The sequence below is a fragment of the Sorex fumeus genome, unplaced genomic scaffold (genome assembly GCF_029834395.1).
Source record: "Sorex fumeus unplaced genomic scaffold, SorFum_2.1 ptg000044l, whole genome shotgun sequence".
Lineage (NCBI taxonomy): Eukaryota > Metazoa > Chordata > Mammalia > Eulipotyphla > Soricidae > Sorex > Sorex fumeus.
The window spans coordinates 44,582,913-44,721,884 of NW_026606101.1; the positions used below are offsets into that span (position 1 = coordinate 44,582,913).

At 51.6% G+C, this 138,972-nt stretch overlaps 5 protein-coding genes and 1 non-coding gene across 7 annotated transcripts; 4 read left to right on the forward strand and 2 right to left on the reverse strand.

Moving 5' to 3' along the window:
- The first annotated feature begins 9,590 nt into the window (after positions 1-9,590).
- Positions 9,591-98,355, forward strand: NSD2 (nuclear receptor binding SET domain protein 2). 2 transcript variants are annotated; one of them, XM_056122127.1, is made up of 22 exons: positions 9,591-9,743; positions 42,250-42,875; positions 46,719-46,881; positions 54,142-54,308; positions 54,776-55,258; positions 65,365-65,509; positions 68,810-68,928; positions 70,931-71,009; positions 71,915-72,039; positions 82,076-82,198; positions 82,803-82,926; positions 83,679-83,879; positions 84,976-85,155; positions 85,598-85,754; positions 85,863-86,068; positions 87,406-87,509; positions 88,712-88,981; positions 90,837-90,953; positions 95,439-95,580; positions 95,871-95,977; positions 96,511-96,715; positions 96,983-98,355. In XM_056122127.1, the coding sequence occupies exons 2-22, from the start codon at positions 42,279-42,281 to the stop codon at positions 97,252-97,254; spliced, it is 4,086 nt and encodes a 1,361-aa protein (XP_055978102.1). In that variant the 5' UTR covers positions 9,591-9,743; positions 42,250-42,278; the 3' UTR covers positions 97,255-98,355. The 2 variants fall into 2 exon arrangements, with proteins under 2 accessions (XP_055978102.1, XP_055978101.1); XM_056122126.1 differs by lacking the exons at positions 82,076-82,198; positions 82,803-82,926; positions 83,679-83,879; ... (8 more) ...; positions 96,511-96,715; positions 96,983-98,355 and adding an exon at positions 74,534-75,894 and having other exon boundaries at positions 9,599-9,743.
- LOC130030881 (small Cajal body-specific RNA 23) lies at positions 95,036-95,161 on the forward strand. The gene has a single exon (XR_008793547.1). It is a non-coding gene; the product is annotated as a small Cajal body-specific RNA 23 (non-coding RNA).
- A 1,629-nt stretch (positions 98,356-99,984) lies between the features above and the next one.
- On the reverse strand, positions 99,985-110,925 carry NELFA (negative elongation factor complex member A). The gene is made up of 11 exons (XM_056122104.1): positions 110,627-110,925; positions 104,125-104,296; positions 103,853-104,014; positions 102,728-102,817; positions 102,087-102,217; positions 101,933-102,002; positions 101,764-101,852; positions 101,278-101,389; positions 100,780-101,063; positions 100,598-100,697; positions 99,985-100,515 (listed from the first exon to the last, which is right to left on the reverse strand). The coding sequence occupies exons 1-11, from the start codon at positions 110,834-110,836 to the stop codon at positions 100,331-100,333; spliced, it is 1,605 nt and encodes a 534-aa protein (XP_055978079.1). The 5' UTR covers positions 110,837-110,925; the 3' UTR covers positions 99,985-100,330.
- An 8,939-nt stretch (positions 110,926-119,864) lies between these two features.
- Positions 119,865-120,422, forward strand: NICOL1 (NELL2 interacting cell ontogeny regulator 1). The gene is made up of 3 exons (XM_056122108.1): positions 119,865-120,007; positions 120,105-120,193; positions 120,321-120,422. Exons 1-3 carry the CDS (start codon positions 119,872-119,874, stop codon positions 120,384-120,386), a joined length of 291 nt encoding a protein of 96 aa, XP_055978083.1. The 5' UTR covers positions 119,865-119,871; the 3' UTR covers positions 120,387-120,422.
- A 2,153-nt stretch (positions 120,423-122,575) lies between these two features.
- NAT8L (N-acetyltransferase 8 like) lies at positions 122,576-126,374 on the forward strand. The gene is made up of 3 exons (XM_056122106.1): positions 122,576-123,327; positions 123,851-124,015; positions 125,460-126,374. Exons 1-3 carry the CDS (start codon positions 122,946-122,948, stop codon positions 125,825-125,827), a joined length of 915 nt encoding a protein of 304 aa, XP_055978081.1. The 5' UTR covers positions 122,576-122,945; the 3' UTR covers positions 125,828-126,374.
- A 1,633-nt stretch (positions 126,375-128,007) lies between these two features.
- On the reverse strand, positions 128,008-137,263 carry POLN (DNA polymerase nu). The gene is made up of 9 exons (XM_056122027.1): positions 137,213-137,263; positions 133,884-134,019; positions 132,504-132,614; positions 131,870-131,948; positions 130,115-130,182; positions 129,523-129,584; positions 129,046-129,057; positions 128,714-128,769; positions 128,008-128,107 (listed from the first exon to the last, which is right to left on the reverse strand). Exons 1-9 carry the CDS (start codon positions 137,219-137,221, stop codon positions 128,008-128,010), a joined length of 633 nt encoding a protein of 210 aa, XP_055978002.1. The 5' UTR covers positions 137,222-137,263.
- Positions 137,264-138,972: the final 1,709 nt, after the last annotated feature.

Consider the following 138,972-nt stretch of genomic DNA (forward strand, 5'->3'; position numbering starts at 1 on the left):
GGTCGCATGCACGCCCATGGATTCCCGTGCATGTCTGTCAGGCCTCGTGCAGTCGGTCAGGTTGCGTGCCATCCCATCTGACCTCGTGCGTCGGTCAAGGCCAGTGCACGTCCATCAGGCCTTGTGCAGGTCGCATGCACGGCCATGGATTCACGTGTACACCCATTGGGCCCCCTGCAGGTCCATCAGTGCCCATGCATGCCCTTGGGATCTCCTGCACGCCCCTCTGCCTGTGCACGCTGGTAGGATCCAGTGCAGGTCAGTTAGATCCCATGCACGCCCATCAGGTTCTTTGTGGCTGTGCATTGCCGGCTGCAGAGGCTGGTTGCCCAGCATCCTCTGCCCTCTCATCTGGAAGAGGCAGGCCACCTACCATGATTTTCCTGAGCCACATCTACCCTGTGCTGGACTAGGAAGGCTATGGTCTTATTTCAGATGGGAGAAGATGACACCGTTAGTGACAGCCCATATATCACTGGGCAGCAAGCTCTGTAGCCCAGATGGAGGTGGAGTGAGGCTGAGTGTCAGGATGCCCACAGACAGGGCCCTTCTCTGATCCTCTGCCCCCTAAGGAGGCACAGAAGGGTTAGGAGGAACAATTCTTGCCTGCCCCTTTCCCCAGGCAGCCAGGGGCAGCCACGACTGGCATCTGGAGCCCTAGGTGTGTAAGACCTTGGTCAGTACTAGTAGCTGCCAGGGCACTGCTGTCCCAGAGCTATAGGCGAGGAAGAGTAGACCCCAAGCAGGGGCTTGAGCTGACCCCTAAGGCTGCTTCTGGTCTCTTTCTGCTGGACAGGGCTGAGTAAAAGGTGTGCCTGGTGAGTGTGTGCAGGTGTGTGTGGGACCAGGCCACCTGCCCATGTGCAGGTGAGGAAGACCAGTAGGGCCTGCCTGGAGGACCACCATCCAGCCCAGCCAGGAGGGTCTTTGGGTTTTTTTTGTTATTTTGACCTCACCTGGCATTGTTCAGTGTTACTCCTGGTTCTGTACTCAAGGATCACTCCTGGGGTTTCATGGGAGACCATAAGATGGATGCCAGAGGTTGACCAGGTTGGTGGCATGCATGGCAAACAAACGCACTACTGACTGTACTGTCACTCTGGTCTTACAACCAAGAGGTAGGTGTGAGGAAGGGAAGGTGTAAATCAGGGTCTCCGCAGAGTCCGAGTTGGTCCCTGGGCTCTGTCACCCAGTTGGGTAACCTGAGAACACCCACATTTAGACATGACCCTTTGTGTGAGAAGCCCAAGTTTGAGCCCCAGTACTAGTGTCAAAGAATATTCACTTTAAGTAACTATAACAGACCTGTCCGTTTCTGATTTCCTCAAGACCCCCTTCCGGCTTGTTTAGCTATGAGGTTGATGAAAATACTCAGAACTACTCAGAACCAAGTAGTGCTCCATGCGCCTCAGCTCCCATGGTTGCCCCACCCACATGCCACCTGTGACACGGAGACCTTTGGCCTTTCCCGTCTCTTCTTCCCTATGCTCCGTGTGTTGACTGCTCGACTCCACGGTGTGTGTGTGATCACAGTTACAGTGGAGCTAGGTCTCATGTCCACACTGCAATGCCCCCAGCTAGGCTGTGTGGAAACTGGGAATGCGCCTCCCAGCAGGTGAGGGCCTCAGGGATCAATTTAGGGCCCAGATTAGGATATCAGTTTAAAGCCTGTTAGGGATGGGTTTAGGGAATCAGTTGAGTGAGGATTAGGCCCATTTAAGGTTAGGGATGGTTTCGTCTGGGTTAGAGATCAGTTTAGCACAACAACTAATCCTTGGGGGCTAAGAAGACAGCCTAGGGCTGTATGCTGTGCTTTGTTTCCAAGAGGTGGGGTAGGGTTGCATTTCACCAGGCTGATTTTGCCAGGAAGTGGAAAGTGGGGGTCTGGGGCCCAGGATGTTTGCTCAGACCTGGAAGGCCAAGCTGGTGGGGGAGGGGATTGGAGGGAAGGTGAAGGGAATTTCTCAGCTCCTGGAGTCCAGCTGAGTGAACCCTGGAGGGAAGCGTGGGGGGGGGGGGGGGGGGAAACTGGCTCAGGGCAGCCTGAACTCAGCCTGTGGAGCTGTTGCAGAGTGATGACAGGCGTCAGTTTCACAAACTTTTAAAGGTTTTGATTATATTTTTGGTGGCATCTGACTGAACCCAGGCCTCACATATTCAGAGCATGCACTCCAGCACCTAAGTACATCCCTGGCTTTGGGGTGGAGGCTCCCAGTTGTGCACAGGCAGTTGTGAAGGGGCTTGTGCTCGGGAGTCCTCCGGTGCTGGGAGCCAGGCCTGTGCACTGGCCCTCGGTCCTGTCAGCTGCCGTCCTGGACCCCCAAGGGTGTTTTTATTTTTTGGTTATTATTTATTTATTTTTTTTTTGCTTTTTGGGTCACACCCGGCGATGCACAGGGGTTACTCCTGGCTCTGCACTCAGGAGTTACTCCTGGCAGTGCTCAGGGGACCATATGGGATGCTGGGAATGGAACCCGGGTCGGCCTCCTGCAAGGCAAATGCCCTACCCGCTGTGCTATCTCGCCAGCCCCTCCCCCAAGGGTTTTAATGCCATGACTAAATTGAACTGAAGGGGCTGGAGCGATAATACAGCAGGGAGGCCGTTTACCTTGCACGGTTCAAACCCACAGCCAACCCAGTTTGATCTGTGGCATCCCTTATGGTCCCCTGAGCACGGGGAGTGATTCCTGAGTGCAGAGCCAGGACTAACCCCTGAGCATTGCTGGATGTGACACCCCAAAAAAACAAAAAAAAAAAAGATGAAGCTTTTGCCGCTGTGCGTGTCTGGCAGGCAGCAGCCAGGCATGTGCCTTCTTCCCACCCTGTGCCCTGCACTTCTCCCTTCTCCAAGTTCTCCAAACTGAGAAGTTGTACTCGTCTGCTAATACGCCACTTTGGTTTTTCTGTTTGTTCAGGGCCACATCTGGTGGTGGGCTCAGGGGGCCATACGGGGTGCCAAGGATGGAACATGAATCAGTCGGGTGCAAGGCAAGCACGCGTCCTACCCACTCTGCCATCACACAGGCCCCAAGAGTAAATTAAGGTTACACCAGTCTGGTTAGAATTCGAGTGGATTAGGGTTAGGCTGCTTAGACTTGGCTTGCTTAGCAGTAGGAAGGGTTAGATTAGGTTAGGTCAGGATGAATTAGGGTTAGGCTAGCAAGGTTAGGACAGGGAAGCCTAGGGTTAAGATCAGGTAGAGTTAGGGTAGGTGGGTTAGTTAGGGTTAAGTTAGGGAAAGTCCTGTGAGGGTTAGGTTAGCTTGGTTAAGGTTATGTTAGAATCAGGATCACTGGGGTTTTTTAGGGTTAAGTTGGTAGGTCAGTTAGGGCCAGGTGAGGTCAGTTAGCGCTAGCTGGAGAGCCTTCCCCCTGGGCAGTGGGTATGAGTGCGGGAGGGTCACACTGGCAGGAATGTGTGCAGTGCAGCTAAAGGAGTTCGAACCCAGCAGCTGAGTCCCACAGCCTGGCCTAGGGTCAACCTGCTGAGCACCACAGCTGAGCACTGGAGCACCCTGGTGGGGCATGTGTGTATGTGATCCCCACCCCTTTCACAGCCCTGTTTCGACTCTGGGGAGAAGCGTTCTTTCTACATCCTGCTGGCCCTGCCTATGGCTCCCATTGTTCTCTGGGGCAACTTTCCTTCACGCATTAGACCCTGTTACTTCCTTACTTTAAGAAACTGCTTCCAAGTGTCTTCTAGGGCCAGTCTAAGGCCGCCCTCCCCCCCCCCCCAACCTTCTCCCTGCACCTTTGTCCTCTCCCCCCTCTACTGCTCTTCTGCGAGTGGTGGTGGAGCAGAGAATCAGAGAATGTGGGCATCTGAGACTGGACCCCCAACCCTGGCTCCTGCTAGGCACTCCCTGGGAGAGCGTCTCATGTGACTAACAGGGCCTCCTGCGAGCACCAGCAGCACCCACAGCCCACACAGTCAATGGATAAAACAATGCTGGGCCGTGTACAAGGCACACACCTTCCCCTGTACTGCCCCAGCAGCCCAGGGGTCACTGGCTTTCCTGACCTTTGGCAGTAGGAAGTGAGTAATCAGCAGCATCTCAGCCTGAAGTCACCACTCAGCACTGTGCAGGAGATGTGGGATGGCAGCAAGAGGGGCCCGGCAGCTGGCAGACGTGTGTTTGCGCCCCGGCACTAATATGTGTCCCCTGACGCCCCCAGAAGTGATCCCCAAGCATAGAAATGGGCAAACCCTGAGCATCCCTGAATATGGCCCCCAAACCAGTTACAGTGTCCCGAAGGCACAATAAAGGCCCTCCCGTTGATCATCGATTTGCTCGAGCGGGCCCAGTAACGTCTCCATTGGAGACTTTGTTGTTACTGTGTCTGGCATATCGAATACTCTCGGTAGCTTGCCGGGCTCTCGGAGGCAATAATAGGCAATAATAGGCACAATAATCAAAACAATCTGATCAGATCTGTGGGGAGGAGGGGCATGTCTCATGCTGCAGGGGGAACAACTGCTCCCAGGTCTGGAGGACACTTTGCTAGTGCATGGCCCAGGTCCTGCACAGATGTTGGAATCTCCTCGGGGCCAGAAGGACGTGTGTAGCCCGGACTTGGCCAACCACTCCGGCTACCTGAGGGACCCAGATCCCACTGTCCTTGCCCTCTGCTAAGTAGTGGGCTATGCTGCGGTTGGCCTCCTACTCCTTGAGCAGCGCAGGAGACCCCCTCAAGCAGTCTTGGTTTCTCAGTTTTGACAAAGGAACCAAGGGTTTGTAGTGTGTCAGTGCTGGGTGTAGTGGTGGTGGTGGGGGGTTACCTTTGTATCTTTCTGTAAGTACAAAATCACCTCAGTAGAATAACTAAGGGAAAGGACCTTTGGGTCTGTGGGTTCCAGGGCAGGAAAGAGAATGCTGAAAAGGACCCCTCAGGGGGTGGAGGAGGCTGCTCTCCCCCTCCCACAGTATGCAGATCACAGCATGCAAAGGCATTTAACTTGGGCTTGGCCCCCACACCCTGTGTGCTCCCCTGAGCCTGCCAGGAGTGATCCCTGAGCACAGAGCCAGGAGTCAGCCCTGCATATTGCCTAGTGTGGCTACCAAACAGAACGAAAAAAATGAACAGAGCTTCCTGGTCTAAAGGAGACTAAGCTGGGGCAGTGCAGGGAGGAGGGCTGAGTGGCCAGAGGAGAGGAGAAGGGAGGAGAGAAGGAGAAGGGAGAAGAAGAGAGAAACAAAGAGGGAAGGATGGGGGCAAGAGTACCATCCATAAGGCTTGCATATGGCTGCTGCTATTTAATCCCTGGCATTTCCATAAAGTCCTGGGAGTGATTCCTGAATGCAGCAACAGGAGGAATCCCTGAACATTGCCAGGTATGGCCCAGGAACAAAGAAGAGGGGGGGTGGGGACAGGAGAAAGGAGGAGAGGGGAAGAGAGGTGTGAGGGGAAGGGGGAGGAAGAGGGAAGGAAAGGGGAGGTGGAAGGGAGTGAAGGAGACAGATGAGGGAAGAGGGAAAGGAAGAGGGAGAGGGAAGAGAGGAGGGAGAGGCAGAGGAAAGGGAGGCAGGGGAGAAGGGGGAAGGGAGGAGGGGAAGAAGGAGGGATGGTATGAGAGGGGAGGGAAGGAGGGGAAGGACAGAGGGAGTGGAGAGGGGGCTAAAGTGAACCCTGGAAGCCAGATGCCGAGAGGCTCCAGGGAGGGCTGCTGTGCCCAGAGCTGCTGGACAGGCTCCCCGGAAGGACTTCCTGAGGTGGTTCTGGGATGCTCCTGCACTAGCTCTGGGCACAGGTGGGCGGAGGTTTGTTCCTGGAGGTGACTATGGAGACTCTCGGGGGGGTGGAGGTGACGTTTTCATTTTTCACCCCCTCCATCCCCATCTCCATCTCCATCCCCTCCATCCTTTCCATTTCTATTTCCTCCATCTGCTCCATCTTGCTGCTGCCTGCTGAGGCCCAGTCAGAGCAGGGAGGGCTTGCCACTGCATCCAGTGTGCCGCCTGGAGGGCACAGTGGCCTGGACTATAGGAGGAGCCGCCTTCTCTTGTCCTCCTGGAGCCATGGGGGTGCTGGAAACTCCACTTCCCACTTGGAAGCTTCTTTATTTGGCCAAGGATGGAGCGAGCCAGGGATCAGAGAGTGCATGTCCCTATGGAAACAGCAATGAGCCTGGCTCCTGGGCACCAGTCAGGGCTCCAGGGATCTGGGTCTCCTGGATCCTGAGGCAGGGATTGGGGGACATGAGGTCACTGTGGGGAAGCAGAGGGGGCAGGGAATGCGCTCTGCCCCCGAGGCTCTTTCCAAACCCCAGGTTCAGCTCCTTCTCCCTGACCACAGGCCTTTCTCTCCTCCCTTTGGTGCAAAGAGCTTGAGCACCAGGCTTGGTGCCAGTGAGCAGGCGGAGGGAGAGCCAGAGGCTCCAACATGTGTGGGGCTTGGAGAGGGGGCACCTGCTCCCCTGGGAATGTCCAAGTGCTGCTCTTGTCCAGAGGCCATCCTGAAGCCGCATCAGAGACCCCTGGTCTTGGCTCAATCTGAACATTTCTCCACCCAAGGCCACTGCATGGGAGCCAGGCCTGGTTAAGGTACAGGGCAGGGGTCGGGGAGAGGGACTGGCTGAGGGCCAGGTGCCACCTCCTTTGTGAGTTCCATAACCCTGTAGCCCTGTGGGCATCCTGTTATGGCAGCTGGGCACCACCTCCTTCCCTCCCTTGTGCCTCTATCCAGTTGGGGTCCACACTTCTCCTGGAATCAGTTATCGTGACCTCTGCACCCCCATGCCAGGCCTCTGCCTGCTCGTGCATGTCCCGAGGGCTCTCAGCTGTAATTCTTCTATGCAGACATGTCACCTCATTCCCTGATCTCTGCTCCCGCAACAGAGACACCAGTCACGCAGGTCCAAGCCAAAGATCTTGGATATATTCTTGGTTTCAGACCATACCCACTGGTGCTGGGGGCCTATCCTGGCTTCCTGGCTTAATGCTTAGAGGTTTCCTGATGTGGTGCTAGGAACCAGCCCAGTAACCTCAGTTAGAGCAGCCAAGAGCCCTGCTGTGAACCACACAGCCATGCCTCATCCCCAGGAACTGTGACTTTCACACACTGAAAACCTGCCCCCCAAAGGAGGTGCTGGGGGGTCAGGCTCTAAGGCTTTTCTTAGGGTTTTGGTCCACACCTAGTGATACTGAGGGGTTACTCCTGGCTCTGCCCTCAGGAATCACTCCTGACTAGCTTGGGGGACCAAAAGGGGTGCTGGAGAGTGAACCTAGGTCTGCAGCGTTCAAGACAGGCACCCTATCTGCTGTTCTATCTCTCCAGCGCCTCCAAGTTTTCTTTAAATCAGGAAATTTCCACCTTTCCCAGCCCTCTCCAAATAGAGAAACCAGATTCGAGCACAGTTCTAGGTTCCCAGGCCCCCAGGCCACAGGTGCAGCCTCCTCCTGAAAACAGTTCTGTTGTCACAGTGGTTGGGCTCTGCTCCTGACCATCACCCAGTCAGCATCAGAAGCTTTGGCAGGTGAGGGGGTGCTGAGGTGCAAGCCTAGAACCCCCTTGGCTTTCAAGGTGAATCCCCCCACTGAGCCATTATCCCTGGACTTGAGGAGTTTTCATTACATTTTAAAAATTTTTTGATTTTGGGGGCTACACCTGGAGATGCTCAAGGGTCACATCTGGTTCTGCACTCAGGAATCACTTGGTGGTTATTGTCTTCCAAGCAGAGGGAGGAACCGTTCTCGTGTGAGAGAGTGGACAGTGTGCACCCTAGCCGCTGGACTATCTCTGCAGCCCCTGGGGAGTTTTCATTGTTTTCATTTTCATAAAGACTATCAGGTCTTTTTTTTTTTTTTTTGATGGGGGTGGGTGTGAAGTTGGGCCACACCTGGTGGTGGTCAGAACTTACTCCTGGCTCTGTACTTAGGGGTCACCCCAGTGGTGCCTGAAGGACCATGCAGTGTTGGGGATGGAACCTAGGCCTCCTGTGTAGAAAACATGTGCTTCGGCCTTTGAGCTCTCTTTCCAGCCCTGGCCTAGATCCATATATTTTTTTTTTCTTTTTGGGTCACACCCAGCTTTGCACAGGGTTACTCCTGGCTCATGCACTCAGGAATTATTCCTGGTGGTGCTCGGGGGACCATATGCGATGCTGGGGATCCAACCTGGGCCGGCCGCATGCAAGGCAAATGCCCTACCTGCTGTGTCAATGCTCCAGCCTTGCCTAGATCCATTTTATTTCGGTTTTTGGGCCACACTAGGCAGTGAATAGGGCTTACTCCTGGTTCTGTGCTCAGGGATTACTCCTGACTGGGAACCATGTGGGGTGTCAGGGATGGAATCCGGGTCAGCTGAGCAAGGCCAGTGGCCTTCCGCACTGTAGTACCTATGACTCTGGTCCCTATATCCATTGGAGTCCCCAAGTCTGTGTAGCTATCTCAGTGGTAGAGATGCATAACTGACAGGAACAAGGCTGTTAGGCTCTGCCCTCAGTGCTCACACACACGGCTGTCTCGATTTCTCTCCTTGCTTGTGGTGGTCCTGTGCGTGCTGTGTGTGGGGTGTTGAAGACGATCTTTGCTTCATCCACTTGCTCCTTTGCCCAAGGTCAGCTGACACAGTGAGAACCCAGCTCTGGGTGATGTGCCCTCCTTTTAAGCCATTTGTCTGTTCTTTCCCTTCTGTCATCTGTCTTGAAATCGGTGACTTAATGGGAAGTTTTGAAGCAAGGCACGTTTCTCAGTGGGGCTGGAGGTAAGGCGGGTGGAGGGAGCCTTTTCTCTTAAGTGCTCTGCTCTCTGGATCAATGCTGCCCACCAGAAGGACTGGCTCCATTTCCTCAGTGGGCCGGCCCGCATGCCAAGGCCGGTCCTATGGAGTGGGCAGCCTGGAGGAGGGACAGAAGGCCCTCCCTGGATGCAGGCCTCAGCCAGCTCTGCTGACCTACTCCAGCCAGAGTGGTCTTCCTGAGCCGGTCGCCTGGCCTCCTCACTTTAAGGGGTTTCAGGAGCTGCACTGCGCGCAGCAGGGCAGAGATGGACGCATGCATAGACAAGTGGGTACTAGAGATCTGGGGGCTCAGCGCCGGCAAGGGTGAGCCCAAAGCGCTGGCTTCTCGCTGCGCCCTTCGCGGGGCTTTCCGGCCAGTTCAGGGCAGAGCTGGACCGCCCAGGAGGCCGGGCTTGCTGCCCCTGATGCAGGCCCGAGACTGGCCGGCTCCGGCCTGCCGCGCGGGGGTCGCCGGCTGGGTCCCAGGTGCTCGCCCGCCCGCGCCCGCGCCACGGCAGGCCGCGCGCCGGTCGCGATCGCGCGGGCTGGGCGCGCGCACGCTCGCGGGAGGGGCACCCTGGCCGCGCGGCCGTGACGTCACGGCACGCCGCGGGCTCGGGCGCCGCTCTGCGCTGGTCCCCGCCGCCGCCCGGCGCGAGCCCGCCGCCCGCCCCAGGCCCGCGCGGCTCCGCGCCGCCGGCCGCGCGCGCCCGCGCCCGGCCCGCCCCGCGCCGATTTGAAAAGCCCGGCCCGCGGCCCCGCGAGCGCGGCAGCCAATCAGCGGCGCGCACTTTCCCGCGGCTTCTGCCAGGCGGCCGCGGCCCGGCGGCGGCGGCGGCGGGCGGGAGGCGCGGGGGCGGGGTCGGCGCCGCGCGCGGAGAGCCTCGGCCTGGCCGCGCAGCGCCCGCCGCCGCCGCCCCCTCCCCTCGGCACCCGCCCTCCCGCCGCCGCGACCCCCTCGGGGCCCGCCGCCCGGAGCCGCCGCCCGCGCCGCGAGCCGCCGCCGGAGGATGCGCCGCACAACAGGTCACTGAGGCGCCGGCCGGAGCCGCGCGGGGCCGAGGGCCGGGGCTGTTGCCGGGGCTGAGGCTGAGGCCGGGCCGGGCTGCGGGCCGGGGCCGGGGCCGGGGCTGAGCCGGGCCGGGCCGGGCTGGGCCGCGGGCGGGGGCGCCGGCGCGGAGCGCGGGCCGAGGCGGCCGACGCGGGCTGAGGCTGCCGAGGCTGCCGAGGCGGCTAACGGGCCGGGCGGGCGCGGCCATGTTGGGCCCGGGCGGGCGGCTGCACCTGTGCCGGCCGAGCGGTCCGGGTCGGGCTGGGCCGCCTTTGTTCCCGCGGCGCCGCCGGGCCGGGCCGCCTTTGTGAGCCGGGCCGGGCCGGGCGGCACGGGGGAGGCGGCGCGGCGGCGCTTTTTGTGTGGCGGGGCTGCGGCCGCGCAGCCCCCCTAGCCGGCCGTTGGGCAGCGCGGGCGGCGCGGGCGGCGCGGGCCTGGCAGGTGGCGGCCTGAGGCCGGGGCGGCGGCGGGGCGGGCCGCGGGGCGCGGGGCGCGCGCGGCCGTGCGGGAAACTTGGCGGCGCGGGGGAAGTTGGCGCCCGCGCCCGCGCCGCCGCGGCCTGGACTTCGGGCGGAGTTAGACCCCTCGGGCCGCGCTCCCGAAGCGCCCGCGGCGCGGGGCTGGAACTTGGTCGCGCGCGCCGCCCCCCGTCGGCCGCCCGGCCCTGGCCGGGGTCACCGCGGCGGCCGCGAGCCGAGAGGGCCGGGCCCGCGCGCCCGCGCGAGTCACTTCCTCTCGGTCGTCCCCGGCCTCGGCGCGCGCCGCCGCCCGCGGCCCCCGCGGCCCCCGCCGCGGGGTGCGAGCCCCGAGCCCGAGGCGCCAGGGCGGGGACGGGCGCCGCGTTCCCGCCCGCGCGAACGCGTCCACTTGGGCTGCCTGTACGGCAACTGCCCACCGAAAGGCGAGCAGGCCACGCGGTGTGGCCCCTGAATTGTCCAGAGGGCCTCTCCGCGCAGCGTCCCGGGATCTCAGCGGGGTCCCCAGCACACAAGGCGGCTCCTAAGTCCCGGTGCGCTCTCAACCCCCACCTTAGGATTTCTGTGCAACTGAGTCATACGGGGCCCGTGAAGCAGGTAATCCTGCTTGGGTGCCACGAGCAGAGTGGAGAGAAGGTTTGAGTCACAGGAAGCGAAGACCCTAGGACTCGGGCTTTCCTTGTGCCTCATCGCACGTCCGTCCGCTCTTTGGGGATGGGCGGGGAACCATGTGGCCCCACATGCAGAGTATCAGCTCTTTGGCCATTCTTCTCCCAGGCCCCAGGCAGTCCAACTTATTTATTCTCATCTGGCAGAACGTAAAATAATCACTTTTATTATTTTTAAAAACGATTTTACACTTGGTGAACAGTAGGGAAAAGTAGGTGGAATCAGAGTGTGACCCCTGCGGTAAAAGGAAAAAACACTAACTGTGCTCTGTAAGATGGAGGACTGTTCCCAAGCACCGAAAAACGTCCTAAGATGATGTGGAATTCATCACCTAAATTAAATTTGCCCCCCCCTTTAAAATCTGGACAAATAACTTAAAATTATTTTTTTGTGCACACCCAGCGGTGCTCAGAGATAACTCCTGGCTCTTTGCTCAGGAATAACTCCTGGGATAGAAACAGGATCAGCTGGGTGCAAGACAAGTACCTTACCAGTTATGCTATTGCTCCAACCCTGATAAAACCCTGAAAATGCTTTAACAAGAGCAGAAGACATAAGGCTCACACACATACTTAGGTATTCTAGTAAACAAGCTTTTTTCCTTTGTTTCTGTGGACTGCTTGGTGAAGGACCTTTATATCTTGGTCTTACTCTTCCTTTGGCCAGACTAGGGAATGTGTTCCTGTTCCCAAAATATGTGGTGCTTTATCCTGACCCCACACTGTAAAGTGGCTGGTGGTGTATGTGGACCACTGCTTGTCCTTGTTCTTGAGTCCCCTTTACTTGGCCAGCTGCGACCTTTCTCCCTTAGGGCATGAGTCTGAAGTCGGACCCACTCTGCTGGTGCAGCATGTGACTGTGGGTCAACAAAAAAACGCTTTTTTTTTTCTTTTCCTTTTTGGGTCACACCCGGCGATGCTCAGGGGCTACTCCTGGCTCTGCACTCAGGAATTACTCCTGGCGGTGCTCAGGGGACCATATGGGATGCTGGGAATCAAACCCAGGTCGGCTACGTGCAAGGCAAACGCCCTACCCACTATGCTATCACTCCAACCCCAAAGAACCTGTTTTAATACTGATATCTGTCCTTCCCGTCTTTCTGCTTTTCTTCCTGCTGGCTTTCCTGCTTTCTGACCACACCTGGTGGTGCTCATGGCTTACTCTTGGCTCTGTGCTCAGGGATCTCTCCTGGCAGACTTAGGGGACCTTATGTGGTGTTAGGGATCAGTCCTGGGTCTGCTCTGAGCAAGGCAAGTGCCTGGCCTGGTGTACTGTAACTCCAATCCTATGTTTTTCTTTTTCTTTTTTAAAAGAAGGATTGTTGGGATAGAAAGGGACTCCAGGAAAAAGCTGTTAAGGGTATGACTTGAGGTTGCAGTGCTTCAGTGGGAATTAAGATAATTAGCAAGGGAGGCAGTTTCCTTTCTTTTTCTTTTTTCCATCATAGCTAACTTAAATGGTAACTAAAAATAAGTTGTGAAATACTGTAAATATAAGAGTACAACAGATAATAGAACAGACCTGTGTTTATCAAGTACTGATGTTTCTGCTATAATTCCCTGCCAGTGGATAAAATTTAAAAAACAAAACAAAACACATAAAATGGGGCTAGGGATATGACTCAGTGGTAGAGCTCTTGCTCTGTATGTGTGAAGATCCGGGCTCAATTTCTGGCACCAAAAACTAAAACAATAAACTAATATGTGGTATGCAGAATAGAAAAGCAAGAGGTGAAATGGAATTCTAGAAGATCAGGTACATACTTTATAAGCTGTCTTTTTAGAATTTTTGAAAAATTGTTTATGGGCCGGAGCGATAGTACAGTGGGTAGGGCATTTGCCTTGCACGCGGCTGACAGGAGTTCAATCCTTGGCATCCCATATGGTCTCCCAAGCACCGCTAGGAGTAATTCCTGAGTGCAGAGCCAGGAGTAACCTCTGAGCATCACTGGGTGTGACCCAAAAAGCAAAAAAATAAAGTTCATTTATTTAATATAGTTGGTTGGAGAGGGTTGGGGTTGGGGCATACCCAGGTATGTTCAGGTCTTACTCCTGGTTCTGTGCTCAAGGATCACTCTTGGTGCTGTATGGATCATAAGAGGTGCTGGGGTTGGTGTCAGCCCACATCTAAGGCAAGCACCTTATTTTCTGTATTCCTTGCCCACTACTTAATGTTTGTTTTGGGGCTACATCTGGTGGTTCTCAGGAGTTCTTCTGGTTCTGTACTCAGGAATTACCCCTGACAGTGCTGAGGGACCATTTGGGATGCCAGGGATGGAACAGGGGTCGGCCATGTGAAAGGCAAATTCCTGCCCCGCTGCTATCACTCCTGCCCTAATAGTTAATGTCAACACAATATTCAGGGACAGAGATTGCAGCCTGTTTGCTGGCTCATAACTAAAAAAACTCTAATCTGTAGTGAGAGTTCACTAGTGGGTGCATAGAGAAGCAGTTTTCTGAGTGGAAGAAGTTGGGACTTGAGTTTTTCTCTTGACTAGGATAACATTTGAAAGAGCTGATTGATTATATGAATTAAATTCATCATGTTATTAAGGGATGTTTTATACCAGTGGGTTTTTTTTTTTTTGCTGCTTTATCATGAAAGCTATTGATTTAGAAAACATGTTTCTGAAAGAAAACATGTTCCAGTTTTCCTATGGTAAGCTCTGTGCCTTGCCCTGTCTATCTGAAATGCTCTTGTGGGACTAAGGAGATAGCTTAGAGGGTGAAGTGTGTGCTTTGCATGTGGGAGCTTCAAGTTCAGTCTCCTGAACTTGGTGGGGAGTAGCCTTGAGCACTGCTGTGTGTCTCCCTTCCCCATGCACTTGTGGTATCTTTCAATTGTCTTTATTGCCTGGGGGGTCCAAGCCCTCTCTTGAAGCTCTGTCTCTGACTGCTCTAATTGTTCTTTTTGGTTTTGGGGACACACCCAGTGATGTGCAGAGGTTATCCCTGGCTCTGAGCTTGGGAATCACTCCTGGCTCAGGGTGTGGAGTGTTGGGGATTATACCTGCCCCTGTGCCCAGCCAGGCTTTGTCCTAGGAACCCTTGCTCGTTGGTTACTACTCCCCACTTTGTCTTGTTTTGCCTTGTGCTCCCCTGTGGCCTAGCCCTCATCTTTTTGTCAATTCCTGTAAGTTCTTGTCTCAGTTGGTGTTGCTGGACTCTGCCCACACTCGATGCAGTTTCCCCTTGTCATTTTTGTCTTTGGTGTTGGGTCCTGTTATGATAGCACAGTCCAGTGGGTCTGTCTGTTGTTCATTTCTCCAGGTGGTGAGATTATTTTAGAGCTACCTCTGACTTGTTTTTTTGACTTCAGGGAATTCTGTCAGTGAACTGGAGAAAGGTTTATTTATTTACTTTTTTTTGGAGGGGGGTGGGGTGGGGGGGGGCATGCCCTGCAATGCCCAGGGCTTACTCTTGGCTCTGTGCTTAGAGGTCACTCCTGATGACACCAGGGATCAAATCTGGGTTGATGATGTGACGTGGAAAGGCAAATAGCACACCTTAACTCCTTAAGATAGCATACCTTAACCCCTATGCTTTCTCTGGCCCGAGGAGGCCTTTGAGTTTTATATTTCCCTCATTGAAGTTTCAGTCTTCCCAGCTTCCCTTCCTTTGGGTGCCCTGAAGGACTAATGTTTGGTGTGTGATCGTATGATTTGCTTTGGGCAATGAAAAGTGGCATTTCTTTTCTATCTAGAAGTTCTATGGGACATGTGCTTTGTTTCATTTTTTAAAAATTTGTCTCTAATTGTAGAATCATACAGGTAAGTACTATGAGCAAAAGAGAAAATTTTGGATTAAGTAACGAATTTTACAGGTATGTTGCTTTATGTTAACCTAGTCCAGTCGTTCTCAAAGTGGTTTCCTGACTGGCAGCATCCCTCACCTGAGAACATGTTAGAAGTACAAATTCTCAGACCACACCCTAGATATGCTCAGTCCTAAGCTCTGAAATTGGACCCAGTAATCTTTGTGCTAAGGGTGGGATTCTGATGCCTTCATTGTCGACAACCACTGCCTGTGAATTTCCTGATAGGTCAGCCTCTGAGGAGACTGGCATTGGTACTTGGGAGAAATGGTGGTGGGGCATTGAGATTGGGGTGGGGAGAGTAGACAGGCTTAGCCAGGAAGAGTTGGGGAGCAGCTTTGAGGAGGCCTGTTGTTGGGATGTGAGAGATGAGAAAAGAGGTCAGTGATGGTTCCTACCTTTGTTTTGTTTTTGGGCCCATACCTGGAGGTGTGCAGGGCCCACACCTGTGGTTGTGTGCAAGGCAAACTCCTTAACCTATTGAACTCTCTCTTCAGTCCTGGTCCCTTAAGTTTTTGTTTGACAAAACCAGATAGATGGAGGTGTTGTTTGCTGTCTAGACAATTTTTTTGGGGGGGGGAGCATATCTGGCTTCGGGCAGGGATCATTCCTGGAAGAACTTGGGGGACAATATGGGGTGTGGGGGATTGAACCTGAGTCTGATACCAGCAAGGCAAATAGCTATTTTATTTTATTCTTTTTGCTTTTTTTGGGGGGGGGGATCACACCTGGCAATGCACAGGGGTTACTCCTGGCTCTGCACTCAGGAATTACTTCTGGCGGTGCTCGGGGGACCATATGGGAAGGATACTGGGAATCGAACCCAGGTTGGCTGCGTGCAAGGCAAATGCCCTACCTGCTCTGCTATTGCTCCAGCCCCAGCAAGGCAAATACTTAAATTGTTCTACTATCTCTCCAGACTTTTTTCTTTTTCTTTTTTCTTTTTGGGTCACACCCGGGGATGCACAGGGATTACTCCTGGCTCTGCACTCAGGAATTAATCCTGGTGGTGCTCAGGGGACCATATGGGATGCTGGGGATCGAACCTGGGTCTGCTGCGTGCAAGGCAAACGCCCTACCCACTGTACTATCGCTTCAGCTCCTCCAGCCCCATTTCTTAAGTATTCTGTGGTATCAGAGTTCAGGCCCCCCCCCAAAATGTTATGGAATTTAAAAACAATGTATTGGCTCCTTCTAGCAAACGACAATTTCTCAGAAAAATGCCCATTTGAAATTGTGTACTCTCTGTTCAGTTCCATGCTTCTCTTCAAAGTAGTTGTGGCTCTTTTTGTTGACCCTGATTGCCCTCTCCATTCAATTGGTGGTTTTATGAAGGCAAGTTTGTCTCTCCTCTTCATCCCTAGAATTAGCTGTGCCTTTGAATGCTCCATGCACCTGAACGAGTTGAATGCCTGCCCATTGAGCGCGGCACTGGCCATCATTTCTGTGACCAGATCAGAGAGCAGGCAGTATAACTTTGCACTTGAGCCTTGTCAGGAAGGAATGTAGCCAGTGGAGAAGTGCTCAGGTTTTGATTTGTGTTGTGTGAAGTGGATTTTTAAGAAAAATTCTAATTTTGGTTTGAGGACCATACCTGATGGTACTCAGGGCCTTCTGGTTCTGGCTCAGAATTCAGGGATCACTCCAGGTGGTGCTCAGGGGGACCACTTGTAGTGCTGAAGATAGAACCAAATCAGTGCATGGAAAGACAAGTACATTAACTTCTGTACTCTCTCCAGTCCCAGTTTATATAATTCAATTACAGGGAAATTTATTGTTTGGTTTGTTTGTTTTTGGGCTAAACCTGGCATTGTTCAGGATTTACTCCTGGCTCTGTGCTCAGGGATCACTCCTGGGTACTGAAGGGAACCATATGTGGTGCAGAGGATTGAACCAGGGTTTGTGTGTACAAGGCAAAAATCTTAACCTCTGTGCTGTCTCTCTAGCCTAAACTAGGTTTTTTGTTTTTTTTTTTGTGCCACACCTGGCAGTGCTCAGGGCTTAACTCCTGGCCTTGTGCTCAGGTGTTATTCCTGGCAGTGTTCAGGGAAACATATGGGATGCTGGGGATTAAACCCAAGTTGATGATGTGCAAGGCAAGCATCTTACCGACTGTATTATCTCATCAGCCCATGATCTAGATATTTTGAGTGCTGCCTAGTATTTGGGTGATATGGCCTCTTTTTTTCTGTTGAATTAGTTCTTCTGTGCCATGGTTTGAGATAAAGATATGAATTTAGTTGAGAAGAAATCAAATAGATCTGTGGAGAAGCTATCCGAACAACTGTTCCTCTAGTTAGTTCTGCCCCAGATAAAAGCATACAAAATGGTACTGCTGTTAAAGCTGCATGTTAGACTTTTCTTTTTGTTCTGTGTCCAAAATTGTAAATAATTTTTTGGGGATGATTTACATCATACCTGGTGGTATTCAGGGCTCTTTCCAGGTTCTGTATTTAAGGTTCACTCCTGGCAGTGCTCAGTGGACTGACCCATATGTGGTGGTGGGAATTGAACAGGGTTGGCCAAACCAAGACCAGCCATGTGCAAGGCAAGCACTTTATCTCTTCAGTCCCTAAAATTGTAGCTTTATTTTTATTTTGATGAAACAAGAAAGGCTTCATTAAAACTTATTTAGCAATAGTACTTTATTGGGCTGGAGCGATAGCACAGGGGGTAGGGCATTTGTGCTGCATGCGGCCGACCTGGGTTCGGTTCCTCCATCCCTCTCGGAGAGCCCAGCAAACTACCGAGAGTATCCTGCCTTCATGGCAGAGTCCGGCAAGCTACCCACATTGTATTTGATATGCCAAAAACCGTAACAAGTCTCACAGTGGAGATGTTACTAGTGCCTGCTCGAGCAAATTGATGAACAACGGAATGACAGTGCTACAGTGCTACTTAGGTAGGGTCTTTGCCTTGCTCAAGGCCAACCTCGATTGTGCCCTACCCACTGTACTATGGCTCCAACCCTAAAGAGAAAAATTTTTTTTAAACTGAAAAGTTTTTATTTAGTTACTTTAGAGCATTACGAAGCCATTCATGATTGAATTTCAGTCATACAGTATTCCAACACCCATCCCTCCACCAGTGTACATTTCCCAGAACCAGTGTCTGTAGGTTCGCTCCCATCCCCCCTCACCCCCCATCCCCTGTCTGCCTCTTTGGCAGGTATTCTCTCTCGCTCTCTCAATATTTTTTAAATTTATTTTTAAATTTTTAAATTTATTTTTTTGCTTTTTGGGTCACACCCGGGGTTACTCCTGTCTCATGCACTCAGGAATTACTCCTGGAGGTGCTTGGGGGACCATATGGGATGCTGAGAATCGAACCCGGGTCGGCTGTGTGCAAGGCAAACACCCTACCTGCTGTGCTATCACTCCAGCCCCTCGATACATATATATATATGTGTGTATATATATATATATATATTTTGCCTTTTGGGTCACACCCGGCGATGCTCAGGGGTTACTCCTGGCTCATGCACTCAGGAATTGCTCCTGGTGGTGCTCGGGGGACCATATGGGATGCTGGGAATCGAACCTGTGTTGGCCATGTTGGCTGCATGCAAGGCAAGCGCCTTACGCACTGTGCTATGGCTCCAGCCCCGATATATATATTTTTGATTATAATGAAGTGATTATTTTATCAAAGTTGTTTGAAAACAATATCAAATATTACCAATATATTTATAATGTCAATTATATTATAATCAATGATAATTCCTAATACTGCTCAATAAGCATAGATAGGTCTTGCAATACAGGCTTAAAACTATACTTAACTGATGTTATTTTATTTTATATCAAATTTTTCTCACTGATTTTTTTTTTAAATTTTTATTAGTGAAACACCATGAGGTACAGTTGTAGATTTACAAGTTTTTGTGCTTGGGTTTTGGTTATACAATGATCAAATGCCCATCCCTCCACCAGTGCCCATTTTCCACCACCATGGATAATATCCCTCCCACCCCCATCCCCCCATCCCACCCTGCCTCTGTGGCAGGGCAGTCCCTTTTGTTCTCTCTCTCCTTTTGGGTATAATGGTCTGCAAAAGAGGCTTTGAGTGGCAAACATGTTCAGTCCATAGTCTACTTTCAACATGCATCTCCCCTCCTGGGAGGATCCTCCAAACACCCTTTATTTGGTGCTCCCTTCTCTATCTGAGCTGCCCTTTCCCCTAGAATGCCCGGCTGGCCTCTAAGCTATGGAGTAATCCTCCTGGTGCTGATCTCAGCTATTCTTGGGTATAATCTCATATTTTGTTACTTTATATTCCCCAGATGAATGCAATCTTTCTATGTCTATCCCTCTCTTTCTGACTCATTTCGCTTAGCATGATACTTTCCATGTTGTACCACTTGTATATAAATTTCATGACTTCATCTTTTCTAACAGCTACATAGTACTCCATTGTGTAGATGTACCAAAGTTTCTTTAACCAGTCATCTGTTCTTGGGCATTCAGGTTTCTTCCAGTTTCTGGCTATTGTAAAGAGTGCTGGAATGAACAAACAAGTTCATTGAACAAACAAGTGCAGATGTCACTTCGACTATACATTTTTGCCTCTCTGGGATGTATTCCCAAGAGTGATATTGCTGGGTCAAATGGGAGCTCAATTTCTAATTTTTTGAAAATTGTCCATACTGTTTTCCAGAAGCAGCCCCAATATATTTTTAAAAGAAAAAAAAAGGTATAGTGGAAGATGAGTTGGGTTGTATCAAGTTGAATTTATTTTTTTTGAGTTCCAATCTATATAACACTCTTTCCTTAAAATTCAATTCCTTATAATTTACTTTTTAGTTTTTAGGCCATACCTAATGCACTGTGTGCAAAGGCCACTCCCAGCTCAGTGTTTAGGGGACCATGTGATTCTGGGGATTGAACCCAGCCATGCCTCACACCAGCACAGCTCTAGCCATGTTGAGTTATCGCCCTTCCTTCCTTCCTCCCTCCCTCCCTCCCTCCCTCCCTCCCTCCCTCCCTCCCTCCCTCCCTCCCTCCCTCCCTCCCTCCCTCCCTCCCTCTAGGAGGGGCCACATTCAGCACGCTCAGGGGTTACTCCTGGCTCTGCACTCAGGAATCACTCTTGGTGGGCTTGGAAGTATGGGGGGTGCCATATGGGATGCTGAGTTCCTTAACTGCTGTACTATAGCTCCAGGCCCCACACCCCTGTCCTTATAATTTCTTGGAACAAAAGTAATAATGATTCTTATTAATCCAGCTAGTATTGTGTGCATTCCTGACACCAGTATATACTTGGCCAATGTAGGGGTCTATGGGAGTTAGCAGATTATGTCAGGAAATGGCATAAATAAGATGGTATTTACCATCAGAGCTCTGCTTTACTGTTAGCCCAGCCATGAGTCATGTGCTCCCACTCCCCCTCTCCCCCCCCAAAAAAAGGAATAGAAAAAAAATCGGGTCATTCATTTCCCTGTACTTCTTTTGGAGAGGGGCTCAGTTCAGTTTTGCTTGTTGATAAGCAGGAAAACTCAGGAAATCTGTGTTTTGGGAAACTCTCATTGGAAGTGAAAATGTGTTGTTTTTGGTTAGGAGGCCATATCTGGTGGTGCTCAGGGCCTTCTCCTGTTCTGTCCTCAGGGATCACTCTTGGGGGGATACTGGGGACCATATTCGGTGCTGGGACTGGGGTCACCTGTGTGCAAGGCAGTTACTTTGACCTCTATACTATCTTTCTGCTCCTTGGATTTTCTTCTGTTTTTAATTTTTACTGTGCAGGAGCTCAAACACTGAACCTTGCATATGCAAGGCAAGTGCTCTACTGCTGAGCTACATCTCAGGCCCTGAAAATGAATTTTATTTGCTTTTGGGTTTTGGACCACACCCACTGGTGCTCAGGGATTACTCCTGGCTCTGCACTTAGGAGTTACTCCTGGTAGTTCTTGGGGGACCGTATGGGATGCTGGGGATTGAACTTGGGTTGGCTACGTGCAAGGCAAATGCTCTATGTGCTGAACTATTGCTCTGGTCCCTGAAAGTGAACTTTGTTATTTTGTTTTGCTTTGTTTTGGGGCTGCACCTGGCGATGCTCAGGCTTTACTCCTGGCTCTGTGCTCAGGAATTACTCCTGGAGGTGTTTTCAGGACCATGTGGGATGCTGGGGATAGAACTCAGGTTGCTGGTGTGCTAGGCAAGTGTTGTGCTATGGCTCCAGCCCCTGAAAATGAATTTTAGTAAAATCTTGTCCTTACATTACATTTTTGCCTTTTAGAGGCCAAGGTGACTCCTTGGAGATAATATTGGTAAAGGAAGGGTGTGCCTTCAATGTTTCAGTGGGGCTGCTGGTCTCCAGGCTGGGACCACAGTTTCCATTGTGCCTTGTCTTTATGGTCCTTGTCTCATAGAAGCAAGTCATTGTTGGGACCGGTTGTGATTCAAGTGTTTTGCATATGCAAGGCTCTAGGTTTTATTCTTGCTACTGCAGACCCCTGAATACCATGTACTATGCTATGGTGGCCCCCCAAATCACTGGGTGTGGCTCTCAAAACTAATGACAAAAAGACCGACAAAAAGACCGTTATTGCTTCCCTAGTTGTCACCTTATTATTTCTTGTTCTCTGTCATCTCCAGCGCTGGAGCTAGTCCTTTGTCACTGCCCAGATGCTGGCATCATCTCATGCTTCCCTTTCTCTGACTGTGAGTTCCTGGCATGGGGATGATGGGACAGAAACTATTGTGAGTTCCAGCCTAGAATTTATGGAATCGTATTTGTAAGAACAATGTTTTCTATAGAGGGTATGCCTGCAGTGCTTGCTTGGCAGTGCTTGGGACCACCTGTGCCACACATGGTTTTCAGGGGGTTATGTGGTGCCAGGAATTGAATTCTGGGCCTTGCATATTAATGGCATGTACTGCAACACTTGTGCCAATCCCCAGCCTCAAATAATGTACAATTTTTCTTTTGTAGTGCTCAGGGCTTACTCCTGACTGCACTCAGGGATCACTGCTGGCGGGCTTGGGGGACCATTTGGGGTGCTGGAGATTGAACCTGGGTGGGTTAGGTGCAAGGCGAGCTCCCTATGTGCTGCACTCCCTCTTCAGTTCCAAGCATGTATACTTTCTTCGTATCATTAAGGCAAAATGGAAATAGAAATTTTTATTCTTTTAAATAGTTTCATATTTGTAAAAGCACATTTTAGGAACATGTCTATTATAGAAAAGCAGAGGGAAACAGTCTCTCCAACCAACATGTTTTAGTGTGTTTCCTGTTTCCTGTTTCCAGTTAATTTTTTTCTTTAATGGAACCAGATATCCTAATGACAGTTTGCTCTGTATCATAACAAAAGGTAACTCCTTAATATCTAAGAGATAGGAGAGAGGTTAAGGCTCTTGCTTGGCCTCCCGCAGATCCTGGTGAATTGGGACTGCAGAGAGTACAGTGGGTAAGGTGGTAGCCTTGATTGCAGCAGACCCAGGTTCTATCCATGGCACCCTATTTGTGTCATTCCCCCCAGCCCACCAGGAGGAAGCCAGGATCACCACCAGGGTGTGCTTCCCCTCCAAAACAAACTAAACTTATCTGACTCAGCAGACTGGAGCCTATCCCCCCTACTCTTGTTCTGACCCAGTGGTCAAGGGGTCAGTGGGCATGTTTTGCTGGGAACATAGATTTGATCCTCTGCACTGCATGGTTGGTTCCTTGAGTACAGTTAAGAGCAACCCCCCCTGGCTACTGGATATGCCCCCCAAACCAAAAAAAACCCCTAACCCAAACAGCTATTTTGTTTTTCCTACTCTAGAAAGACAACTCATATTCTTTCAGCCTGTGGTCTATCTGTACTTTTGTTTTTGTTTTTTTTGGGCCACACCTAGCAGTGCTCAGGGTTTATACCTGGCTCTGTACTCAGGGATGCCTCCTGTCATACTCAGAGGACTCTGAGGGTGACAGGGGTTGAACACGGATCAGCCTTGTGCAAGGCATGTACCCTACCCTCTGTACTATGGGTCAGACTCTCTATATGTCCTTTAAAAGAATAACTCTTTTATTTTGTGGAGTTGAGAATTTTCAGATTTTTTTTTGTTTGTTTTTGCTTTTTGGGTCACATCCGGCAATGCTCAGGATTTACTTCTGGCTCTGCACTCAGGAATCACTGTTGGTGGAGCTGATGGATCATATGGGGTGCCGGGGATCGAATCCAGATTGGCTGCGTGCAGGGCAGACGCCCTACCCACTCACTGTACTGTGCTCTGCGCCCCCCCCCCCCAAACTTTCAGATTTGTATGTTAGATTTGTCAAGTTCTGTCTGTAGGAGATAAGGATTTCTCTTTCTAATTCCTTCATCTCCCACTTCCTCTTTCTACTTCTTTCTCATACTGTGGTGTTTTAGTTATCTATACTTGATGTAAATATAGAATATAATTGTTAAAGGCACAACAACACATATTTTGCTTACAGTTTCGCAGTTCGGATGTGGTATGTCAGAAGCAGCTGATTACATTCATGGAGCTATGTTGATATTGGTTGTTAGTCTGGTTTAGAAAGGCTGTTTGTTGGCCGCAGATCTTTCTGTGCTTGATCTTCTTAGCATTGTGCTGTGCTGGGTTTCTCAGCCCCCATAACTGGCCCATGATCAGGGCTTACTCCTGTCTCAGTGCCCAGGGATCACTCCTGGTGGGGCTTGGGGGGTATGTGGTGTTGGAGATTAAACCCTATTTGGCAGCAAGCAAGGCAAACACCTTCCCTCCAGCCTCTGTGCTTATTCCTTGAAGCAGGAAGTGAAACTTGTCAGTGCCTTTATTTATTTATTTATTTATATGTAGGAGTATACTGCTAATTTATTCAGCCACTGATTAGCTGATTGAATTGTACATGAACTCCACCTTACTTTTTTTTTCCATTTTTTATAATTTTATTTATTGAATCACCGTGAGAGCAGTTACAAAGCTTTTAGGTCTAAGTCTCGGTCATACAATGAAACACCCGTACCTTCACCAGTGCCCAGTCTCCACCCCCAACAACCCCAGTATACCCCATCCCACACCCTCCCCCTACCTGTGGGGCAGATGATTTCCACATTACTCTCTCTCTACTTTGATCACATTCAATATTTTGACACCAGACCCACCATTATTATTTGAGATTTTACCCCAACACTCAGATCTGCTGAAAAGGCAACAGTAGACAATTTGTTTTCTATTGCTGGTTATGAATAACATATGATGTCAAGTGGCTGCAGTAGTGGCTGCGCGATTTTGAAATTCTGAAATTTTAACACTTAAATCTGGAGGGATTTCTGCCAAAACCTGCTGGGTTCCGAGATTTGCTCCTGTGTCTCTGGGATCGTGGCCCTTAAGCAGCTTGATCAGGAGCTAGAAAGGCCGTTCATGGGCGATGACTTGGGGTCTTGTTGGGGTGAGGAGGACAGGACCGGCCAACATCCCCATCCCATGAGGCCCAAAATGTCTTGTCACTGCGGGCCCAAACCTGACTGTCCAATGGCCTCTGGAGGATGACGGCCACTGAGCTGCCAAGGGGAAACAGGCGGAGGGACAATACCCTTTCCCCCCAGGGGTTTCCAGTGCCTTTGAAGATGAGACCGAAGGCCAGAGAGACAATTCAGTGGACTAAGCCCGGGCTTTCCTTGCTGGAGGCCTGGGGATCAGGCTCCTGACCATTACATGTTCCCTGGAGCATGAGTCCAGGAGTAGCTGCTCCTTCAGCACTTCTGGCCCAAAAACCTAGCAAACAAACGATAAAGAGGAGACCAAGAACTGGCATTGGCATGGCATTGCTTTTGCCAGATTCAGTTGATGAAAGCAACCACAGGCCCAGGATAGACTCAAGGTGGTAGATTGAAGGAGTAATGTAAGAATTTGGACCATCTCCAATCAACGGTTTTAAAAACTAGTTTTTGGTTTATATGAATATCAGTATTTATCAGTTATTACCTCGTTCAGTCAAAACACTAATCAGTAATATTTAATCACATGTATTTGTCTACAGCCAGCCAGTCTGTACGGGCTGGAGCTATAGCACAGTGGGTAGGGCATTTGCCTTTCACGCAGCCGACCTGGGTTTGATTCCTCCGTCCCTCTCGGACAGCTTGGTAAGCTACCGAGAGTATCCTGCCCGCATGGCAAAGCCTGGCAAGCTCCCCATGGCGTATTTGATATTCCAAAAACAGTAACAAGTCTCACAATGGAGACATTACTGGTGCCTGCTCACTGGTGCCTGCTCGAGCAAATCGATGAACAATGGGATGGCAGTGCTACAGTGCTACAGTGCATTTGTCTGCATGTGCATGCATGCATATGGAGATTGAATCTAGGGTCTCATTCCAGTGAAGCCTGTGCTCCATCATTGAGCCACATCCCTAGATTTTATTTACTTTTGTTTTTATTTGGGGGCTATACCTGGTGGTACTCAGGGCTTACTCCTGGCTCTGTACTCAGGAATTACTCCTGGTGGTGCTCAGGAGACTATATGCGCTGCTGGGGATTGAATCGGGGTTGACCATATGCAAGGCAAGAACCATGCCTGCTCTATTGTCTCCAGCTCCTGTTTGCTTTCTTTTATGCCTTTTTGCTTCTCTAGCGGAAATTACGTTGTTTTTCTTGTGTCCTTAGTTTTTCATGCATCTCTTATAAATTCAGCTTCTTGTTTTCTTGGCTTTTTTTCTTTTTTTGAAATAAATAGATTTTATTTGGAGGATTTTTAAGGTGTGGAGGGGGGGAGAGTAAGAGTAATGTACTCAGGAGAGAACACAGGCTTCTCCAATGGTGGAGAGAGAGCCCCTACACACATCCTAACATTAGAGATGAAAGCATGAAAGTACACATCTCAAGAGGGGAGAGGTGGGTGACACATGTGGTCGGACACCACATGTGCTCTGCCATGTGGGCGTAAGCAGCACGTGGGCTCAGGCAGCATATGCACCTTCCTTTGCTTTTTTTTCCGTATCAGGCAGCTTATGGACTATATAGATCTGGCGCTGTGCCGAGGGTTACTTCAAGCGGTGTTTAGGGGACCATGTGGTGTGGGATATTAAATCAGGGCTTACCATGTGTAAGGCCTGTGTCAGCCCATTGAGATATCTGACCCTAGACTCTACTTTTCCAAAAAAACTATGGAAAAAGACTATGGTCAGTTATCCTCTGTCAGTACATACTTTTTTTTCTTGGGATCTTTCTTTTGGAATTTTCTGCTTTGTGCTCCCTCCCCATATGTCTGTGGCATTGCAACTCTTTGGGAGGCACCATTTTTTTCGCTATGCTTTACCTCTAGGTTTGGCTAATAGGCCTGCTGGTAGGTGTTTTGTGTGGCAGATAACTCTGAGTGCTCAGGGGATCAGTCTGGAGCTGCAGCGTCAACATGCTGCTCTGTTTCTCCAGCCCTGGGAAACATATTATATATTTTTTAAAGTTTTGGGTCATACCTGGCAATGCACAGGGCTTACTCCTGGCTTTGCACTCAGAAAACATGCCTGGCAGTACTCAGGCGACCAAATGGGATGCTGGGAATCGAACCCAGGTCGACCATGTGCAAGGCAAACACCCTACCTGCTGTACTATTATCGCTCCAGCCCTGGAAACTATATTTTTAAGACCTTACATACTTAAGGGATTTGATCTGTGCCCACACTTTATTGGTAGCTTATCTGAGTGTATAATTTAGATTAAAAATAATTTAAAATTTATTTTGTTTTTGGGACCATGCCTGGCAATGCTCAGGGGTTGCTTCTAGCTCTGCACCAAGGAATCATTCCTGGTGGTGCTTGGGGGACCATATGGGATGTTGGGATCTAACCTGGGTCGGCCATATGGGAAGGCAAGCACCTTACCCATTGTAATATTGTTCAGGCCTTGATTTCATAAAAATTTAAAATGGGGAGTTAATACAGTGGGTAAGGGCTGGAGCGATAGCACAGAGGTAGGGCGTTCGCCTTACAAGCGGCCAACATGGCCGACCCGAGTTCGATTCCTCCGCCCCTCTCGGAGAGCCCGGCAAGCTACCGAGAGTATTCGATATGCCAAACACAGTAACAACAAAGTCTCCAATGGAGACGTTACTGGGCCCGCTCGAGCAAATCGATGATCAACGGGAGGGCCTTTACCTTTACCTTTTAATACAGTGGGTAGGTGTTTGCCTTGCATGTGATCGACCTGGGTTTGATACCTGGAGCCCTATGTGGTCCCCCTAGCCCTCTAGCAGTGATCCCTAAGCGCAGAGCCTGGAATAAACCTTTGAGTACTGCTGACGATAGCCCCCAAACAAAACAAAACAAAAATCTTAAATGCATTGCATAATTTTGGTTTTTTCATGTTCTCTTTCCTCTCTTTTCATTCTCTCCTCTCTCCTGTCTTCAGTCTTCTGGCCCTTTGCAGTGCCCAGAATCAAGCTTGGAACCTTGAATGTCAGGCAGAGCTCTTCAGCTGCTTGAGCTCTCTCTGGCTCCCTTCTTTAATAGTTAGGGGGGGTGGAAATCTTTTTTTTTTGCTTTTTTTGGGTCACACCCAGCAATGCTCAGGGTTTACTCCTGGGTCTGTACTCAGGAATTACTCCTGGCAGTGTGGGGGGACCATACGGGATACCAGGGATCGAACCCAGGTTGTCCACATGCAAGGTAAACACCTTACCTGCTGTACTATTGCTCCGGCCCTGGCAGGGAAAGTCTTCACCTACAATTTTTCCCCAGGTTAAGGCACAATTTACAAATAAATTTGGGCATATTTAAAGTATAAAATGTGATGATTTGATATAAACATACAGTGAAGTGATTGTCATAATCAGATAGATATATTTATTGTCACACTTGATCACTTCTTTTTTGTATGTGTTGACTCTGCTTGAGGTCTACCCTTGGCCGAGGAAGAGAGCACAAGCTGGAGCAAATGCCTTAAATGCAGGAGTCCTGGGTTTGATCCCCAGCCCAACATCTGCACTAAGGTCTGGCATTAAAGAAGAAAAAAAAAACCACTTGCAACAAAATTCAGGATTATTTTATTTGGTGCCACACCTCGCAGTGCTCAGGGCTTACTCCTGGCTCTGTGTTCAAGCGTCATTCCTTTCAAGGGTTGGGGGATCCTATGCATTGCAGGGGCTTAAACCCAGGTTGGCTGCATGTAAGGCAAGAACCCTTTCTGGCTCTACAATACAGGGTCATTAACTAGAGTCACCATGCAGGACAGTATGTCTTCACAGTGAATGAATCTTAGAAAAGAAAGGCTGTGTCCTGTGACAAAATCTTCCCATTTCCTCCAGTACTGTTGGCAATCATTCTGAGTTTGAGTGTTCCACGCTTGACTGTGTTCAGAACTTACTCCTGACACTGTACTCAGGGATTACTCCTGGCACACCTTGGGATCCTGGGGATGGGACCCTGAGAGGCTGTGTGCAGGGCAAGTGCCCTACCTGCTGTACTTTTTCCAGCCTGAGTTTGACTTTTTCATATTCCTCATATAAATGAGATTATATAATACTTGCCTTTCTCTAGGCTTACTTCACTTAATTTAATGTTCTACAGGTTTATCCTTGTCACAAAGGTTTCATTTTTTAATAATCATAAACTAATCCTGTTTGTATATATACAAATTGAGTAATAGTTCATTGTGTATGTTTGTGTGTATGTGTATCACATTTTCTTTATCCCTTTATCTATTGAGAGACTCTTAGGCTGTTGCACAAGGGTCCAAACTCATGATTCATTTTGCAAGGTAGGCACCTTCAGCCACCGAGTCATCCCCCTGGGTCCTGGACCTTTCTTGATTCAGTCACAGAAGCTTCAGCGAAAGCTGCAGCCTAGAGATATAATAGGAGATTGCAGGTGCTTGGTTCAAAGCCACATCTGAGGTTCTGCCAAAGCCATCATAGTTTCTTTCCTTAACATCAGTGTTCTTCTCATACTAAAAACAGCACTTTTTTCCCATTTTGAAAATTGTTGCTCTTGGGAACTCCATTTATGTGAATCGACATAATTTTCACTTTTTTTTTCAACCGTATTTCCTTTCTTCCTGCTTCACTTTTCTGCCCCTTTCTCCCTTTCATTCATCTATTGCCATTTGCTCCCTTATTTTCTTTAATTTCTTTCCTCCTCTTGGCAAGACCATAGGAGATGTATGATGTGTTTTCTGGCTGTCACTTTGTTTCTTGAGCATTGCAGAGTATGTAGTACTTCAGTTATTTGGATCACACCTGGTGGGGTTACTGCTGGCTGTTCACTCAGGAATTACTCCTGGTGGTGCTTGGGGTTCATATAGGATGCTGGGGATCGAACCTGGGTGACCCATGTGCAAGGCAAATGCCCTACATGCTGTACTATCGCTCTGACCCCAGAGCACAACCAGGAGTAATTCTTGAGTGCAGCGCCAGAAATAACCCTGAGCTTTGCATGGCGTGGTCCAGAAAAACAAAAGGAAAAAAATATGGTTTCCTCAGCACCTTCAGGAATGATCCCTGAGCAGAGCCAGAAGTAAGCCCTGAATACCAGAGGGTGTGTGGGTCCTTCCTCCCCCCCAACAGCCCCCCAAACTTTCAAGTAGATGATATATCCACATATTGAATGAGAGTGTGGCTGCCAGCTCCTCATTCCTTACAGGTCATATTGTGTATATTCTTGAAATGTGTATGTACGGGATTGCTAATATAGTTTTTTTGGGGGAGGGGTCAAGATGGAATCCAGTATTTCAATGTAAGCCAGGTGCTCTACCATTGAGCTAAGCCTGTGGCCTTGTAATTCTCCTAAGCTGTTACCAATGCGAGCAATATTCTGTTTTAGGCCCTCATTCATAGTCCTCTTGGGAATCACTGCTAACTCCTGGCTCAGTGCTCAGGGACCATACCTGATTGTGTTTGGGGGACCACATGTGGTACCAGGATTTATTTGAACCATGATTAGCTTTTCAATTTTAATTAAATATTTTCGCTATATACATATAATTAAATATTTTAATTTCACTGACTTGCTTCAGTGTTTTAGCCATTTCAATGATTGGGCTACATTTATTAGAATATTTTTTAAGGGAAAAAAATAAAAATTTTGTTTTATTTTTATTTTGGGCCATACCCAGTGGTGCTCAGGGCTTATTCCCGGCTTTGTGCTCAGGGATCACTCCTAACAGGACTCAGGGGACAATATATGATGCCAGGGATCCAACTCCAACTTGTCAGTAGCATACAAGGCAAGAGCCCATTGTCCTATTATTTCCATTTAAGATATTTTAAAAGGGAAGTATTTAGGAACTAGAATTCTTGTTATAAATTTTTCTTATATCACACCTCCAATAGAGATTTAATTTTTTTTGCATTAGTTCTCTTGAATTTGACATTTCTCTCATTCCTCTGTTGTCTTTGTCCTTGTGGGTTGGTACTATTTTTGGAAATTCCTTGCTGTCATTTAATTGGGGTGTCTGGAAGGAGTGTTAGGTAAAAGTGAGAAAGGAAGCTCATATTTTAAAAATTGTCAAAATTCTGGGAATGGAGCATTTGTACAGTGGGTAGGGTGATTGCCTTGCATGCGGCTGACCTGGGTTTGATCCCTGATATCCCATATGTCCCCTGAGCACCACCAGGAATAATTCCTGAGTGCAGAGCCAGGAGTAAGCCCTGAGCATCACTGTGACCCAAAAACAAACAAGTCAAAAGTCTTTTGAAATTTTCTTTCTCCCTACCTCCTTCTGCTACTCCCTGCCTTGCAGTTCCTGTTTCTTTTGCAAGTTTATTAGGAGATAAACTTACTGTTTATAAGTACTTAGGGTTTTTATTTTTTTCTTTTTGGGTCAACCCGGTGATGCACAAGGGTTACTCCTGGGTTTGCACTCAGAAATTACTCTTGGCAGTGCTCGGGGGACCATATGGGATGCTGGGAATCAAACCTGGGTTGGCTGTGTGCAAGGCAAACACCCTACCGACTGTGCTATCGCTTCAGCCCCTATAAGTACTTAGGTTTTAAGATTTTATTTTATTTTGAGTGTTTGAGCCAAGCTGGGCAGTGCTCAGGATTATTTCTTACTTTGTGCCTAGGAGTCACTCTGGGTAGTGTTCTGTGGGACTGTTTGTAGTGCTGGGGATCAAACTGAGGTTTACTGGATTGTCTCTCCAGCCAGGTTCTTTGCCAGAGTCTTTGCCTTCATATAGTATAGTTTCAATATGCTGTATCTAGACATTATTTTTGTGCTTGAGGGCTATTCCTGGCTTGATCCTTGTGGGGACTATCTTGTGCTGGAATTTAACCCAGATTTCTTGCATACAACTTGTGTTCAGCCTGTTCAGCTGTGCTTCAGCCCATAGACATTGATTGTTAAAGACTTACTTGAATACCCTGGTGCTCTTTTAATCCAAATAATTGCGTTTCCTTTGATTTATGCGCATCCTCCTCTTGAATATTTTCTTTTCCCCACCTCTCTTGGAATTCCATTTAAAAGTAAGATCCCTGAGGGGGCTGGAGAGATAGCACAGTGGGTAGAGCATTTGCCTTGCACGTGGCTGACCCGGGTTCGATTCCCAGCGTCCCATATGGTCCCGAGTGCAGAGCCAGGAGCATTGCCGGGTGTGACCCAAAAAGGCAAAAAAAAAAAAAAGTAAGATCCCTGAGGCAAAGTGTGTGTGTGTGTGTGTGTGTGTGCGCTCGCGTGCACAAGATCCATAACAAGGCTTAAGTGTACAGTTCTGTGGTATGAAGTACATTCATGCTATTCTGTAACTGTAACACACCACCCATCTCTAGAACTTTATTATCTGCGAAGACTGAAACTCTGTTCCTGTAAACAGTAATGTGCCATACCTGAACAACTCAGAAAATCCATTTGATTTTCTGTCTCTGAAGTAAAATTATGCTCGCAAGCTCATGTTTCATCATATAGTATTTACAACTTTGAGACATTTTTTTTGGGAAGCTCCTCAGCATTTCTCAGCTGTACTTGGCTTAGCAGTGTGATTATGGTCATTAAGTACTAGGGCCCAGTAAAGGCAGTTCAGTGTGGGACGCTGGGGCCAGTCCAGGGGTCTCAGTATTCTTAGGCCATCGGTGCCGGGGGTTAGTCTTCACATTCATCCACATTGTAGCAGGTATCAAAACCTCATTCCTTTAAAGATTTTTAAAGCTTGGAGTTGGAGTGATAGTACAGTGGGTCAGGCACTTGCCTTGCATGTGGACCAATGCAAGTTCAATTCCTGGTAGCCCATATAGTCCCCTGAGCCCACCAGGAGTGATTCCTGAGTGCAGAGCAAGGAGTAACCTATGAGCACAGCCCAGTATTCTCCAAACACTCACTGTGCCCCACCTCCCAATTTTTTTTTTTAAGCTTTTGTATTAGACCACGCCTGATGGTGCTCTGACTGCTGCTGTCACCGTGCAAGGAGAGCTCCTGGGGGTGCCAGGATGGAAATGGGCTGCAGAGTATACACTCTGCTCTTTGACCTATCTCCCTGTTGGATTCATTCCCTTTAACGTGCTGATATTTTGTGCTGAATGTGTATCGTATGTGTCACGGTCATGGTCATGGTCCTCCCGTTGTTTATCGATTTGCTCGAGCGGGCCCAGTAACATCTCCATCGTGAGACTTCTTGTTACTGTGTTTGGCATATCGAATACGTCACGGGGAGCTTGCCAGGCTCTGCAGTGCGGGCAAGATACTTTAGTAGCTTGCTGGGCTCTCTGAGAGGGGCGGAGGAATCGAACTTGGGTTGGCCATGTTGGCTGCGTGTAAGGCAAACGCCCTACCGCTGTGCTATCGCGTATAGACCACATTTTATATATTCCTTTTGTGGGTAGAAACTTGAGTTGCTTCTGTCTTTTACTTCGCTGCAATGCTGCTGGGATCACTGGAGGGCAGTGATCTTTGGAGTTCCTGCTCCAGATGCTTTGAGTGAGCAGACTTTATCATGGTAGTGATGATGGTTTTTGGAGCAATTAGGGTAGAGGAAAATCAAACACTCTTTCCTCTCTCTCTCTCTTTTTTTTTTTTTTTTTTTTTTTTTTGCTTCTTGGGTCACACCAGTAATGCTTACTTTGCATTTAGGAATTATTTCTGATGGTGCTCAGGGGACCATATGGGATGCTGGGAATCGAACCTGGGTTGGCTGAGTGCAAGGCAAATGTGGAATTGCCTCTGCACTCACAGGCGAACTCAAGGGACCGTATGAGATGCCAGGGATCAAATCCAGGTTGGCCATATGCAAGGCCAAGTGCACTACCTGCTGTACTATTACTCTAGCCCCTCCTCGTTCTTTTGTAGCATTTTCAGCAGTTTTTCATAACAATACACAATAAATTATTTCAGTTTGCTTTGGGACAGAGGTTGGGGTTCAGGAAGGAAACATCCTAAATATGGTGTATAATGGTGGTGGGATTGGTATACAAATATTGTGGACTACTTTCCAAAAAAAAAAAAGATTGATATCTTGGCTGGAGCCATAGTATAGCGGGTTGAGCACTTGACCTTGCACGTGGCCAACCTGAATTTGATTCCCTCGCATCTCATATGGTCCCTTGAGTTTGCCTGTGAGTGCAGAGGCAGTAGTTAGCCCTCAGCACCACGAGGTGTGGCTGTAAAACAAAACTAAAAAAGATTGGCTTCTTTGGCCAGTAAAGAGGTTTTGTCTTTTTTTTTTTTTCCTCTTTGGGTCACACCCGATGATGCTCAGGGATTACTCCTGGCTTTTACACTCAGGAATCACTCCTGGCGGTGCTCAGGAGATCATATGGGATGCTGGGAATTGAACCCGGGTCAGCTGCGTGCAAGACAAATGCCCTGCTCGCTGTGCTGTCAAGCCCCATTAAGAGTAATTTATTTTGTTTTGGGGCTACTACCAGCAGTGCTCGAGTTTACTCCTGGCTCTGTGCTCAGGACTCAACTCCTGTGGGACTGGGGAATGATATGGATTGCCAGGGATCAAGGCAAGTGCTCTACCAGCTGCACTAACTTTCTGACTTAGTTTTAAGGAGTTCTCTGTATTTTAGAGAGCAGTCCTTTACCATTTGCATCTTTTGTAAATATTTTCTTCCCAACTATGACTTTACCTTCACAATCTCTTATACAATCTGTCTCAGAACAGATGTTTTTATTTTATTAAAATCCAGATTATCAGTTATTTTTCATGGATCGTGCCTTTAGTTGAATCTCAGATTCCCTCTAAACCCGAGGTGTTCATCTACATTCTAATCTAGGAGTCCTCTAGTTTTGTACTTTACTTTTGGGCTTATGATTCATTTTCATTTCCATTTCATTTCCTTGAAGGATGTAAGGACTGTGCCTGTATTCACTTATTTATTTTTATTCTTTTTATTTTGGGGCCACATTCAGTGGTTCTCAGGGCTTACATCTGATTCTGAGTTCAGGGATTGCTCTTGGGGGGTACTTGGGGGAATGATAATGTGGTTCTGGGGGTCGAACTTTGGTCAGCCGTGTGTATCTCTCTAGTCCCTAGATGCACTTTTTTCCTGCATATGGATGTCTTGTTGATCCAGGACTGTTTGTTGAAAAGATGATCTTTGCTTCTTTGCTTTTGCCTCTGCTCCATCATCAAAATATTTTATTTGGCTGGAGGGATAATAGAGAGAGTAGGGTGTTTGCTTTGCATGTCCTGATCTGGGTTTGATTTCCAGCACCACATAGGAATTGAACCTGGGTCTGCCACTTGCAAGGCAAAACATCTTACTGTTTGTCCTAGGCCTTCAGGTCCTCAGGAATTAAAAATTCTTTTAGCTATTCTGCATGGATGATCCATGTCTCCTGTGAACAATAGTCTGTTTTAGTTCTTCCTTTCCAGTGTTTATTTTTATTTCCTCTGATGTCTTTTTGGATTAACTAGGATGGCAGGATATTTTTATGTCTTCCTTTAACACCAATAACTAAAATACCAGCATCCTAGGTGTGGTATGGATTTTTGTAAGAGTTAATGTTTGTCTCCTAATCTCAAAGTAGCTTTCACCTCTTTATCAGCATGTGCCTTTGTTCTTTTTTCTTTTTTTTTTCCCTTTTCTTTTTGGGTCACACCCGGGGATGCACAGGTGTTACTCCTGGCTCACGCACTCAGGAATCACTCCTGGCAGTGCTTGGGGCATATGGGATGTTGGGAATCGAATCCAGATTGGCTGTGTGCAAGACAAACACCCTACCGCTGTGCTATCACTCCAGCCTGCCTTGTTTTTTTGTTTTTTTTCCCTAGTCTTTTTTTTGGATGGTGTTTCCCCTTTTACTTCTGTTTATTCTGGTTTTATCAACTAAACCAATGGGTTTTTAAAATTTCAGTGTCTGTGATTTTATTTTCTGGATCTTCCAGCCATGCAAAAGTAATTTGTTTCCCGGTCTGGAGCAACAGTACAGTGGGTAGGGCGTTTGCCTTGCACGTGGCTGACCCAGATTCAATTCCCAGCATCCTGTATGGTCCCCTGAGCACCTCCAGGAGTAATTCCTGAGTGCAAAGCCAGGAGTAACTTTTGTGCATTGCCAGGTGTGACCAAAAAGAAAGGAAAACAAAACAAAAAGTCATTTGCTTACATTCCATGCAAGACTTTCCATGTTGCCCTGTTCTGAGCTTCTCCACGTTGCTGTTCTGCTGTGATGGGTCTGTGGGTTGCACGATCTGTCCATTCACTCACTTTGGCAGTGTGTCTTCTAGGCTTGGTCCCTCTGAGCAGTTTTCAAGTTGCCTTGGCGTAGGGTTTTACCAAGACTTGCTTATTCTCAACCCATGTTTCATATTTGTTGCTCTAGTAGATTTAGGGCACCAAGACCTTCTTGAAGTAGATCTTTTTCTTTTTCATTATTTTTTTTGGTTTTGGGGCAACACGTGGCAGTATTTAGGGCTTACCCTAAACACAGCCACGTGCTCAGAGATCACTCCTGCTTGGGGAACTGTATGTGGTGCTGGGGATTGAACCTGGGTTCACCAGGTGGGTGGCAAGTGCCATGCTCACTGTACTCTCTCTCTGGCCCTTGAAGCAGATTTCTTGAGGACTGGTTTCAAAACTGCCTCCGGTAGGGGTTTGTATCGAGTGCAGCATAGAACCAGTGGTGAGTTTGAGATGACAGCGGCACTCACAGCAGACTCTGTGGGCTTAGTGTGCTGAGTGTGAGGGGGAAGCTAGTCCTCCAGAGGGCTGAGAATCAGCGCAGCCTTGGCCTCCACTTCCACTCTGGCCTGACAAGGCTAGAGGGGCCTTGCCCTGCTTCTCTGTCTCGGGTTCTGGTTTTGTGCTGCTTGTAACCCAGAATCCTGCTCTGGTCAACCTGTATCTACACGGCTTATTGTTTCTTCTTCATTTCTGGACCAGAAAGGGTACTGTTCTTGCTTTGCATTAGACAAATATTTAGCTTTAACCAAATAAATAGATATATTTAATTTTGACTTCTTTCCCCAGAAATCTTCTGTATTATATTGATGTAGATATTTAATGGAGTGCTTGATTTTGAATCTTTTTTGGATGAGCTCTTTTGGCTGCGATGTTCTTACTTTACTATGGTAATAACGAATTTGTTTCTGTTTTATAATTTATCTCAGGGCTAGGACGAAGAGACGTTACTGGGGCCTGCTTGGGGCAATCGATGAATTTATTTTGTAGCTATAGTCGAATTGAGGGCTGGAGTGATAGCACAACGGCAGGGCATTTGCCTTGCACACAGCCGGCCCGGCTGAGCCGGGTTTGATTCCTCTGCCCCTCTTGGAGAGCCCAGCAAGCTGCCGAAGAGTATCTTGCCCGCATGGCAAAGCCTGGCAAACTACCCGTGACTTATTCAATATGCCAGACACAGTAACAAGTCTCACAGTGTTACTGGGCCCGCTCGCTAGAGCAAATCGATGAACAACAGGAGGACAATGCAGTGCAGTTAAACTGATCTTGGTCTGAAGCTCTTTTTTAAGGGACATTTGTTTTCTGGCTTTGTGTGAGAATTAAGCTGATACAAAGGTTTGAGAAACTTTTTACTTTTTGTCTTCTGGAATTTTTTAAATAGTAAGAGTGATAAATTTAAATATTGTGACTGAAAAGACTTAGACTTCATGGTTCAACACGTGAAATTAAGGTAGGGGTCAAAATGCAGAGCCAGGTATACTGGGGTAGCATCATAGAAGTTCAGAGCCTACCACCACACAGTGAGGGGTGATGTGGGTCACAGAGCAGCTGCCTCCAAGGAGAGGAGCGCGGCCCTCAACAGGCCTGGACCAGGTGTCCAGAGTTAGACTGCTCCTTTCTTGAGCTTTATGATGGCGGTGTGAGTGGGGGGGGGGCAGTTAGTGCTCTGGGTGTCAAGAAGTGAAGATTCTGAAAATTAAGATTAATTTTCTTTTGAAAATTAAGAGAACCCAATAAATCTGATTTTTTGTTTTGTTTTGGTGCCACACCTGGCTCTTGCATTCAGGAATTACTCCCGATGGTGCGTGGGGGACTAAATGGGGGATCGAACCTGGGTTGGCTGCATGCCAGGCAAACACTCTACCCATTATACTATTGCTCAGGTCCCAGAAATCTGATTTTGTTGGTGAATGTTTTTCAAGCTTTGATTGTTAACAACTGATTTTCCTTTATTAATGATTCTATTTGTTACTTTTATGTTTTATGTTCTAAATAGAATTGCATTTATGCCAATAACTCATCATAGTCTAGTGTTGGTGTTGGTGTAAAGGTAAGAACCTTGCAATTGTCTAGGCTTAGTTATACTTTTCATGTTGCAGTTGACATGTGTATTATATCAAGTTATAACTCAAAATGTTTTGACTTTTGGGTTAGTTTGACTTTTTTTTTTAAAGATAGGACAGGGACTGGAGATACAGTACAACGGGTAGGGTGTTTGCCTTGCACGCAACTGACCCGGGTTCGATTCCCAGCATCCCATATTGTCTCCCCTGAGCACTGCCAGGAGTAATTCCTGAGTGTAAAGCCAGGAGTAACCCCTGTGCATTGCTGGGTGTGACCCAAAAAGCAAGAAAAAAAGATAGGAGGAACTAAGTGGAACAAATAAATTCACCATTTTTGGTGTCTTCATCTCCTCCTAAAGAGAAAATAAAGTTTGCCTATTCTCTTCAAACTTCAGGTTCTTTTCAGCATTTTGTGGAGATTTGCATCTTCAAACTAAGAACAGTATCTTAGTTTATGTTTCTCTGAAAATGCATTTGCTTTGTTCTTTTTTTTTAACATGATACAACTTTATTTTTAAAAAATTTTTAAAAATTTTTATTAGTGAGACACCATGAGGTACAGTTGTAGACTTACAAATTTTTGTGCTTGGGTTTCAATTATACAATGATCCCATCCCTCCACCAGTGCCCATTTCCCACTACCACGGATCCCAGTATCCCTTCCACCCCCTCAGAGCCCCCATCCCACCCTGCCTCTGGGAGGGCATTCCCTTTTGTTCTCTCTCTCCTCTTGGGTGTTATGGTTTGCAAAAGAGACATTGAGTGGCAATCATGTTTGGTCTATTATCTACTTTCAGCATGCTTCTCCCATCCTGGAGGATCCTCCCAACATCCTTTATTTGGTGCTCCTTTCTCTATCTGAGCTCCCTTTTCCCCTAGCATGTGAGGGATTTTTTTTTTCTTAGTGAAGTTCTTTCTGCCTCTGGGATTTTCTGTTCTCAGCGTTTTGTGCTGCTGGGTGTGTTCTTTTGTTTTTCCTGTTTGATGTTTGCCGGGGGTTTCTGTGAATCTGTGAATTTATATTAGGTCTGGGAATTTTTTTTTGATCTTAATTCCCAAATATTCTTTTCTGTCTCATTTGTTCCTTTTCTGGGTGGGTATATGAATTCTGTCTTTTGATTGTTTTTTTTGGGGGGGGAGGGGGTGTTATACCTGATGTGCTCAGAGTTAACTCCACACTCTGCGCTCAGGGATCACTCCTTGTAAGGCTTGGGGACCATATGTGGTGCTGGAGATCGAACCTGAGTTGACTGTGTGCAAGGCAAGCACTCTCCAGCCCCAGATTGATAGTTCTGGGGCTCTGCTCTTCTAATTCCCTTTTAAATTGAATTTACTGAACTCTTTATGATCCAAACTTTACATGTCTTATGCTATTAAACTCAACAATGGGTTCTTTCTTTCTTTCTTTCTTTCTTTCTTTCTTTCTTTCTTTCTTTCTTTTTTTGTGGGGGAGGTTTGTGCTCTACCCAGAGGTGTTCAGAAATTACTCCTGGCTCTGTGCTAGGTAGTGGTCTCTCCTAATGGTGCTTGGGGATTGAACTTGGGTTGACTGCATGCAAGGCAAGCACATTAACATGTTTTTTCTGGGCCTCATAACTATTTGTGGGAGGGGAGGTTGTGCTCTGGGGTTACTCCTGGTAGTCTTGGAGGATCATATGCAATACCAGAGATCGGACCTGGGGTGGCCACTTGCAAGGCAAGTACCTTACCTTACGCGTATGTCTCACCAGCCTGTCTCATAACAATTTTGATCTCTTGAATCTCTTTCAATAAACAACTCCCCACACACCTCCCAGTCTCTGGCCTAATCATTTGTTTTCTGTTATCTTACTTCTCAAGGAACCTCCTGTGACCAAGATTACACAGAATTGGTCCTTTGGTGATTTCACTCAGGGTAATGTCTTGATGACTATAAACATGTCAGGATTCCCTGTCCCTACCATGTGGCATTCAGTCCCACCCGGCCCTTGCTCCTTTTTATTTTGATGGTCCTAGGAATTGAATCCAGAACATTACACATGCCAAGCAAATATTCTACCATTGAACTTCATCTCTCACTTGATTTTTTTTTTTGAGTACTTGTTGGTGTTCAGGAGCTAATCCTGGCTCTGTGTTCAGGTGTTGTGACCCCAGGTGGTGTCAGGGGGACCATATGTGGTCTCATACAGGACTGAGATGACTGCCATCACATTTGGGCTATTTCTCCTGCCTAGTTCGTCTGTCTGTCCCTCCCTCCCCTCCCTCCCTCCCTCCCTCCCTCCCTCCCTCCCTCCCTCCCTCCCTCCCTCCCTCCCTCCCTCATGGCGCTATCCTCAGGAATCACTCCTGGCAGGCTTGAGTTCCAGGGATAGAACCTGGGCCACCCATGTGCAAAGCAAACACCCTATCCACTGTGCTATCACTCCAGTCCTATGTTATTGGTAGTTTTATGAATGTTATTCCACACCCCCCACCAGAGTGTCTACTTCTACCCAGCAGTATCACAAAGAACCTGTCCCATCCACCCCCTTCTGCCCCCCCAGGCAAACCCAATTCTTTGTTTTTATTTTCTGGGCCACAGCCAACTGTGCTGTGATCTTAATCCTGCCTCTACACTCCGGGAGCACTCCTGGCACTCAGGGATCACTCAAGAACCCTATGGGATGCCAGGGATTAAACCTGGGTCGGCCACATTCAAGACCAGTACCTTATTTGCTGTACCATCTCTCTGGCCCCGGTGGTTTTTATTTTTGATTTGTGGACTACGTTTGGCAGTATGGAAGCTGGATCAGCCACATGCGAGGCAGGTGCCCTTCCCGCTGTACTTTCATTTTGTCAGTTAACTCAGTTCTGTAGTAAGGTTATAGATGTCTCTATAAGAAATCAAGTGAGGGATGGAGTGAGGTTTGGCCATATCCAGCTGTGCTCAGGTCATTTTACTTTTTGCTTATGAGTGACCCCTGGTAGTGCTTGGTGGACCAAGCTAGGGGACCAAATGTGGTGCCAGGAATTTGAACCATGATCTGCAGGATGCCTAACGCCTTCCCCTGCACTGATTCTTCAGCCCCATGACTCCTTGCTTGTGGGAACTGACCCCACTCATTGTTTCCTTGCTTTTGATTTTCTCTAGTGCCTTTCAGTTACGTATTTTTTAATTTTGTGGGGGAGGTGGTACGCAGTGCTCACCTGGCACCTGGTAGTGCTCACTGTCACCTCTGGCAATCCCAAGGATCAGACCCTCAGCCTCAAGTTCATTCCCTGGCACCAGATAACCCCATGTTGCTCGACCTAAATAGCTTAACTGTCAGACCTATGCCGCTTGGCAGCTTCTCTGTGTCTGCTTCTGTTGAATGCTGCCTTCCCAGCTGCATCAGTGATTCCAATTCTTGTTGCTTGGCACCATTGGGGTTTTGGTTCCTTCATCAGTGCCCCTGTGGGATTGTAGTATGTGTACTATATGGAATTGCTATGTAGTCCACACTCGTATCATTACACATTAGCTAGAGGGGTCTGATTTTTTTTTGGGGGGGGGGGTCGTGTAGGGACAGGTTGGGTCACACCTGACTCTGTTCTGGGCTTCTCCTGGCTTGATGTTCATGGATCACTCCTGGTAGTACTCTGGTACCATTCGTATTAGTGGGGATTGAACCTGTGTCAGCTGTAGGCAGACCAAGCACCTTATGGGTACATTATCTCTCCAGACCCTAGAGGGGTATTAAAACCTTCCCTCTCTGTATTTGGGCTTCATGCATCCATCATAGCACATTGTGAGCAGGTCACGTATGACTCAGCAGTGTTGCTTCAGCCAGTTCATCTTCAGCTGGTGCTAAATTCAGTTGCCTGTTCCTGTAGAACTCCATTTCAGGCGGATGGGTGATGGAAGTGAGGATACTCTCCTTAGCATAAAGTCAAACTGATTTGGGTGCTTTCTCACTTTCTAATTGTCCATTCTGTGTGTACATGTGTGTCTCACCAATCTGCAACTAATACCATACCAAGAAATGGAAGATTAAAGAAGTTAGGGGATTGAGGAGTATCTGCAGTGGTACCTGAGGGTGTGTGGTCATTTCTGGCAATATTCAGGTCTTGGTGTGACCATGAGGATTTGGTGTTCAAACCTGGTGATCAGTGTTCCTGGTAGTACTCCAAAGGCACTATATAATAAGGAGACATGGTCATGCTTAGCAGTCCTGTGGTGCCAGGGATTGACTTTAGCACCTTGGCCTTGCCAGGCATGTGCTCTCTACTGCTGGAGCTCTCCCTGGCCCTGGACAATCTGGGCATAAACTTTGCTGGCCAGGTGACTGTGGCATGTTTCTGGACTTCTCTCTGGTGTCCTCAGCCAGGATAAGAGGGCCTGGGGACATATATTCCCTGTTAAGTGTTTGGATGTATCTTGCCACCTTTATCCAGTGTCATTGGTGGATACTTAGATAGCTTCTTTGTCTTGGCTATTGTAAATAATGTTTTAATGACCGTGAAATGTTGTGTTATTTTTTTTGAATTAGTAAGTGAGTGATTGTTTTTGGGTCACGCTTGGTGGTGCTCAGACATAATTCTTGGCTCTGTGCTCAGAGATCACTCCCAGTGGGGCTCAGTGGACCCTGTGGGGTGCTGGGGATTGAACCTGGGTCAGCCACGTGTGAGGCAAACACCCTGTCATCGTTCTGTCCCTTGTAAGTTAGTATTTTAATTTTCTTTGGATAAATCCTGAGAAGTGAAATTGCTGAACCGATAATTTCTGTACATTTTTGTAGAACCTCTATATTGCTTTCCCTGTGGCTGCACTAATGTAGTCCCACCAACAGTGCATATCAGGGATGACAGTCCTTACAGTGGGTGTGAGCTGGTATCTTGTGGTTTGAATTTGTATTTTCTGGATGATTAATGATGTTGCACTTTTCCATGTACTGATATGTTTCTTTTTCTTGTTTTCCAACTGTTGTAGTGTTTTAAGAACAGAAGCATCTGGGTTGAATGGAATTTAGCATCAAAAAGAGTCCTCTTTCTGTTCATAAAGTTGTAAAGTGCATAAAGATGAAGCAGGCGCCAGAAATCCTTGGCAATACAAATGGGAAGACTCAGAACTGTGAGGTCAGTCGTGAGTGCTCTGTGTTTCTCAGCAAAGCACAGCTTTCTACCAGTCTGCATGAGGGGGTCATGCAAAAGTTTAATGGCCATGATGCACTTCCCTTTATTCCAACGGAGAAGCTGAAAGATTTAACATCCCGGGTGTTTAACGGAGAACCTGGTGCTCATGATGCCAAGCTGCGTTTTGAGTCTCAGGAAATGAAAGGAATTGGGACACCACCTAACACTACCACTATCAAAAACGGCTCTCCAGAAATTAAGCTGAAAATCACCAAAACGTACATGAATGGGAAACCTCTTTTTGAATCATCCATTTGTGGTGATAGCGCTGCTGCTGTATCCCAGACAGAAGACGGCATACAAAAAACAGAAAACAAGGCGCGTAGGAACAGGAAGAGAAGCATCAAGTATGACTCCTTACTGGAACAGGGCCTTGTCGAAGCAGCTCTGGTATCCAAGATCTCCAGCCCCTCCGATCAAAAGGTATTTGTGGGGAGCCTGTCTGGAGAAGGGAGACTGAGGTATAGCCGGTATGAGGTGAACACAGGCCCCTCCCTTAGCTGGGGTGATGACAGGGGTGCTCCTCAGCTTTCCCTGGGGAACAGGGCTATGATGATGTAGCTGGGGCTGTGATTGGGTTCCAGGGTCACCCATCATCCATGCTTGCTTCCTTTAAGCCTCACTGCTGTCTGCCAAGCCGGATGGGAGATTTGGAGAACTGAATGTTCAGAATCACGATGTCCATAAAGAGGAAAAAATCAGTTTCTAAACCCTGTCTGTCCAACCTTTATAGGCTGTGATGAATCTCTTCTCCAAAGAGCAGCTTTTTGTTTTGCAAGGGGTGGGGGTGTGCCCAGAATGTTGAGCTCCCAGTTGGGAGTCCCTCTTGGTTGGTGCTTAGAGGATCACCAGGCACCAGGATTGAACTGGGCCTTTTGTATGCTATCACACTTAGAGCCATCTCCCTAGCTTTTGTGACCCTAGAGCCCGTGCCCGCTGTGGATTGTAAGCAGGCTGTGCTGTGCCTTTGTCTCTCTGTCCTTCCCACTACCTGATTTCTCTGAGGTGCCCTGATAGGTTCCTACCTAGTGCAGAACTCTGCACTTAACTGTTGTGAAAAAGTGTTCACTCATCAGTGGTGGGAGGAGGACCCTATCTTCGTTTTGGTTTGATTTTGGGTCACACCCAGCAGTGCTCAGGGCTTACACCTGGCTCTGTGCTCAGGGATCACTCCTGGCGGTGCTTGGGGCATGTGCAAGGCAAGTGCCTTACCCACTGGACTATTGCTCCAGCCCCAAGAACCGTCCCTTAATGACAGAAGAATGTCATTCATATCACTATGTATGAAAAGTCCTATGACAGGGAGATGCAAATCAAAACAACAGTGAAATACCATCTCATACCACAGAGACTGGCACACATTCAAAAGAACAAAAGCAACCAGTGCTGGCGTGGACGTGGGGAAAAAGGGATGCTCTTTCACTGTTGGTGGGAATGCCTGCTAGTGCAGCCTTTCTGGAACCAATATGAATAGTTCTTCAAAAACTAGAAGTTGAGCTTCCATGTGATCCCGCAATACCGCTTCTGGGAATATGTCCCGAGAATGCAAAAAAGCACAGTAGAAATGACATCTGTTCCTATATGTTCATTGTAGCACTGTTCACAATAGCCAAAATCTGGAAACAACCCAAGTGCCCTAGAACAGATGACTGGTTAAAGAAACTTTGGTACATCTACACAGTGGAATACTATGCAGCTGTTAGGAGAGATGAAGTCACGAAATTTGCTTATAAATGGATAGACATGGAGAGTATCATGCTAAGTGAAATGAGTCAGAAAGAGAGGGACAGACATAGAAGGACTGCACTCATTTGTGGAGTATAAAACAACATAACATGAGGCTGACACCTAAGGATAGTAGATACATGGGCCAGGAAGATTGCTCCATAGCTGGAAGTCTGCCTCATGAGCAAAGGGGAGAAGGCAGCTGAAATAGAGAAATGATGAAGACTAAGAAAATGATGACTTGGAGGAACCGGTCAGGATGGGAGATGGGTGCTGAAAGTAGATAATGGACCAAACATGATAACCTCTCAGTATCTGCATTGTAAACCATAATTGCCCGAAAGTAGAGAGTATGGGAATATTGTCTGCCATGGAGGCAGGGAAGGGTGGGAAAGGGGGGGTATAGGTACACCAGGGGTATTGGTCGTGGGGAATGTGCACTGGTGGAGGGATGGGTGTTTGATCATTGTTTGATTTTAACCCACATATGAAAGCTTGTAACTATCTCACGGTGATTCAATAAAATTAAAAAAAAAGAAAAGTCCTATGGAGTATGAGTAAAATTCAGTGAGTATGAGCTAGAGAGAGTATCTGGGAAGGAGGGCAATACAGCCTCCATGTTCACCCGGGCTTTGAAGGCCAGGCGTGTATTGAACTGGAGTCAACCACGTACAAGGCAAGCACACACGTACAATGTTTTTTTTTTTTTCTTTTTTTTTTTTGAGTCGGTGGCAGTAACCCACTGGACAGACTTCAGGGCTATTTATTAGGCATCCACAGGCAAATTTTGGTGTATCTTGCCACTCTTGCCAGATCTGAGAGGTTTATATAGAGGCCTTAACTGGACATATGCTCTGTCCAGATTGTCTCAGCCACACATTTTCTCTCATGGATACTATGTGAGAACTGTCCTTGGGCAATCTGGGCAGAGGACAGGCAAGCAGAGGACATAACCTAAAGCTAAAGGGGAGAGTGAGAATTCTCTGATTACCCAGGTCCAGCTCTTGGGTAGCACTCTTATTACCCTTTGAAACCCAGGCATGAGACAGTGCAAGCAGAATCCATTATCAGAGTCTGATAATGGCAAAATTTTAAGATACTTGCTTAGAGTACCAGGCTGGACTGGTAGTATAGTGTATGGAGCTTTCTGGCCATGATGAGCTGCGTGTCTTCCATAGAGGAGGAAAGAGGCTGGTGCCCATTATTTCCTGCACTACCACTTGGTTTTGTTATAACCTGGGTAAATCGCCTAAATTTTCTATCATAAGTTGAGGGGGATAATGATTCTCATCCTTGTAAGGTTGTGATGTGTTTTAGGAAGCACAGTAAACAAAACTGGGATATGTGGACCAGTCTGAGAATTAAAGTTTTATTCACAGGGACTGGAGTGATAGCATAGCACGTAGGGTGTTCACCTTGCACGCTGCCAGCCCAGTTTCAATCCCTGGCACCCCATATGGTTCTCCAAGCACTGCCAGTAGTAATTCCTGAATGCAGAGCCAGGACTAAGTCCTGAGTACTGCTAGGTATGGCCCAACATTCCCCCCCCCCCCTTTTTTTAAATTTACAGATGTTCATGTGAAATGAAAGTGTTTACATGCTGGCCTTTACTGTCTTACACATGGGCCTTGGCAACAACCAGTGAGAGTTCAAGGTTCTTCTTGGTTTTGAGATGAGGAAATGAAGACCCAAATAAGCCCAGTGTTTTTCCCCAAGTGACTTGAACTCTTTGGGAAGGTTCAGGAATTCACATGCTGACTTTTGGTGGAGGGAGGCTGGTCCCCTGGCAGCCTTCAGCTGTTGAGCATGGAGAAGCTGCCAGGACTTACAGAACTTAGATAAAAAGTAATTTGGAACATAGTGCACCCTCCTGATTCCTCGCTGCATTGGTTGATGCGTGTCTTCTAGAGAACTGACGGGCATGTGACTGAGGTACAGGATGGTTATGCCTGTGGGTGTAGTAGGATTGTTTTTGGCTTTTGAGTGCTCAGGGGACCATATGGGATGCTAGGGATCATGTGCAAGGCAATTGCCCTATCCGCTATATCACTTCTGGTCCCAGGTTGTAGAGTTCTATGGACACTTTTTTTTGGGGGGGGGGGGGCGGGAGGGCAATCCAGGGGTTACTCGTGGCTCTGCACTCAGAAGTCGTTCCTGACAGTGCTTGGAGGACCATATGGATGCTGAGGATCGAACCCAGCTTGGCCACATGCAAGGCAAACTCCCTTCCTGCTGTCCTATCTCTCCTGCCCCTGGACATTGTTCAACTTATTGAGCAATGCACCTCCCAGCAGACCAAGGAGACTATACCATTGTGGTCCTAATGTCGGACACCTACCATGTTCCAGGCTCTGTGCTGACCCGTTTAGTACAAGAGAGTTTCAGTAAAATTGAGTGAGGAGAAACGCCCTCCTGCTTTAGAAGTGCATGTTTGTATATTTCAAACCTCTAGTTTGATTTCTCTCAAATCTTAAATGGGTGAGAGGCTGGATATTGGAATTGTTAGTGGATATATGGTAAACTTCTTTTGTTCATTTTCAGATTCCGTCTAAGAAAGAGTCCTGTCTAAATACTACAGGAGACAAAGACCACTTGTTGAAATACAATGTGGGTGATTTGGTGTGGTCCAAAGTGTCCGGTTACCCTTGGTGGCCATGCATGGTTTCTGCAGACCCTCTCCTTCACAGCTACACCAAACTTAAAGGTATTGAGTTTGGGGACTGGTTTTCTGTCTTTGTTTTGTGCACTTAGTCTTTCTTACTTCCAAACTTGTTCTTATTCTTCCTTAAACAGCCCTAGTATTGTTCAACCTTCTTTTGGGGGGGAACTTTGGGGTCACATCTGGTAGTGCTCAGAGATTATTCCTGGCTCTGCTCATGAGTGATCCCTGGCAGTGTTTGGACCATATGCGATGCTGGGGGTCAAACTGGGGTTGGCTGCATGCAAGGCAAGCACCTTAACCCCTATACTCTCTCTAGCCCTTCTTTTCTTTTTTGGCTTTTTGGGTCACATCTGGCGATGCTCAGGGGTCACTCCTGGTTCTGCACTCAGGAACCAGTCCTGGCGGTTCTAGCCCTTCTTTTCTTTAAGCATTGTGTTAAGGTGCTGGAGAGGTAGCACAGCAGATAAGAAGCTTGATTTGTACCAAGTCGACCTGAGTTCAGTCCCGAGCATCCATCTGGTCCTTGAGTCCATCAGGAGTCAACCCTAATGTCTGCTAGATACGGCTCCAAAACCAAAACCAATAAAAATTGTGTTAAACACAACAAAATTTACCAGTGTGCCCATTTTTCGTTTTTTTTTGTTTTTGGGCCACACCTGATGGTTCTCAGGGAATCACGGAGTGCCAGGGAGTGAACACAGGTTAGTTGCATGCAAGGCAAGTGCCCTACTTGCTGTACTGTTGCCCTGGCCTCTATTTTGCCCTTTTTTCAGCGTATCATTCAAAGTACACATATAAGTACATTCACATTATTGCTTGCCCAGCACTAGCATCCACCCTCTCGCTCTTCACTGTGTACTGAACAGCATCTCCCCTTGCCCATACCCTCCTCCCAGCACCCACTACCTGTTTTCTGTCTTTAGGATTTTTAGTATTCTGGGTACTTAATGAAATCATGTTGTATTTTTCCTTTTGTGCCCTGTTTATTTCGTTTGGGTTGGTGCTCTCAGAGTTCATCTATTCTGTAGCATGTTATTTCCTCCCTTTTTTAAGGTTCAATAATAATTTGTATGTGAATATACATTTTGTTTATTTTCCTTTTTTGGTTTATTTTTGGGCTATAACTGGCTGTGCTCAGGGCTCACTCCTGGCTTTATACTCAGGGGTCACGCCTGGTGTAGCGTGGGGGACCCAGCATGGTGCCGGGGATTGAACTTGGGTCAGCTTCGTGCAAGGTGAATGGCCTGCCTGATGTACTATCTCTTTGGCTCCCATCTTTTAATCAACCCTTACCTTGCTTCACATTATAGTAATTGTAAGTAGTGCTGATATGAATGTGGGCATATAGATACCTGTCTGAGACCCTTTCATTTCTTTTGGGTAAATACCTAGTTGTGGGAGTGCTATCATGGCATTTCTATTTTGTGTGTATGTATGTATGTATGTATGTATACCTGTTTACACATGCATACATATATATGTGTGTATACATATATACATGCATACACACATCTTTCTGTGGAGAAACACACAAATATGTATATCTCTGATTTGGGGGGCAATACCTGGCAATAACAGGGGACTGCTTCTGGCTAGGTGATGGAGCTTTCTCTGACACGGCTAGGAAACCATGTGGTGTTGGGGATCGAACTCAGGGGTCCTACATGCAGAGCATATGCTCTGAGCTGTGTCTCTCTCTCTGGCCCCTATTGTGTTTGTTTTTTGGCCACACACAGCTGTGCTCAGAGCTTACTTCTGACTCAGGGATACCCATCGAAGCATTCAGGGACAAATTGAACCTGGGTGAGCCATGTGCGAGGCGAGCACCTTTTCTGCTGTACTTTTTCTTCATCCCCTGCCCTATCTTTTTGATTTTAAAAGCCTCCTTACTCTTTTTGGTACCACACTAGTGTATATTCCCACCCACTTAGCCCACAGTCGCAGCATCTACCCACCCTTGTCAGTATGTGTCTTATGTTTATTATAGTAGCCTTCTGCTGAGTATGAGCTAGTAGCTCATTGTGGTTTGCTTTATATTTTATCAGTGATGTGGAAAGTCTTTTCATGTGCTTGTTGGCCATTTATGTTTCTCTGGGAGAAATGTCCATTTAATTCTTTGTTCCTTTTAGTCAGGTTTTTTTTTATTGGTCTACTATGGCTACGTAGTAGAATGATTGATTCAAATATGAAACCTTGACATTTTGTGGTTTTCGGTTTTACCTGATGTTTCTCAGGACTGTCCTGGCTCAGTGTTCGGGGATCACTCCTGAAAGTGCTTAGGGACCATGCAGTGCAATGGGTTGAACCTGAGCCTCCTACATGAAGAACATGCACTGTCACCATTTAGTTGTAGCTCTCTGGTCTCCATCATTTATTTGGTGGGGAAGGGGGTGTTGGCTCACTGCTGGTGATGTTCAGGGCTTACTCTTTTTTTTTTTTTTTTTTTTTTTTTTTGCTTTTTGGGTCACTCCCGGCGATTCTCAGGGGTTACTCCTGGCGGTGCTCAGGGGACCATATGGGATGCTGGGATTTGAACCCGGGTCAGCTGCGTGCAAGGCAAAGGCCCTACCCACTGTGCTATCGCTCCAGCCCCCCAGGGCTTACTCTTGACCTTATGCACAGGGATCTCTCCTAGCGGTGCTCAAGGGACCATATGGGATGCCGGCAATTAAGCACTGATCTGCTGTGTCCAAGGCAAGTGTCCTACTCACTGTCTCATTGCTCTGGTCACTCCACCATTTTTTTTTAATAACCCTTTGGTATATGTGCTTCATCTGGTTGAGTGGTGATAAAGGAGAAATAGTCTTTACCATGCATATATTTTGTATATTTTTTATTTGTTTTGTTTGGGGGCCACACTCAGCTGTGTTCAAGGCTTATTCTGGTTCTGTGTTTGGGGATCACTCCTGGTGAGCTTGGGGGATCATGTGAAATGCCAAAGATTGAACCTCCATTGGCCATATGCAAAACATGTATCCCAACCACTGTACCATCATTCCAACACTTTTTCTTTCTTGTGAGGTGTTCTGGTATTGCAAGGGGGCCTTCCACAGGTGAGGAATACATTCTGCCACTAAGCCAGAAATGGTATTTTCACTCTGAGTTAGGAAAGTGTCCTAGTTTATTTTATTGGGCCTGTGGGAAGAAGTAAAACTGGATGTGACCATCTTTGAAGTCTTAAAACTTGCGACTCTAAGTTGGTGCCTGGGGCACTTAAAGAATCCTTGAAGCAGGGTGGAGAGGAAGTATAAAAGTTAGGTGTCAGGCTAGAAGGGCCCGTGACCCTTTTGGGAATCCAGCCTTGCCTAGGGGTACCCTGAATACCATCAGCTGTGGCCTCAAAAGCCAAAAAATCATACTACAACTTTAAGAATGTAGTGTGTGTGCCATTAATAGGATTGGAACCAGTGCTAATTTATTTACTCAGGGTGTTGGGCCACACCCAATGATGTTCGGGGCTCACTCCTGGCAGGCTCGGGGACCATATTGGGATACTGGGGGTAGAATTCGGGTTGGTCAGGTACATGGGAAATGCCCTACCTGCCGTACTGTTGCTCTGGCATATTTGCAGAGTTTTATACTGAACACAATTCTCAGAATTTCAAAGATATTGCTATATTTCTTTCAGCATCCAGGGGTATTCTTGGAAGTACTTTGTCCTGTCAGTTTTACTAGTATGGATTTTGTTGTCTTCCTTTCCCCCAGCAACTTGAATGACACAAAGATGTGTCCTGCTTAAGAGTGTTTGAATTATAGTTTAGTCACACTGGTGATAGCATTGGTGTTGGAACATTGAATTACTGAAACAACTGTATCATGAACAACTTGGTAAACCATAGTGTTTAAATGCCATGGCACAGTGGTAGGGCATTTACCTTGCACACAGCCGGCCCGGCCGAGCCGGGTTCGATTCCTTCGCCCCTCTCGGAGAGCCTGGCATGCTACCGAGATCCTTCGCCCCTCTCGGAGAGCCTGGCAAGCTACCGAGAGTATCTTGCCCGCATGGCAAAGCCTGGCAAACTACCCGTGACGTATTCAATATGCCAAACACAGTAACAACAAGTCTTAACCCCAGTATATCCCCCAGTATATACCCTCCCCCTATCTGTGGGGCAGATGATTTTCACATTACTCTCTCTCTACTTTGATTATATTCAATATTTTGACACCAGACCCACCATTATTATTTGGGATTTTACCCCAACACTCAGATCTGCTGAAAAGGCAACAGTAGACAATTTGTTTTCTATTGCTGGTTATGAATAACATATTATGTCGAGTGGCTGCTGTAGTGGCCGTGCGATTTTGAAATTCCGAAATTTTAACAATTAAATCTGGAGGGATTTCTGCCAAAACCTGCTGGGTTTCGAGATGTGTTCCTGAGTCTCTTGGATCATAACTGTTAAGCAGCTTGATCAGGAGCCAGAAAGGCCGTTCGTGGACGGCAACTCGGGATCTTGTTGGGGTGGGGAGGAAAGGGCCGGCTCCACCCCTATCCCGTGAGGCCCCCCGTGTCTCATCACTGGGGGCCCAAACCTGACTGTCTAATGGCCTCTGGTGGATGGCAGCCACCAAGCTGCCAAAGGGGAGCAGGTGGAGGGACAGCACCCTTTCCCCCCTGGGGTGGCCCGGCAACGCTAACCTACTGCGTGGTCCAGATGCATTTCTGCCAAAAGCCAGTGGATTTCAAGATTTGTTTCTGAGTCTCTGGGATCATGGCCATTAAACGGCTTTATCAGGAGCCAGAGAGGCCATTAGTGGGTGGCGACTCGGGGTCTCATTGGGGTAGGGGGGAAAGGGCCCGCTCCACACCCATCCTGTGAGGCTCCATGTGTCTCGTCACTGCAGGCCTGAACCTGACTGTCCAATGGCCTCTGGCGGATGGTGGCCACTGAGCCGCCAACAGGGAGCAGGCGGAGGGAGAGTGCCCTTTCCCCCCTGGGGTAGCCCGGCGGCAGTAACCTATTGCGTGGTCCCGACACATTTCTGCCAAAAGCCAGTGGGTTCCGAGATTTGTTTCTGAGTCTCTGAGATCATGGTCGCTCAGCAGCTTGATCAGGAGCCAGAGAGGCCGTTTGGGGTCTTGTTGGGATGGGGAGGAAAGGGCCAGCTCCGCCCCAATCCCATTGACCCCACGTGTCTTGTTACTGTGGGCCCAAACCTGACTGTCCAGTGGCCTCTGGAGGATGGTGGCCACGGGCCACCAGGGAAAACAGGCTAACGCATGAAACCTATTCCCACCTGGGGTGGCCCTGCGCCTGTAACCTACTGCAGGGACTGGACACATTTCTGCCAAAAGCCACAGGGTTTTGAGATGTTTCTGAGTCTCTGGGATCATGGTCATTAAACAGTTCGATCAGGAACCAGAGAGGCCATGCCTCCAATTATATAGCTGAGCTGGAGGTGGTTCGTGGGTGTGTCTCCCACATACCTAACTTTTGGCCGTTTACTTTCTTGGTAAACCTTGCCCAGAGTTTTTGGAGTCTGGCTAAAGGCATAGCAGCAATTTTGGGGTATCTGGAAGTCTGAAGGCACCATAAGGCTGATGCACTCGCCTCACAGGTACAGATTGACCTGCTGGCTGCACCATACTCCCTAAGATCACTCTTGACGGTAGTTAGGGAATCTAATGTGGTGCTGCGTAGTGAACTGTAGTCAGCCCCATGCAAGGCCAGCCCTGTCTGCTGCCTTCATCTCTTCAGCCCTTGTTTGTTTTATTGTCCTGTTAGGTGTCTTCTTTCCCTGATGTGTCTGTAACCCTAAAGGCCTGTTGATCTCTGTTTGGGTTCATTTGTGCTGGAACTCCTGCATTCTGGTGTCACATTGGAATGGCAGCACTGCTGTCCACTGCGTGAGCCCCTAGGGAGACTTAAGAGCTTGTTTCAGAGGGGTCGGCTGTGTTGTACTGTTGGCCACTTAGTTGGGGGAGAGGTTTTTTCTAGAATGTGAAACAGTGCTCTCGAAAGTTTCCATTGGATTCTTTGACAGCATTCTGTATGAGGGAATAGGCACTAGCCTGCACAGAACCCTCCACTGGGCATAGAAAGCTGACCTTATTCAGCCTCACTCACATCAGCTCTGTCAGACATTTTCTCCCTCTCCTGGATTCTCAGGTCTCAAGCCTTTTCCTCTTTCAGGCTCCCTGGCTGCACATAGCATGTGGTTTCTTCTGTTCTGCTTAGAGTCACAGCAGTGAATGTCTAAGGAGTTTCCCTGAGGCCTTTGGTCTGCCCTTGGATGTCATCAGTGTTTTCATGCTCCTGTTGCTCCATTAGTCAGTCCAGCCAGCTAGGTAGTAGGGCTAGACTTTAAGCCCAGACCAAGTGGTAGTGTATTGTTGCCTTATTTCTTGCTATTAAAGGGGCATCCCAAGTAGTGCTTGGGAGTTCCAGGGATTGCTCCTGAGGTCAGAGCTCAGGCCTGGTGATGTGGTATTGCTCAGCAGTATTGAGAGCCTCCAGAGCTACACCCAGTGATGCTTAGGGGTCTCCAGTGGTAACACTTAGTCATTCAGGCAAGATATGTGCTCTAGCCCTTTGAGCTAGCTCCCGGCCTGTGGTCTTGTTTTCCTTTTTTCATTTTTTTTTTTTTGGACCACACTTGGTGATGATCAGGGCTTACTCCTGGCTCTGCACTGAAAAATTACTCCTACTGGTGGTTGGGGTATGATATGGGGTGCGTGGGATTGAACCCAGGTCAGTCGCATGCAAGGCAAGTACCTTTCCCACTGTACTATCTCTCTGACCCAGTCCTATTTCTTTTGAGTGGCTCTCTTACTGATCTCCCTCTTTATTTATTTATTTTTTTCTTTTTGGGTCACACTCAGCGATGCACAGGGGTTACTCCTAGTTCATGCACTCAGGAATTACTCCTAGCCGTGCTCGGGGGACCATATGGGATGCTGGGAATTGAACCTGGGTTGGGCTGCGTGCAAGGCAAACACCCTACCTGCTGTGCTATCACTCCAGCGCCTTTCTTTATTTCTTACTTGTTGTCTTTTTTAGAGGATCTTGGGAGGGAATAAAATGAAGGAGCATGTTTTGACACCTTTCTTTATTGATCAGTTTGAACTTTACCAGAGTGTCATTAATGTCATAAATCTCTTTGGCAAAAAACCTGTGAGGTTAAAAAAAAGTAGGATTTGTTTTGAAGTTAACAAATTCAACAACAAATAGAAAACTTCAAAGCAGCTCCTAACTACATATCTGTAATTATTAATAGATTTACTTTATTTCATCCCATTTACTTTATTTCATCCCAGATTCTAACTTTGAAGTTTTAACATTTCATTTTAAAAACTAGGTCAGAAAAAGAGTGCCCGCCAGTATCATGTCCAGTTCTTCGGTGATGCCCCAGAAAGAGCATGGATATTTGAGAAGAGCCTGGTAGCTTTTGAAGGAGAAGGACAGTTTGAGAAATTATGCCAGGAGAGTGCCAAGCAGGCACCCACAAAAGCTGAGAAAATTAAGGTGATAGATGTTCCTTCAATACAATTTTTGAAAAAAACTGTTTATTATTTGTCTTGTTTCATACCTTATGGTTGCATGAAGCATTGTCATGACTCTATTAAGCCTTTCTCTGTTTACCTTTTCCCGTTATTGTAAGACATGAACAGTTTCTTTAGAGACAGTTTTTCCTTTTTTAACTATTTCAATGATTCCGAGAAATAATTTGTTTTATGTTTTCCCTTTTTAAGATACATAATACTGTATATAATGTATATGTGTAGTATATTAGTTATATGATGATGATTGATTTTCTAGTTTAAAGAAATAATAAATTTATTATATTGGGTTGACAGTTTCATGATACTTTCACATTCCTGGTTTTTATAACTAGGAATTTCTAAATGTATCTAAAATTTTGCATGTCTCCATTCTTAAAGTCAGTCAGCGCTATTGTTTCTGTAATGAGTACCTGGTGTTTTTCTTTGCAGCTCTTGAAACCTATTTCAGGGAAATTGAGGGCTCAGTGGGAAATGGGCATTGTCCAAGCTGAAGAAGCTGCCAGCATGTCCGTAGAGGAGCGGAAAGCCAAGTTTACCTTCATCTATGTGGGAGACCAGCTTCATCTTAACCCTCATGTAGCTAAGGAGGCTGGCATTGCTACAGAGTCTCCAGGAGGAATGGTGGGGACCTCAGGAGGCAGCGAGGAAGCCTCTGAGGGGCCCAAATCCCCAAGAGAAGAGGGCATTCCCATCAAGCGAAGGCGACGGGCCAAGTTGGCGAGTTGTGGTGAGAACCATGAAACTGAGCCTGGGACAGTAAAGAGCACTCCTCAAAAGACGGCAGAGCTTGGTACCAAGAGAGGAGTCGGCTCTCCTCCTGGAAGGAAGAAGGCCCCAGCCTCTACTCCGAGAAGCAGAAAGGGAGATGCAGCATCCCAGTTTTTGGTCTTCTGTCAGAAGCACAGGGATGAGGTTAGTAACCCAGGGAAGCAAATAGACTTGCCTTTGCATTCTGTGCTACTCAGAAGTGTCCTTTCAGAGTGGAAGAAAAATATCCTAGACAGCAGGAAGTAGGTTTCATTCGGATGGCTTTGTTGGAAGTTGACCCAGTTCTTAACATTTGACTCTGGGTGAGCATTGCAGTTATAACTGCAACTGATTTGCAGTTATGAATACAGGGTGTATGCATGCACAGAATCTGCTCCAGCCTGACACTGCTCCCATACGCACTCACTTCCATGATTATTTATTTCACTTTTACTTGATCTGGCTTTTAGTTTCAATTCATTTTCTTTGGGCTTCCCAAGTAGTGCTCAGGGGCTCCATGGTGATTCTCAGCTGTCCAGGCCCATAATTCCATACAGGGGACTGAGGATGTGATGCTGTTCAGACCCCACTGTGCTGGGAGAAGGCGTGAGGGGCCAGCCTCCAGGGCAGCGTTCATTGATACTCTGGGACCATGTGGGCCTAGAATCAAACTCAGCTTGGACACATCAGCTTGCACCCTAACCTCTTACCTCCCTCCTGGCTTTTTCCAAGATATTTAGAAGGAAAATAACAATATTAATCACTAAAATATTTGAATAATTTTAATTATTCCTACAGATTACGCAGTCTTTTAGCACATTCTAAAGATTCCAGTTTGTCATTAAAAAAAAAAATAGTTGGGCCTGGAGCAATAGCATAGAGGGTAGGACATTTGCCTTGCAAACAGCCAACCCAGGTTCGATTCCCAGCATCCCCTATCGTTCCCTGTGCACCGCCTAGGGTAATTCCTGAGTTTAGAGCCAAGAGTAAACCCTGTGCATTGCCAGATGTGACCCCCCCAAAAAAAATAGAACCAGAGGGTGAGCCAGAGAGATAGGGCCCCAAATAGGCACTTGCCTTGCACTTGGCCAGTCCAGTTTCAACCCCCAGCATGGCAGATAGTCCTCTGAGCACCACCAGCAGTGATTCCTGAGTGATTGTCCTGAGCAGTACACCTGAGTGAATACTCCTGAGTGATTCCTGAGCACAGAGCGAGGAGTAAGCTGTGGCCCTCAAACAACACCCCCACTTCCTGAAAAAAGGGAATAGGCACCATAATCATGTGCCTTCATGAGTAATGGGTAGAACTTTTCTTAGCAAAGTGTGGTGTAATGTTAGAAAAATCTATGGTATAACAAATTAAATGATTATCCTAATAGGTGGAGAGAAAATTTGGTAAAATTCAGTTCTCTGATAAAAAGTATTATGCCAGGAATAGGAGGAAACTTTTTGCTTTTTTTTTTTTTTTCCCCTTTATTTTATTTTATTTTTTTTTACAGTTGTAGATTTACAATTTTTTGTGCTTTGGTTTCAATTATACAATGATCAGATACCCATCCCTCCACCAGTGCCCATTTTCCACCACCATGGATAATATCCCTCCCACCCCCATCCCCCCATCCCCCCTGTCTCTGTGGCAGGGCAATCCCCTGTGTTCTCTCTCTCCTTTTGGGTGTTGTGGTCTGCAAAAGAGGCATTGAGTGGCAAACATGTTCAGTCCATAGTCTACTTTCGACATGCATCTCCCCTCCTGGGAGGATCCTCCAAACATCCTGAAACTTTTTGCTTTTTGTTGGGTTTGTTTTGGGCTCATACCTGGTTACTCTTGGTTCCATGCTCAGGAATTACTCCTGGTGTTGCTCGGGGGGTCCATATGGGATGCCCGAGATCAAACCTGGTCTGGCCGCCTTCAAGGCAAATGCTCAGGCTCTTAGGAGAGAACTTCTTCTCCTAACCCCCTCCCCTGCTTTTTGGGTCACACCCGGCAATGCACAGGGGTTACTCCTGGCTCATGCACTCAGAAATTACTCCCGGAGGTGCTCAGGGGACCATATGGGATGCTGGGAATTGAACCTGAGAGAACTTCTTAATCTGCAAGAAGGTGACAAAAATTAACTCTAAAAGTTTTCTTTTTGGAATCATGAACAAGACATTGCCATTTTGTTACTAGTTACTTATTGACTGTTGTAGTGACTATAAAAGATAATACAGTGGAATTCATGCCCAATTCAATCAGCCTAATCAGTGGTGAATAAATAGCAGTACTCCTACATTAAAAAAAAAAGATAATACAGTAAGATTAAATGGCATAATTGGAAGAAGCTGCTATTGTTTGCAAAGGTCTATATGGAAAACTTGAGAATCTATAGAAAATTTTAGAATAGGCATTTTCTAGAACTTCTGGATATAAGAGTAACAATAAAGAAGAAATGTGATGTTTTATTTATTTATTTTTCAGCCTTTATTTTTCTTTTTTTTAAAAAAAATTTTTATTAGTGAAACACCATGAGGTACAGTTGTAGACTTACAATTTTTTTGTGCTTGTGCTTGGGTTTCTCTTTTCTTTTTTTTTCTTTTTCTTTTTGGGTCACACCTGGCATTGCACAGGGATTACTCCTGGCTCTGCACACAGGATGCTGGGAATCGAACCCGGCTTGGCCGTATGTAAGGCATACGCGCTACCCGCTGTGCTGTCACTCCAGTCCCAGTGCTTGGGTTTCAGTTATAGAAATGTAATGTTTTAAACGACACCATTTACAATAGCTAAAAGGGTGCCAAAGAAGAAACATAAAATCTATAAATTAAAGATAAAATACGAGGATTCAGTATTCTGAAGTTGTCAGTACCTTCTGTATGAAACTCTAACTTCAGTTTAATTCTAGCTAGATCCCTGCTCAGAATTTCTTTCCACGCCCAGCATTACTCCTGGTTCTGCACTCAGGAATTATTCCTGGCGGTGCTTAGGGAACCAAATGGGATGCCAGAAATTGAGCCCAGGTCGGACACGTTCAAGGCAAACTCACTACCTGCTGTACTATTGCTCTGACCCCTCTTTCCATTTTTTTTAAAATTTTTTTTTTCTTTTTGGGTCACACCTGGCAATGCACAGGGGTTACTCCTGGCTCTGCACTCAGGAATTACTCCTGGCGGTGCTCAGGGGACCATATGAGATGCTGGGAATTGAACCCGGGTTGGCCGCGTGCAAGGCAAACACCCTACCCGCTGTGCTATTACTCCAGCCCCTCTTTCCATTTTTTAAGTGCATGCTAGCCTAGCCATATTTGAAGAGAAGGTCAAACTAAGTACTTGCTTTACCACAGAGGAAGGCCTATCATTGGAAACAGTGATATTTGTGTTCGAAGCATGCGAGCAGTGACCCCACCCAGAAGGGGGCCCAGAGTGAACCCCAAGGAGAATGCTGCCTGCAGGCCCATGAGGTGGGCACCGCTTCAGATGGGGCTACACTGGTGGCTGTGCATCTTGCCTGTGTAGAACTTGTTGTTTGGGAGAGGGGGAATTTCATCACCAAGCCATCACAGATCATAGAGGGACAGTGTCAAAATGAAAAGATAGTCATCAAGAAAACCCCACAAAACGAAAGAACAAGCGATTTGTACTGGTCATGCAGGAAAGGGCAGCTAAGGAAGTGAGGGTGCGGTTGACAGGGAAACTTGGTGGCCAGAGAGTGCCTGCAGAGTCTCTGTTTCAGAGCTGTGAGTTGGAGTGGAACGAGAATGTCGGGCATAGCTGCAGTGCTGGGAGTGTGGCAGAATGAGCAGCCAGAGAATTCTCTCATCCAGGGCTGCTGGATGGTCACTTCTTCCACCTGATCAGAGACACTGGGCATCATCCAATGATGTGTGCTCTTTCATCTTGTAATTTAACTAGAAAATTCCACCACTGTACCCAGGAAGAGACACCTTGGTGTTTCAGACCTTCAAAGGTTATTGGATAAAGGCCAGACAGTCTGTTTCTGTAGTGTAACTGCATAGCAGCAGAAGGAGGGAGCTCACTGCATGTCCATAGGGAGCCAGAGCCCACAGTTGCCTAGCACAGCCCTGCCTCGGGTCTGTTTGTGTACCTTGTCTCATCACTTATTCCTTGAAGGAAATTGCGCTGTCCAGGAACTCAGGGCTCTTCTGGGTACTGACATTTGACAAGGAGCACAGAGGACAGACCAGGAGGTGGCCCCACTGGAAGCGAGTTGGGCTTGTTGTGAGGGAGTGCTGTAGTGCACACTACTCTCCAGCCCGCTGCACTTCTTGGTACAGGAGTTTGGAGTTTGGCCAGGGGTGTGACAGATGACAGTCCCTTTTCTGCTCTGTTTCTCCATGCTCTCATTTGCAATTGGAAAAGAAAAGTGGTAACAATTGAAATCCAGAGACCATCTTTTAAAAAAAATTATTTGGGACACTGATTTACAGCATTGATAATGGTAGGGTTTCCTTCAGAAAACATTTTGTCACAACTCCCCCTCTCCCCCCCACCACCAGTCTGCCTCTCTCTGCCATGTCCCAGTGTCCCCGCTCCATCCTGTCCTCCCTCATCCCCCTACAGTGCTATGCTTCCTACTGGTGACTAGTTCTCTCAGTATATTTTGTCTTTGGGTATTTGTTGTCACCTTACTATGTTTCTTTACATCTTATGAAAGAGGTCATTCTGTGTTCCTCTCCTGACTAGCTTTCTTTTTGTTTTGGGGGACCCAAATTAATGTCAGATGATCCTTGTTTTACTAAGAAATGCGTCAGGAACAAACAAGCCTGACACACCAGAGCTGTGGTAACCCTGGAGTCTAGCAGTGGGCTGTGAGGAGAACTGAGACATCTGCCGTGGGGTCAGTAGCCACTGGGGTACCTGCCTTCTCCAGTCTGTGTGTGCTGATCAGAACAGTCTGGAGAGTGCCCCTCCCCCTGAGGAAAGAGCAGACCGCCAGGGACTCCAGCGTGTGCAGCAGTTTCATCAATGGACATTTTGGCCTCTGTTATCCATTTTTTCCCTTTCTTTCCTCTGCTGTGTCAGGGATTGACCCCAGGGCTTCACAGATGAGAAACATGTACTTTACCACTGAATCACATTCGTGGCCTCGGGTTTTTTCTTTTTTTTAAATACTTTTTTTATTTTATAAAGTAGTTCACAATATTTCATTACATTTAATATTCAAACACCAAACCCACCACCATTACACCTTCCCACCACCATATTTTGGACGTTTCCATCCTGAACCCCAATCCTTGCCCCCAAAGTAGAACTGAAATAATATATTTTGTATTGTTTGTTATGAAAAGCCGCTGAAAATCCTACAAAAAAGTATCCTTAGAGGAAAGAGAGTGTATTTCACCCAGGGGCATTAAGCTCTTCTATAAGAAGAGCTGATCTCTAACTGATCACTAGCTGATCACTGATCACTAACATGTTGTTAGAGGTTGAGCCTTGTGTGCTTCTGTAGAAAAAAAAAAACTTCCCTTTAAGATTGGTTGCCTACTTTGAACTCCATCAAATATGGTAAGGCACTCTTGGAATATGGGTAAGTGTGTGGTATGAAGTGTCACATGGCCACACATGTGGCCACGCAGTCCAGGAATAGGTTTACTTGCGGGTGAGGCTCAGCCAAGTGTATAGAGAGTGGCAGTGAATGTGGAGCTGATTGAGTTCTGGAGGTTTTCGACTGTCGGGGTTGGGTCCCTTGGGTCGGGGAGGGGTCTCCCCCTCTCCCCTCTGGGTACCCTGAGTGAAACAGCCTGCTACGGGGTCCAGTGGCATGGTTATGACGAGTGTTATGTCTGGCCTCAGTTTTTAACTTCCAATCTTCCTTGATTCTAATTTTTTCAAGTTCATTGACATTGAAATAATACTTTATGTCTCAGATCTTGTGCAGAGATCTTTTATTATCTCTTGTTGGGTAAAGTAACTTAAAACTTAATGGCTTTTTACAGCGTGCAGGGATTGGGTCAGTTTTTGTGGGCCAAGAGTTTGGTAGTGCTTAAATGGTTGTTTCTCCCTGAGGAATCTTATGAGGGTGCAGCTAAGTTACAGTGGTGTTTGCCTAAAGGCTCAACTGAGGCTGGGGGTCTGCTTCTAAGGCATCACACCCCTGTGGCCAGTCATATTTCCTCGTCACATGGTTCCTGGCATAGCCGGTGGCCTGGGAGGGCAGTGCACTGTCTTGAAAATCATGGCATCACCATTTCAACGTGGCACATGGTGCTCTGGCCTCTATTGGCCAGCGGGGGCAGGAATTGAGGTATGAAGCTTTGGGGAGGTGCTCTTACAACTCAAGGACTGAGAGAAGGTGTGGGGTCAGTATTATACTCAGGAGTAATTGGCGGTTTGTGTTCTCTGCCTGAATAACCATAGGCCAGCATTAGGGAATTGTGGAACATTGTACCCAGTTTTTAGTGGCCTTTTGAGGCTGACCTCTGTTTCTGTCCTCTTGAAGCTGAAGTTGCTCCTTCCTAGTGATGGGTAGCATGCACCTGTGCGTTGGTTGGACTTGCTGCCACTATGCTGTATTGCTGCTCTCCTCAAAAAGCTCAGGAGTCCTGGCAGTGACTCTTTTGTTTATTTTTTAAGTTTTGGAGCGACTACTGGCAGTGCTCAGGGCTTACTCCTGCTTCTGGGTGCCTAGGATTGAACCTGGGTCTGCCATATGCAAGACAAACACTCCACCCTCTCACTATCGCTCAGGACTGTGGTTCAGTGCCTGAGGCTACGGTGGTATTCAGGCTCCGTCATGTTGGTTTACCTGGACCACCCAGTCATGCTTAGGGAGCTCCAGGGCTGCAGCCAGTGATGCGTGGGACCATGAACCCGGATCTAGGTATGTGCCCTGACCACTCTATTGGACCCAAGGCCTCACCCCTACTAGACATGAGCTCTACCCTATATAATGTCCCTGGCCGACGACTTGTCGGTTTCAGTGAATCACCTTTATTAACCTTGGATGGTGGCCAAACTAGCCCATTGCTCAGAGTCTGGCAGGGATGAAGGGTGAGCCTCCAGAGGGAGAGCAGATTGTTCCCCAGATGTCCCGGGAATGAAGGAAAGCACATGGAATTGTAGTTCAAGTGTAAAAAGGACTGAGGGGAATTGAGCCCAGTTGGGAGATGCTATGCTCAAAAGCACCCAAGGCAGAGCCTGCTGTGTTTGTGCTGCCAGAAACAAGCCATCATGGCACCTGTGTGCAGAGGCACGAGGAAGGGTGACAGTGAAGGAATAGTCAAGGCTTTCTGAAGTGTGCGCTGTACTCTTGTCCTTACCTCAGGATAAGACAGATAGGACTGAGAGACACGACTGCTGGAATGGCGGGGACCGGAATGTTCAGGAGGGGAGTTGCCAGTTTAGCATGTGACTCAGGTTCAAGGAGAGGGATGCCGTCAGGGGGACACAGGAGACATCGGATATATTGTGGTCTGGGACGGTGATTGAGGAGGGAGCTAGTGACAAATGAATATGTTGTGCTTGAGCATCTCTAGATGGAATATTCTAGAAGGGAGCGCGCAGGGACTCTGTAGCTTTGCACAGAAACTTTTGCTGCATGAAGATTCGAGACCTTGACCCTTAAAGAGTAGGGCGTCAGTGAACTCAGTGCTTATACAGAATGGGATGACAACCAGGCGGGACAGAGTTCTACTGGGCTGTGAGGAGAGAAGGAAGCGGGTGGTGTGGGATAGCCAGTGACTGGGCAGTGGGAATATCTGGCACACAACTGGGGGTGGAGTTGGACTGGGAACTGCAGACCATGAGGTGCTGTCCGCAACTGGGCTAGTCAGAAAGACCTGTCCAAGGGGGCTGGAGAAATAGTACAGCAGGGAGGGCACTTACTTTGCATGCAGCCAACCTGGACTCAGTCCCCGATAATCCGTATGGTTCCTCAAGCACCACCAGGAGTGATTCCTCAGTGCAGAGCCAGGAGTAATTTCTGAGCATTGCTGGCCATGGCACCAAAACCAAACCACAAAACAAAAGGAAAGACCTGTTCTAAAGCTCTGAGCATGCAAAAGACCCAGGCAGGAAGGTACACTCATGTGACTGTTTTTGGCATGAGAAGGGGACAGATGGTGAAATGGGAAGCATAGGAAGCCGTTGTGAGTAGGGCTTGGGGTAGAGATAATGGTAGTAGCAGTTAACAGCCCGTGTTAGTCCACCACCACCTGTTTCCAACGTCACTGGGGAACAAGAGTGACACTTTAATTTTTTTATTACTAGTTTTCAAAGTGACTGTCTTTTTTGGGAGTGGGGAGGTCATACTGACTTCTCGGGATTTAAACTCCTGGCTCTGTACTCAGGACTTACTCTTAGCAGTGCTCAGGGGACTGTGGGATGCTGGAGATCGAACCTGGGTTGGCGACATACAAGGCAAACGCCTTCTCCACTGTCCTGTGGCTCTGTCCTCAAGTTAACTTGCCAGTCTTCACATCACTGAGGGGCACATCAGATTTGAATTTGGCTTCCCGGTCAGTGTGTTGAGGAGTACGCTGACACAGTTGGTTGACCTCTTTTGAATAGTTCTTTAGGGTTTTGGTTTTCAGCAGTTGTGAACTTTTGCTTTTGTAGCATAAAATCAGCCATTGACAGTATGATTGTATGCCCGTGTCTTGAGTTCCAATAAAACTTCATAGATGTTGTCAGTTGAATTTCCTGTAATTTTTATGTATTGTGATAGATTTTAATTAATATATATTTTTTGCTTTTTGGATCACATCCGGCGATGCGCAGGGGGTTACTCCTGGCTCTGCACTCAGGAATTACTCCTGGCAGTGCTTGAGGGACTATATGGGATGCTGGGAGTCAAACTCAGGTTGGCCGCATGCAAGGCAAATACCCTACCCACTGTGCTATTATTACTCCAGCCCCAATTTTTTAAAAGCTGTTTTTTTGCCCTTCCCCCTTCCTTTTATTGTTGCAGTGTCCAGGGCTCACAGACTTGCTTGCACTCTTGTGGGGCAGTGATCACAGTCAGGGAATGGTGGTACTGAGTACCAAGTTATCGATCTCATGCCTGCAGGGCAGGCACTGAACCCCTAAGGCACGTCCAGGAAGGAAAGATTCTGAAACCCCCCTATTGTGTAGTAATGGAAAATATGGTCTTAGTGCATTGCCCAATCAAAAGCAGAGGGTGGGTCAGATTGGCCTCCAAGCAATCATTTGTTGATTCTTGCTAGCCCTGGATCACAATTCCCGGTTTTCTGTCCTGTGTGCACGAAGCACAGTTGCCAAGTACTCAGGGTTGAATTAATCTGGGTGTAGTCGGTAAAATTTCCAGGTTTATAGCCAGGTTGAGGGTTCAGTCATCACTTTTGGGTGCACAGGAAGCTCCAGGCCCTGTGTGGAATGACCAGAGGGGCTCTTGAGTGGCCCTGCAGTGTATGTATTGGCCTGGGGTAGAACAGAGCTTGGTGTGCTCTCTGCTGTGCCTTCATGATCTGTTCCTCAAAGAGCAGGTCTCACAGCCCAGGAGAAAGCCAAGCCAAGATTTTTACTTCTGCTCAGAGCTGGTGTTTCCTGGGGCCTTTCCTGCTATTGATCTCTCAAGGATGCTTAGAAAATCACAAGTTAAAATTGAGTGGTTTTGCAAAAGTGTGTTTTTCTTTTACCATTTATCATCTCTTTCATTACGTCAATATAGTTGATTTTTTGCCAGTGTTATTTCCGCTCAGGACTTTTCAGTGAGTTATTGTATTTTTTTTTTTGTTACACTTTTTGGGTCATACCCAGTGATGCTCAGGAGTTACTCCTGGCTCCAGCCCCGAATTACTGCATCATTTTACTTTTGTTCTTGTTTTGTGATCATATCAGTAGTGCTCAGGGCTTACTACTGACTCAGCACTTAGGAATTACTCTTGGCAGTGCTCAGGGGACCATGCCAGAAACTGAACCTGGGTCAGCTGTGTGCGAGGCAAACACCCTCCCCACTGTACTGTCACTCTGTCCCCTGTTGCATCAGTTAAGCACCATTTTGTTTCAGGTTTTGGAGAACATAGTTCTGTGAAGTAGGAATAATAATGCTGTATGAAGAGTTCTGATGGGTCACATATAGAGTTTTGTGTGAACCCAAACTTGAGGGAATTTGGGGCTACACAGCGGGTAGGGCGTTTGCCTTGCAGGTGGCTGACCCGGGTTCGATTCCCAGCATCCCATATGGTCCCCCTAGCACTGCCGGGAGTAATTCCTGTGCATCGCCGGGTGTGACCCCCCCCCCAAAAAGGAAAGCAAACTTGAGGGAATTTTAGGTGTTGGCTGTCTCAATCTCTTTTCCTTTTTCATTCTCACAGGTGGTTGCAGAGCACCCAGATGCCTCAGGCGAGGAGATTGAAGAGTTGCTTGGCTCCCAGTGGAACATGCTCAACGAGAAGCAGAAAGCGCGCTATCATACAAAGTTTGCCCTGATGGCCTCTGCCCAGGCAGAAGATGACTCTGGTAACCCTAAAACTGTGCTAGTGTACTCCATGTTGTGTGGTGTGTGTGGGGCCACACGCTGAGCCAAACTTGAGGGAATTTTAGGTGTTGGCTGTCTGAATATCCTCCTTTCCTTTCCAAGCTGTGGGTGTGGGGTGTGGGGGAATGCACACTGAGCCATAGGTGTTTGTGGGGGGCTGCACGGCAAGCTCCAGTCTCTTGTGACCCTGTAGGACCGTGGCTGCTCTCCCCAGCTCTGACCAGTTCGATGCATGTACTCACAATAAAGCAGCCTTTATATCTGTGAGAGCTGTTTCCTGTGATCTTGTCTGGCTTGTGTCCCTGTGGGGCAGGGACTAGCCTCTGCAGCTGATGGGGTGATGTGAGGGAAGGTGCAGAAGGAAGGGGGGTAGGCAGCTCCCTATAGGGCCAGACTCAGGCCTACAAGTCCCCTCCCTGCCACACTGCGCCCTTCTCCCAGTTCTCATCTGCAGGCTGAGCACTGACTGAAGGGGGCAATTCCTGGCCTGTTTGCTGGAGAGGGTGACCCTGTCCTGGTCTGAGCTTTGGGTATCTCAGCTCTGCAGCTCAAGGCTGAATATGCTGCTTGTTCTGTGTACTGGCAAGCGAAAGGAGGCAACATTATCACCGTGGAAGTGTTGGACAGTGGTCACATTTGCTATCAGATACGGAAAAATGACTTTTTTTATGTAAAAAGAATTGATGTATTTCGTTATACAAAATAAAAAAAAATTCTGTATGTGTCAGGGTTCATCATTGAAGAGTTCTGGAGAGGCCAAATATAAATTGTTTTTAGACTCACCTGGAAGGAGTTCGAGACCTAGAAGGAATTGTAGTTTGTCCTGTGTGTGCTGGCTCATGCTTCCAGATCACTGTATATTTGATTGGAATTGCATGTAATATGTCATATGACCTTTCTGTTTCTTCACAGATACTTCGTGATTTTAGGAGTTTAGAGCACTATGATCAACTTCCTTTTTTTTTTTTTTTTTTTTTTTTTTTGGTTTACACCTGGCGATGCACAGGGGTTACTCCTGGCTTTGCACTCAGGAATTACTACAAGCGGTGCTCGGGGGACCATATGGTATGCTGGGAATTGAACCCGGGTCGGCCTCGTACAAGGCAAACGCCCTACCCACTGTACTATTGCTCCAGCCCCTCCTGCACTGTAGCACTGTCCTCCCGTTGTTCATTGATTTGCTCAAGCAGGCACCAGTAATGTCTCCTTTGTGAGACTTTGTTATTGTTTTTGGCATATCGAATATGCCACGGGGAGCTTGCCAGGCTCTGCCATGTGGGTGGGATACTCTCGGTAGCTTGCCGGGCTCCCCAAGAGAGACTGAGGAATTGAACCTGGCTCAGCCTTGTGCAAGGCAAACGCCCTACTGGCTATGCTATTGCTCTATCCCCTCCTAGTTTTATTAATATTAAGTCTTGCTTACTTGGCTCAGTGTTCATTGCAAATGCTCTAATTTAGAATAGTGAGGATGTTTAGGATTTGTGTACTTTCTTAAAATGTCTACCTGACTTAATTCATTTGTTAAATCTGGAAAGGCATTCTTTTCTGATAATTTTTAAGTGAAACAGGTTTTCCTCAGGTCAGATTGAGCTTACTTTTTTGAGTCTATGTGGATTTGATTATGCTGCATTGGGTCATTTGGACTGTGTTAGTGGGTCAGATTTTGTCCTCCTGGTGTCAGGTGTGGACTTAATTGTTCCTTGTCCCCTTTAAATCTTATTTCGGAGAGCTCTGTGGGAATGACCAAGATAATGGGTCACATTTATGTGTGGGTGTCTGTTCTCTCAGTGTAGGAACTCAGATTCAGGGGTGCTTTCTTTTAAGAGAAAACTGTCTCCAGGTTGACTCAGGCCATTTAAAAGGATCGTGACTTTGCCACACATGGACATTGGATGCCAGGAAAGCACGGCGGCTGGCAAGTGTCCACAGCTTAGCAAGCATAGTTGCAAGGACAAGCATGGATAGGAGGTTCTGGTAGAATTGGGTTGGCTGTGCACTCTGGGAAGTAGCTAAGCAGATCCCACTGACCACCTCCCTGTAGATGTCTTCTGGGTGTCCTCTGTGTAGTGTGCACAGCTTGTGATGAGGTGGCCAAAAGCAGAGCTCAGCAAATATGTTTACTGAGAGGTCCACACCAGTATGGCCAGTAAGGGTCAGTGGGCCTGTTTGTTTGGCTCTTTTCATAATATCAGATCAGCAGCTAAGGTAAGGCCCTGTGTGGATGGCCACCCTGGGTAGAGCCAGCAGAGTGCCACTGCCTGTATCTCCTTGAGACACCTCTCTTTGGGGTTACACCTGCCACCATAGAGCTGAGCACTCCGCCAGTGTGCTCTGGCCTATCAGGTGAAGCTGCTCTTCCCAGAGATGTTTGACAGATAACCAGGATCTGACCTGGACTTCTTTAGTCGTCTTGCAGATGGCCGTGCTGGCACATTTCCATCAGCATCACTCTAGAACCTACACGCTTACTGTATACCCGTTATTCTCAGGCAATACTGCTTGGACAGCTTCAGTCTTGCATGAGGGACGCTCTTCCCCCCCCCCCCCCCCCCCCAGAATGTATCCGAGCATGGCAGCATGAACATGGAGAAGGCGCTCAGCACTGCATTTGCAGACACAGACACAATTTTGCTACTTAAACTGATAGGGAAATATATTTTAAAATCTCAGGCTTAGTAATCATAGGTGCTGGGGCCAAGCCTGCTAAGGAAGTTCTGGCAGATCAGACTGGCTGTGCTCTGCGGGCTCATTTCGTGTATTGCTCACACACACTGCCCGATACCCTGCATGCTGCCTTTTGCAAGTTGTTCTACGTTTTTTTAAAGTTCATCTCAAATTTCTGTGGTCTTTCCATGTTATAAAGAACGTATTGAAAAATACGGGGTTATATTCAAATTCAGTGCTGTAATGCATTAAAATACAATTTAAGGAAAAACCTGCAGAGCAACTAATCAGATAGGATTTTTTCCAGCATTCGATGTTAGTGGAAATGGTCTATTACTGTAATGTTTTATAAAGAGATATATTTATAAGGGCAGGGATGTGGCTTGGTAGTAGAGCACTTGCCTTGTATGTGTGAGGCTCTGGGTTTGATCCTTGGCACCACTTTAAGAAAGCAATAGTGATGTGGTCTGTAATATACAGGCCCTGGAAATCAGGGTCACAGAAAACCCGTCTGGGCTGGATTTGCACATCTGATGCTCCTGGGTAGGTTCTCGGTGCTTTAAAGCATGGCTTGTGAAGTGTTTTTTCATGGAACTTTTCCCCACCCCTGTACCAAGGTAACTTAAATGGGAAAAAAAGAAGTCACACCAAGAGGACACAGGACTTTGCAGAAGATGTTGAAGTTGAGGATGCACCGAGGAAAAGACTCAGAACTGACAAGCACAGTCTTCGGAAGGTAATTTTGACCCCACTTGCCTGGCACACTTGCTGTGTGTCTCAGCTGACGGGATGCAGGAGGGTGTTCTTATTCTCAGCAGGATCATTCTAGATGCTTCTGAGAAGGGCCCTGATGAGAACAAGTTGTCATTCTCCATAGGCTTTAACACAAACTTGGAATATTTGGCTTTCAGGGAAAAAATATTCCAATGTTGTAAATAGTACATGATGTGTAGTTTTATCTTTAGCTCAACACATTGTACTCTGAAAATGACTTACCTGTTGCTTTTTTTTGTTTTGTTTTTTTGGGTTAAACTTGGAGATGCACAGTGGTTAATCCTGGCTCATGCACTCAGGAATTACTCCTGGCAGTGCTCGGACCATATAGGATGTTGGGAATCAAACCCGGGTTGGCCGCATGCAAGGCAAATGCCCTACCCACTGTGCTATCGCTCCAGCCTCTGAAAATGATTTTCTTTTGGGGTATTAGGGTGTAAATACTGATATAGGAAACCATAAAAGTCCACTAGAGGATTTGTTACACTTGACTGAATACATGTGTTGCACTTTACTAAAACATTTAAAAATCTATCATAGACATTAAAAATAGATTTTGGAGCTTCTTCAGTTTATTCGTGATCAATATTATTGTTCACTCAGGATACTGGCTGGGTCGTGTAGGTCTGTTAGATGCTACAGGAAGGAAGCCAAGAGCAAAGCTGTAAGGCTGTACCCGCCCCGGCCAGCGGAACATTCTCCCTGGGCACCCCTGCGTCAAGTTTGTGTTTGAATTCTCTGAGTCATGGGCATACAGCTCATGGCAACAGCTGTCCTCAGATGTCTCTCCTCTGATCCAGTGGCCTTCTATTGGTGGTCAGATGAGCATCGGTTACTTAGCCATCCTTGTATTTGAAATACTTGATTGATCCCTATCACTGCCTCTCCCTAGCTGCAAGCTCTGGTGTGACCCTAGTCATCCTGAATCTCACCATGTCGCCAGGCACCAGAGAATTAGGTCCCCATGGCCATCCAAGTACCATTTGGAGAGGCCCCCAGGTTGTTGAGCTGTTGGGAAGACCACCACCACCCTCAAAAAAAAGTGTTCCTGAAGATTTGAAATACCAGATATGGCGTCAGTAGCTAGGTAGTGCTGTTTCATGAACTCTGGGTCAGGACTGGGGCTGAGGCTTGGTGGAGCGTGTGCTCTCTAGAGTGACAGTGAACCTGGGCTTGATTTCTGGCAGTGCCAAAGCAACAGAATGACTGTTGCGTGGTTTCCCTCCCGGCTTGATTTTCGTAACCCTGTGTCCTCTTACATGAACTTCACCTCCATGAGACCCTATTGCTGCTTCTGCATTTTCTCTCCTGGTTTCCCATCTGCAATTTCTTCTGTTGTGTGCGAGCAGCCTGCAGGAACCAGGTCTCAGCCCGGCTGCAAGGCAGTGCCTCACGGGTGCTGTCGGCTCCTTGGGCACGAGAGGGGTTGTTCTGAGCCCGTCTTTCTTCTTTCCTTTTCATTTGTGAGTTCTGCTTTGTTGCTCATCTTTGTGTGGTTCCTTGGAGCCAGCTTCAGGATTGGCCTCTCAGTGTAGATATTTATGGTGGTCTCCTGGCTCTGACTTCAGGATCTCCACTCTCAATTGCTTGGACAGCCCGGATTGGAAGGATCCATTTCCTCTGATTCACACGGTCTCCATCCTGCATCAGGGAATATGTTAAATTAGATTCAGGGCAGAAAGCACTTTACTATCTTTGAGACCTTGGGTCTCATCCCAGCACCCAAGGGGAAGAGAATTGAGGCAACTGCCTCAGCCTGCCAGTTCCTCCTTCCCTGCAGAGGTTTAGGGTGGGGGATGGGGTGGCATTTTTGAAGAAAGGGAGCTCTAATGTTTCTGACATAGCTTATGGCACTTGTTGGTTCACATGGGCTTTTTGCTTCCTTTCCTCTATCCTTCCCTGTCTCCCACCCTTCCCTTCCCTTCCCTTCCTCCTTTCTTTCCCTCCTCCTCTTTTTTAAACAGAGAGAGATCACTGACAAAATGGCCAGAACAAGCTCTTGCAAGGCCATAGAGGCCACCTCCTCCCTGAAGAGCCAGGCAGGTAATGTGGTCAGCACTCCTTCCTGGTCCCCTGGGCTGGGCAGGGGGCTAGGGCTGCCTGATGGGTGTGTGCAGAATAGCCTGGGCCTGTCATGGCCAGGGGTTAAGGTTGTGCTTGGGGAGGGATCCAAGAAAGCTCTGAAGAGACTCAGATAGTGGAGCTGGAAGCAAGAGGGTGAAGTCTAAAGGGAGTTCTCACATCTCTGGGAACCCTTTGTGTGTAACATACATAGAAGTGTATGTTATAGTAAGTTCAGCTGCATTGTACAGTTTACTTATTTTTTAAATTTAAATTTTATTTAGTTTTCTACTGATTTATACTGAGCTTTTTATTATTTTCAATTTAAAATTATACCATAGAAGTGATTTAAAAATGGAAATGTCCAAGTTTCTTTTTTTTGTCCAAGTTTCTTAAAGGTGATGGAACTAATTGTTGCTGTAACTCGCCACCTTTCATCATCTGAAGATTATATGTATATTAGCTAAGAACAAAGTTGTTTCTAGTTCACATATTGAAGAAAATAGCTCAGAAAATTTTTTTTGTTTTGTTTCTGGGCCATGCCTGGCTCTGTACTCAGGAATCACTCCTACTGGTGCTCAGGGAACTATATGGGATGCCAGGGACTGAACTTGGGTCAGCTGCATGCAAAGCAGGTGCCTTCCCTGCTGTGCTGTTGCTCCAGCCCATGAAATCTTTTTGAAAAATAGCTGTCAAACAGAAATAGGTGGAGGCAGTCAAGCTGTTTTTTTTTCCAAACCTTAGTTTATTCAAAAAATGTTACCAAATTTTTCCACGGGAATACAGATTTATCTTTAGAACTTAATTTAGGAGAGAGGTAATTCTGAGACAGTAGAGAGATTGAGGGTGCAAGATTTCAAACTTTATAAACCAAAATTATTTTACAGCAACGAAAAATCTGTCTGATGCATGCAAACCACTGAAGAAGCGAAATCGGGCTTCTGCTGCCGCACCTTCAGCTCTTGGGTTTAGCAAAAGTTCATCTCCTTCTGCGTCGTTAACTGAGAATGAGGTAAAATAACAATAACAGTGATGACAATGGCGTTCATATGAAAGCCATCTAGCACTCCCAGTAGAAGTGTGAGTAAAGGTCAGACTAATAAACATAACATTGGTGTTCTACATAACCTAGGTGAGTTTTAGGTTTGCTAAGCTGTGCAAAAATCATGATATGGAAAAACATCACTATTTTAGTCTCTCTGAGCCCTTCGAAAGACACATAGAATATATATAAATGTACACGTATATATTTTAGTATCTGATGCAGTTTAATTGTACATGAACTCTGTCTAAAGTGTTCTACATAACCCTTACATTGGAATTTCCTCCAGTAAGTCAGTTTGCTTTGGTTGGGATAGAACACACTGGATCAGTTGACACTGGTCCTGGTGCAATGCCCCTGGTGGGCTGAAGGGGGTGCTCACACGCCATACTGAATCCTGTGGCTTCTGGATTCAGGCTCAGAGAGGAATATGCTCATGTGGTCCATGACTTCCGGTCCAAGCTCTGGTCTTCAGTCCTGGCATCTTCTTAGATCCTTGAATGTTGAGGGGGTGGGGGTCAGAACCATCATTGTCATATGACTCCTGGCTTCTGGACTTGTGCACTGAATAACAGCAAAATAGTTACCTGAGGGGATCACTTAGCAGCACTGTATCATGACTTCCAGATTCATCAGTAAAGTCTTATTGCTTAAAATAAAATGAAACAGCCTCAGTTTATAGGCAGGACATCCAGAAGGCACTCTGGACATCTAAGAGACTGCTCTCAAGAGCTTGTTTTCCAATGTTAATTTGTTGGTATTTTGTTCCCTGTGATTCAGTTTTTCTCATTGTAGACATGGGTCCTGTTTTGATACTGTTTTGAGGGGATGCTAGCCTTGGGCTTTTTGGGAACAGGGTAGTATAGCAGGGAGTGGGCAGACTCTTGCTTGGCCAGAAGGTCACACTTCTGACCTGGTCTCCCCTCCCTGCTCTCAGCTGTGGTGGCTCCCTCCCAGAAAGACGTGGGGCAGACCTTTTCGCTTGTGAAGAGGCCTGGAGAATTGCAGGCCAGGTGGGAAGCCACCATGATGTGCAGAGCACTCTTCTGGGTGGGTGTCTGCGGGCCTCCCCCTGAAAGGCAGAACTGGTGAGGAGAGCCGCTGTGAGGTGCTGGTGCTTCTTCACAGGTTGGGCACATCCAAATAATGCAGTCACCTTTGTATGCTGAACTCTGTAGGAGTTTATTGAAACACAAAAAGGCAAATTCTTTACAAAAGCATTTTCCTTGTCCATGTTCAGGTTAGTATTATTCAATAAATGGAGAAAGGGCTGGGGATGTGACTCAGTGGCAGAGCACTTGCCTTGCTGTGTGAGACCCTGGGTCTGATTCCCAGCACTGCGAACAAGTGAACAATAAATACAAACTCAAAATCCTAAGGATGCTACTGGAAGAAAGTAAATTTCAGTTCCACGAATGGCTTTTTTTATAAATGATTTTTAAATGCAATTTTCTGGCATCATATTTTGGTTCCCTTATTTGCCCGAACTTTTCTTTTTCAGTCCAAAGGAAAATGCTAAGATTCTGTCTGTTACTCCTGGTCATACATAATGTACATTAAAGGCTTTTAGAGTAGCGCACTATTGGCTGATATGGCAGGGGTGGAGATTGGAACAGTTGTGTAAAGGTGGGCCTGATAGGCTGACATATATTCTAGCCAGGGCAAATAGAATCTTTTTGCATTAGACATTTATTCTGATTTCAGGAATACTTAGATGAAGCATTTTATAATCATTGGGTTTAATTGAGTCTTAATTCTGTAGAACTTGAAAAGTACCCAGATCATTATGTACATTTTTATTAAATACATTCAAATCATGTGCCTTTTGAGTCTCGTGGGGGTTCCCTTAGCGTGTGCATTCTGTTTCTTACACCAGTGTTCATGACTTTAGGGGCATTTTTCATCAGGCCACCTTCTTGGGACTTGCTAGTTTTCCTAAAGGGCTTATCACAGAATTCAGACTCCCTTAGGTGAGCAGGAAGAGTTAATTGTCATGGGGTCACACTCCTGAAGCATAGTATTTACAGCGATAAGCACATGAAACAACATTTCAGACATGTACTGTACGTGGCTGGGTCGAGTTGTGATGGGATTTAGGTGATGATGGGAGATGCTCTTTGGAAGTTCCGACTGGCCCCCTTTTCAGGTTACATGCCCTTTGCATGTTTGTATTTCCTTTTATCACCCTTGATTGAAGTAAGGGGGTTTCATGGGGTGGTAATTTAAGATATTTAGGCTCTTTTGTGGTTAAAGTCTTCTCAAAAAGGTATATGTGACAAATAAAATTTGTATTGGAATACTTTTTATTAGCATTACATCACCCTACTGACTATAATAGATAGAATTACACACTTGCATGACAAAGACCTGTGAAGGAATTAATGTGATTTAAGTGTCTTGTAACTTCATTTCTTATTCCCTTAGTAGAGCAAATTCTTATTTTTTTCGCCTTCACTGGTAACAGCTTTTATGGGAGCCCACATCAGCCAAGTTGGATTTGAACTCAGCTGCCCTGTACTGCACTTAAAATGCGGTAATGTCCCAAGACGCCTGCTGCAGGTGCTGTATCATCGTACACACTCAGTGACATTCCTATTACAGTCATATTATGGAAGATGTGTGATAATCTGTTTTTACTGGTATTAATAAACACATACAATGAAGAAAACAGATAAAAAATAAATTTAAGACCAAGGTAAGATACCTAATCAAGGTCATTTAATCAACCACATTCATCTCATGATAGAAACACATTCATATTCCAGTGATCAATGTAGATTCCGAGTTGAAAGGGTGCCCTTCATCAGGGGCTGTCCTGGACCTGCGGCACGGACATTGCACTGAAGGGGTTAATCTTCTAGAGGTTATTTTCCTCCTCTAGTTCATAATGTACTGAATTTTTATTGAAAAGAAAGTCAACATCTGTACCTTCAAAAACAAAGAACAAACAGCACACATTAAAAGGAGTTCCTTGTCAACTATTCTCATTGCCAATGGATGTTTTCAATACTGTAGATATTAAACTAATTTCCAACATAAAAGGCAGGAAGAGTTTTGATTCTGTCTTTTTTTACTAAACAGTTTTACTATGACACTAGATATAGTAAATTTGTAGGAAAAATATCATTTACAGTATCATTGTGATTTATTTAACTCTACTCTTTCGAGTCAATGACTGATATCGGGAAGGGAGTGCCATAATCAGCATATTCACGCCTGCCACTTTATCAGTTGCTTTTCTAGAACATCAGCCATCATATTAACTGTCTCGGTCTTGGTTGACCACCCAGGGTCGTGCCCAGGGTGTGCGCATGTTTGCATGGTGAGGAACAGGCCTTCTAGAAGCAGAATGCGTGCTCGTCACGTCTCCCTGTTAATAGCACTGGTTCACACCCAGCAGACTCTTCAGATGTGTTTTACCTTTAATGAAAGTTCTGACTAACACTGTCTTCTGAACCAGTACGTAATGCATGTAAAACACTTAGGGTACCTGGCACTTTGCAAGGACTCAGTGGTTCGCTATTGTGACAATAATGGTTATAACAATAAAAATAATGAAATCATCCTCATTCCATTTTTATCCAAAAATATAAGTTACTGCTTTGGCGTGAAAAGCAATCCTTTTGACTGCATTATGTATGTGGGGATAAAATAAACCCAGGAGTGGTAAACATGGGGTTGTTTTGGTTTGTGTGACACTCTGGGACTCTGAATGTGCCTGAGGGCTGACCAGTTTCTCTGTTCAGATGTAGTAGACACCTCCAAGACAGTCTTAATTAAGTCAGGCTGTTCTTTAATTTTTGAAAATAGGATACGAAAGTGTTGTGATTCAAGAAATAATCACACAAACTAAAGGCTCTTGCTAGAAAGACTGGAAGAATGAGAAGTTTGCTTTGAAACTCTCGCATGGTGAATTATGAATGGGTGGCCAGCTAGTGACTAGCGTTGATGTGTCCACTAGGAGTCTGCCTCTCTCTGTACTGTGTCAGTGGGGGCTGAGGCGAGGGAACTGTGCCGGGTGTGAGGGCCTGAGAAGGTGTGCACCTGGCCATGCTCTCAGTTGGGGGCGGCCTTATCCTACCAGGATATGGGAATGAGGAGCAGGCAGATGAGTAGGTGTCCTCAGTATCCTGCAGGGACAAAGACAGGCACACTAGACTGGAAGGTCCTGCCTCGGATTCTGGGTCTGGTCTTTCTATGGACTGCCGGGGAGGAGAGCTCCTGAGAGGCCCACACGGCTTCCTGAAGGAAGGTGAGTGGGAGAGAAGCTGCCTTGACTTGCTGGGGGATGAGCAGTAGTTCAGTCGCACGTTCCTTCCTCTGTTCAGTCGAGTCAGATCATTTAAAGGGCCAGTGGCTGGGCTGAGCTCCTTTCAGTGGTAGTCGGGTGGTGTTACAGGTCGGGGTTCGCCTGTGTGCCTGCCATTGGGCTTGGGGAGGAGGAGCTCTGTAGCCTGAAACCTGTCTGCGTACCTGCGGTACACAGCGGCTGTTTCGAACGTGCAGTCTTACACTGTAGTGGAGCAGTACCTGAAGGGCAGGTGTTGATCACAGAGGCTTGGTTTGTCCAGAACTATCCCTGCTACAGAGCTCACCCTCCCCACCCCCACCCCCCACCTTGGACTTTTCTTCAGAGTGGTGCAGAGTTGAGTGTCTGCATCTGTAATGATATGACTTCGGTGTAGACACATCTCAGCACTTGCCCTTAGTTGTGTTATGTCTCCCTGTCCGCTTTCCAAAAGGAAGTCTTCTGATGTGAAAGAGCTTGAGAAACTGCCTGCTCCGTGCCGGGCGTGAGGCATCCCCCTCCACTTCTGGGGGACTCCCAGTTTCCACTGAGCCATGCAGAAGCACTGTGAGATTTAGGAGCGGGGGCCAGGGCTGGGTCTAGTGGGACCTGGCTAAGCTGGGCCTAGCGGGATGTTCCTCTTGGTGGTGAAGTCTACCAGAGGACAAGCAGGAGAAAATTGACCCGAGGCTTCAGGAACAAAGTTACTTCAGTAGCCATCCTTGTGGCCCCGATCCGTGCACCTTAGAGTCGTTGCCAGAGGTGTATGTGAGCGGCTGGAGTCCCAGGGGCAGGATAGTAGACAGTTGCCCATTGTGGGTACTTGGTTCTTCTGAGAGTCAGCCTTTAAAATGTCCTAAAAAGGAAGAAAAGGGAGACAGTAACTCAGCATCTAGTTCTAGAAACAACCTAGCTGGGTGCGAGTGTGAAATTAATGCAGTGGTTGTCAGCCCCCAGCTTGCTGTGACTTAGCTCCATTTAAGTACTCATGCATCATCCCCATTATCATCACTTGTAGTAGTAGTAGGTCACAGGGTCGAACCCGGCGGTGCTGGGGGCTTGCTCCTGGCTCTGCTCAGGGACCACTCCTGGTGGGACTTGGGGAACCCACCAACACAGTGCTGGAAACCAGAGCTGGCTGTATGTCAAGACAAGTACTTACACCTGGCACTGTCTCTGGCCCTCAGTGTGAGTGTTTGCAGGAGAAGTGCCCTGTCTGTTCTGGTAGTAGGGAGTAGCAATGCCGCCTCCACCCTGTGGATGGGTTCTGCTAGGGGGGCTAGTCCGAATTGGCTGAGACTCCTTCATCCGGCCTGGAAAGATCGATGAGAAATCAGATGACTTAATTTTGTTTTCATTTGATTTCTGAATTAGTATACTTTGCAAGCATATTTAGCAACTTAAATGACTCCCCTTTGTTGTTATTATTGTAGGGCCACACCCAGTTGTGCTCAGGGCTTCCTCCTAGCTCTAAGCTCAGGCACGAGTCACTGCTGGCTGTGCTCAACTGTATGGGGTGCCAGGAATAGAACCCAGCTGGGCCCACATGCAAGGCAAATGCCCTACTTGATGTCCTATCTCTCTGCCCCCATAGATAATTCCTTTTTAAGTCTGTTCTGGTCAGGTTGATTTTCTTATACATGGACCAGATAAAAAGCCCTTTTGACTTAGTGTAAAACTTGGAATCATTTTACGTTTTCAAACTGGTCTTTTCATTATCTGTGTTTTTAAGAACCTAAACAGAAAAGTGCTGCTGCTGAGGACTGTCTAAATTGGCTGAAAGAATTAAAATATTACTACCAGAAACAGTTTGTCAAAGTGCTTTCAGGTTTGCTTCTGACTTACCGTATTGGCATTAAAAAACAGTTAAAAGGAATAAACAGACTCCTTTGTATTTTAGGATTTTGGGGTCAATGAAATTGATTTGGAACCCTTTCAATATTATTTTTTCTGCTTTACCAGGACTATTAAGAATTGTTATTAATTTACTTGCCAGTGATGGTAAATGAGCTCTCCTTAGCAGCAGGAAATCCTACAGATTGTGCTTCTTTCACTCATCGGACTCTGTATAAGCAGCACCTTCCCTCTGGGGTGCTTCTGCCTCCCCCAGCACCACCCCAGTTAAGAGCGCTGTCAGCCTCAGCTTGCTGATGCCTGTGTAACCACACAGCTTCATCCTAGAGCCACACATCATTTTGTTCTGGCTTGCCTGTAGTCAATTTTTCTATATGATCCGTTGGGGTGTGTTTTTAGAAAAGGTGTTAACCATTCAGGCATACTGTGCCTTTTAGCAATGGCCAAGTGAGGTGGGTGTGGCCTGGTGTACTTCCGGCCGTCTGGCTTAGCTGCCTGTGCACACAGCACACAGCAACTGCCGCAGCCCTAGGAGCTTTGTCACTGTATTCCTCTGGCCAGCATAGCCGCTGCCAGTCAGCCCGCTCCCCAGGGGTTGCCCCTAAAGTGGGGTGAGAATGACTAGGGCTAACCTTGAATCTGGAGCCAGAGCCACACGGCCTGACTCTCTGGCCACAGCCACCACTTGGCACTTGTTGGTACCTTCTAGGCTGTCAAACCACACTGAAGCCACCTAAGGTTAAAATTGATGGTATGAAGCATGAGATTGGTGTGTATTGGAAAGCTGTATGTTCTTAACTATTCAGAGTGAGCCCTAGAAGTTAGGGGCAGCCAGAAAGGTTCTAGTTGGTATCATCTGGAAGGATCACTCGAATAAAAATTATGAACTGTGGCATTTTGGGTGACTACTGACTAATTTAGAATTTATTTTTATTTCACTCTAATATTTCACTGTGATGTTAACTTGAAAGACCTGTTTGAGATAAGTCTTTTGATTTTAAGCTCATTAAATCCGCTGAGCACAGGATCCTTGCCATTTGTAAATCCAAAATACTGTATGAAAGTACTTCCTAGTAATCTTTTTCTTCCATAACAGAAGTATAACTTAAACATGAAAATGATGTTGGTTAATAGAAATATTTATTGTTCAAGGTCTGTAACTGTATTTTTAAATGATGTAGTATTCAACCTGTGAAGGGATTTGTTTGTCAACAGAATTACCAATTCACTTTGTGTACCATCAGCCCCCAGGGGAGGATGTGACTGGGAGCCCCTAATTCGCTCCGAATGGCGGCATCATTTCTAGAGACTGGTTTGAGTATGATCACTGGGTTCCCTTATGTTCCTGAACACTGTCTCGGAAAACTCCTGTCATATTTCTTAAGGAGACTGCATTCCCTGCCCGTAAAGTAATGTATGTCTAAGGCAACTAGGCACTTTGATACTCTCGCATACTGAGTAGGGTAAACTGAGAAGTCAGGAGCTCAGCTGCTTGGAACTCAGTGCCACGAGTGTGGCTGTGGTGGGCCTGGAAGCAGCAGGGAGTTCCTGACAGCCTGTGTTCATTCAGTTACTGCATTTTCCTTTTTCCAAATGCATCCTACTGGATATGGAATAGACTGTAGATGTCGTAGACTGAGATTTGGGACTGTGTTGGGACCGTGCAGGTGAATGTGTCACTTTGACAAACAGCATCTCCGAGTAAGTACTGTCACCCGGTGCATGAGGAGCCTGCAGCTGGAGTGAGGCGTGCTGGCGTGGCGCCCTGCACACGTGGACCCCTGCCTCCCCCGACTGTGTGCTAGTTGTCTGTTGAGTCGCTGGGAGGGGTTGGGCGGGGTGGGAGTTGGAGTCTCCTTCAATCTGTCATGGACTGTAATATTGTAAGGTCTGTATTCTGTATGTGTATCTCGGCCCTTGATCAGGAACAAGCCTCTGTGTGTCTCCACATTTATATTTCCATTCAAAGTATGTAAGCAGACTTTGTTAATTTAGGAGATATCTCCAAGTGGAAACGTGCTAACTTTTTCTGTAAATCTTAAATAAAAGGTGCTGTTCCTTCCTTTGACCCAGGACTGGTCTGTGTTTTCTGTCTTTATCTCCATGCATTTTTTTTTAAGCTTTTAAATGTATTGCAGCTGCACTGCACTGTGGGAAGAATGTGGGGTGGTGGAGAGGTGCCAGGCTCTCATCCCTGAGCCCACATCGAAGCTCGCAGTTTGTGCTCAGTATCTCTCCGGGCCAGCTGTTTGGGCTGCTCGAAAGGTGGTCAGGGTCAGAGAGTGGCCGCTCCTCCTGGTGGGCTTCCCAGCACCCATGCTAGGCTTACCTGTGTCTGAGCACATAGTAGACGTGAGCTCTGAACTCAGCCTGGGCTCGAACAACCTCTCTTGCTGTGGGTGCTAGAGAAGCAAGAGGCGAGCAGGGAGGGAGCAGCTCTGTGCAGGCAGCACCCTCCCAGCCCGCCATAGAGCTTCCTCACACAGCTTCCGTCTGAAAAAGGTGAGGAAACCCCACAGAAAAGGCCTGCGAGTCTGGAGTGGTGGACCCCCCCACACCACTCGCTCCTGTCATAGACAACGACCAACTGATCCCTCCGAAGAGGCGGCCTGTTCTGCTGGAGGGGCCGCGAATCAAATCGTGCGGGGGCCGGGTGTCAAGTAGTGCCGGGGATCAAGCTCGGGGCCCTGCACATGCTGAGGCAGCCCACTTTACCTCAGCTCTGAGCCTGCAAACCTCTCTGGCTGTGCTGAGCAGTTTTGCTTTCTCTATAACTTCGGTGAGCTTCATTTGGGAAGAGCTCATGGATCAGACTTAAATTGGACTGGTTGCCTCCTGGTGGAGCTTTTTTTTTTCCAATAAGCAACCTTGATTTCAGTTTCTAGCTTCATGTTTATCGGCAGAGTCCTTTAGCATAATCAGTTGTGCTTATTGATGTGTGCAGGAAATGTAGCTCATGTTTTTGCTCTGTTGAAAAATTCTGTTTTCAACATTTATTTATCTAATATCAAATACCAAATGTGCTTTTTGTTTTTTTGTATCTGAATTTTACATCTAAGTACTATTTTTATTAAAAGATTTATTTTTAACAAGGTTATTGATTTCTAAAGACTCAGTGCTAATAACAGTCAAGTGAGGGCAAGATGCTATGTCTGATGATAAGGTCAAGCCACTGAGCGGCCCTGATGAATGGGGGGTGGCTGAGGAGTTGTTTAATCCACCCAGAGGTGACGCGTCTTTCTCTCGGGCCTTTCACTGGACTCCAGAGTTGGCAGAGTTAAGGCTGCCTTTGCCTGTTGCTCCCTGGTAGAGAGCCAAGGTTCAATATGAAGAAAATGGGATGGGCAGTTAGGGGTGTGGTGAGCCTGGGAAGCCGTGGTCAGCCCTGGCATACACCCACATACTTCCTACACTGTTCCAGCAGGACCTCGGCGAAGCCTCTGTCCGTACCCTGCACCTTGGTTCTCTTAGCACTTCCCTCAGTAGGAACGTTCTTCTCTCCATGTGGACTCGTTGGATTGTGGCAGATGGGCCGAAGGAGGTCAAGATGGTCAGCCCCAAGGCCCGTGTTGCTTGACCTTTTAGAACAAAGTGGGTTTTCATAAGTCAGTGTTTAAGGAATATTAAGAGAATGTCAAATCTTGTGCCTCTTCTGTGCACCTCTATACTAAAGACTAAGTAGAATCAGGCTGGTATTAAGTTGCTGTACAGTTTAGTCAACAAGTTGTGTCCCGCAGAGCAGGTACCTGAACTGCAGGGGGACCACCCCGGGGCATGTGGAGGAGGCCTGGTGGGGTGTGTGCCACTGAGAGGCCGTCTGCTGGCTGTCACTAGTGAACTGTCATCCGCCTCCTTCATCTCTAGGTATCGGACAGCCTGGGAGATGAGCCCTTGGAGTCCCCATATGAGAGTGCGGACGAAGCACAGACGGAAGTGTCCAAAAAGTCTGAGCGAGGAGTGGCTGCCAAAAAGGAGTACGTGTGCCAGGTGAGGCGGCCGCCCGCAACGGCCTCTTCCTGTTTCTGGTCTGGGTCCTGCGTGCCTCTTGCTGCCCTGCAGCACCTGCTGCTCCATCCCTGGTCTTAGTGTTGAAGCTTTTAGGCTTCAGCGGAAGCTGGCTGGCTTCACTTGCGTGCCGCATATGTCTTATCCTTGTCCATAGCTGATCTCTGTAGATGTTGTGTCGGTCTCACTGGGGAGGCCGTGTTAAGCCCCCAGGCAGCTGTGCCAGGGCTTGACTGTTGTGATGTGCTCTGCCTTTTGAGCCGTATCCTCTCTTTGTGTTCTGGAAGTCTGCGAGTCGTGGGCACGTACTGCCAAGGCTCTGTGCCAATGGTTGAAGCCTGCAACACACCCTGCGCCCAGGCCCAGACCCTCTGGGACATGGAGGGCACTCAAAACTCCCTAGGTGGCTTCTGCCCCTCAGCCGTGTGGAGGTGACTTGGTTTCGGGTGAGAAGGTGTGTGGTGCATGACCCCCGGCTCCTACTGCACCCCCGCCTCCTCGGCTGCTCTGAGGGTCCTTTGTCCCACCTGCCGGGGTTCCGAGGGCTGTGAGGGGCCCCCACTCACTCTTGCCTTTCTGCCCACAGCTGTGTGAGAAGCCCGGCAGCCTCCTGCTCTGCGAGGGCCCGTGCTGTGGGGCATTCCACCTCGCCTGCTTGGGCCTTTCTCGGCGGCCAGAAGGGAGGTTCACCTGCAGCGCCTGTGCTTCAGGCAAGTTCTCGAGTCAGTTGGGAGCCAGTGAGACACACAGACTTTTGTCCTGTTCAGCAGTGTCTTCTGGGCTCCCCCGCCCCCACTCCTGCACGCAGAGAACAGAGCCCTCCCCTCCTCAGGCCTCCCTGGAATTGGCAGCTGCGCACTGGGCACACATGCCTGACCTGGGCACTGTTCCACCAGGTGGTGCATGTCACAGCTTCAGTGGCAGCAGGTGACTGAAGACACGTCTGTGTGAGCCCCAGCTGGGTGGGAGGAGCACAGGGGTCAAGTGGACCTGGTGCCAACAGCACCGACAGTCCCAGGCATTCCCAGTTCCCTATGCTAGGGCAGCAGTCTTGGGGGGAGGGGAACGCAGGCCACAGGACGACGCAGCCTGAATCTGGAGACACCTGGAGTCTTCTGGAGAGTTCCCTCAAGTGCAGTTACACCTCGGTTTGGGGCTGCCTGTCCAGTGTGGCTGTGTGATTCTCCTGAGGCGAGCTAATGCTTCCCAGCAGGCAGTGAGACCTGGTGGCTAGATGTGTTCTGAAGCGTCTTAGGCTTGAGCAGCATGGGCCGCCCCTGACAGTTGCTTTTTAGTGGCTCAGGAGCTGCGATTGTTTGGTTTGGGGTCAAACCAGGAGGTGCTTGGGCTGTGCCTCCCGGGCCTCCCATGTGCAAGCCCACTTAGCACCTTCTCTGGCCCAGGAACCACAACTTAATAATTCTTCTTTGCATCTCTCTCTACTCCTCTCTTTAATTGTTAGGGGTTCACTCATGTTTCGTGTGTAAGGAGAGCCAGACCGACGTTAAGCGCTGTGTCGTCTCACAATGCGGAAAGTTCTACCACGAAGCTTGTGTGAGAAAATTCCCACTGACTGTGTTTGAGAGCCGAGGCTTCCGCTGTCCTCTGCACAGCTGTGTGAGCTGCCATGCATCCAACCCTTCCAACCCCAGACCATCCAAAGGTACAGGCCTGCTTTGGGGTTGCAGGGGGCTGTGAGCACCTCTGAAAGTGGGGCAGGGAGGCTATGGAATTCTTTGCAAGGATTTTTTCTTTTTCTTTGGTGTGTGTGTGGTATGTGGAGTGTGTATGTTAAGGGTGTGGGGGTGGCGTGTGTGTGCGTGTAGTGCTGGCGATGACAGGGCCAGAAGACTCTCCTGGAGCTAGGCAACCCTCCCAGAGTTGGGTTTTTCTTGGCAGTGCCTGCTCACGTTCTCCCTGCTTCCTGCGGAGAGAGGCTTCACTTTCGGAGGCACTTCAGGGCACTCTCCTGGAGTTCTATTCGCTTGTTTTAATTCCACAAAGAGGAAAGTATTTGATACAATTTTGGGATGGGGAGGACTTCTTTGAGTATCTCCCCAGTCATGAGAAAAACATTTTAAAGTCATTTCATGGTAGGTTTGTGAGATTGAGAATTGCACCTACTCCAGCCTTCGTATCATCAGAGCTTCTCAACTGAAGGTGATTTTGCCCTCCAGGGGATATCCAGCCCTGTCTGGAGTTCACTGGGGAACTTCTGGTATTTGATGGGCCAAGGCCTGGGATTGGACTGTGTGTGAGATGGTACCCCACTCCCTTTTCACATGACATTATCTTAGAATGTGGCCCATTGAGACATCTTTCCAGCCCAGAGTATGGCATCTTAAATACTTGACTGGTCTTCTCTCAGATGTTGGGTATTTTTGTTTGTTTTGTTATTTTAGTTATGGGGCCACACCCTCTCCTGGCTCTGTATTCAGGAATCACTCCTGACGAGGTTTGGGGGCCCTCTGGGATACTGAGGATCAAACCCTGGTTGATGGATGCAAAGCCAGCATCTCCCCACTGTACTGTTTGTGGCTCCTCTCAGACATTGTTTTGGAGTGTTTTTGCTTTGGGAGACGTGTTTATACAATAGTCTGTTGTATGTCTGCAATAGATGTATTCTATTGACTCCCGCATCCTAGTTTTCTTGGTCAAATTCTTGACCTCTGCACTCATTTATGAGTATAATGAGCCTTGGATATTCCTGGATGTTCTGCTGTGGGTTGAGGTTTTGTGCCTGTGTTTGTTCCCTGCAGGTAAAATGATGCGGTGTGTCCGCTGTCCCGTGGCCTATCATGGAGGGGATGCTTGTCTGGCAGCGGGCTGCTCAGTGATTGCTTCTAACAGCATCATCTGCACCAGCCACTTCACAGCCCGCAAGGGAAAAAGGCATCATGCCCATGTCAATGTGAGCTGGTGCTTTGTGTGCTCCAAAGGTAAGGTTAGGCATGTGTGCGGCGTGTGCGCGCGTGCGCACACACACACACACACACACACACACACACACACACACACATACATGGTTTTGGGAACGAGCTCTATTCAGCCCATTTTCGTGACTATGGCTGTGTCTCCCTAAGTGGGCATTGCTTCCCATGGGTGGGGTGGGGGATATTCTTGGGACATTGGTGGCAGGGTGTTTTTGTTTATTTACTTAAGGTAGATTGGGGTGGGGGTCTCAGATGGCCCAGGCCAGTGTGTAGTCCTTGGCAGGAAGGCTCGGCGCTAGCTTTGTGCCCACGTGAAGTTGGGGACTAGGACATGCGTGATCTCAGGGCGAGCGCTTGCCTTTGTGTTTTCACAGAGCCTGGCTCTGGCTTAGGGCTGTCAGCATGGCCGGCTGGCCCTCTTGGCTAAGGCTGCTGCCTTTCTTCCCAGGGGGCAGCCTCCTGTGCTGTGAGTCCTGCCCGGCAGCCTTCCACCCCGATTGCCTGAACATCGACATGCCTGATGGCAGCTGGTTCTGCAATGACTGCAGGGCCGGGAAGAAGCTGCACTTCCAGGACATCATCTGGGTGAAGCTGGGCAACTACAGGTGTGGGGGCAGGTTTTCCTGTGCGCGCGCTTTGACTACTGTAAGCATTGAAGTTCTCATCACTCCCTTCGAAGAGTGTGTGAATCCTGTTTTTAATATTTATAATAGATGGTGGCCGGCAGAAGTTTGCCATCCCAAAAATGTTCCCCCAAATATTCAGAAAATGAAGCACGAGATTGGAGAATTCCCTGTGTTTTTCTTTGGGTCTAAAGATTATTATTGGACGCATCAGGCGCGAGTGTTCCCGTACATGGAGGGGGACCGGGGCAGCCGCCACCATGGGGTCCGAGGGATCGGCAGAGTCTTCAAGAACGGTATGGACATTTCTGGGGGTGGGTGTATCTGTTAACCTCCGTGTCTGGGGATTTTGCTCAACGAGAGAACACTGGCCTGAGCAACCTGGCTGGAGTTGAAAGTCAAAAGGGCAGGTGACTGATATGTGGTATTGATATGTGATTGAGATATGGACGCAAAGGGTAGGGCTTTCTGCTTTGGTGCTATTTCTGTATGATTTTATTAAAGTGCATTAAACTGGGGGGCAGAGCTATAGGACAGTGGGGAGGGAGATCCCCGGCATCCCATAGGGTTTGATAAGCCTGCCAGGAGTGCAGAGCCAGGAGTAAGTCTTGAGCACTGCTGGGTGTGGCCCAAACACTGAACCAGACAAACTAACTGCATTAAGCTATTTTAAATCCCTGAATGTCAGTAACACACTAGTGGCAAGTGCCTCAGGATGTGGGTGAGGGGGGTACAGGGCAGGACAGACAGGGGTGGGGGGGACGGGCACTTAGGTGGCCCCAGTAGCTGCAGGGGTCTGCCCCTCGCCAGCCCACGGCTCCTCTGGGTCTTCTGCACACGGTTGGCACTGACAGCTGAATGCGAGGGGCGAATGTGAAAGGAGAGTGGCTTTGACATTGAAGGTGGTGATGGGTGGCGGTCAGTCATGAAATCACCTGATGCCAAGGGGCCCACCACCAGGCCCTGATCAACAATCTTTGATTTTCTAGGTCAGTTAGGACGGGGAGTTGCATACTCACTCCTGGGACTTTGTCTTTGATCTCAATGGAGGGCCAGGAGCAGGAATTGGAACTGGAATGAGAGCCAGAGCTCTCATCCGCCCGTGAAGCCTTCCTGGGTCTGTCTCAGGCAAGGGAGCACAGCACAGGGCCTGCATTCGACAACCTACTGTCCTTCACACACTTCTGTGTTGACAACATTTTGCTGTTTGAAAGCATTTGCTGTAGGGCCAGAGTACAGGGGTAGGGCATGCTAGGGCATCAGGCCTGCTCTGATCCCTGGAGGCCCCCAGGAGCCACGAGTGACTTGGGTATGAACAGCTTCACATTACCCAGCCTTTTGCTGAGTTGAGGAATCGCCAGGAAGGACCCCAGGCTTGGGAGACCAGAGCAGATCAGTCAGATCAAGTCAGAATGTCTGCGTTGGGCAGGAGATGCAGCTTGTAGTCCAGTGTGTGCTATCCACAGAGACCCTGGGCCCATTCCTGACATCACAAGCCACCTGCCTCGTGTAGCTGTTCTCAGGAAGCTGGAAGCACACCTTGCAGGGAAAGGCCAGGGAGCCTGGGATTAGACTCCAGGGCCAAGTGTCTTGCTTAATAAAGGTCTCTCATGCAAGTCTTACTGGTTTTTAGCACTGCAAGAAGCTGAGGCTCGCTTTCGAGAAGTCAAACTTCAGAGGGAAGCCAGAGAGACGCAGGAGAGTGAGCGCAAGCCCCCGCCATACAAGCACATTAAGGTGAGGTGTCAGCCAATGAGTCCCGTGGGTGTGGAGCGCTCAGAACTCCTGAGACCACTAGAGAGGTGTATGTGTCTGGGGGTTGGGGGGGAGGGTGTGCACGTGAGACCTGCTCATGGACGGTTTCATAGGTCATGGTGCTTTGGGGGACAATGTGAACATGAAGGCCCTGGAGAGAGGGCCCAGCAGGAGGGCTCTCACCTCTCATAGCCACAAACCCCATATGGTTCTGGCATGCACAGCCAGGAATAACCCCTGAGCATTGCCAGATGTGGCTAAAAGAAAAGAAAAACATGTAACTGATAACTGACCCAGGTTTCATCCCTGGCACCGCATATGGTCCTCTTGAGCCCAGCCAGGAGTAAGTCCTGAGTACCACTGGGCATGGCCCCCCAAAAAAACAGAGTGAAAAAAAAGAAAATGAAGCTGAGTGATAATCCTGGAGGAGCAAAGGTCTCTGGGCCGACTCCTCACAAACCACTGAGGAGAGCACATGCAGGCCTGCAGCTGCCGAGACACTGCAGACATCCTGCCGGGTGGCCTCAGCCATGGGAACCAAGGCCTTTCTACCTAAGGATGCTCGAGACGGGCATGGTCTGGTCTGATGCAGAGGCCAGGTGCTCAGTCGAGACTGGCTCGACAGCAAGATTAGGAGCTGCTGGAGGAGGGGTGGAGGCAGCGCCTCGTGAGCCTTGCGTGTGACTGGCTGCCCGTTGACGGGGAGCTGCTTCGCTCAGAGGGGTTTGAGCACTGCAGGAAGTTCAGGAAGCCTGTCTGCACTCATCTGCACTCACTTCTTCCTTGGGAGAAGCTTCCAGAAAGGAAATTAGTGAGTCAGAGCATGAAACTTAGAGACACTTGAGGCCAGTTCTCGATTGTTGGGTCCGGCACGGTGTACCGAATGGAGGCAGGGGGAGAGCGTCAGCACGCCTTCCGAGGCTTCCTCACTTCTGGGTGGTTTCTTTCCCTGCTCGTGGCTGCTGCGTGTCAGGTAGGAGAGAGCTGTGCCCGAGCCCACAGGTAGGCAGATCTTTCCCTATTCCCTTCTGGGACTGCTTGGTACAGGGCACATCATGGTCGTGCCAGCTGTGTCCAGTGGGAAAGCCCCGGGGCGCTGTGCTGTGCCCCCTCCCCCCTTGCCCTTGCTGTGAGGCTGGGGCTCCCTTCTGCGGGCCGGCCTCAAGCAGCACCTCTTCCCTCAGGTGAATAAGCCTTACGGGAAAGTCCAGATCTACACCGCTGATATCTCGGAGATCCCAAAGTGCAACTGCAAACCCACGGACGAGAGCCCCTGTGGCTTCGACTCGGAGTGTCTGAACCGGATGCTGATGTTCGAGTGCCACCCACAGGTGTGCCCTGCAGGGGAGTCCTGCCAGAACCAGTGCTTCACCAAGCGCCAGTACCCTGAGACCAAGATCATCAAGACCGATGGCAAAGGGTGGGGCCTGGTTGCTAAGAGGGACATCAGAAAGGTGGGTGCTGCCCCCTGCGGCCTTGCTTTCTTGTGGGCGCAGGGCTTCTGTGCTGAGCTCTGCTCTTCACTCAGCCGGGAATGACTCTTGTGGGGGTTGGAGAGAGAGCACAGGATAAGGCACTTGTCCTCCATGTACCAACCCCGTTTTAGTCCGGGGCATGTGTGTGGCTCCGTGTTCCTGAGCACTGCCAAGGTGACTCGAGCCCCCTCCCCACAAAGACTGGTATTAGGGAACGAGTTCAAAGAGCAGGAACACAGACTTTGTAGCATGCGGTCAGACTGGTCACCTGAGCACTCAGCTAGGAGCAGCAACTGTCTGCCACCTCAGATGCAGCCCCCAGACCCTCAAGATAACTTCTAAACATGAGTTTTTGGTGAATTACAAGTTTAACATTGGTAAAAAGTCATGAAGGCAAAGGGGGCACAGTAAAACTCTTAAATTTCCCCTAAAACATTTCTGATCAAAACTTGGATAGCTTTTTGTCTTTTTTTTTTTTTTTTTTAATTTCTGTGGTCCCCAACAAGTGCTGATGTGCCCTTGGTGCTAGAATCACTGCCCTCCCACCCCAGAGGCCAGGACACAGCCTGTCCCACTCTGGTCACTTTGTCTGCGGCAGAATGATCACTTTGACGAAAAGAAATAGGGTGTCTTAAGCTCTCTCCACTTGGACTCTCCCTGAGAAGTGCTTGTGCAGCCAGGCCTATAGTATGTAGTGTGGGCATACGCATTCACTGATACTGAGGCATTTTAAAACAGAGTCTTCATTACACATTCATTTCTGCTGCCCCTTATGGCTTGCCTCTCGTTTTTGTTTCTTTGTTAGTTTGGTTTTTGGGCCACACCTGACATTGTTTAAGGCTTAAGTCCTGGCTCTGCACTCAGGAATTATTCCTGGCGTGGGGCTCTGGGGCCCAACGGGATGCCGGGGATCAAACCTGGGTCTGCTATGTGCCAGGCAAACACCCTCCCCGCCAAACCATCGCTTCTGGCCCTGTAGCCCTCAGTTTTAAGTGGCTTTGAGATCAAGGACTTGAGAAGTAAGTCTTCAGGGAGCAGCCAGGATGCTCTGGAGGGCTTGCAAGCACATTTCTGAGGCAGCTCTGGTTGGTCCTGGTAAATGCCATGTCTGTCCTTCTGGGAAAGGGCCCAGCTCTTCTTGAGGGCTGACCCATGCTTTGGGATCCACATACATGCCCGCAGTCTAGTCCCTACTTCGGCTCCCAGTGCCTGTGCCCAGATTCTTGTGTTGTAACTTGCCCGGTTCTCCCACTCTTTTATTCTCCTGGAGAACTTGATACAGTGGGCCGCCCTATCAAGGCTAGGAGCCTTCCTCACACTGCTGCCCATGATAAGACTGTGGGAAGCAGAAATGGAACAGTGCCACCACTAGCCTGGTTCCATCCCTGTGCCCCATACTGTCCCCTGAGCCCTCCAGGGCTGGGGTGATCACCAAGCACAGAGCTGGGAGTCAGCTCTGATCACTGCCAGTTGTGGCCTCCCCCCAAAACCAAAACATGGAATAGTGCTAAGATCAGGCTCAAGTGTATGCTGTGTGTGCTGGAGACCTGGATCGGACCCAGGTATTAGTGTGGAATGCTGCCAGGTATGACCCCATACACTGAGCCAAGAACAGCCCCTGAGTACTGCTGGGTAAACCGCCCCCCCCCCCCAAAAAAAAAAAGAAAAGAAAAACAGAGGAAGCCCTGGGCCAGTTCCTCACTGTGACGGTCTGAGTTCAGCCTGTAGATGCTGAAAGGCTAGGCCTGGTGGATCACATGTGCATGGCACTTCTCCTGAGTGCTGGCTAAGGCTGCCTGTCTGCTGTCTGTCCTCATCCAGTCTTTCTTTCCAGGGAGAGTTTGTGAATGAGTATGTCGGTGAGCTGATTGACGAGGAAGAATGTATGGCAAGGATCAAATACGCACATGAGAACGACATCACCCACTTTTACATGCTCACCATAGACAAGGTAACTCGTGTCCCAGGTACCCTGTTGTGAGTTCTGCAGTGTCCTGAAGGGGGTGTCCCTACAGCTCCGGTTTTGATATAGTTGCCTTCTGTCAAATCCCTGAGCGTTTCCTTCTCAGGGCAGTCTTCTGGCAATTCCTGCCGTGCAGTTGGGGAGCGGCTGAGGGCCTTGGTGCTGAAATGTGTGAGGCGTACAGAGCTGTCCTTAGAGGGCCAGGGGACAGAAAAGCACAGACTAGTGGCAGCCACGTCTTTTCAGTGGTCTAGTGAAGACGTTGGGGCTGCTCGTGGCTTCTCTGAAGCCCAGACTTGTGAACATTCTGGAATGTGGTCAGGCTTGAAGTGTCCCTGGGCTTGAGTAGCTAGGTGTGGGTCAGGGCTCCGTGCAGGACCATGGCCATGTGGAGCAGAGGTTCTGGATGGCAGGCAGGGGCTGAGGCACCCATAGGGGCTATGCCATGTGGGATGGAGGTTCTGGATGGCAGGCAGAGAGTGGAGTGTTTGCGTTCCCGCCATGACCCGACCATGTGACTGGGCATCACAAAGGACCTTTCTTGGGGCAGTGAGGGAGTTGCTTGTGTGGGTGAGGTTCCTGTCCTGTGTTCCCAGGGGTGAGTGGGGACTCCCTGTGAAGGGACAAGCTGTTCAGGTCTCAGGTGAAGCTGCGGACTCACTCTCAGGGGACACAGGGAGAGTGTGTGTGTGTGCACAAGCAGTGTAAGCAATGGCAGAGGAAAGAAATGTGGTGGATCTGATACAGGTGGTGCATCTGAGTGAAGGGTGTATTGGTGTTCATTGTAGTGGCTTCCACTTTAGTTAATCTAAAGGGATTGACAGGGAGCAGTAGGACCTGGGCCCAGGGATGGGGCTCAGCAATAAAGGAGACCCCCACATATGGGAGCCTTGAGAGGGAAGGAAGGAAGAGAGTGTTGGGTCACATTCTTCCCAGGATGTGGGTTTCCAGGAGACAGGTGACCAAGGGTCCTGTGGTTCAGAGTGAGGCCAGCCCGCTGCAGGTGAGGGGGACACGCAGTGGATTGGGCGCAGGCTTTCCTGCATGGAGCTGGGAGGAACCCCATACACTACTACTATTGGATGTGAGCTCCAAACCAACAAAACAGATAAGCGAAAGAGAAGCATCCTTTGAAAGAAAAACCAAGGAATCATGCTAGAATTGGTTCTGGGGGTCAGGGGGTGACTTAGTACTAGAGCACTTGCCTTGCAGGTGTGAAAGCCTGGGTTTGGGCCTGAAATGCAAAAAAAAAAAAAAAAAATTACAATCAGAGCTGAAGGAATAGTAGGATAGGGCGTTGCAAAAAGAGAGCACAAGAAAAGAGCAGGGAACTGAGGGTAAGTTTGGCAGACTTGGGAATTAATGGTCCGGAGAGATAGCAGAGCAGATAGGGCACTTTCTTTCATGTGACTGACCCAGAATCCTAAATGGTTCCCTAAGCACCGTCAGGAATAATTCCTGAATGCAGAGCTAGGAGTAACCCTGGGCACCATGGTGTTGCCCCAAAACGAAAACAAAAAAATGTCCCCCCAAAAACAAAAACAACAGGAATTAGCAAAGATCCATTGAAATTAACCCAGTTTAGATCCTGGGGACACTTGCTGACGCAGGTGGTGACAATGGTGATAGAACATGTGTAAGCCCAAATGTAAGTAACTCTGATTCATGGGGCTTCCATAAAATAAAATCTAGAGAGAAAAGAGAGAAGGAAGGAGACAGGGCAGAGGAGGTGGCTCCAAGGGCTGAGCCACACTTTCCTGTGGAGGTTCCATCTCATACCTCTGCCACTTGGCCCCCAGGAATCCTCTGATGGCAGCAAGGAAGGGCGAGGGCTGCAGACTCTGGAGGATGGGCCAGAGCCGTAGCACAGGGCAGAGCCGCGTGTGCCCTCAAGCCCCGCCAGGAGTCATCCCTGAGCACACCCAAAAGGTAGTGTTTTAGGCATCAAGAATGTCTTAAACTCCTAGTCAGTGTTTGCCAAGTGTTGCTGCAGACAGCACTGACCGTCAGTGGAATCTGACTGAAGGGAAGAGTGAAGGCTTTGGGAAGGTGCAGTCTAGGCTTCGTGTGAGAATCTTCCAGATTTAGATTGGCTTAAAAACAGCAATCCAACTTGGATTTTTTTTATTTATATAATAAAAATGAACCACAAAGGTTGTGATTTATTTTTAAAAAAAATAAGGGGTGAGGGAAAGAGTGATAGCACAGCAGGTAGGGTGTTTGCCTTGCACTCGGCCACCCCGGGTTCAATTCCCAGCATCCCATGTGGTCCCCTGATCACTGCTGGGAGTAATTCCTGAGTGCATGAGCCAGGAGTAATCCCTGTGCTGGGTGTGACCCAAAAAGCAATATATATATATATATATATATAAAATAAGGGGTGGGCCAGGGAGATAATTGAAGCAATAGAACACATGCCTGGGTTCAGTCCTTGGACAGATGAACATAGCTCAGTGGTAGAACATGTGACACATGTGACACCCTAGATTTGAGATCTTAAAGAGAAGAGAGGAAGAGCAAGAAAGAGAAGAGAAGAGTGACCAGGAGATCGCTGAGAGGAAGCGCCCAGGGTTGTGGAGAGTTTCCCTCCAGTTCCCAAACTGGTGCCCTGTCCCACAGCTGCGACTTAGCTGTCTGAAGTAGTCTGAGTAGGAGAAACGCAGGGAAAAGAGAATAAGGAAGAGAGTCTGCTGTTTTAAGTCAGCCAGAGACCCTGGGCAGGTGACAGAGGAACTGTCTAGTAAATGAGTGAGAAATGGAAGGCCATGGAAATGTATGTGCTAGAGAAGGTTTTGAACTTATTATAAACATTCAAACTGGCGTTGTGTTTTTTCGAAGACACACATTCCAGCCTGAGCCCCCTGGAGTGGGCTTATGTGCAAATAGGGTTGGGGAGGGAGTGGAAGAGTAGTAGGGAGTTTCTCCGGGAAAGTTTGGGTGGCTAAGAGCCCAGTGGGGGAGCTCACTGGCAGAAATGAAGCGCCTACCTGGTCAACACTCCTCAGGCAGTCAGGAAGAACAGGACAGTGCTGCTCTCGCCCACGGCGGGCAGTTTCACTTCTAAATTGCCCCCTGAGAAGCTCCGTTCAGAACAGTGAGAACACTGTGCTGGTTGGACTCTGAGGACTCACAGGAAGAAAGAGAAGTATGCAACATGGAACCACAAAACTATGTCACACCTTTTTTGTGGAAAACAACAGGTTGTTGATTTGTTTGATTTGAGGCCATACCTATGCTGGGGATGGAGCTGGGACTTCCATGTGCACAACATGTGCCCACAGCCTGCAGAGCCCTCTCTCTGGGCCTGAATAGTCATATGGGCTTGTTTTCAACAGAGGCTGGGAGCCAGGTACAGGGATTTCCCATCGTGGGCAGGTGCTCCTCTGTGAAAGCAGGATGCCCACCTGTCGCCATCACAGCACAGGAACTGTGATAGCTGCTAGCTAGCCCCATCTAGAGAGTGCACCCCCAGACTTCCTCTGGAAGGGGCACTGTCACCTGCCCAAGGGCTGAGGCAGGTGACAGGATGGTGGCAGGCTGGGAGGCCAAAGCACATGCCTGCAATGGCAGCTGGAGGGGAGCCCTGACACCATGCCAGGAAACACGGACTGTCTGTTACCAGGAAGCTCTGAGTGGAAGAGGGAAGGTGTTTCCAGGTGGAGAGCTGAGTCCTGACCTGGCCTGACCCAGGTTCCCTCCTGTGGGGTAGCCAGTAGGTTCTGATCCCCCAGGCTCTCCCTTGTGGGTCGCGGTGTGCTTGTTAGGGACCATCTCCCTCTAGCCAGTGGCTTTCTAGAGGGTTCTGTCGCCCTTATCAGCCAGCCGTTAGAATTAAGGATACGGAGTCAGGTGTCCTCATTATTTTAATCATCCACTTTGGCAGCTGTGGGGTTTCAACCTTGTCCCTGAGTTTGTTCTGGAAATATTCGCATGCTGCCTTTGCCCACTGTCGCCAACAGGCCTGGTTCTTGTGTCTGCTTTAGGTGGTCTTCTGGTTCCTACTGACTCCCTCATTTATGATCATCTGGTCATCTGGTGGACAGATGTCCTCCCAGAGCACTGCCCTGTCCATGCTCACCAGGGCTTCGTCTTCTCCATGTGGTCCTGACCTGCCCTCCACGAGCAAGAGAGATTGAACTGGTTTTGGGGGTACCCTGTCTGAGTGGACATGGGAGACCACGGTTTTCAGTACAACAGTAATTGTTTCTCTTAGCACTATGGAAATTTCCCTTAAAAATGTAGTGATTGGGGTTGGAGCAATACTGCAGCAGGTACAGCACTTGTCTTGCACATGACTGACCCAGGTTTGCTCCCCAGCACCCCATAAGATCCCAAGTATCTCAAGGAGTAACTCCTCAGTGCAGAGCCAGGAGTAATCCCTGAGCACTGCCAGGGGTGGTCCAGAAACAAATGTAGTAGCTGGAGCTGACCACGGGTGGTAGGCGCTATTTAACACTCAAGTGTGCCTTACAGGATCGCATCATTGATGCCGGCCCCAAAGGGAACTATTCCCGGTTCATGAATCACAGCTGCCAACCCAACTGTGAGACCCTCAAGTGGACAGTGAATGGTGACACTCGCGTGGGCCTGTTTGCTGTGTGTGACATCCCCGCAGGTATGTGGCTATCATAGGGGTGGAGGTGATTCAGAAGCTTGATTTTTGGTTTGCTTATCTTTTTTTTTTTTTTAAATGAAGCAAAATGGAAAAGTTTAGGTATGAAAATAGAGTGAGTATTCAAGGACTCTCAGTCCCAGTGCTTCTGGCCTCAGGTCAGCAGGCCTGAACATTAGAGTGTGTCCTGAATGGCCCCAGTCCCCTGAACATTGATTGGAAGACCCCAAACCCTCATCATAATAGTCTTGGCCCTGAGCCAGACCAGAGTTGCCAGGGGTGTGTCTCCACAGGAACTGAGCTGACGTTCAACTACAACCTTGACTGTCTGGGGAACGAAAAGACGGTCTGTCGGTGTGGGGCATCCAACTGCAGCGGGTTCCTCGGGGACAGGCCAAAGGTAACCTTGCTGTCCATGCAGGCTTTCTGGGGGGAGGTCTGTTCCTGGGTTCCCTTGGGCTTATGTGCCAGCACTTCAGTTTCCTCCTGGGGTACCAGGTGCCCCGAAGCTCCTGGGACCACACAGTAGGGCCTTGACCATGCCATGCTCCAAGCCCTGCTTTCACCTATCCTCTGGTCGGGTCCAGGCGAGCGTATTGGCATCTGATACTCAGCCAGGCAGATGCTTTTGCTTCTCATTTGTTGTCATTTCTACTGAAATTCTTTATGAAAAGCAGGACGCCCCGTGCCTGTCAGAACCACTGGCCCATGTGTCCTTCCAGGCAACAGGGCTGTCTGTGGCCCTACCTGTCACAGTGAGCTGGGCTTCCTCATGGCTATAGAAACAGGTCAGAGTTGGATGACCGTGGCTGTGTGTCTGTCCCTCCATAAGAGCCCATGGGAGAACAGCCCCAGGGCCCTGTGGGTGCAGCTGAACTGTCTTGTCACAGTAGCATCCGGAGTTCTTCCAGGTGACATGTATTCGCTTTCTAGACCTCAGCAGCCCTTTCTTCAGAGGAAAAGGGCAAAAAGACCAAGAAGAAAGCCAGGCGGCGACGGACAAAAGGTGAAGGCAAGAAAAAGTCCGAGGACGAGTGTTTTCGCTGTGGTGACGGGGGCCAGCTGGTGCTGTGTGACCGCAAGTTCTGCACCAAGGCCTACCACCTGTCCTGCCTGGGCCTGGGCAAGCGGCCCTTCGGTGGGTGATGGGGCTGTGTGTGCCCTCTGTGTGTGTGGGGGGGAGGGGTCCCATGTTCTTGCTATCTGCTCTCCATAGGGGCTCTGCTCTGCCCGTGCCTCCCTCACCCTGTCCCCAAGGCCATCTTGCCTTCATGACCCAGGTGGCATTAGCGCCGACAGCAGCTGGCTCCCACAGTTGCCTGAGAAGAGCTGCTTCTGCCTCCAGTTCCTTTCCCGGTTTCAGGGTTCAAGCATGATTCTGTGATAATCATTTGTTTTGTTGCAGGGAAATGGGAATGTCCTTGGCATCATTGTGACGTCTGTGGCAAACCATCGACTTCCTTTTGCCACTTTTGCCCCAATTCGTTTTGCAAGGAGCACCAAGACGGGACAGCCTTTGTCTCAACCCAGGATGGGCGTTCATACTGCTGTGAGCATGACTTGGGGGCAGACACAGTTCGAGGTGCCAAGACTGAGAAACCCTTTCCAGAGCCTGTGAAGGCCAAGGGGAAGAGGAAGAAAAGGAGGTGTTGGCGGAGGGTCACAGAAGGCAAATAGCGCCTGGCTGGGCCGATCAGGGGCGGTGTGGGTGGCCCGCCTGCCTTGTGGGCAGAGGCCCAGCTCCGCCTGCCTCCTAGGGGGCGCCTCCCCGCCACTGAGCCATCATCTGCAGCGCTGGCTGCGTCTGCACTGAAGACCCGTCTGAGCCGCGTGGTTGTGAACATTCCAGGACACAGCAGCCTTGCTCGACAGCATTACAGCTACACTTGAAGTCCTGCACATCAAGGTTCCCCTGCTCCTTTCTTAGGTTCAAGTTATGCTTGAAAATTTACTGGCACATGAGATGTTTGCTCTCACCCTGGAGAGTGAGTGTGGGCTAGGATTTCTTCCTAAGTGATCACTGTTCTCTCCCTAATCCCAGCTCAGTCAGCACTCAGGACAGACCAGGGGGTCCTGCCTCACATCCTGCACTCCTTGGGTACCATGTTTGGTTTTTTTTTGTTGTTGTTATTCTGTTCTTAGGAAACAGCTGTTTGTCTTTGTACTAATGTGAAGCTTCTCCTCAGACCGCTTCTCATGGTGAGCGACCAGCTAGGGGCTGTGGCAGACGGAGACCAGTGAGCAGGCTCCAGCGTTCCCTGCCAGGCTTCCCGCTTGGTGCGGCTGAGCTCTGCTGCAGGCAGCTACCACCTTCACCTCCTCCCTGAACAGGCATGGGCTGGTGTGTCTCTCTGAACCACGTTAGGTACTTCCCACCTTGCCTGGGGAAGGGAGGCCAGGTTTCCCGACTCTGACTTTTCTTTCCAGGCTTCTTTTATCCCAGTATATTCTTGCTAAACTTCACAAATGCCCCCAATAGAAATGTGTGTGCTGATGTGACCCTAATCTAAGCAAAAGTAGGGGACTCTGAAAGTGTGGCCCCCGGTGAACTGATTTAAAGTGCTAACAGGGAAAATGATTAACTCCGCCTCATGGCCACCCAGTAGTAGCAATAGGTGCCACACTTGGTGATCCAGAGTGTCTGGGGTAAAGTGCAGGTCTGAGGAGACCCACAGCTTAGAACTGGCCTTTTAAGGCCATTTTCTCCTGCATTGTGGGAAAATAAGAATCTCTGGTTGTATGCAGGCCCTCCTGGGAGGAAACAGTTATTCGTAGGCCCAGGTCCCCCATGGGGCGAGACTTCTGAGGTGTCTCTGTGGAATTTTACCCCAGGAAAGCGGGCACATCCTCAGGGTCCCCCCACCCCCACCTCCCAGCGTGGCGGCGGGCACTGTAGCAGGTGTCTTTTTCTTTTAAAAAAAAAAATGCAGGACATCTCTTCTCCACATGCGTTTACAGTTCTTTTGTTGCTGAGCCTCCTGTCATTCCTCTCACTGCTTAGGTTGTTGGACAGCAGGATGCACGTCCTGTTCCTGATTTTTCTGTGGCCCTGGGATGTGCACGCTCAGGCAGAGATCAGAATCTGCCCTGGGGTTGAGTCCCCAGTTCCACACTTCCCCAAGCACTAACTGCCCCCCTGGCTGGCATGGTGGCTGTGGAGTTGTTTGTTGGGTTTAGAACCGAGTCCTCCCCAGCTGTCATAAATACTGGACTGACTCAGAGACCAGTGCTCCTCATGGCTAGCTTGGTTTCGGGGGAGGGGACACCTGAGTCTGAACACCAGGATTAGGTGTGTAATGTAGTGCACTTTGGGGAACAGTGTAACTTATTTTTGTATTTGACAGTACGAAGATCTTGTGATTTTGTCACTATCGTATTTGTTCCAAAATTTGTTTCTGAAGTATGAAATACTGGAAAAGTTTTGAATGTGGCTTCTTTCCAGACGACACTAACATTGTGAATCTCTAGAGCAGCATACTCTGGCTCTGGACTATGGTGAGCTCTCAGGGCCTTTACAGCAGACAGCTGTAACATCCAAGTCTGCTGGGGGGCACTTCTTTCTGATCCTTTGTCATATGTGTGGAGCAGGAACAGCCAAGCACCCAGACACCTCAGCACTGAAACCGAGTCAGACACACATACACACCCCCAACCTGACCCAGGTGAGCACTGTGGGGTGTCTGACCAGTCATCTGCAGAGTGTCAGGGTACCCCCTCCCCTGCCCACACACACTCAGGGCTGTCCATCAGAAGTCTCAGTAACCCACCACGTGTCCAGGGCTCACCTTCCTGAACAACTATGTTCTTAGGCTCCAGACAAGCCTGTTTCAGGTTACTGCAAATGACTGAGTTGCCCAATTCTTGGTGCTATGAGTGTAGTGTTCAGTGAACGTTTAGTCATAGAGTAACCGCTGTGTCATGAGACCTGAACTGTGCTTGTCAGGCCGGTGCTTCAAGCCCATCAGGGACACTGGGTCCTCATTGGTGCCAAGAGTCAACTTGAAATTCATCTGGGGGGTGGGGGGGATAAACTGAAATGTAGATTTGAGAATTGCCAGTTGGGGAAACTAGCATTGAAAGTGGTAAGTTGCGTCTGGAAAATTGTGTATGAGTATTTTTGTATTAAAAAATTTTAAAGGCCTTTTTTAAGCCTTCATGTGGGATTTATTTGGCATTTTGGGCTTGCAGTACCAGTGAGCTGTCCGTGCACACAACACTCAGGGACTCCTGCTGTCAAATGTATCTCCCAACACAGCTGAGAATCCCAAAGCTTCTTAAGAAAAAGGTCTTCTGGAGACAATCTGGTTTCTAAATTCCCACTATCCTATACCCCAAGGGGCCAAACCAAGCTGAGAGGACAAGGCCCAGAACATAGCTCCGGGGCTGAGTTTAGAAAAACTAAACTTTAATGCCTCCATTATACAGTGAAAACGAACCCAAAGGCTGCTCTTAAATGCCACACATGTACAAAAGAACCAGAAACCCTGTACGCGGTGAGGGCCCTGGGACTCCTCAACCCAGGTGTAAGTGTTGCTCTAGCAAAGACCTTGCCTGTGAAGTGACAAAAATTAGAAGTTATAACTTTTCTGGTTAGCATTCAAAAATGTAATATTGAATCCAAAACATTTTAAATCACACAAAATATCATAACCCATATTAAAATTTAAAAAATCAAGTCCAAAATACCCCACACCCAAGTGACTCCAAGACTGGGGTAAAGGGGGTTGGTTGTCCCGGCCCAGCCCGCGTGGCCCTAGGACACATTAGCCATGGGCTTGTACTTCTTGAACCGTGTCCACTGGCCTGTGGCATAATTCATCTCGAACACAGTGTCCACCAGCATGGTGGTGCTGCCCTGGCCATCCGACTTGGGCAGGTCCTCCGTGTGCTCGCTCAACTTGATCTGGATCACGTCACCCTGCTCCTGGCACGGGTTCTCTGTGGAGGGCAGGGGCTGCTGGGCAGGCACTGGGCCCCGGAGCCCCACCCCCCACCCCACCGGGCTGCCTGAGAGACCCACCTCTGGAGCCGGCCATGAAGCCCAGGATAAGTGCCTTCTCGGGTCGAGTGACCTTGTTGGCCGTTTTGAACATCTCCTGTGCTGCAAACATCTGCTCTCTCTGTAAGTTTAAGAGTGTGTGGGGACCTGGCTTCCTCAGCCCCTTTGCTCCCCCTCTGCCCACAGCCCTCGAGAAGACATACCGTGAGGGAGAGGTTCTTCTTGAGTTGCTGCTGTGGTGGAGGCTGGCTCTGTGGGGCTGCGGTGGCTGTGGGGGGTGTTGGGGTTGCTGGCGCAGCAGATGGGGGTGTGGTGGGTGTCAAGGGCGAGGTGGGGGCTGCAGGGGAGGGTGCGGGCGTGGCAGGGCTGAGGCTGCTGTTGTACATGGGTGCCCTCTGCTTGAACTGTGTGGGCAGTGCTGGACTCGGGGTGCTGGACTCCTCAGGGGGTCGGCTGGCCGGCATGTTGGCTTCCCGGGAAGACGAAGCTGCGGGCAATGAAGTCTGGTGAGGGACCCGGACTGCTGGCCCCAGCCTACCCCGTGGACCACACAACATGGAAGTGTTTCTGTCTGCCAGAGACACGTCTGTGCTGAGAACCTGGAGCCCCCTACAACGGGCAAATGGGTTCACATCCTGACCCAAAGTGCCATTCTCAGCTCCCTCCTGGCAGGCAGGGAGCCCCAACTGCTGCCCACTGACCTGGCGGTGTCTCGGAGCTGGCAATATAGGAAGATGCTGGTACCACGCTGGGCGTAGCTGGCAAGTAGCTCATGGAGGGCAGTGCAGGCTCGTTGTTCAGAGACCCGAGTTTCTGAAAGACAGAGTTTCTGGGCCCTCCTGAAGAGGCTGAGTGGGGGTCTTGGGACGTCTCCCCTTGTGACCTGCGGCCAACTCAGGAGGCCCCAAACCAGCCAGAGTATAACAGGGACTTCTCTCACAACAGTGTCCAATGAAAGGAAACTTGTGAGCACACAGCACTCGGGGCAGCATTCAGGGGAGCACTGCCTGGGCATGAGGTGCCAAGATGGGACCCCATGCAGGCCCCACTCTGGGCCCTCTGCCAGCTGGCCCATGTGCCCTCACATACACAGGTGCCTGGACATCAGGTGCACAGACACACATACAGGAACCCCTACAGAGACCTGCCAGGTGCTGGTGAAGAGGGGAGCCCAGGCAAGGTCCTACCTGCGTCGACACCAGGCCAGCTGCATAGTCAGGAGTAGCATTCTCAACGATGGTCTCTTCCTTGGCCGGTTTCTCCACGACTTCTGTGTCTGAAGACAGAGCAGAACCCTTTAGCATGCCAGGACAAAACCCCTGAAGGGAAGGGCAGCGTCCCCCCACCCCCACGCACCTAACGTCTTCCGCCGCCTCTTTGCTTCTCTGCCAGCACCAACCATGTCCAGCTCCGAAATATCGAGTAGCTGCAAGGACAGAAAGCACCCTTAGAGCAGAGCAGCAGTGGGCACCAGGCCAAGCAGACTGGGGAGCACAGGAGCCATGCCCACCTTCACTCCTCTCTCCTTCCGCAGAGGGGTCCTGGAAGGCGGGATGGGGGTCCTGTTCCCAGCAGGGCTGAAGACGCTGGGGGTGGTGGGGCTGCGGAAGGGCGCCTGCTTCGGAATGCCTTTGAGCGGGGCTGCAGGGGGCACCAGTGGGTGGCATTGTCAGCCTCCTGTGTCCCCCAGAGGCCAGCACTCAGACATGACCATGAGGGACAATGACATGTCCACCCCTGCCCCACCCCATGTGCAGTTTCTGGACACGGCAGATACCAGAGTGCCCACAGGTGGGCCCAACCCAGGTGGAAGTGGCGCTGGGGGGGAGGGGTGGGCGGGCATATTCAGCTCAGTCCCCACAGCTGCCCTGTGAGTTCTGTCTCCCAAAGAGAGAGTTCCCTAGGAGCTGAGGGCACTGCTATCTCCTGGTCCTTGTGTCCCCCAAGCTGGCAACACCATCTCCACCAGTCCAAGGAGCCTTTCACCTAGACTTGTCCAGGTTGTTCACTGAGCCCCTCACTCCCGCTCCTGCCCCAATGCTGCCCACCCTGGGCCTGGGGCTTGCCCTGCCCAGTCTGATGGCAGCAGCACCACAAAGCCTGCTGGGAGAAGTAAGCATCTGGGGTCAGGCCCTTGAGAGCAAGGCTTACTTGTTGTATCCATCTTCCGGAGCAGCGCCCGGCCCTTGGCATGGAAGGGGACCCCCGCGGTCCTCTTCAGCTGCTGGGCAGTCTCAGTTGCTGCAGGAGGGCAGAAAAAAAAAAAAAGCATCGCACTGTCTGTCCTGTAGCCACCCACTCTCAGGGGTGACAGCAGCAAGATAAGGAACCCGGGATGCCTACAGGGAGATGCTGAGCTGGCAATTGAGCATCACTGGGAGGCAGCTGGTCTGGTCAGTACCTCCCTCAGACCCAGAGACGCTGGTTCCGACAAAGCCAGCTCCAGCCAGAAATGGGGTGTGGGGCAGGGGGCCTGGATCTGCCAGTCCTGGGCTCAGAGCATCACTCGCTAGTGCTCCATTCTTTTGTTTTGTTTTGTATTTTGGGTCACACCCAGCGATGCTCAGGGGTTACTCCTGGCTCTGCACTCAGGAATCACTCCTGGCAGTGCTCGGGGGATCTTATGGGATGCTGGGAATAGAACCTGGGTTAGCCACATGCAAGGCAAACGTCCTACTTGCTGTGCTATCTATTGCTCCAGCCCCAGGGGCCCCATTCTTACTGGCTACTGGGCCCCAGCTGACATGCAGATCCTTGGCCTCCCCTGCCTGTTCAAGTGCGCAGGCCCTGATGCCCGCTTCTCTCTACTGGAAGTGATGTTTCTGCCCTTTTCCTAGCAGGGACAGCTCACATATTATAAGCCACTACTAGAGAAACCTTACCAATGACCTTGCACATGCGTTTTTTTTCTTTTTTTTTTTGCTTTTTGGGTCACACCCGGCGATGCTCAGGGGTTACTCCTGGCTCATGCACTCAGGAATCACTCCTGGCGGTGCTCGGGGGACCATATGGGATGCTGGGAATCGAACCTGTGTTGGCCATGTTGGCTGCGTGCAAGGCAAACGCCCTACCCGCTGTGCTATCGCTCCAGCCCGCACATGCGTTTTTGGGGAGAGGGTCACACCTGCCAGTGCTGGGAGACGAGACGGAGCCAGTCTGCCCAGGCAGCGCCCGTACTTGGCGCTCTGCAGCATCTCAGGAGTGGAGAGGCCCCCACAAGTTTGCAGTTGTGTCCCTAAACCGAGAGCCTGCAGGGGTGGAGGCCAGGACACTCACATTTCTGCAGGAGCTCTGCCCGCAGTGTGGCACTCTTAGGTTTCCGCTTGAGCTGGAAGTGCTTGACGGGGGGCGTGAGGGGCCCGGCGAGGGTGGTCAGTGCATTCTTGTTCAGGTACCGGCACTCCAGCGGCAGCATGGCCGATGCCTCACACTCGCTCACTGCAGGGGAGATGGGGGTGGGACATAACCTCAACCCAACTTCAGAGTCTCAGCCAAAGGGGGCTCTGTTGGTGTCAGGGCACAGGACCCACGTCAGTGCTCATACGTACCCTTCTCCCGGAGCTCCCCAAGGATCTCCTGCACATTGGGGTTCTGCTCCTCCAGCTCCAGGTTTAGAGCGCCCGTGTCTGGGAAGGACTTGAGGATGTCAGCAACCATGAGGACCCAGGGGTCAGAGTCGAGGGCTGCGAGCTGGATGATCTCTGTGAGAGCGCCCTTCATCTGCCAGGAAGGAGACCCGGGTCTGAGGGAGCCGCACCCTGCAGGCACCCCCCCCCCCCCCCCCCCCGCCTTCTACTTCAACACCTTTGTCTTTATCAGGTTCCCTCTGTTGGTCGTGACCCAGCCCAAGGACACACACATGCAAGGTGAGTGCCGCCAGCTGACAGCAAGGGTCAGGCTGGGCCTGGCCAGGAGAAGAAAGGCTACGGAAGGCTCTGCAGATGAGCTGAACAGCTACTCTGGATGAGATGCTCTGTTCCCCAGGGTCCCTCTGTCGCTTCGTGGGAGCCTTGGCCAGATCACCTGTGTCCTCCCGCCACAAAGCAACGTCCCTGCTGGCCACTGGCCACCCCTCACACAGCATCTCTTGCCTCATCACAACAAAAAAGTCAAGAAAAAAGCGCAAATGAACATTCTGCAAAAGAAACAGGAAAGGAAGACACACCCAATCTAACATTACATCTAGCTGTGGCCCAGAACCCTGGGGACCAACCCCCAGGGGCCAGCTTCAGTCACAGTGGCAGCCCAGAGGGCCAGGTAGGAAGCAGCAAAGGAGCAGGAAGACGGAGACCTGTCCACACCTGCACGGGTCCCTGAGATGGGGTGTGACAGAAGGACCTGAGCTGTGATAACTGGTGCTCCAGAAGCCTCGGGATGAGCAGCCTGGCCTGGCTCTCCCTGTAGGCACTGGACAAGAAAGGGAAAAGCAGGGGTTTCCAGGGCCAAGTGACTCTGTGGGGCCACATAAGCAGTGCTGAGGGGGCCACATGAGGCAGAGCACTAGGCATTCTGGCCCCGTGAAGATCTTCTGAACCACATTCTCAGATTCTGAGTGTCTCTGAGAAAGCCAGGGAGTACAAGTGAGAGGACCCAGGAGACGACAGGATGGCGCAGGCCACCAGACCACCAGCAGGATGCCAGAAACCTGACCCTAGCATCAGGTGGTGCAGTGCAAAAGGGCAAATGTGTGGGAGCAGGGGACACACAGTGGGACCCAGATGCTGTCTGCTGCAAGACACGTCATGAACTCCCAGCAGTACTGAGAGCTCTAGAGGCCTTCAGCCCTTCTGACACACAGGGACATGCTTTGGGTGCACAGAAGGGCAGAGGGCAGCTCAACTGCACCCCCTGAAGGTGAACCCCGGACAGGGACCCAGCGAGTGCAGGAGGGGCCCAGAGCAGGCAGGGCAGCATTGCGGGGCTGCAGCAGGCACCACAGGAAGATGCGGCTTCACAGGCCCGAAAGGCAGGAATGGTGACATTCCATGAAGTGGAGACTAGGGCTCAGACACAGACACAGACTCACGTTGCAGGGTCCTGGACTTGATCCCCAGCACCATGAGCTACCCTAGCCCTGCCAGGCAGGAACCCCACAATAGAAAAAGGTGAAAAACGGGGAGCCTGGACAGAGATGTGAAATGAGCCAACAGCAGGGGCCCACAAAGAGATGGCCACATGGTCAGTTTGCACAGGCCCTAGAAGCTCTTTAGTAGCAAGGAAATAAGGAAAGGGAAGAGGGTCAGAGTGGTCTTGTCCTCTCCTGTCAAAGCCAGGACTCATCTTCTCTTTTCAGTTTTGGGGCTGCTTAGGGTACACCCCTGACGGGCTCCTGGACCTGCCGTGTGCAAGGCAGCACTGACCCCACTACACAGCCTCTCTGGTTCTCTTAGTTTCCACTGGACTAAGGTGTGGTCTAAGCCTAGAAAAACCACAGGTGGGCTGGGACCAGGAAGGCAGGAGAAAGAAAGCCTCTGGAGCCCCCCACCCCAATCAGACACCTGGCTAGCTGCAGGGTCTCTGCCCAAGGGAATCGGGAGGGGGGAGAGCACCCTATTATCCCACCGGAATCGAGGCTAGAGTGGCCTGAGTCAGTCTGGCAGCTGCAGTGTCTCAGGCCGGTTTCCAAGGGCAGAGCCACGGGCACTGTGGAAACTCAAGGACACAGAGAGTGGTACCTGAGTGCAGGGGCTTGAATGGAGCATGTAGCCAGGGCCTGGGTGCCAGCGCAGCAACCTGCAGCCCCCACACCCACCAGGCCTCCTACACAGCTCTGAGCCACAAACTTGGCTCAGAGAGGAAGTCTCAAGCTACCCCTGTCCAGGTCAGCACAGCCCCAGATACCAGACTGGCCTTGCGGCTCGCAACAACCCCAAACCTGCCCCTAGTTCCCAAGGAGCAATGGAAAATCAAGGACAAGGACAGTGAGCAAATTCCAGGGAACACACTGCATACAACCTTCCTGACTGCCCAGGGAAGACTTGAGAACAAGCCCCTCATTTTTCAGATGTAAATAATCTCAATCCAAGAGGCCCAGAGGTGCCAAGGAAAATAAACCCAACCTGAGCATAAGCACTGGGTTCAAGGGAACAAAGGAACCATAGGATTGACGTCCGCATTAGATTTCTCTAATACAACTCTCCAAGCAAGAACCAGAGGAAAGAGCACGCAGGCCCTGCGAGGGCTCTCTCCACTATGAAGATGGATGCGGGGGGAAAGCCTGCTCAGGCAAACTATCGTGTGGAGCAGCTGCTGCGGAGACCAGCTCTGCTCGGGATACTGCGCAAGTAGTACAGCCAGCCAAATTCCTTCTCATCAGTGTCTCTGAATGCCCATGGCCTGGCGGAAAAGCACAGAGGCTGCGTGGGTCAGGAAACAATGCCCAAATCCTGCTGCTCCACACAAACAGGCTCAGGAAGACAATGGCAGACACAAAGGACAGAGACAGAGTCGGTACAAGGATGCTTCGAACCCAAGCCCGGCACTACATTAGTCCCCAACCAAAACAAAGACAAAACAGGGGCAGCCATTCTTCTTTTTTTTTTTTTTTTGCTTTTTGGGTCACACCCAGTGATGCTCGGGGGTTACTCCTGGCTCTGCACTCAGAAATTACTCCTGGCGGTGCTGGGAGAACCATATGGGATGCCGGTGATCAAACCCGGGTCTGCCGCTTGCAAGGCATTAAATGCCCTACCGCTGTACTATCGCTCTGGCCCCAGGGGCAGCCATTCTTATGGAAAATAGTGTAAGTATACAAGTCATATACATGCTGGTCATAGGGTCAATAGATCAAGTGATAGTCTTCCATCAATCTGTATGTGCCCCATGACTGTCAGGCCCCCAAGACTGCACAACAACATGGGCATGAGAGCCCCAGGTGAACAGATACACAGGGGCATGCTGTCCCCTAGCATGAGAAATAACCAGCGGGGCACAGGGCACACTGACCTCAGGCACGGTAGCTGAGAGTCCAGAGATGCAAGAATGAAAAACTCATCACAAGGCAGCAAAGATAGAAAATCAGGGAATGCTCAGCATTGAGACACTGAAGAACAGACTCTTAGACATCCATGGGGCCAGAGAGGACATACAAAGAGTCTGAACAGGGATAGGAGATGGAAGGAACCATCAGCCCTACGGGATAGCAGAAGCAGCACCAAGACAAGGTGACAGCAGTCCCAGCAGCCACCAGACCACGAGTAAAGTACAGATGAACCACCTCACCCACAGTGTGGAAACTAGAAAAAGACAAACGAAGCCTAAGGATATAGAAGGAATGAAGTAAGAAACGGCAAGAATCAAGAATAGCTTGTCCATCACTTCTGTGCCCTCCCTCAAACAGGCATCTCACTTGTGCATCTGTTTCTTGCTTTTCCCACTCTGGAGAAGTCAGTGTTCTCTCTCTCCTCTCACATCTTTCTAAATAAGTTTCAATAAAAACTAACCTGTTTCACACACAAAGCTATTAAGAAAACAAGAAGGATAAATTAAACCAGAAGACAGTTTTCAGAAGACAAACAAGATCGACAAATTCAGTGAAGCTCACAAAAGACAAAACAAAACACAAAATCCAACCAGATCAGAGACCAGGAGAAATCACAGGAAACGGGGTGGCGGAGAGCGAACCCAGCGAACCTCGACAGGCCAACCTAAAGTAAGAAAACACAAACTATGATAAAAAAAAAAAAACCCACCCCAGACAACAAGCCCAGCAGTTCCAGATGGCTCAACAGTGCGCTCCACAAAAACTCCAAAGACACAGGACCTTTGCTCTTCAAGCTCTTCCAAAACACGGGGCTTCCCAAAGCTCCCAGGAAGCCAGCACTGCATCTCACACCCAAGAGGAGAGAGGTCCCTAAAAAGAATGCCACATGCCTTTAACCCCAATCAATGCAAAACTCAACAAAATCTTAGGAAAAGTATTCAAGGACCTATTAAAAAAGATTATACACCATAATCAAGTAGAACTCATTCCAGGGAGGAGAGATGGTTTGATATGCACATACCAACTAATGCAAGACCCCATATCAACCAACAAAAGTTACAAATTCTATGATCCTATCAAAACATGCAAAGAAAGTGTATGAAAAGACTTAACATCTGATTTAATAAAGTGACAGATTTGATTAAAAAAAATCAGAACACCTGATTTTAAACCCCCCCCAAAGAAAAAAAAACAACAACAAAAGAACAAAACCCTCAACAAAATGAGGACTAAAAAATGGCTGGTGTCTAGTGCTCGCTGAATGCATCCGCTGTGGGACACTGTAGCATCTCACTGCTAAGCGCGGCCAGGCCTCAGCTCACCACACTGGAGACCAGAAAGCATGCTGGGCAGTGCTCATCGGCCCAAGGAGGTGGGAGCCTGAGACGCGGCCTGTCCACGGGCAAAGCAGGCCAGCCCCGGAGCTTTCTGCCGTATGCATGAACACATACTGAGAATAAATCATGAGCAAATTTATTTTAAAATAAACGTCTTAATTTATGTGATGCCCAGGAGACAGAGCAATAGGACTGTGGGGAGAGCTTTGGCCTCACACACAGCTGACCTGGGTTTGATCCCCGGCATACCAGAGAGTCTCCTGAACCCCACCAGGAGTAATTTCTGAGTGCCATTGGGTGTGGCCCCAAAACAATGTTAACAAAAAAAGCTCTGTGACCCCCAAGCTGGAGAGACAGGACAGGGCAGGGCATTTGTCTGGAATGTGGCCACCAAGGCTTGATCCCCGACCCAGGTTCGATCCCCGGCATGCCAGGAATGATCTCTGAGCAGAGCCAACAGCAGCCCCTGAGCACCACTAAATCTGACCACATGGCTTCCCAGGATACAAACTGGGAACAGTCAATGGTGGTACACAGAGGCACATCTGTTCAAAAGCACTGACCTACAGCTCAGAGATTTCAGTCTTCTCTCAACAGCTGTCAAAGGGCTCACTCAAGATCACTTTGTTGTTTCTGGGTCACACCCAGTATTGCTCAGTGTTTACCCGATTCTTGTGTTCAGGGGGCTATAATGAACAGCAGGGATGGAATCTGGGTCCCCCACATGCAAGGCAAAAAGCCCCAATTACCGTACTATTGCTCTGGTCTCCATGTCTGTATTTCTTTATTTCCAATCTAGAGGAGGCATGTTCTAGTTCTGTGTTTGTTCTGGGGCCACATTCAGTGATGTTCAGGGCTTGGTCCTGTCTCTGCACTCAGGGATTACTCCTGGCAGTGCTTGGGGGACCATATGGGGTGCCGAGGATCGAACTTGGGTGAGCGTGCGCAAGGCAAACAACGCCCTCCCAAGTGAACTCTCCTCTCTGGCTCCAGCTGGTCTCTTTTTCTCCCTCACACCTTTCTAAAAAAACTTAATTAAAAAACTGGCGCCCGCTCCAGCAAATCGATGAGTAACGGGATGTCAAGTGATCAATTAAAGAACAACAAAATCCAACAACCACCTATTGGCTGGTACAGCGAGTACAGCATTTTCCCCGCACGCGGCCAACCTTGGTTCGATCCCCGGCCGGCACCCCAGACGCTGGGTGTGATTCCGGAGCGCTGAACCAGGAGGACCCCCTGAGCACCACCAGGCGTGACCAAACAACCCTGCGAGAGAAGTCCCTTCGCAGGGCCACTCCACACAGCGCACACGGGCTCCGGCCCCGACCCCGAGCACCGCGGGATGCGGCCCCCACACAAAAGGAAAGCCCCTCGCGCGGAAGCGGGTGAACCTTGGTGCGGGGAGTCCCGGCTGGGACCCGGGACAGTCCGGAAAGACCCCCGAGCGCCGCCCGCGCCCCAGGAAGCAAAGCAGTCCCGGACGATGCCCGCACGGGCGCCGGGATCGGCGCACTGGCACTCGGAGGCCCGGGAAAGCGCTCGCGCCGGGGAGCACCGAGGAGGCGCGGGGCGGCGGCGGGGGCGGGCCTGAGGCGCGGGGCGGCGGCGGGGCCTGAGGCGCGCGGCAGAGGCCCGGGCGTGCGGTCAGGCGCGGGGCGGGGCGGAGGCTCGGGCCGGGCGGCGGGGCCTGAGGCGCGGGGAGCGGGGCGCGTGGCGGGTCGCCCTCACCTCGTCCACGGTGCGGCGCGGGAGGTGCAGCGTCCCGAGCAGCAGCTTGAGCTTCACGGCGGACGAGAGGCCGTGAAAGCAGAGGCGGATGTTGTCGATGACAGCGGCCGTGAGCAGGGACGCGATGCTGGGCGGCGCCCACAGCTCGTCGGTAGCCCCCAGCTTGTTGTGCAGCCACAGGCCAGTGTCGCTCTCCCGCATGGACGCCATCTTGGGGGACTGCGCGCCGCCGCGCCGGCATCTTATGAGGACACCTGCGCGCCGCGGGAGGCCCCAACATGGCGGGGAGGCGGGGCTTAGGGGCGGGGCTACGATGGGGGGCGGGGTCTCCGGGGCGGGGTGGAGCCTACGGTGGGCGGGAGGGATCTACGATGGGTGTACCGGAGCGACGGTAGGCGGGGCCGACGGTGTCGGTCTGGCCAAGTGGGTGGGGCGAGGACGGCCCTCCGGTGGGCGGGTCTGTGGGTGTGGCTCAAGGTGGGCGGAGTCGCGAGGAGGGCGGGGTCCCGGACCGGGTCTCCGGTGGGCGGGGCTGCCTCCAGGAAGTGGGCGATGCGATGCTCGAGGGGGCGTGGCCTGGCCTCGGCGGGGCTGGCGCGCTGGGCACCGCCCCACATCCGGAAGCTCCAGCGGCTGTTGACGCTGGCCGCTGACCTGGCGCTGAGGTCACCTGCCTCCTGCTTCCTAGCTGTATCCCTTGCGGCGCTTGCGGGGAGCGGGTATTGCGTGTGCGACATCCTGCTTTCTCGGTCGGCGGACTGACCTCCTCTTCGTGCCAGGCCGAGCTGCTCACTGGGGGCCCTCGGAAAGGGGCTTTGACTTAAGACTGGAGACTCAGGGAATCAGCGAGGGTCGGGTGGCGCCGCTGCATTCACTCACTCATCCGCTCATGCACCCCCTAACGCACCCTTTGCAGTGCACCTCCTCATTGGCGCATGCACTCACCGTTGTCTCCGGGCCAGATGCCCAACAGCTTCCTGTGCTTCTGCCCCTGCTCCCAGCTTGCAGTCAGACCAGACCTTTGCCTCGTTGGGTCCCGCCTCATAGGTTGGTGGGCAACCTTGCAGTACGCTGTGACCCCTCAGGGCCGAGCCTGCGCCCAACCCTGCCCTTCCCAACGCCCAGGCCTACTGAAAAGGAAGACTTGCTCCCAGGCCTGGTCTCCCAGTGCTTACCCCCCCCACACACATACATACTTGCACAGACATAAATGCACACATATGCACACATGTGCATGTGTACACATAGTCACACATTGTCTTTTTCCCTGACTTGTCTCAACTTACCCCTCATCATCTCCAGAGACCCCATGTGATGGAGTCCCTTCAGAAGTGTCCCCTCTGCCCACCAGCTGCACAGGCTCTATTGTACCTTCTAGTTATCGAAACACACCCACTGCCTCCCCCTTAAGGAGACCAACGCTGAGACTCATGGGCTTTGCTGGGACAAAACCCAGCTCTGGTTTTGCTCTTTCAAGACTTTTTATTCCTCTGTCAACCAGTCCCAAGCTCACTTCTCCCCTCACTCCTCCCACCATCGTGTGTGAGATGATGTATCTCTTCCAGAGAGAATCCCTGCAGAGTGATGCATCCCAGCTACCTGTGTGCAGACTGTCTGTGAGGAGGACTTGCACGCCTGGGTCTGGGACATGCAAGACCCAAGTGGGGCATAAACTGAAGAGTAGCTGGTAATTTCAGGAAGACTTGGTGGGGGGTGTCTGCACCTGCTGGGGATGACTTAGGGTGGCTTTCATAGACTTGCCAAGATCAGCCACTGAATAGTCAGGCTCAAACATTAGGCCTCATGCATACAAGGCATGTGCTGTATCACTGAGTCACAGGAATTTTACAAGCTTTATTAAATCTTCAAATCTGGAGACTTGAGAGATAGTTACAGCAGGTAGGGCCCTTGCCATGCACATGACTGACCTGGGTTTGGTTCCTGGCACCATATTTGGCCCTCTGAGCCCAGCGGGGAATGATCCCTGAGTAAGTGCTGAGCACCACTAAGTGTGGTTGCCCCTGCCATTTTTTACCCCAAACCTGAGGCTGGCATGCAAGGTTTGCAAACGGGAGGCACTGCATTTGATCCCTAAGCACCTCTGGGAGTAACCCAAACCCTAAAAAGAAAAAAAGATGGTTTCATTTGCTTGACTTTGCTGCTCACAGAGGTTGCCTGGTTTTGCTCCCACCGAGGGTGTCAGTGTTCTTCTGCAGTCCTGCCAGGACAATGGAAACCAGTACTGGGCAGGTTTAGGGAGCTGCTGTGCCTGGAACCCATGAGATGGCTCGAAGGGCTGAGAGCATGACCACATGTGCCCATTATGGCATGGTCCCTGCTCCATCCCTGTGGGGGTCTGGCCCCCATAGGAAACAGATAAAATAGCTATCATTTGCTTGACAGTAAGAAAAGTTTTGTGACTGATATACATCAATGTAATCATTTTTAATCATGGCACATTAACTGGGAAAAGAACAGAAGGGGCACAACCTCTTATGTCAGAGAATACAAGTATTGGTCAGTGGGAATGGAAACTTCACTGTATGCAAATGTTCATAACAGTTTCTTCATAATAGCCAGAACTTGAAGCCATTCGAATTGTCATTCTCCTAACTTCAGCTTTCTTTTGAATATCAGTTACATGATATATTTGAGTCCTCAGGCTCATGTCCTTGAAACAAGGCAGCATCACTGGAAAAATTCTTACTTGCCCACTGACTCAAAGAAAGAAGACAGAGGGCTTGGAGAGAGTACAGAGGGTAAGACACTTGCCTTGTATACAGCTGATCAGAGCCAATCCCTGGCACCTCAGATAGTCCCCCATGCCCTGCTAGGAGTGTTCCTTGGGCACAGAGCCAGGGATAAGGCCTGAGCACCAGTCGTATGTCTCAAACACAAGATAGAAAACGAAGTGTGAAGAGAGCTGGGATGAGGCTCAGAGGCAGCCTCCTTGCATGTGTGCGACCTGGGTTCCATGCAATAAAGAGCGGAGGTCATGTGAAGACTGAGGAGCCATAGTGGAAACAGTCACAGTGATCCCCATCATTGTCATGCACTAGTGCTCTGTGACAGCCTGAGAAGAATGACCAGCTGCAAACCAGAAGTTATCCCGACCCTAGGGAGACCTCTCCCAGTCAGCAAACACCTCCACCAATGGGGAAGGGCTGAATGGCATGCCACCACCCTGGCTGTCCTCCAATGAGCTCCCTCCAGAACAGTTCGTCCTGCCCCACTTCTCTATAAAAGCAGGTTGCCTGCCTCAATACTCTGGATTGCTAACTAGCTCTCAGGAGCTCCTAAGGTCTTGGCTATTACCAAATAAACCCAGAGTGCTGGAAAGCTAGCTGGCGATTGTTTTTGAAGTCAAATGGTTTTATTTAGAGAAATATGAAGGGAGAGACCCATTGTATTCGAGTCCCCCAAAGAGGAATCGAAAGAGCTATGCTTGGAGTATCACACTTCACTCAAATGAGAGAAAGAATCCGGAATTCCGACCTCTGTCAACGGTCAAGAATCAGGGATGCTGTCTCGTTTGCCAAGGCATCGAAAATCAGATGGCCTGGACACATAATGAGATTTGGAGACAACCGCTGGACTAGAGCCGTTACCAACTGGATTCCATGGGACATCAAAAAATCGCGTGACTGCCCACCTACGAGATGGTCAGACTTCTTTGTCAAGACCCTGAACGATCCGTTTGAGGCTCTTTGTGTTCCTAGAACAAACAGACACCATTGGGCTACACTAGTACTTCGACAGGGACGAATGGAGATGTTACTGGTGCCTGCTCGAGCAAATCGATGAGTAACAGGATGTCAAGTGATCAAGTGATGAAGGGAGAGAGAGGTTTTCAGAAGAGAACTTGGGTTCTTCAGGGGGACAGGCAAGAACACATCTCAAGCTGGGGTGCAGGTGACCCCTCAGGTGAAGATTGTGCCTAGCGGCTGATTTTTAATTTTTAATTTAAGGTGAGAGTTACTGGGGATGTGACTCGGAGGCCTGGTTGGACCCCTGGTACCATAATAAAGGCTGAAGCTGCCCTTCAACCAATGAGAGACCTAGGATCGATCCCTGCCACCTCTTGGCCCCTGAGCACTACACTGAATGACCCCAGAGTATAGGACTAGGCATATTCCTCAGCACTGCTAGTATGACCTCAAAGCCAATAATAAATGAACAGTAATAATAAATGAACAGTACAAATTACCACTCATGGATACATGTTTTAGTTCTTAAATTTTATTTTGCCACACTCTGCGATGCTCAGGACTTACTCCTGGCTCTGCAATCAGGGATCACTCCTGATAGTGCTTAAGGGAACATATGCCTTGCTGCAGATCAACCAGAGCCAGCCACATGCAAAACAAGCATCCAAACTGCTGTACTATCTTTCCAACTCCCATTCTAAACAGCTACACAAACTGGACACTGCACAGTGTAAAATGTGTGACAGACACAGCCCCAAAGCAGGAAGGGATAAACTGTTTGTTGTATTTTGGGGCCACATTTAGTGGTGCCCAGGGCTGACTCCTGGCTCTGTGCTGAAAGATCACTCCTGGCAGACTTGGGGGAAAATAGGGTGCACCCACCTACTGCTATCTCTCTGCTCCCAGGGGTGTGTATGTATATATATATATATATATATATATATATTTGTTAAATGTAGGAGTACTGCCATTTATTCAGCCATTGACCAAGCTGATTGAATTGGGCATGAACTAACTCCACATTACTTTTTCCTTTTTTATTAAGAATGTTAATTTTATTTTATTATTTTATTATTATTTCCCCCACCCCCTTTTCTTTTTTTCTTTTCTTTTCTTTCTTTCTTTTTTTTTTTTTTTGATTCACCATGAGGTACAGTTACAAAGTTTTCATGTTTGAACTTCGGTCATATGATCATCAAACACTCATCCCTTCACCAGAGCACATTTTCCACCACCAAAATCCTCAGTATTCTCTTACCCCCATCCCTGTTCCAACCCTTCCCCTGCCTATGTGGCAGACAATTTCCCCCATACATACTCTCTCTCTACTTTGGTTACATTCAATATTTCGACACCAGTCTCAACCCCACTCAAACCTGCTAAAAATGCAATGCTAGACGATTTGCTTTGTATTGCTTGTATTGGATAGAGTATAATGTCCAAGAAATTCTGTATTGTTCTCTTCCGGGAGCTTTAGTTTGTAGTCTCTGGGTCTTGGCTGTTGATGAGATTACAAGGCGCTGGGGGTGGTTTGTGGGTGTGACTGCCAAGCTAATGGAAAACTGGGGAGCTGGGGGGAGGAGGCCCAGTTACGATCCAAGTGGGCTTGGAGATCTCAGTCATGGGTTTTCCAGTACCTGTTTTTTCTGGCTGGTCCGCTCTCCAGTGAGGTTCATCCCATCTTGGGTGAGGCTCTTGGGAATGGTCAACTGAGTGTGTGGAGGTGACCTTGAGCATGGTGGCGGTTGAGTTCTGGGGGTTTAAAGCTGCTGGGGAACTGCTTGGGGTGGGAAGGGAGACTCAGCCCACCCCTCTCCGAGGTGCCCCAGTGAGGACAGCCTGGTATGGGATCAGGAGATTCTGTGGCGCTTTCTTCCTGGAGCTTTAGTTTATAGTTTCTGGGTCTTGGCCATTGATGAGATTGCATGGTGCTGGCAGTCTATAGGTGTGACTGCCAAGCTACTGGAAAACTTGGGGGCCTGGGAGGAGGAGGTCCAGTCCTTATCCAAGAGGGTCTGGAGATCTCAGTCACAGGTTTCCGTCTACTTCTGCGCTAAGGGCCCTAACTTCGTCTTTTGATCTCTTTAGAGATTTATGAGTCTCTGAAATAAGGCTTATATAGTGAGCTTATATATAGCTTATATATAAGTGAGCTTATATAGCTGAGCCGGAGGTTGTTTGTGGGTGTGGCTCCCACATACCTAACTTTTGGCTGTTTAATTTCTTGTTAAACTTGGCCTCAAGTTGTTGGGGTGTGGCCAAAGGCACAGCAGCAATTTTGGGGTATCTGAAAGTCTGAAGGCACCATCAGGCTGTTGATGCACTCACCCTGCAGCTACAGGTTGACCTGCTAGCGGCACCATATCCCCTTCCTTTTTTTTTTTTTAAACATTACTTAATGGGTTGGAGCATAGCACAGCAGGTAGGGTGTTTGCCTTGCACGCAGCCATTGGCTGACCCGAGTTCAATTTCTCCGCCCCTTTCGAAGATCCCAGCAAGCTACGGAGAGTATCTCGCCCGCGCGGCAAAGCCTGGCAAGCTACCCGTGACGTATTCGATATACCAAACACAGTAACAAAGTCTCATGATGGAGACGTTACTAGGCCCACTCGAGAAAATCGATGAACAACAGGAGGACAGTGACAGTGACATTACTTAATGTGATATATAAAGGGTATATATCCAATATAAAAAAAAACCTACAAAAACAGATTGGAACAGCAAAGGGACTGTTTACAAAAAACACCCAAAAATCTGTTGCAGGGGCTGGAGTGATGGTGCAGTGGGTAGGGTGTTTGCCTTGCACCTTGCACACCACAGACCCGGGTTCATCCAAGTATGGTCCCAACCTCTCTCCCCTATATCTGTTGTTTTCCTATATGAAAACAACAAAGGAGATCAAGAAATAAATATCCCAACTGCAAGTGCATCAAAGGAATTAAATATATTAACAAACTATGTGCTATCGTCTCATTCATTATTGTCTCATTCCTACTTTGGACAAACTTGCAGGCTATCGAATGTAGCCTGCCCACAGGGCAGAGTCTGGCAAACTCCCCGTGGCGTACCAAATATGCCAAATACCAGTAACAATGATGGGTCTCATTCTCCTAAATAGCCTTGAATATAATCTCAGGGCTAGGATGAAAGAGACGGTTACTGGGGCCTGCTCGAGGCAATTGACGAATAACAGGATGATGAAATGAAAAATGAAAAAATGAAAACAAACTATGTGAAAGAGGTGAAAGCTCTTTATAACCAAACTTCTAGACAACGGATATAGAACAGGAAGCTAAGAGTTGGGAGGCTATTCCATGACTTTGGCTGGGGGAAGTTCAAGATGACATCAAACTGTGCTACAAAGTGGCTAGACCTGTAAAGAAGGGGGACTGGAAACTGCTGCAGGCAGCAGTAGAAGCCTTGTAGAAGGCTGACCCGGTTTGGAAGCCCAGCACTGCTGTATGGTCCCAGAGCACCACTAGGAGTGATCCCTGAGCACAGGCAAGAAAGAAGTAGCCTCGGAGCTCTTGCTAGGTGTGGCCCAACAAACTGCCACTCCCCCCAGGGGGGAAAACTGTAAGAGATTAGAATAAAATTAGATACAGATCAATGAAATAAAAGCAAGAGCCTAGAAATAACCCAGCTCAAACAAGGACACTATGTCTGACAAAGGATCTGTGGTTGTAAAAGGAGAAGCAAAATCTGTTCAGAGGTGGTTGGGACACCAGACAGCTCCGAGAAGCAGGGGAGTGACCACAGTCCCCACACAGCAGCATTCCCAGGGGCGAACCTCCGGGAGCGGGAGAGACTGAACAGAGGCCAGGCTGCCCTGGCAGGGTCCCTGAGTGCCTGGGTGTGCCTCCCACACCTCTCCTCAAAAGAATGACGCCAACTGTACCGCCCCCAAGTAAATCCAAAAGGAATTAAAAGCCGGGATGGAAGACTTAAGACAATCAGCATAGTGAGAGACCATGGCGGTCACTGCTGTTACATAGCCCAAGAGATGCTTTGGGAACTTGACTTCAAACACGATAGGCTGGAGAAACAGGACCAATGGGTAAGGCCCAGAAGGGGACGAACCCCTGAGCACAGGGCCAGGAGTAAGTCCCAAACACACTTTGGTGAGCCTTCTCTGTCCCAGGTACACGGTGACAAGCCCCGGGTCCGAGGGTGCCGGGGCAAGAGCGCGGGTGTCCAATGCTGCGACCACTTAGGCAGCTGCGCTGAGTTTTCGCAAGAAATTTATCCAAACTGCGAGAGACGTACGGAGCCTAGGCGGGCTTGGGCGCGGGAGTTCAGGGACCCGCCCCCCCCCCCCGCCCCGCGCGCTGTGCCGGGTGAGGTTCCAAACCCAAAGCCACGGCACTAAGAACCGCAACTCCGGCTCAGTGCCCTTTTGGAGTCACTGTGGTCGAGCCGCGGACGCACGGGCTAAACTCTGGGCGCTCTCCCAGGGGGCCCCCAAACACAATCAACAAAGCGGGAATGGGTGGTGGGGAGGGGAGCGCGGAGGGGTGTGGGAGCGAGGGGTAGGAGCCCCCGCACGCCCGCTCCGACTCCCTCCACGCCCGCGTTCTCCCGCGCCCACTCGGCCTCGGGGCCCGCTGGCCACTCCGCCCCGACCCTGCCAGTCTGCGGGCCGGTCAGCGCGGAGCAGGTGCCGGGCTGGGTGCGGGGTTGGCGGCCCTGGACGTCCGGGCGGGGAAGCGGGCGGGGGTCGCCGCCACGCAGCCCTCCCCCTTCTCCGAGCCCGGCGCGAGCGTCGGGTTCCAGCTGGCCGGTGTGTCCACTGTGGAGGAGGAGGACCGAGACAGGCTGAGGTGGGCGGGCCCCGACGCGGCCCCCCGCCCCGGCCTCGAGCAGGCACCAAACTGCTTGGTCCCGCGGCAGATTCCTCTCGTCCACGGTACCCGGGAGGGGCTGCAGGCACCCCCGCCTCCACGCAGCCCGCCCGACTTGCCACGGTCGGCCCGCAGAGTCCCGAGCCTCTCCGGTCCCTTTAAGCTAAAGGAGCGCGGGTCCCGGGTTTCCATGACGACGACGTCGATGGGGGGGACCCGGGCGGGGCAGGGTCGGGCGCATGCGCGCGGCGCGCAGGACGCGGCCAGTCCCCATCTCCCGCGCGGCTGTCGCGAGTGTCCGACCGCGGTGAGGGCGCTGCGGACCCGAGTCAGGGGTCCCGGAGGGCTCTGGGGGCCCCGGGGCCCTGAGCCCTAGGGGTGGGGGTATCTGAGGGGCTCGGCCCTAGGGGCGGGGGCTCTGGGGGCCTGCGGGGGCCTCAGCCTTAGGGGTGGGATCTGGGGGGCCCTGGGGGCCTACGGAGGGTTCAACCCTAGGGGTGGGGTTCTGGGGGGCTCGGCCCTAGGGGTGGAGACCTGGGAGGCCCTGGAGACTCTGGGTGGGGGTGTCCAGGCAGTCGGCTGGCGGCCGGCGGGGGCTTGGCCCCGGGGCGGGGCCTCCGGCGTTCTCCGCGGGGCCCTTTGAGGGGCTCCGGCCGGGGTCGCCTCACCCCGGGCTCGCTGCAGGCGCCCCCCGGCCATGGCGCCCCCGCCTCCGCGAAGCCCTCCGCGGCCGCCGCCCCCGCTGCTGCTGCTGCTGCTGCTGCTGAGCGCGACGCTGCTGGGCGCCCAGGCCCGCGCCGACCCCGCTCCGGGCGGCGCCGTCCCCGCGCAGAGTACGTGCGGGCGTCGCTTTGTCCGCGCGGCCGGGGGGCAGCGGGCGGGTGGGGTGCGGCGTGACGCCAGCTGACCGCGCTGCCCGCCGCGCCGCAGGCCGCCCGTGCGTGGACTGCCACGCGTTCGAGTTCATGCAGCGCGCCCTGCAGGACCTGCGGAAGACGGCGTCCAGCCTGGACGCGCGGGTGAGGCGGGGACGCCGAGGGGGTGCGCGCGTGGCGCTGGGAGCAGGGGCGACCTCGACCCCGGGCCCCGTGAGAGGGGGCCAGGCCCGGCGGGGCCGCGCCCCCTCACGCCGCCGTTGCTTTGCAGACCGAGACTCTCCTGCTGCAGGCCGAGCGCCGCGCCCTGTGTGCCTGCTGGCCCGCCGGCCGCTGAGGACGCGCTGATCCCACAATAAACACCCGAACCCGTCTCCGCCTCCCGACTGCTCGCCTTCGCCGCCCACCCCGCGTCCGCCCTCCCTGGCCTGGTTTCTGCCCGCACCCGGCCCTCGCCGCGGCAGCCACGGTGGGCCCAGTGTCCCCAGGCCCTCGCTGCCCCCAGCCCGCGGCCCCACGAGACGATGCCTTGCGCAGCCCCGGGCCCACTGCAGACGTGGTCACCATCCACAGCTGCCCCCTGCTCCAGGCCGCCAGGACCCATGGCCACTGTCTGTCCACCGCGCTGGAAATTCCCGTAGGGGTCTTCTCTCTCAGTCGCTCTCCACGGAACTGTGATGGGGGACGCGGTAGGACCCCCGCTCTGGGCATCAGTTCACCTCCGTGGCTGTCCCGGGGGCAAGCTGGCAAGTGGCCACATACCCTCCGTCACCCACCCGGGTACCAGCCCAGGGACAAACCTGAGACTGGCTGAGGGCCACGATCCCCAGCAGGTGCTGCAGGGACCTCCAGTGGGCCTCGGGCAGATGCCGCCAGTGTCCGGGCACAGGTGGGCTCGGTTCCGAGGCACGGGCTGGCCTGTCAGCAAATACAGGTGCCAGCCAGAGAACACTGAGGCATGACCCGGGCTGTGGGGATAAATCTGACGAACACAGTGTTTGGGACATTCACACGGAGAACTTTCCAGAATGGAGCTTTAACGGGTATCTTGCATTCTGTGGGCAGTCCTGCCCACATTAGGGCGTTCCTAGGACAGTGACAGGTGCTGGTCTGGGGGAATGTGAGGTGGGCAGGGCAGAAGCTGGGGTCCAGGCGCCCTCGAGGGAGGGCTTGGGTGGCCAGCTGTGTGTCCTGACCCAGTGTGATGAGGGAGAGGGGACAGCCAGCCGGTCACACACTGCCAAGGGCAAAGGGCAGTTGGCAGAGGGTCGAGGGGCGGGAGGCCTGAGGGGCTTGGGGACTGCAGAGGGGCCCTGCGCCCAGAGTCCCCCCTGCAGTCTGGCCTTATTGGCTGAACACAGCCAAGGGTGGGCTGTGGCACCCACCTGAGCTGGCTGAGACCCCTCCTGACAGCTGCAGCCTCCCCAACCTGCGGATGGTGACAGCCGCCCTCTTTGGTTCCTGCAGGCAGGGCTGAGCTGTGGCATCTCCATCCCGAAGCTGAGGGGGGCGGTGCCTGGGGTGCCCCCCTGCCCCACAGCAGGTCAGCACTGCTGCCTGGGCTACCCCCAGGGATGGGGGAAGACAGAGGACAAGTGGGGACTGCGGGGTCCCCTTCCCGGCCCACCACTGCCCAGCCTGACACCTTGGGAGGACGCTGTCCCTGGGTGGCTGGTGCCTTCCCTTCCCAGCTGTGGATCTGCTGCCTCCTCGAGCCAACACTGACCAGTTTCCTGCCCGCTCTGGGCTTGGGGGCTGGGGGCTCTGCCTTAGCGCCTATCCTGGACGGGGCCGCAGCCCGCGGTCGGGGCGTTGGGCTCAGTCGAGCCCAGCCGGGTCCCGCTCCGCCGCGCGGGTCCTGCCACGGCCAGCGTCCTGGACCCTGCGACGCTGACATTTTCCGCCTCTACTCGGCTCTCGTGGATGGTCGTCGGGATTCCTCCGAGCCCGGCCCCGGGAAACGCGGTTTGGGACTATCTGTGGGCCCCTCCCGCGGGGCCTGGTGCTGGCGCGGTCCCAAGCGGGACCGGACCTCGTGCACTCTGCGGGGCGCAGCCGGGGGGTGGGGGGTGGGGGCGTTCCCAGGCCACCGACCCTCGGCAAGGGTCTCCGGTCCGCCCCGCCTTCGCGCGCTCGGCCGCGGGACGCGCCCTGTCCGGCCGCTGCCCGCCCGCGTCCAGTCGCGTAGCTGCTTCGATCTGGGGGGCCGGACCGCCTTGGCGAGAGCGCCCCCAGCACCTGCACCGAGGCCCCGAAGCGCATGCGCGCCGGCAGGGCGGGGGGCCCGGAGGGTCCGGGGGGCGTCCACACCCCCGGGCCGCCGCAGGGCAACGCACCCTCCTCCGGCCCGAGCGCAGCGCTGCGAGCCCGCGCGGCCTCGCCGGGGTGCGGGCAGGGGGCAGCCGGGCGCCCCCTCCTCGGCGTCCGGGCCGGGCGCGCAGACAAAGGGGCCGGGGCCGGGGCGGCTCGGCGGGCCCCTGGCACCGGCCCCGCGCCCGTGCGCGCCAGGCGGGCGGCCGGCCGGGCGGTGCGGGGCGCGCGGCGGGAGGCGCGGGGCGGCACGGGGAGCCCCGGGGCGCTCCGCCGAGCGCGCCTGGGGCGGGCGCGGGGGCGGCGTCGCTCCCCCCAGCGCGGTCACATGGTGACCCGCGGCAGCCAATGCAGTGGACGCTAGGACCCTGCGGGCCCGGGCGCCCGGCCGCCCCGCGCCGCCGCGTTATAAATACTTGCCCAAAATGCGGCGCAGCTCCCCGCGCGTCCCGCCCGCCGCCGCCCCGCGCCCCTGAGCAGCCGCCGCCGCCGCCGCCGCCGCCGGTCCGAGGGCGCCGCGCCCTTGCCCTGGGCCCGCGCCCTGCCCGCCCGGCCGCGTCCCCGCGCTGCGCCGCCCGCCGGGTGCATGCATTGTGGGCCTCCCGACATGGTCTGCGAGACGAAGATAGTGGCCGCCGACGAGCATGAGGCGCTGCCGGGGGCCAAGAAGGACGCGCTGCTGGTCGCGGCCGGCGCCATGTGGCCCCCGCTGCCCGCCGCGCCCCCGCCCGCGCCCGGCCCGCAGCCCCTCGGCGCGGGCGACGACGCGGGCGCGGGCGCCGCGGGGGCCGCGGGGGGCGCGGGCTCGGCCCGGGAGCGCGGCGTGCACATCCGCGAGTTCCGCGCGGCCGAGCAGGACGCGGCGCGCCGCATCTTCTACGACGGCATCATGGAGCGCATCCCCAACACGGCCTTCCGCGGCCTGCGCCAGCACCCGCGCACGCAGCTGCTCTACGCCCTGCTGGCCGGTCAGTGCCCGCGCCGCAGTCCGGGCTCGCGCGAGCCCGCCGGCCCTCGGGGCGGACGCGGCCGGGCGGGGCGCGGGGCCGGCGCGAGCGGCGGGGGCTCGGCCCGCGCCTCTCTCTGGTCCGCGGGGCGGGGGCGGTCCCGGGCGCCGGTTCTTGAGGGGAGCCCGCCAGCGCCCCGGGGTGCGGGGTGCGGGGCCCGGCCGGCGTACCCGCGGTGCGCGCGGAGCTCGGACCCGGGTGCGCCGCGCCCAAGGTCATGCGCTCGGGGCAGCGGCGGCGGGACCACGCTGGCTGCCGGGGGCCGGGCGCCGGGCCTGACCCCGTGGTGAACAGGGACCCACTTCCCAGGAGCGGCCGGGAAGCACGGCTGAGCTGGACAGCGCCTGGGCGCTTGGGCAGCCCCTCCCGCCGCGGGGGAACCGCGCCCCCCTGGCGCCCCCACCCCCTGGGCGCTGATGGTGGGGCTGAGGACGGGGGAGCGGCAGCGGGGGTCCCGGCGCTCAGGACGCCCCTGTGCCCACAGTACTCTGCTTCGCCCTGACCCGCTCGCTGCTGCTGACGAGCCTGGTGCCGCTGCTGCTGCTGGGCCTGCGCTACTACTACAGCCGCAAGGTGATCCTGGCCTACCTGGACTGCGCGCTGCACACCGACATGGCCGACATCGAGCAGTGCTACATGAAGCCCCCGGGTGAGCCCTCCGCGCGTGGCAGGCCGGGGTCCTGCCTCCAGGGCTGGAGCAGAGGCCGTGGGGGAAGGGGCTGGGGGTGCAGCCATCAGGAACCTGCTCTCCAGCCCCCTTCCCACCTCTGTGCAGGGAGGGGTGGGGCTGTTCAGCACAGGGACCGTAGACCTGGCTTCCCTGCAGACTCTGTCCCTGATCTCGGGGGTATGAGGGACCTTGGGCTGAGCAGACAGGCCAAACCACTGGTTAGTATCTAGCTTGATGAGGGCAAGAAAAAAATAGCTGAGACAACAAGCAGGGGTGAGGAGTTACCTGGTGTAGAGGGAGGGACAGCCGGGTGAGGGAACATCTGGTGCAGGGTTGAGGGGTACCTGGTGCAGGGGCAGGAACAGTGAGCAGGGATGAGGGGATACCTGGTGGAGGGACAGTAGTAGGGGTGAGGGGGTGCCTGGTGGAGGGACAGTGCACAGGGGTGAGGGGGTATTGGGTGCAGGGACAGTGAGTACGGATGAGGGGTACCTGGTGCAAGGACAGTGAGCAGGGGTGAGGGGTACCTGATGCCGGGGAGGGACAGCTAGCTGAGGTGAGGGAGTATGGTGAGCAGGGGTGAGGGGCACCTGATGCAGGGGCACCCTTGGGGCGGCTTCCTCACACCTCACAGCAGCCCAGCAGCCACAGGCACCCAGTCCTCCTGACCGCTGCCCAAGTCGGCACACTGTTTGGGCGTGTGCCGGAGGGCACAAGCGCGGGGGGTGGGGGGGAGCTGGTGGGGAGCAGGCTGGCGTGTGACCCTGTCCCCTGGGTCCCCGGGTGAGGGAGGTACTTGTGCACGGGAAGCAGGAGACCATCAAGGGGGGTGCCTTCCGGGCCGGCCCTATGGCCTGTCTGGGCGGGCAGCAGTGAGTCAGTGGCTGAGGGTCTGGCCCTGGGCGGGTGCAGGGCAGGGTGGGATGATAGGGTGTGGCAACATGGACTGGGGTGTCGGGTCCCATCCCCGCTGTGGCCTCTGCCTCCTGCCTCTGTCCCCCCTCCCTGGATCCTCCTACCCTGCCCCAGGATGTGATTGGGCCAGGCAGCGGGTGGCCACTGGGCTAGCTGCCAGCTAGGGTGAGGGTCACTGTGAGGGGAGGCGGGATGGTGCCCTGACCAGCCTGGGTCTCTCATGTGGATTCTCAAAGTGTCCTCCCCGCCAGGGACTGCCTGTGCCCTGACACTGGGCCACAGGACTCCCTCTGGCCAGCATGGGAGGCCCTGCTCCCTGGCAGCAGCTGGCCCCGAAGCACCCCTTTCCCTAGCCCCTGCTATGCCTGCAGGGGCAGTGGAGTGGTCCTTGGTGGTTAGTCACCAATCACCAGGCTTGTGGGGTGCTGGGACCCCTGCGCAGAGGCCACCTCCTCCTTCATGCCGCCTGAGGCCGGGCCCCTACAGCCGCCACCCCCTGTCCCTGCAGGGTCCTGCTTCTGGGTGGCTGTGCTGGACGGCAACGTGGTGGGCATCGTGGCGGCGCGGGCGCACGAGGCAGACAACACGGTGGAGCTGCTCCGCATGTCGGTGGACTCGCGTTTCCGGGGAAAGGGCATTGCCAAGGCGCTGGGCCGTAAGGTGCTGGAGTTTGCCCTGCTGCACCACTACTCGGCCGTGGTCCTCGGCACCACAGCTGTCAAGGTCGCCGCCCACAAGCTCTACGAGTCTCTGGGCTTCAGACACATGGGCTCGAGTGACCACTACGTGCTGCCCGGCATGACCCTCTCGCTGGCCGAGCGCCTCTTCTTCCAGGTCCGCTACCACCGCTACCGCCTGCAGCTGCGCGAGGAGTGAGCGGCCGCCTGCCCGCCCGCCTGCCCGAGCTGCAGAAGCTCAGCCATGCACCGGGCTGGCGTTTTCCTCTCCAGCACTACGCGGTTCTGGCTGGGTCTCAGCGTGCAGGGCTGCTGTCGCTCATCTGGGACACTTGGGGGCGGGGGGTGGTTTGCAGCCTTGGCTCCCCTGCCCTGCCAGCTGGGGCCTCACCTGGAGAGGGGAAGCTGGGACCCATGCGGCCTGGCCTCCAGCCTGCTGTCGCCAACGGGGAAGGCCCCTCGGTGCCCGCCCCAGCACGGAGCCTGGTCTGGGGGCGGCAGGGCAGCTGTGCGGGCCAGGCTGCTTAGCTCTGTGCATGCCGAGGACCGGCTGGGCTGCAGCATGCCGCATGCCCACAGCCTCCCAGACTCGGCCGGGACTGGCTGCCCTCTGCAGGCACCTGCTGCCCCCCCTCGGCTTGGCTTTGACTTCGTCACCTTTCTTCCCTTTGGCCCCCGCCTGCCTGGTCCTCACCCAGGGGCGGATCCCATAGCAGCCGGTCAGCAGCCAGGGCGCCAGGGGAGCCGGGAGGCCGAGGTGGGCCACCCCCAGCACCTGGGCTGCGTGGCTGCCCTCGAAGCTCATTAGCCCAGGCGGCTGCCACCACGAGCCCGCGGCTTCTCCTCACCTGCGGCCGACCCTTTCCCTAGGTCACTTAGACAGAATAGCGTTCTGCATGCCTTTAACTCTCGGACAGGATGGCGAGGGAGTGTGGCACATGTGTGTGCCCGAGAGCCTGCGCGGTTTCTGGCCCAGTGTGCAGGGTGGGTGGCCGGGTGGGTGGAGAACTTCCGAGCGTGGGATCGGGAGGGGACCCTGATCCATCCCTGGCCCATGGGGGCTCTGGCCACCTTCACCCCTCCTGGCCCTGACACGTAGCCTCCGGGAAGAGGGGCATCTCCATCCACCTGGGCTGCTGGCACCGTGGGGCAAGGGTCTGGGGAGGCACCTGGGTGTGTCCGTGTGCCCTGGGCCCAGCCTGGGGGAGGAGGGGCCAGCACGGTGGCCCCGGAGCTGGCACCCACAGTGGGAGGGGGTGGCCCTTCTTCCAGGGTGCTTCGGGGGTGGGCACCCAGGAGGCAGCGTGTGGAGGCGGCTGGTGGGCCCCTGCCCTGTACAGACCCCCGTGTACATTTCCCTGGTGGCGCCCGGCCCCCTGGCTGGGGTTTTGTAGACTGTACAGAAATCCTATTTTCTTGCAGCTCTCAGATTTTGTTAATCTGGATTATACAGACAGACGTAAAGTGTTTTAGCAAAATGGAAAACAGACCTTTGTGCCTTTTCCTCTTTCTGCTGCTGTGTCATGGCCAGAGCTGGTATGGGGCGTTCGCGACTGAGGTGTGCTGGGAGGCGGTGGGGGGCCGAGTTGGATGGAGGATGACCAGGATGGGTGTGCCTGGGACCCTGGAGTTTGGAGGCAGGGGCTCTCATGCATGAGTCCCCTGCCTCCCCTCGGGGCTGTGTCAGGCGCTAGCGCCCAGCCCTGAGGGCAGGGACATGTGTGTCGCCCTGGCCTCCAGGCTGTGAGCTCGCTGCCCTGCCCTGTGCCCTAAGGTGTCAGTCTCGCCCTCTGAGACACAGATCTCCCCATGGGGCCTACCTGGGCAGCAGCTGGGGCGAGGCTGCCTGACCCCTCTTCCCTGTGTCTTGGCGCTCCTGGTTTGGGGAGTCTGGGGCTTCTGGATGTGGGGTGTCGGTGTAGAGGAGCCGGAACAGACTGGGGGCTGGGCGCTGGGTAGGGGAGTGGGTGGGGAGTCTGTGCTCAGAGCCCCAGGGCCTCGTGTGTGGACAGAATCCTGCCCTGAGGGCCTGAGCTGCTCCTTGGGGCTCTCTGGGTGTTGGCAACCCGGCTACCCTGGGCACTGGAGGGTGGGCTGGCCACGTCCATGCCCAGGACACGCTGCCTCTGCTCAGGCCTGGCCATTGCTGCTCTGTGGGCCTGTGCGTGCTGCACACGCTCTGGGCTGGGGAGGTGCAGCCCTGCAGCCCCATGGCCTGGCCTCCATGAAGGAGAGGCTGTGCCTGAGCACGCGTTCCCTGTCCATCTGCCGGGTGTCAGGGGCCTCTGTCATGTGAGGGAGCAGCCTGGAGGGGTAGCTGTGACAGGTGAGATCAGAGCCTGGCCATGGTCTGAGCATGCCTGCAGGGGACACAGAGTGTTACAGGTGGCAGCTGTAGGGCACGAGGTTGCCCTCCCGAGCTCCTGGGGACAGGGCACTTCCCTCTGCATGGCCGCCAAGCTGCTGTTTTTCAATAAAGCTGCAGGTAACACAAGCCAACTCCCACGTTTTCTTGAGACACCTGCCCAGTGCCCTCTGCCAAGTGTCCTCTGTCTAGTGCCCGCTGCCCAGTGTCCACTGTCCAGTGTTCTCTATGCAGTGACTTCTGCTCAGTGGTCCCTGCCTGGTGCCCAGTGCCCAGGGTTGCTCTGCAGGAGCTGGCACAGATGGGGCCCAGAGCGGCTTTGTTCTGAGGGAACCGAACAGGCCAGCAGAGCCCTCCTGGGGAGGAGGGTATGGGACTTGGGGGCTCAGGCCAGGAAGCAGAGCGAGGATGGGGTGTGGGGACCCTGGAGTCAGCCAGATGCACTGTGTGGGTCTGTTCCCCACAGTGAAACTGGGCCTGAGGGTGCCCCTGAGGGCTTGCTGCTGCTAAAGGGCAGGATGGCCTCCAGAAGGTTCCTTCACATGCCCACAGGGATCACCTATGCCTCATTTTCGCCACTGAGCACAGGCCCTCCCCAAATGTGCCCTCTCACCCCAGACTTAGGGGCCAGGGTATGGTTGGGAGGAGGGTGCCACTGGTCTTTGCTAGGGGTGCAGGGGTGATGTGAGGGGGCTCGAGGCTGAGCTGTCCCCTGTGCACCTTGAGGTGGTGAGGGCCAGCAGCTCCCAGACCACCCAGGTGCCAGCCTGGTGGCTCTGTGGGGACAAGAAGTCCTGCAGCGTGAAGAAGGCAGGACAGGACATGGGCAGCACTCACGGCCTTTACCGGGGGGCCCTGGATGTGCCCGCCTCAGCACCCAGTGCCCCGCTGACCTGTGGGGGTCCCACTTGGCTTTGTGGAGGCCAGTTCCCAGCCCCGTGCCACGGAGGGCTGTGAACCAAGGGGAGAGTGCCCATGGGTGCAGGCGGAGGGTGGTAGGTCTCCTGCAGCAGCGTCAGAGGTCCCCAGGAGCATCCAGCACTCAGGCTGACCTTCAGGGGAACCTGGGGGCAGCAGAGGAGAGTGCAGCCTGGGCCCTGGGGCTGGACTCCAGAGCAGAGACGCCTGCACCTCAGCCACGCCACACTGTAGGCCATGCTCACACAGGCACACACAGAGCATGCTCACGTGCTCACACAGCAGCATGTTCACATGGTGCACACGCTCACACAGGCATGCATGGCAAAGGCACACGTGCAGGCACCCATATTCACACAGCATACATGTTCTCATAAGCGCAAATGTTCACTCGGGTACACAGGCTCACACAGGCACACATGTAGGCACCCATGTTTACACAGGCACACATATGCAGGGAGCAGCACTCCAGACGAGTAGGGCTGCAGGACCTTTCCCACCCCACCTGCTGCATGAGTCACAGGAACCACCCAGGACAGGAAGTCGCAGGGCTTCCCTTACCAGCCCCTAGAGGCCCCGTGCTACTCACTACCCACCAAGGAGCCCCTTACCTGCACCTGCAGCTCCGAGGCCGGCACATTCCACAGTGACTCCACGGAGCGCCTGACAAGAGCTGAGGGTGCCTGCTCAGACCCCCTGCCCAAGCTGCACCCACCCTTTTCTGTAGGGCACTGGGGCTAGCCCACAATGGGGTCCTGGGTAGGGATCCCTGCTGAGGGTGTCACTGTGGACTAGATTTTCACTCTACTCTTTTGGTGGGGGGGGGGAGGGGCACACCAGGTGCTGCACAGGGGTCACTCCTGGCTTTTCTCTCAGCAGTCACTCCTGGCGGTGCTCAGGGGAACACGTCGGATGCCGGGGATCGAACCTGGGTGCGCTGTACTATTGTTCCTGCCCTCACCCCCTTGTTTTGGCAAGTCCCTGAGAGGGTGGAGAGACAAGGCGGGCACAGTGAGTGTCAGGGCCGTCTCCCCAGGACACAGGGCACAGCCCTAGCATACACTAGGAGGCGGCCGTCTGCTGCCCCACGGGCTGGAGCCCCAGAGCCCCACTGTGTTCTGATGGCCCAGCTGTGCCCACCCTGGGGTCCACACGGCAGACTGGGCCTGTGTGCCCTCACGGGACCAGGGTTCGCCGGGTCACCTGCAAACTCGGGCACCTGTGGTTCCTCCATCTTGAACAGCAGCTCATCGTGGATCTGGGCCACCAGCCTGCAATGATGACAGTCACCATGGAACTGGGAGCAAGGGGCAGCCACGAGGCAGGGAACAGCAGCTGGGGCTCAGTGGGGACAGGGGACAGCCTCATGGGCAGGTTCCAGGGTGCGTGTGGGGGGGCCGCAGTGGGGGAGGACACGAGCCATGGCCTTGTACCTTGGAAGTACAGTTGAGCCCCCGATTCTAAGGTCTGTACAGTTGAGCCCCCGATTCTAAGGTCTGGGGAGAGGCCCTGCTGGTCTGGGATCACCCCTATTCTGACCCCCAGCAAGGGCAGGGGGGTCTCCCACAGAATAGGGAAAGGGGAGCATGTCACTGCCTCTGTCGGGTGAAACCAAAGGGGAGCCCCCGGACCCTCCCCAGCCTGGAGAGCGGATGCCCGCTCCATGGACACAGGCTGGGCTGGGGGCAGCCTCAGTCATGTGCAGCCATCCTGCCTGGCAGAGCAGCACTGCCCCCGAACCCACGGCCGGAAAGGGGCCACAGCCGGGAAGGCAACCCTGGTGCTCCGGGACCTTCTTCTTGCAGACACAGAGCTGGCCCCCCATGGGCACGCCCTGGCCATCAGCAGGGGTGGCCAGAGGTGTAGCCCTCCCAGTTGGCCTGTGCCCCACATGCAGCCAGGCCGCGCCGTCTCTCACTGACTCCCAGGCCTCTGCCGGGTCACGGGCCCCCCCAGGAGGCACTGGAAACTTCCAGATTTAGCAGAGGGTTCACACTCCCTGGAATCACCTTGTACAGCCAGCGACTAAGAATAGGAAGGGATCGTTAGTCACCCACACCCCGCTCGGAGCCCTGCACAGTCCACCCCCGGAACTGGGGCGTCGGCATGGGCCACAGACGGGAAACCCTCGTCTTCCTGAGATGCCGTGTGGGTGCTGGCCTGGGGGTCGTGCCAGCAGGGCCCCTCCCACCCCCTTTCCAACCTTATCCCCGCCCAGAGGCACCCTGACCCGCTGCCCTGCAGCCTGGCCTGTTTCCTCCCGCAGGCCCCCATGCTGTGCTTCCTGGGCCCGCCCTGTGTTCTGCTGGACCCAGGGGGCTGGCAGGCATCAGAAGGGGGTGCGACCAGGGTCAGGTGCCCCAAGGGGGCCCGCACCTTCCCTCTGGCCTCCTAAACCATGAATTGCTTCTGCCGGGGCACCTGGTAGTTCACGTGGGCCTCACGCTCTGCCCTGCCCAGGTCTAGCAGGTGCTGGCATGACCTCTGCCCAGGTGACCACCAGGCCTGCCTGCTCCAGCCCTCGGGGAGCTCTGTGGCCCCACATGCAGCCTCCTGTGCAGACTCCCCTATGCCAACAATGGGGGTGTCCAGAGCTCAGTCACTTACCCTGACATCCGGGTGCACCTGGGGGCTCCTGTCCCCCATTGCTGACCTGGGCGGAGCAGGGCAGAGGAGAGCACAGGGGGAGTGTGGGCGCTGACTCTGGGCATGGATAGAAAAGGTGCCACATGGGGTGGCAGGGAGGAACCTCATGTCCCTGTGAGCTGAGGGGTAAACCCACTAGGACCGGGTGGCCAGGGAGGTGCCCCTTGGCTTGTGCCCAGAGTAGGTGGCCTGGGAATCCTGCCAGGTGGTGGCAGCCTGGTGCTCCTGCTGCAGGCCTGGTCCCCTGCTGTGGGGCTGTGCTCCGAGTGGCCATCAGGCCCACAGGCTGCTCCAGGCAGGGCGCACTCTGACCTGGCTGTCAGCGAGTGGGATGAGGCCACAGCAGTGAAGATGCAGATCATGGCCATCTTGCAGAGGTCTGCGGCAGAGCCTGTGGGCACAGAGCAAGGTTGGCAGGAGGACAACGCCCACACGTGGCACCCTTGACTGTGGCCCGAGGCTGGCCCTTTAGTGGGGTGGGGCTGGCTCTAGTGCTGAGGCAGGTCGTGAGGTCCCAGTAGCCGCTGCTGGTGTAAGAGCCAAGTCCAGAGCCCGTTGTTGGCATTTGGCATGACCCGTCCCTGCCCTGAGGCCTTCAAAGCCGCCCGCAGCAGCACTTGGGCAGTGTGGTGAAGGTGGCCCCGGGGGTGCTGGTCATGGCCACAGACACACAGCCTGCATGGGGCACGACAGTGGTGGTGGCTCGGGCACAGCCAGGCAGGGGGATGAAGAGTCGGCCTGGCTGTGGACTGAGAGCCCACCGCATCCTGCAGAGGTCCCGGCTGGAATACTGGACAGCTCATCCTGCACCTGCCGTGGGTGCATCTTCCTCCTCAACCTGGACAACCACTGCCCAGGCTGGAACAGGAAGTGCAGGGACAGTGGGGGGCAGACTCCCTGCTGCAGCTGCCGGAGGCACGGGGGCGGGGGGCGGCACTGGGCCTACCTTGTATCATGAAGTTCACTGCCTGGCACTCGGCCTGTGCCTGGAACTGCACATCCTGAGCCCAGATCTGGGGCAGTGGCCTCCGTCTGCCCATCAGTGTTGCCACATAGCCTGTGTGAAGCAAGAGCAGGATAAGAGGCAGGAGCCACAGCTGCAGGCACCCTGTCCCTGTGGGCAGCATCCTCTGTGGGCAGGGCTTCCCTGGATGAGGTTCTGGGGTCCCAGGCCTCCTTCCCTGTCTGCAGGGCAGGGGCCTGTGTGCAGTACAGCGAGGATGGCTGCCCTTGCTACCCAGGCTGGCTTTTGGGCGTCTGCGTCTGGGGTCTGGTACCTGGGGCAAGCAATGGGCACCGTGTGTGGGCAGGAGGTGGGCACCATGTGTGGGCAGGCGGTGGTCCCCACGCTCTCCTCTCAGGCCCAGACTCCATCTTGAGCACCACAGGCCCCTCACACACCTCTGCTGTGGCTCTCGGGGCGCCTAAGCAGTGCAGGGCCAAGCACTGAGCCATTTGGCCTGCATGGCTGGGCCGAGTACTGCCAAGAGTGTCTCTCAGGCGTCCCCCCCCCGCCCCCCCCCCCCCCCAGCAGCGGGATCCCTGCTGTGCAGTCCCGCCCAAGTCTTTACTCATTTTTTGGTTTCTTAGGCCACACCTGACAGTGCGCAGGGCTTACTTGTGGCTCTGCATGTAGGGATCACTCCTAGTGGGGCTCAGGGGGACACTTTGTGGTGCCAGGGACTGAGTTGGGGTTGAACACATGTACTGGTTCTCCAAGCACTCCCTCTGCTAGAAAGCCTACGTTTACAGAGGACCCCTCTATAGTTCCTCTCTGGAGGGTGGGGGGAGAGACAGAGACAGAAACAAAGAGGGAAGGAGGGAGGAAGGAAGGGAGGAAGAGAGGGAGGGAAGGAGGGAGGGAGGGAGGACTAGGAGGGTGGGAGAAAGGAGGGAGGGAAGGAGGAGGGTGGGAGGGAGGATTCTTTCCCTTCCAAGCACCAGGGCACAGGTTTTGATGAGAGATACTTTTACCAATGTTCATTTCTAACATGCTTGTGTTCTTATTTCGATCCTGAGCTACTGAGACATGCAGTCATTTCTGAGTAGGTAGATGGATGCCCAACCACAGACACAGGAATGGAAATTAGAGCAGCTGTTCCGCGGGACAATTTCTGGTACTGTCACATACCATGTGCTTTCCACAAGGCCCAGCAGTCTCATTCTGGGGGCAGGGTTTTGTCCACCTAGCTTTGTCCAGCTGCTGCCCTCTGACCCAAGGTGGCTTTTGCTGTCTCTACAGAGCCTGGAGCTGCCCTAGCGGGGCCCTGCCACTGGAGAGAGGATGACTAGGGTGGGCTGCAGAGGCTTCGGCAGGGCAGCTCACTGCTCCGCTGACACTGAGTGATGATGGCTTGGGAAAACTCCTTGATTTTTTTTGTATTTCTGTAAAAAACTCTCCAAAAACTGTGCAGCTGCTTCCTGAAGTGGAACTTCCAGGCAGGCAACAAGCTGCTCCTTTCCTACGTGGGCAGAAACAGCCCAGGTCAGGGGCTCACCTCTCCCACCCATGGGCCCACCTGCCAGGGGCCACCAGCTGGGGACCACCGACCAGCTGAGCCTATGGGTGCCTCTGGAGGTGTTGCTGAGTCCACCTTGATTTCTGATGGGTCAGGCTGGTGCTGGCCAACCTAGGAGCTGGGGATGTAGGCAGGGTCGGCCGGCCGGGAATGGGATGGGGAGGGGAAGCCACAGTGCTGAGGGTCCATGCTGGGCAGTGTGTTGGCAGGCCAGCACTCTGGGATGCTGGCTCTGGTGGGGGCCGGTCAGGACAGCAGCTGGGCTTCTGCCCAGAAGGCACCCCTCTGCTGGTGGGCACGCAAACCTGAGTCTGCTCTGCCAGCTGGAGGTTCTGCATGGCTTTGGGGTGGTTGGGGGACAGTGCTGGGGTTGCACCCAGGCCTACCTCCCTGCTGTTTTTCCCAGGAGCAGCCCAGGAGACTGTGTCCTGCTTGGCGCTGTCCTGTCTCTCCCAGGGCAGAGGAATAACTGCGGGGTCTAAGGGACACTTGGCACAGCAGGGCATGTGGGTCCGGGGCTGAGGGCCGCAGTGAACCCCAGAGAGACAAAGCAGACCCAGAATTTCTAGGGGGCAGGACCGGGACGAGCCACGTCACTTCTGTCCTCTGCTGGGGGTCAGCTCAGGGAGGGCCCAACTCACAGGGAAACCCACTGACTGTCAACCCCTCTCTTCAGAAAAAAAGTCACTCCGAACCCCCGGGCACCTGCTTCTTCCGGGAGAGCGAGAAACACCCCCCACCCCAAGGGCCCTTCACTGGGGTCTCAGGGCGTCTTGGAACCACACTCGCAGGCGCTTGCAAGCTTGACCCATGGATCTGTTTCTGACGGTGCCACCTGCTGTCCACTGTCCAGTGGGTGCTCGCTCACTGCCGAGCTTCCTGTCCTGTTGCTTCCTGCACCTCCTCCAGCCCCTTCAGCCTTTCCCGGCCTGCCCTCCCCTCCCCACGGGGCTGCCAGCTGCTGCAGGCTCACACCCATGGCCGAGATTCCTCTGGGGGCTGCACACTCTGATGGCGGTGCCGAGTGCCCGGCAGGCTGGACCCAGGATGGTGCTTGCAGGGGCCACGCTGCCCTGCCCTCTGCTCTGGGGCTCACTTTGGGGATGCCCCTTTCTTTCAGTCTCGGCACTTATATGCCAGACACTGCTGGTGGTGCCAGGGACCGTGGAGCCGCCAGAGACCATCTTCGCACATGCCATGGGGCTAAGGACTGGCCTCGTGGCCAGAGCTTGCAAGGCAGGGCCTGAGAGACACAGACTGGATGGGGTCCCTGGTCTGTGATCCCCGTGGAGCCCCTCGGGGCCTGCTCCCGTGGTCTCGGCCTCTGGCCCTTCCTATCCCCAAGATGACTGCGTCTGCAGCTGTGTGTGACTTCACTCCATTCCTGCAGGGCAGCTGGGGTTCTTTCGAGTGAGTCTGGCTCATGTCCACTTGTCTCTGTGGTGGGCAGCAACCTACAGGGTGGCCCAATGCAGCCCCCCTCATACATAGGGCAGGGCTGTCCAGCAGAGGTCTGGGCCAGCCAGTTCCTCCCTCCAACATCTCTCCCTTTCCCTCCAGATACTCTCTGGGCCAGAGAGAACAGTTCCAGGTGTGTTTAGAGTCCCCTTGACACTTGCCAGGGACCACTCACCTCCACTCCCTGCAGCAGCTCAAGGCACTTTGGACTCTTTCCCGTCCAGGGCTGCTGCAATGGCCGGTCACCCAGAGGGGCAAGGACGCTGTGGCCCCCACACTGACTGAGCCTGATTCTTGGGAAGCAGCCGAGTGAGAGATAGGGCAGGGAGGGTCCCACCAGCCTCCGGGTCTTCCCAGGAGGTGGGTATATCTGTCCCTTCCCTTCAGCTGACCACTGGCCAGGAGCTTTGTCCCAGGCAGACGGTGTTCTGTGTGACTCCAGTGCCCAGAGCAAGAGGCCTGGGCGGCAGCGTTCCCGGCTAACCAGCATCTCTGGGCACACTTACATCTGAGCTCCGACATGGCCTCAAGACTTCCCAGTGCCCCTGGCTGCCTAGAGCAGGCCGAGCTCCACTCCCGAGACCTGCCTGGAAGGTCATGCCTTTGTCTGGGACCCCCAGCACAGCCCGTCCCAGCGCCCGGGGCAGAGCCTGTGAATGGCACCTGACGCAGATGCCTGATGGATGCTCAGACATGGAGAACGGAGGGAGCGAGGCAGGCTGAGAGGGACAGGGGACGCCAGTGCTCAGAGCATGCCTGGAGGAGGAGGAGAAGGAGGAGGAGGAGGAAGAGGTGGTGAGGGCCAGCGTAAGGGGCAGTGAGTGTGACCTGCAGGCTGAGACCCTGGGCACCAGTGGCTCCATGGCTAGTGGGGTCTGCTGAGGTCCTGGAGCCCCCCAAGCATGGCCACCCACCCCGGGTGGCCACCCTTCCCTGCTCCTGTCTGCAGCTGTGCTTCCCATAATCTCTCACTGGTAGGAGCTGCTTCTGTCAGGTCGGAGTGGCTCCCACTGCCCAAGCCGCCTGGCCAGCCTGGATCTCCAAGGACCCCTATGTGCTCCCAGCCCTGACCTTGGCATCACACGAGGGGCGCTCCTTGCCTTGGCGAGGGCCCAGCTCTGACCCACTCCGGAGGGCTAGGCTGTGTAGATGTGCAGGATGCAGCCACCAGGCTGGCCGGTGCCACAGGAGCAGAGGAAACAGGTCGGGTGGGGGACCTGTCACCGTCAAGCTAAAAGCAGCCAAATTACCCTTTGCACCAGCGCCACGGCATGACTCACTGCTTATTTACAGCGTGAGTGCCTTCCTCCCCAGAAAAAAGTCGAGCGAATATTCCAGAAGTTGCCAAAGTGACAGAAGTGGGACTGGCTCTGGGGATGGCGGGAGAGAGGCTCGCCCCCAGCTTGCCTCTCTCTGACACAGGGCAGGGTGGCCTGGCTGGGTGATGCCACATGCTGCTGTTCTTAGAGCACTGGGACTGGACTGTGGTGGCAGATGCCAAAGATGACAGAGCTGAGGGGGCTCAGAAGGGGACCTGGTCCAGGTCACACAGACAGGAGCACAGGGTCAGCCAGGGAGGGGCTGGCGGGCAGAGCCAGGGTTAAGGGGGCCGAAGATCTCTGAGGCACAGGAAGCACCCCACGCGAGCACATGCACACACAGCGGCTCTGGCGCCTACCTGCTCCATATACAGCTGAATACACCACCTTCTTTGTCTGTTCTCGGTCCATGGGCGGAATGTCCTTCCTGTGGAGAGGGACATGTGGTCAGAGCATCCCTGCCTTCCCACCCTCAGACACATCTCTGATGTTGTGTGCCCACTGCCGCCCTAGCTCCTGAGCGGCTTTGTTTTCTCGACGGACACTGTGCCTTTATTTCCATTCACCTTTCTATCACGATTTGCCCTGGAGGGGCTGGAGAGATAGGATGGGGGAGGCACTGGCCTGGTGGGCAGCCCACCCAGGTTCTATTGCCAGCAGTGCACATGGTTCCCTGAGACCGATCAGGAGGATTACTGAGCACTATTGGGCATGACTCAACCCCCCCCACAAAAGTTTTTTACTAATAAAAAGAAAGTTGTAAAGGAAATAGTATATGCTTCCACCTTTTCTGAGCTCCAATTCACCACACCAGGACGAATCGGTATGTTAGCATATTTATACATGCTCTGACAACCATTACCATAGATTCTAGAATATTTTCCTCCTCCCAAAGAAAACCACCCCCTCCCCAGTCACCCACCAGGCCCTGGCAACCTCTGATAGGGCCCTGTGGGTGAGCAGGGAGGGCCACGTGGGGGGCTCTCACTCCGATCCAGAGCATGGCTGGTGGGGCCGTGGCAACCGATGAACAGGGCATGTGTGTTGCCATACCTGGTTGTGCTCAGGGTGGCTCAGGGCTCCTTATGGGTGCTGGGATCAAACCCATTTGGCTGCATGCAAGTGAATGCCCTCCCCGCTGAACTAGGCTCTGGCCCTCTATTTCATTTCTCCTGAGTCCGTGCCAGCAGTGCTGGGGCCGGGGCGTCCCCAGGGATACACGGCGGGTTGTGTGAGCCTGATGGGTCAGTGCTCGGGCCCAGCAGTGCGGATGGTGCGCAGGGCCTCAACGCCCGAGAGGCAGCTCACGGAGCCTGACTCACCCCTGGGGAACTGCGAATGGACAGCATGAGAATAGACTGCAGCTCCTTCTCTTTCTAAAGGCCACTTCTAATTTTTAGAAGTGGTTTATTTATCTATTTATTTAAATGTCATTACTGGTGCCTGCTTGAGCAAATAGATGAACAATGGGGTAATAGTGATAGTGATAGTGATTTAAATGTCGGGCAACACCTGGTGGTGCTCAGGGATCACTCCCGGCAGTGCTGGGAAACCTGAGGATTGAGCCCATGTTAGCCACTTGCAAGGCCAGACCCTCCCTGACTGTGTCTGTCTTGAGGAAGCAGATGTCAGGATGGCCCCTGAGCTCCTACTCAGAACTCCCCCATGGCACAGGCAGGCCCGGGCCTCACCGCACATGTGGGCCCTGGGGAGGGAGATCTGACAGGCAGAGGCAGCACTGCCTCATTCGCGGCTGGCCACGTGAGTCCTGGCAGTTGCCTCTGTGGGTGTCAGGAGGAAGCTGTGCCTGATGGTAGATTATGGCCCTGCTGTGGGTCAGGACCTCTGTTCTGCTCTGGGCAGAGGAGTCAGGCCTTACAGCCCGGGGCCTAGTTCCGTACCCGCTGTGCTTCAGGGCCAGGTTGGCATCAGACGGCACCCTGCTCTGCACAGCACAGCACAGTACTCCCTCCAGCCACACAGGCTCCTCCTCGGGTTCATCATCTCTCCCAGCAAGAGCCATCCTGAGCGTCTGCTGCTTGCTCTGTGGTGTTGTCTGGCCCTGACCGTGCACGTGCTGTGACTGGGAAAGTATCTGAGGGCAAGTATCTGGTCTCGC

What these genes read in the sequence shown, in the direction of transcription:
- NSD2 (XM_056122127.1), top strand. Translation starts at nt 42,279, where the DNA reads ATGGAATTTAGCATCAAAAAGAGTCCTCTTTCTGTTCATAAAGTTGTA. An exon ending in CGCCATACAAGCACATTAAG is followed by an intron (nt 87,510 to 88,711) that starts GTGAGGTGTCAG and finishes CTCTTCCCTCAG; the next exon opens with GTGAATAAGCCTTACGGGAA. An exon ending in ACATGCTCACCATAGACAAG is followed by an intron (nt 90,954 to 95,438) that starts GTAACTCGTGTC and finishes TGTGCCTTACAG; the next exon opens with GATCGCATCATTGATGCCGG.
- NELFA (XM_056122104.1), bottom strand. Translation starts at nt 110,836, where the DNA reads ATGGCGTCCATGCGGGAGAGCGACACTGGCCTGTGGCTGCACAACAAG. An exon ending in CGCGCCGCACCGTGGACGAG is followed by an intron (nt 104,297 to 110,626) that starts GTGAGGGCGACC and finishes CCTTCCTGGCAG; the next exon opens with ATGAAGGGCGCTCTCACAGA. An exon ending in CTTCATGGCCGGCTCCAGAG is followed by an intron (nt 100,516 to 100,597) that starts GTGGGTCTCTCA and finishes TGCCCTCCACAG; the next exon opens with AGAACCCGTGCCAGGAGCAG.
- NICOL1 (XM_056122108.1), top strand. Translation starts at nt 119,872, where the DNA reads ATGGCGCCCCCGCCTCCGCGAAGCCCTCCGCGGCCGCCGCCCCCGCTG. An exon ending in CGGCGCCGTCCCCGCGCAGA is followed by an intron (nt 120,008 to 120,104) that starts GTACGTGCGGGC and finishes GCCGCGCCGCAG; the next exon opens with GCCGCCCGTGCGTGGACTGC. An exon ending in CGTCCAGCCTGGACGCGCGG is followed by an intron (nt 120,194 to 120,320) that starts GTGAGGCGGGGA and finishes GTTGCTTTGCAG; the next exon opens with ACCGAGACTCTCCTGCTGCA.
- NAT8L (XM_056122106.1), top strand. Translation starts at nt 122,946, where the DNA reads ATGCATTGTGGGCCTCCCGACATGGTCTGCGAGACGAAGATAGTGGCC. An exon ending in GCTCTACGCCCTGCTGGCCG is followed by an intron (nt 123,328 to 123,850) that starts GTCAGTGCCCGC and finishes CTGTGCCCACAG; the next exon opens with TACTCTGCTTCGCCCTGACC. An exon ending in GTGCTACATGAAGCCCCCGG is followed by an intron (nt 124,016 to 125,459) that starts GTGAGCCCTCCG and finishes CTGTCCCTGCAG; the next exon opens with GGTCCTGCTTCTGGGTGGCT.
- POLN (XM_056122027.1), bottom strand. An exon ending in ACAGGTGCCCGAGTTTGCAG is followed by an intron (nt 129,585 to 130,114) that starts GTGACCCGGCGA and finishes AGGCACCCTCAG; the next exon opens with CTCTTGTCAGGCGCTCCGTG. An exon ending in CTGGCCCTCACCACCTCAAG is followed by an intron (nt 128,108 to 128,713) that starts GTGCACAGGGGA and finishes TGTTACCTGCAG; the next exon opens with CTTTATTGAAAAACAGCAGC.